General features: G+C 46.0%; 1 protein-coding gene and 3 long non-coding RNA genes across 24 annotated transcripts; 2 read left to right on the top strand and 2 right to left on the bottom strand.

Annotated features, from left to right (window-relative positions):
• Positions 1-25,591: 25,591 nt before the first annotated feature.
• On the bottom strand, positions 25,592-116,471 carry CD44 (CD44 molecule (Indian blood group)). Of its 18 annotated transcripts, none has more exons than XM_058688615.1 (18): positions 116,213-116,471; positions 80,343-80,508; positions 75,758-75,891; positions 68,693-68,761; positions 66,260-66,493; positions 61,383-61,502; positions 59,169-59,297; positions 57,722-57,847; positions 55,247-55,360; positions 54,672-54,788; positions 50,200-50,328; positions 47,113-47,211; positions 45,263-45,361; positions 44,179-44,385; positions 41,287-41,352; positions 37,520-37,591; positions 35,131-35,209; positions 25,592-28,750 (listed from the first exon to the last, which is right to left on the bottom strand). In XM_058688615.1, the coding sequence occupies exons 1-18, from the start codon at positions 116,277-116,279 to the stop codon at positions 28,546-28,548; spliced, it is 2,232 nt and encodes a 743-aa protein (XP_058544598.1). In that variant the 5' UTR covers positions 116,280-116,471; the 3' UTR covers positions 25,592-28,545. The 18 variants fall into 18 exon arrangements, with proteins under 18 accessions (XP_058544598.1, XP_058544599.1, XP_058544601.1 ...); XM_058688616.1 differs by having other exon boundaries at positions 45,272-45,361; positions 116,213-116,470; XM_058688618.1 differs by lacking the exon at positions 54,672-54,788 and having other exon boundaries at positions 116,213-116,470.
• LOC131487702 (uncharacterized) lies at positions 79,545-80,757 on the top strand. Its single transcript, XR_009249898.1, has 2 exons — positions 79,545-79,763; positions 79,855-80,757. It is a non-coding gene; the product is annotated as an uncharacterized LOC131487702 (long non-coding RNA).
• Positions 113,935-142,341, top strand: LOC131487703 (uncharacterized). 4 transcript variants are annotated; one of them, XR_009249901.1, is made up of 5 exons: positions 113,935-114,561; positions 115,072-115,118; positions 129,941-130,163; positions 133,502-133,696; positions 141,998-142,341. It is a non-coding gene; the product is annotated as an uncharacterized LOC131487703 (long non-coding RNA). The 4 variants fall into 4 exon arrangements; XR_009249902.1 differs by lacking the exon at positions 141,998-142,341 and adding an exon at positions 135,493-137,052; XR_009249899.1 differs by lacking the exon at positions 141,998-142,341 and having other exon boundaries at positions 133,502-134,530.
• On the bottom strand, positions 119,200-121,723 carry LOC131487705 (uncharacterized). Its single transcript, XR_009249903.1, has 2 exons — positions 121,674-121,723; positions 119,200-119,319 (listed from the first exon to the last, which is right to left on the bottom strand). It is a non-coding gene; the product is annotated as an uncharacterized LOC131487705 (long non-coding RNA).
• Positions 142,342-143,423: the final 1,082 nt, after the last annotated feature.

Genomic DNA, 143,423 nt, shown 5'->3' with positions numbered 1-143,423 from the left:
ATTCAGGAGAAACAAGGTGTATGCTTAACAAAGCAGGTTTTTCTGGTTTTAGACTACATGTAACAAATTTCATGAGAATATGCTTAGGAAATCACATTCATCTGGAAATTCGACAAATCACATTAAAAATGAATAATCTGTCAAGTTCAGGACTAAGCTGAAAATCCAGGATGTATGTAGAGCTGACGTATGACTGTGTTCTCTATTTTTTTAGGTCTCATTCATTCTTCTTATGCCATGCCCATTTGGGCTTTCCTTGCCCATCATGTGTGCCATGAACAGAACAAACAGATCCAGAGTATACCTCCAAGACACTTTTTCTAAATAAGATCTGTATAATCTGTCAGTTATATGCATAGATTTATATTAATAGGTTCAACACAGATATAAATGCTTGTAACAGTCCATTAATATTTGATGATGCATAAAAGCTATATGCAGACACAGCAGGCCAGAACCACACGCTCATCCTATGAGGTCAGTAAGTCAGGGCTTCGGCAACGCCATTTTGTTACAGACCCATTCACTCTTCTTAGGAATCCGCATCATTTTGAGAGCAAACCAACTAACCAGACTTTTATCTTCCCCTTTACGATTTTTGCCCACTGGGAAACCCAAGTAGAATCATCATGTACTTACTAACTACAATGCAAAGAGCCAAATCCAGTCAGCAAGAAGAATGGCTTATCTCTCAAGGTGGGATCTTTGAGGATGTGCCTCCCATATAAAGTATCAAAGAACCAAGGCAATCGTGTAGATTATGTAGATCTTCAATATGGACTTCAAGTAATAAGATCTGAACCAAGTAGATGTCAGATTGAATTATTCACTTCCTGTTGTGTGTGGAAACACAGTCTAGGGTCTCATTGCCTGCAGAAGTTACCTTGTCCGTAAAAGACAAGTATGTGCTTCTCCCCTGCAACTGCTGGTCAGCTGATTTGCTTCTCCCCTGCAACTACTCGTCAGCAGAAAGAAAGGGTACCCCAATGCCTAGCTCCTGGATTTAGACTGGTGGAAACTGACAAAGGCTTCAGGGAAATTCAATTTGTGGGGAGATGTATTCCTGGTAGGAGATGTCAGGAATCCCAATGACTGGTTGATTAGAGGGCCTCGGGTTATTTCCAAGCTTGCATGGGGAAGTGGGTCATTTGGCAGTGTGTCTCATCAAGAAACCCTTTTGGAGTTGGGTAACTCATCTGCCAGGTTTCTGAAAAGAAACCCAATCCTGCCATGTTTTTGCAACTGTCCCGCTTCCTTTAGTTTTTAGTACAATATTTTACTTTTGTCAGGATTACGGGTTCTGTCTGTGCTGTATTTCCCAGGAAATACAGCAGTAAGTCCAAACAGGTACGCACATGCTCAGAGAGAATTCTTCCATAGTTCAGACTCTTGAGGAGCAGGTCTTTGTAGCCCTTGCTTGGCTTTATGGCTAAAAGTGCTCAGCAGTTACACCCAGTGGAGGTGGCTCTTCTGTGCTGCTTTTTAATTCTTAGGGCCGTACAGTTGGTTTTACTTTCCTTATTCTCCAAATAAACTCATTCCAAGCCAAGCAAATGGACCAATGATAGATTTTTTTCAGTTGTCGTAATACTTGCTCTTGGAATATTTGGGTCACAATAAGTGTACTCTTAACCCCCATCACCTGTTTCACCCACACCCCATCTCCCCTCTAGTGACCACAGGTCTGTTCTCTATATTCAAAATTCTGGGTTTTTTTTTTTTTTTGTCTGTCTCTCTTTTCTTTCTTCATTTGTTTCTTAAATTTGACATATGAGTGAAATCCTATGGTATTTGTCTGTCTCTGACTTATTTCACTTAGCATTATACTCTCTCTGAGAACATAAAAAGATTAAGCAAAGAGCCTGAAGAAATTCTGAAGTGAGAGTTTTGTAAATCTAGTTGTCAGAGATCAATGGTCTCCGTATCTCTGGTGCCCTCTGGTTAAAACTTAGGATATGGGCCGTTGAGCGCCACCCCAGGCAGGTGCCCTATCGGCAGACTGTTCTCCTTAGGTGGAGCAAGTCCAAAGCTTCTCATGCAACAGTAGCTTATGGTTTTCCCAAAAGGAAAACCCAAGGCCCCACCCTTCCTCCTCCTTTCTTATTCCACCTGCCATCGTTGCTGCTTAAGAGACAATTAAGTAGAAGCCCACATGTGTCAGTGCAAGAGTTGGCTTTAGAAAAGATGGCAAGGAATCTTATTTGGACACTATCCCATTGCATAGCATAGCACAACAAATTCAGGTAATGACATAGGGATGATGAGAAATGACCCAATTGGGTACAGGAAACATTTGACTTGGATGGTGCCAGTTTGTAGCTGTATAACTTACACAAGTCACTTTATGCCCAAACCTCATTCCTTCCCATATGTAAAGTGAAGGGGTTGGCTTAAGTGATTAAAACCCTCTTCCAGTCCTGAGAATCCGTGATATTATGATCTCTGCTTTAATTTCTTATTTTATTAGAGGCTTACTATTATAAAATATGACTTATGTATCATTTAAGTCGGAGTGGCCCTCGATGGTGAATAATTACTTTGGATCTTTTTTCATCCCCTTGGGGAGATATTAAACTCAAGCCTGTCTCTTCATTTGATGTTTTACAACAAGCTTGGAAGCTGGCCATATTAATCCACAGTTTGTGTTTTGGGATGCCAACAGACATCCTTTTACAAAACTGCCCTTTGCCTAACTCACTGTCTTCGTAGAAGTAGCGATTGAGCTCAGAGGAAACTGCTGCTTGGCCAAGGGGCAGGGTGCGTCCATAGCTTCACTCAAGGCCTTAGATCATTCCTGCTGTAGCAACAGAGCCCCTTCCAAACACCCCAAACACACGGTTTTCTCCAAACCGTCCTAATTGCCAACCCAGTATGGGAATTGGGGAGGCTTTGGCAAGTAAACTTGAACACTTTTATGAAATTTGGTGCAAGATTTACAGAATAACAGCAACCATCTGTCACTATCTTCCCTCTCTGCCTGTATGCAGTCACGCGCATCCAAGCACAGGCTGAGCCTGGGCCCAGTCCTTTCTCTGGAGAGATGAGCAGGGATATTTGAATTCACTCTCAAATTGTCCCCCTGGTTCGATTTTATCGTGGGCACCACGTAGAAGCTCTGTCTCACAAGAGTGGAGCTGGGCTGGTTACCATTGCCCTCGTCAATACCTCAGGAATTTCTAAGGTAGGTAAAATGCATGGTCTGTCTGCAAGGTGCGTGCCACCAGCTGTGGCCTTTCAACACCCTCTTGCACTTTCTGGTACTGCTTGCAATGGGCCGCTGCCTTCATCCTTGCTCTGTGTCCAGACTTCTGCTAAATATGGAATAGGTTTGGTACTGAATGTGCTGTGAGCACCTTTATTGCCAGAGAAGACTTCAGCTCTTTAGATTTGAGGAGCCATGATGTAAGACCGGGGCTGAAGGGACGGGGTTAAGTTTTCTGTGTTGGTTTGCTTTTTACGTGCAGAAGACCGGATTGCGAGAGCAGCCAGGAAAAGGCTATTTCTTAACTGACCCAAATAAGAACCTAGAAAAGTGAGAGAAGCCCTCACGTTCTTCTTTCATTCACTCAAATTATATCCTGAATAATTACCGATGAGGGTTTTGTTTTTTTTTTTTCCTGTGTCCAGCCTTGCTTCACCTTCCTACCTCCAAACCAAGTATCCATTTTTATAGTTTTATTCTTCTGATTGTTATACGGGGGCCCTTTTGTGCCGAGACTAAAGCTGATACCGAAACAGACCCCACTGCTTTGCAGAGTCGACACATGGCCTGGAGCATGGGTAATGACAGGTCCCCAGTTTCTCCAGAGACACCCCCAACCCCTGGGTGAGTGTTGGAGCGTACCAGCTGACTGTTACCCTTGTCATCGTTCCCCATGGAGAGACCGGGGATGATGAAGTCAGAGCCTTGCTCCTTCTGGGGCTCCGTTTCTCCCCATGGCAACCATTCAGCCTGCCTAGAAATGGCTGTTGCCTTTGGTAGGAGAGAAATGCACACACTAGCCAAGGAAGTTGGTCTAGCACAACTCAGGTTTCTCCTCCATGGAGCGAATCCTCTGAGATGTGTGATCAGAAAGCTGGCACTCTGGTTGCTTAATACTCCGGGAGAGCAATTTTCCTTACTAGGAACTCAACGTTGGGCATCCAGATCCTTCCACAAATCACCTTAACTTCCTCTCTTCTTCCTCCCCTTTGGGAAACCTCAGCATTGCATATTCCCATGTTGCACAACACAGATCAGATTATCTGGTCGCTATAGAGATTTGTATATAAAAGACTACTTTTGTGAGGATTTTTGTATATTGTTTTTCTATTTGTTTTCTACGGCTTAAGGAGAGAGCTGGCAAACTGTGAATCTAATTTGATCTTGCTGCCAGCAGATATATTTTGGCTTCCTGGTAAGAATCTATGTTACCAGGGACAATACACTGCCCCCTGATCAGTATTCCACCCCCCACCCCCGCCCACTCACAAATTCCTCCAGCCCGATCTCACATTCTTTTTTAAACAAATCCCTGGGCTTCTTTGTTATTATTTATAAAGAGCATGAGCAAATGTATTTATAGACCTGGATATTATATGTTTACTATTGATTTAGCCTTTCATAATGTTACAGGTTTGTATCTACTCTTCATAAAGCGTAAAGAACTCAGTGTAGACTGAATTAATCTATTTAGTATCTGTAATTTTGCAGACAGATATTTTCTTATGGTATTTTCTATATGACCACATATGTAGAATTATAACTAATTAGAGCGCAAGAAGTTTCTACAGCAATTTAGAGCTATCGCTTGTTTCCTGAGCATAGAGCCGCATTTGAAAAATTTAAGAATCCAATCCTTCGTGATGCGATGAGCAAAATGACCGTAAAGGACAGGGAATCACTTAAGTCTGTGAGCTGGTGAAGATATGCATTCACACAATTAGTCTTTTTAACTTGAGGAATGGTGCTAACTCATTTTTGACACCAGACCTCATTTTTCCGGCTAAGCGTTCAAATTTTGCAACAGCAAGAAGATGAAAAACAAGGCGATAACAGTGGGACCATTTCTATATCAGAACCTCCCCTGCCTTCCCAATTATTCATGTGCATTGGCTTCGGAAACCCTTGAATAGCAGAGCTTGAGGGCAAGTGCTCGGAAGCAAATCGAGAGAGATTTGTTGCAGTTCCTTCTTGCCAAGCAAATCGGAAGTAAATGTCACATGGTCATGTGAATTGAGCACAACGTTTTCAGAAAAAAAGTTGTCAGTATCAACTACGAAGCAATAATAACTCTTACCCCTGGGGCTGGAGGTGGGGGCTTAGTTAGAGTCATACTGAAATTGTTGAGAAGCAGCCCAGGTAGATTCTGTCCTCAGGTGAATATGTAATTTCCCCAAAAGGCAAATCAGTAGCCACTGCAAAGACAAGGGGGTCTTCCTTCGGCCAAACACACCTTCTGATACGTTTGTAGGGCTAGTATTTTTGCCACGTTTAAAAAACAAAATAGTTACATAGAAAGTGTACTGGCATGTATTTAAAACGGTTCCTCATTAAGCAAACAGATTAGATGTGCCCTCAACTGGCAACGATTGTACCTGTGATTTTCAAGTACGGATAGCCGTTCAAAGCATGAAGTTCTTGTGTGTATACAGTAACGCTTGGTTCGCGCATGAAAATCAGTGCCTCTGCACTTTGTGTAGCTATAATGTAGGTCTCCATGTGTAATTTCAGTGAAATGGTGTATAGATGTATTTTAATTTAATGTAAATGTTATTTTTGGCTCTTCATCTGAATGCAGTAGACATGTGGACTGGTGTTTTGAAAACCCTTCTTTTCCTTCTTAGATGCCTAGTGAATCACTTCTCCTCTTTTTAAATGTGATTTAGGGATATGTATCAGTGAAGAGCTTAGCTGTGAATCTTTTGTACCAATGATTGTTTGAAAGTCTGGGGGTCCAGCATCTTTGTAAATACGCCATTCGGAGCAAGGGAGGGCTGGAGGTGTGCCATGATTCTTAGTGAAAGGTCATCTGACTTCTGTATAATGCATGGTGAATGCAGCTGTGGAACTTCGGATTATCTAGGCTTAGGTAGGTTGAGAAGGACACTTAGCTATAGCCCTCCTTTGCTTGGCGGATTGGGCTCAGAGAGACAAAAGGTTAGTCTGCGTATGTGCATTCTAACGTGATGTCCTTAGGTAAAGGTCTGCCTCCCTGGTTGCCAAATACTGATCATGATGCTCATGACTTAAAGGTTCTGGAGAGCCTTGTCCCCCTTGGTTTCTTGAGTCAGGGTTATAGAAAGGGCATTCACTGGCTAACTTCCATGCAGGTGAAACCCCACAAAAGCACAGTCCCGGTAGCAAACTGCACAGTTGTCCGTTGAAAGAGCGCCAGAGGCACAGAAGCGGTCAGGGCACAGCTTTGAGGTTGCAGACAGGCAACTGATGAAGCACAGATCCCACATATGTGACGGGAGTGTGACCTCTACCTAATAGGCTCTGTGTGCATGTTTTCAGTGATGGAGATTAACTAATACAAATATACACTTGCCTCCTAAAACACACATTCTGTCTAATTACCACCAAATGGAATGCTCTGGAGTCGATAGTTCCTATAACCCCTTTCTTCTCTGCAAGGACAGAGAAAAATGGCCATGTGCAGTTGGGGACACTGGGTGTCCCTCTCTTTTCACAAAAGGAGTGAAGCCTAAGCAATCCCAGGAGGGCACCAAGCACATGAATTTTCAGTGGCTTCTCCAATGATTGGAGGAAGGGGAGATATATATATATATATATATATATATACACACACACATATGGTGGAACAGGCACGTTTTTCCTTGAACATGTGGCTTCTTCAACTCCTTGTCAGATTTAGGTTGGAAGCCTTGCTGAAGGAAAGCTGGCCTTTAGGCAGGATTTCCTCCGGAGATGCTTGTGTGTCCAGAATGAAAGATAATTGTTTCCCTCACATTCACAATCCCCATTGGTCTAAAGTCATGTAGCATAGAGCGTCAATAGCACGTAGAGTTTAAGGACTAATGAATGAAAAAAGATAAAAATGTCAACTAATTTTGGGGTTGTTTCTTAAATGTGGTACTAGGAGATGCCTTGTTGGCAAAGCACATTTTGGGTAGCTGAGATATTTTGTTTTCACCTCTAGCTCTCTAAGCTTTCTTACAACGTGGACTGATTACTGTAACATTTCTTGTGTAAAATAACTGGATATTCTTTATATACTGGAAATGATCTGTGAATCCAATATTTCACTAAGTGTTTTAACTTTTGTGTATATATCTCTCATCAATAAATGTGGATTCCAATTTCTCTTGCTTGTTGCCTCTCCTTCACTTCCCATTTTAAACTCGTATTGGTTACATAGGAAGGGTTCCTTTTGGAGAAATTGTTCCAGTGTTCCTTTTGGAGAAGTTGTGGATTCAAAACTAAAGTGTCCAAATGAATACTTTCCAGGAAGCTGAGCTATACAGCGGAGTCACGTCTTACCTGAGGTAGTGAGTTGGACAGCAATGGTATATAATCCAAGTTTTCCCAATGAATTAGTCAATATGGGCTATTTCCCAAGTCTCAGGGCTTAAAACAAGGTTTATTTCTTAGTCATGTACAATGCCCATCACAAGTTGTCTAGAGGACTCTGCCGTGCACCATCTTCGCTGAGGGAGTCTGAGAAAGACTTGATCTCCAGGCTTCTGCAGTTGCCAACGCAGGAGAAAGGGAACATGGCCGACGTTACGCTGAGTCTTAAAGCTTCTTCCCAAATGTTATGTACCTCACTTCTGTTCATATTTCAAAGGCCCGAGCAAGTCATATGACTCTGCCTAACTTCAAGGGGGCAGGGAAGTGCAGCCTTACCAGGCGCCCAGGAAGAAAACTGGAAATGCTTGGTGAATAGCCATAAAGAATCCTTACATCATGCAGAAAGGATAGTATACAAGCATACAGTCTTTCAATAAGTCAACACTGCAAGTTTTTCTCTAGCATTGGAAAAACCATTGCTATGGAGGTAAGTAGCAAGCTTTTTACAGTCAGACTGTAGAAATTAAATGTATGGTCTTCAAAAGTAGGATCACACTCAGCGTGATGAGATTCTCACCCAGGAAAAGGTATGTGTACAGGAATGGAGACCCACCAACAGAATGGCAGGTTCTCTTTTGACACCCCAGGGCACCCACATACTGAATAAAATGGCTTAGATGAATTACCCTCTCTCATTCTTTTTGGGGATGAAAGGAAGCAAATATTTTATTTTGAATAAGTAAAATAGATATTGATACACCACAATTCTTTTTATGAATGTCAGCAGTTTGTTGAAACACCTGGTAAAAATGGACATTTCAACATACACTTTTCCTTCTTCCCTGGGAGTCAAGTATATATCACATCACATCCATATTCAAAATTGTATTAAAATCTTATTTCCAGAATGTATGCTGGTCAGTAAATTTCTGGGCTGCCATTTTGTTGTAAGATAGCAAACAGCCACAAAACACAGCTGAAGTACACGTAACACTTTAGTATGGATACAATTCGGTTGGTCCTTCAAAAAAAGGACACAGCCAGAGAGAAACTTGACTTTGCTTATTCAGGTAGTATGATCCCCATGTTCTGATTTCTTACCCTTTCTTCTGGAGCAGAGGTGTTTAATCCATCCATTGACATTGTGAAAGCCGGTTGCTTTTACTTACCACGGCAAAAAAAGCCAAAAACCAAAAAACAAAAAAACCCCATATATAATTATCATATATTATGTACAAATCACATATTATATGTAATTATAATTAATAATTATTATAATTACAATAACAATAGCTATTATTCTTTTAGGGGTAAGAATGAAAGGAGGAATTATGGACTGAGGGTTACAAGACATGAGTTCTGATCTCCATATAGTCACTAAAGTATTGATTAGATGTGGCCAAGTCCCTTTGCAGTTTGGAAGTAATTTTGGCATATGTAAAATTAGGGCGTTGGATTAGGCAATTTCTAAACTTCTGAACTCTGAAATTTACCTATCATCCAGGTAAGTCATCATGTATGTAACTTATATCGGAGTTATAATGCCACCTGCATCGAAGCACACAAAGCCATTATCCCTGCAAGAACATCACCAATAATTGCCCTTAGCCTTGGTGCTCCTTCTCACCCCAGTCATCCGCTTTGCTTCCCAGAGGAAATGCTCTTAGGAATTTTGTTTATCATTCCTCTGCTTCTAGAAAATGGTTTTATCTCACAGGTATGCGTGCCTAAGCAAGCTTTGCTTATTTTGAGCTTTATAAAAAGGACTACACGTAGGCTTTTTGAACATGTCTCTTTGTTACCTAATGTATTTCTAATGGTTCATTCATCGTCACTGCTGTAGAACAATACAGTATGTAAAATACGCCACATTTTGGTTTATTCACTTTCCTGCCAGTGGACATTTGCCTCATTTCCAGTTTTGTTTCTGTGTCAAACAGGGCTGCTATGAACATTCTTGTATATGTCTCCTGGGTGCATAACCTAGGAGGCTTTGACGTTTAAAAAAATTTTTTAACGTTTATTCATTTTTGAAAGAGAGAGGCAGAGTATGAGCAGGGGAGGAGCAGAGAGAGAGGGAGACACAGAATCTGAAGCAGGCTCCAGGCTCTGAGATGCCAGCACAGAGCCCGATGCGGGGCTCGAACCCACGCACTGTGAGATCAAGACCTGAGCTGAAGTTGGCTGTTTAACCAACTGAGCCACCCAGGCACCCCTGACATTTTGACATATATGCTCCTAGATACAATAAAAAAAAAAGTGTGTGTGTGTGTGTGTGTGTGTGTGTGTGATTGGAAAGTACCTATTCGTATCTTTGTCCATGGCTCCTTCAGTGGGCCCTCATGTGGACCACTACTGAAACCCCTGATAATCCACACACCACTTGCTGTTTAATGAAGCCCATCTCTCTAGCGGGAAGACTGAGGCAAATGAAACCGGAGCATTTTTCGGAAGGGACTTTCAGTTGAAAGCTGAGGCGTTCTTTCCTCAGACTCACACCACACAGCCTCTGAACACGGCTCCGATGGCAGCCAGACAGGACCCACTGAGTCTTGTCTCTTCCTGATGCATAAGGCTCTAGGCCCCTCTCCCTCCACCCAGCAGGCCGTGTGCTGTGATGCGGACAGTTGTCTGACAAAAGACGTTCCAGGAAGTCACAAGAAAACTCTCCACCTACTCCCAGAACCACTAGCAGCCCCTTTAGCTACTAAAGGAGGATTACAGTACCGTAAAGGGCAGTGGCTCTGAAAAGGATGAGCTGTGTGGCCGTCACCTGAGGCACCGAACCCCCGGGGCACCTCTTCTTCCAGGCACAGAGACATAAACAGGAAGCCAGGACCCTGTGTTTCAAAGATTCACAGGTGACAGAGGGTTCAAGCACCTCCAGGGAAGCTTTCATGAGGACAGGAAGCCATGGGTGGAGATGCCCACACATTTGACATGGGCTGTGCAAGAATAGAAGAATGTGGAGTCCCTGGAAAAAATGCAAATTTTGTAGCTTCATACTTTTCTTCCTGGTAGTTTTTAAAGTTCAGTTCATTCGCCCACCCACTGAAGCAGTGAGAGGCCATATTTAAGTCCCGTGTCCTTGTAAGAAAGACTGAATCTGGGAGTCAGCCTTAAATTCAGGAGCATTGGTTGGGTCCACACCACTTGTCCAAAAACCGTATAAAGAGAGGAAAATCATCCAATGTGAATACTGTTCTTGCTCTCAAACATTGAAAAGCAACGACTTTAAATGCTTACGAATTGCAGAAATCAGACATATAAATCATTATTGTGACCTCCCCGCCCCGCCCTCCGCTCCCTCTTTATCAGGTCAGAATGAATACACAAAACCCTGAAATCTATTTTTGTTGGTGACTTGGGGTAATCAGATGTTAGCCTTCCAAATATTGTCTGGAAAAATCTAGGGGCCCCCAGTTAAGGAAAAAAAGGGCAAATACGGAACTGCAGTCGTCTGTGGTAGACTCTTTTTGTTGCACGACCTGGTTCTCCCGGAATTCTCCAACGGCCTCTGTCACTTCTCAGACGTGTTCCAGGCCTGGGTAACATACTGCTCACAGAGGAAGGGGCCCCAGAATTTCCACACTGCCTTCATCTGAGTGAAAAGTTCAGCTGGAACACAGTGTCCCTTCTCCGGTTGCTCCTCTGCTCATCCCAAACCTTCCTCTCATCTTGGCGAAGAGGATAGAGATCATGCCAGACTATAAGGCCAGAAAGGTCCTCGGAGGGGGACTATTGGAAGTATAGTCCTGCCTTTTTGCAGATGAGGGAAATGCCACCCTAACGGAAAATGAACTAGGGGTAACACAATGGCAAACTGAAGTTAAACCCTGGTTCTGTATCTCTTCTAGCTATGGACCAATGGATTGTAAGGGTTCAGTCAATGAAAGCTATCACCCTCACTCACCATCATCATCATCATCAGGATGGCCACCCTTAACATTATCAATAACAACTTCTTAGTGACGAAGCTATACAAAGTTCATGCTTCCTCTTTCCCAGTCTGGCCTCTTTCCCAACCATATCATATGGACATAAGCGTATAACCCAGAACTCAGAGCTGGTCTTCCACAAATCTGAGCTTTTTTCATAGACCACGTCCTCTCTGATCCCAGCCGTTACTCCTTTCTTCAGCCTTTTCTGCCAGAGGGAAAGAGAGCTCTAGGGAGGTCCTCCACACCAGCAGTCCAATGTCACCTCAGCTTGCAACTCATTGATCCGAAGTAGCCACGTGGTCCCCCTGTGGCTTCAAGGGAGAATGAAATGCAATCCCACTTCCTTTCTCAGGATGGACGAGATCCAGAAGCATGTGCGCTAATAAATTCCCATAGTCCACGTCTCTGCTCATCCAATATTTGGTGCACCCTGTTTGACAAATGCAAGAGATTATTCTCTACTCCTAGAGAAGCTTTGTGGACATCACTAGCCTGTCCTATCTTATGTTCCAGATGGCCCTCTAATACTTTCTTCTATTACTTACCAAAGCTGTGATTCTTGGCCATGGGGAAACACACTAGATTTCTTCAGGGAAAGGAAGTGAGTCTCAGCCTGGCTAAAGTGGCCTCTCACCAGGATGGGAGGCCGAGTTGGCTCTTCCAAATGGGAAACAGGACATCCAGGAACAAATCATTTCTTTCTTCACTGGAGAAGCCCCTTGGGGAGTCCCTAGCTCACGGAGTTGCATATACTAGTAGAGCTTAGTGTCATGAGAAAGGCCATTTCTGTGGAATGTGCCCAACCCTACAGAACTCCCTTGGCTGGTCTATTCTCAGCAGCTTTCCTTCCCATCATCCCTTTCTCCTTTGCCCTGTCTTCTTTCACAAATGACATTTGTTCTCTCCCTCAACAGTTTCAAGAATAGAACTTGGGAGAAACTTTTTGGAGCTTCATGGTTTCGGGAGCTCGAATCATCTCAAAATGGCGCCCTCCTACACTTTTCCTACACTTTTCAGCAACTTTGGGACATAGCCATAATCTTAGGAGCCTTCTATTTATGACTAATAGTAGCTACAGTCTTAGGTGGGATCCCTAGAAGCAGAACCTGAGACAGGATCCGAGTTCACATGATTTTTTTTGAGTGAAGTGCTTATTACAAAACCTTATAAAGAACTGAGGGAAACAGGATAGGGAAGAGAAAGCTGAGCAAGAAGGTAGTCTCAGGGAAAGTCTGAGCGTGAGTTGTCCTTGAAGAAAGGAAACCTGTCTTTGAGCACCCACACCTGTCAGTCTTTGGTTGTAGGCTACTGACGGGAGAGAGTTATAATCTCCAGGATAAGGCAGCTCCCATCTACCGAGAACGATTCTCTAGAGAAGGAGGGCAGCTGTGAGTTCTTAGTTGTCAAGAGCACAGTTAGGGGATAGATGTGCCAACCCAAGAAGGGGATCTGGGCAAAGAACCAACAGCAACAACTGAAGCTTTTGTTCCACACATGCCTACCATGTGGCAGGCTCTTATGTACATGAGGTCGTTATGTACTCACGAGAATTCTGTGAGGTAGGTATTATCACCACTACGCCCCCTTCCTTAATTTTGCAGATAATGCAATTCATATTCAGAAACACATACACCAAAGGAAAAGCTGGTCTGGAGGTCTTTGTAATATACTGGCTATGTTTTCCCGAATAACCCAGCAGAGTATATTGCTATGTTATCAATGTTTAACGGCATTTGAACCCCTATGCTTGGTATAATACTCCTTGATGTCTAATCCTGAAGCCTAATCATGCATGAGACTTCAGGGCATTCAATCAAAATTGGTCATGCTTGTCATCCCATATGGTCCTGTATCACCTACTTAGGTGCCCTTCGGAGTCATGAAAACCATGTTTGGTAAAGAGAAGATCTCCATGGATACCTGGAGCCCCCAAAATGCACCTATAATAGTTGGCCCAGCTAGTCAGAACAGATTATTCTCTCCCTTAAAATATTTGCTAAGTCAGCAGGACAATGGGTGTCATCTCGAGCGTCAAGGCTGATCAGTCAAGAGTGAGGCACTCTCAGTGGCTCATAGCATAGTCGGCTTATAGCATAGTTCTACCTCTGGTCTGCAGTGGTCATTCTGCTCATTGTACCTCCCCAGGAACCCGAGATGCTAAAGCAGCTACTACCTTAAACAGGTTGGTTGCCATGCCATAGGGAAAGAGAGCTCTAGGGAGGTCCTCCACACAAGCAGTCAAATGTCACCTCAGCTTACAACTCATTGATCGGACGTAGTCACGTGGTCCCCTGTGGCTTCAAGGGAGAACGAAATGGAATCCCACCTCCGTACTCAGGATGGACGAGATCCAGAAACATGTGTGCTAACAAACTGCTGTTTGACAAATGCAAAATGGACTCCGACCTCCTCCCCAAGGGGAACTCCACAAAGTCTCCTTCATTCACGGCATCAGACTCAAAGTCTCAGAGTACCACTCAGGATCTCAGAGTACCACGTGGGAGTTTCTATATATGGTTCAGACGTGGCTCCTGTTGGCCCAGAAAGTGGTGAAAACGAAATGCAATTCACTGCATCCGCTCCCCTTCCCCTCCCTCCTCACATACACATGCTCCAATGGCAGAATAAGGACCGATTCATCGTCATAATATCCGATCTGGAAAGGGGACAGATGGAAGGCTTCAGTCGTTGAGCCGTAGCATGTCAGAAATCCTGGTGGGCAGACATTAGAGGGCCCCCTACACTCTGAATAAGGAAAATTTCTTGATTATGTCTTAATCAGGCTCCCTGAAAGGGCTTCCCCAGTCCATTTTCCCCCCATGGTGTTTCATCCCACCTCCTAGGAAGCCCCTCCTTTTCCATTATGCTCTGTTGCTGCATGTGAAAAGAGCATATAGGAATAATCTCTCCTCTAGCAACATCATCTGCTTTTTGCTCATAGAAAGTTAGGCTTCAGGGCTCCTTCAAGTCTTCCTCAGTCACAGAGTTGTTCTAGTTGAGGTCTGTAGTGTCTTTGGCATCATGACTCTTAACATCTTCCCCGGCTTTCATAAGTTTGACTCTAATCAGCCTCTGATGCCAACAGCCACACCCTCAGCCCTTCTAGAAACACATCCCTTTCTCATAATTGTGGGTACCTTGAGCCAATCAGGCTTGAGGCAGAGAGCCATAGCCTTAGATTTCTTTTTCTCTGAGTCACTTTCTTTCTTTTTTTTTTTAATGAAAGAATATGCTGGATGCCACATTAGTTCCTGCAGAGGTTTTAGCAAGAGGTACGATGACCATATACTCAAATTGATTTTGCTTCTGAGACAGTTAGTGCACACAGTACATCTGTACTTTATCTTTCCCTGTTTGGGGTTGAGAAGTAGTTGCCTCTTCCAGCTCTACAAGTGTTCACATTTCTAGAATCTCTCTTTCCTTCTGGCAAGTAATGAAAATACCTGATATGGTGACCGCACCGTCAGTCGTGGTCTCTGAGTGGCTGTGATGACAGAGCCTGTTGGGACTCATGATGGGCATATAGCACGAGTAAGCAATAGACTTTGCCATTTGGGGCCATAGAGAATTTGCGGTTGTTTTTAATGCAAACAACCACCTGCTACATTAGGGAAATTTATCTCCTACTCTGGGGTCTCAGCTTAGATGTTTCCTCTTTGTCGTAGCCTCATTTGGAAGCAAAATGAAACACATCTTACGAGCCAGTATCTATCCAATGATGCCTATGGGAACGATATATGTTTTACCTGTCCTGAAGAAAGGGAACTCAATCACCAGAGAGGCTTCTGAAGGCAGGGTGGAGGAAAAGACAGCATAGATCAAGGGAGTCTCAGCCGATACACTGTAAGAGTTGTTTTTCTAAGATTGACACTGGACAGTTTAGAGTGACAAAAAAAAAAATATTTTTTTCTGCACCAGTTTCAAATTAGAAGTGAGATTTTTTTTCCCCTAAACAGTTGTGTCATTGAAAGCTAAAATGTTGAATTGATTGATTAAAAGAATAACCCCAAACTGATGTTCTAATTTTGTTTTTGCCCCCAAGGAATGGGACTCTAGTTGTCCTCTGAAGAGATGAGTCAGGTAATTGGACTTTCCTTTGTCTGGCCGGGGTCTTGCTGTGGGGAAATGCTTATGCAGCTTAGTGGGGGTGCAATAAGCCCATTTCACAGATGAGGAAACTGAGGCCCAAATATGTTAAGTAAGATGCCCACAGGCATAATGTCTATTCAGCTATTAAAAATCAGGGAGGAAAAGACATCCCTCCTCTATTTGTCTCTTGGGCATTTGGAGGCTGGGAGGCAGATTAATTTGGCAAGGACGCTGCCCCATAGCATCTCTTCACCAGCTCTGTCCCCGGACATAGCTGCCACGTTCCCACCGCTGAGAATCTCTCTCCGCCTCTCACCCATCTGAGTGCCATTGTCTCAAGATTCAAACTCCCGGGCAAGAGGGTCCTTTGGACCCAGCTTGTCTAGCTCCAGCTTCAGTCATGCGTTTTTGCTTCTTACCTCCACTCTGTCCACTCGCTGACCCAGGACACAGGCATCTCCTATGGAAGATGGGTTCTGCGGGAGCGCCTCTCCGAGATCCTCACTCTGCACGCACACTGGGTTATAGCTTTCCACACTGGCTAAACCAGGAATCCCTCTACCATTTATTTCTCTCTCTCTCTTTTTAAAGTATATTTGTTTTGAGAGGGCGGGGGAGGGGCAGGGAGAGAGGGAAAGAATCCCAGGCAGGATCCGCACTGCCAGCTCAGAGCCCTAAGTGATGCTCAATCTCAGGAACCTTGAGATCGTGGCCTGAGCTGAGAACCAGAGTCAGACATTTAACCGACAGAGCCACCCAGTCACCCCTCTATCGTTTACTTTCTGTCTTCCAAAACCTATTGAAATCTCTTTTTCTGCTCATGTGCCTTCTTCCTCCATTCTTTCTGTATTTACAGGTCTCTAGTCTTTTTTTCATGTTTATTTATTTTTGAGAGAGAGAAAATGCAGGCAGGGAAGGGGCAGAGAGCGAGGGGGAAAGAGGATCTGAAGCCAGCTCTGCACTGACAGCACAGAGCCTGAAGTGGGGCTTGAACTCAGGAACCGTGAGATCGTGACCTGAGCTGAAGTCGGACGCTCAACCGACTGAGCCACCCGGGCGCCCCCATAGGTCTATACTCTTTCACTACACCTGCTACCATTTGAGCAAGTCTTAGGAAGGAAAACAAAGGAGTATATTCAATCCGTTGACTTTAACTGAAAGTCTGAGATGGAATATCCGTTCTCGAATGGAGCAACCACACTTACACCCCTTCCCAAGGGGCAGAGTCAAGCCAGCATGAAGCTGCCTTGTATACATCCCTCACTTAAATAGGCCGTTGCATAAGAAACTCTCATATGTAATACCGTTGCTCTGCTAACTGGCTCGGTCCACTCTGACATCTTGGTGACATTTTTCTAACTCTTTAGCAGCTGGCCTGGGGAATATATTCCCAGCTCAATTCTAGGTTGTGACTTGGATTGGAAGTAATGAGCCATCATGTCCTCATTCAGATACTCTGGAAAAGCCTCCAAAATGTAAGCAGTGAATCAGGTTCCTCTTCTTCTGTCGTATAAGACATGCCTCTTCCTATGGTTCATCTGTGCCTTTATTCAGCATATATCCTTGAGCAGCTATTAGGCACCAGGCATTCTTCTAGGTGCAGAGGACACTGCAGAAGACATGACGTTTATTATGAAGGCGTCATATCCCGCTACTGATTATTTGGAAGCCCTACATAATTGTGGGTTTTGTTTGTTCGTTTAGAAAGCGAGAGCGGGGCGAAGGGGCGCAGAGGGAGAGAGGGAAACTTAAGCAGGCTCCACGCTCAGTGCAGAGTCAGACATGGGGCTGCCTCCCACAACCCTGGGATCATGAGCTGAGCCAAAGTCAAGAGTCAGATGCTCAACCGACTGAGCCATCCAGGTGCCCCCCAAAATCTTACAAAATTATAAGAATGAAGTGGGGAGAGGGAGACCAGGCATTGTGGACCTGATCTACCTACGTTATCCCCAAACCATACAACCATACAAGCATATAAGCCCGTGTTCGTGTGTGCGTGTGTGTGTGTGTGTGTGTGAGAGAGAGAGAGAGAGAGAGAGAGAGAGACAGGTTTCCTTCTGGGGTGGGCAATGAAAGATACGCCTTTCCAAGATTTTTCTCTTTACCTCCTTTTCATTCCTGTTCCTTATCTCTCCTCCACGAATCCCATCTGAACCCCATCTATTTCTGATATCCCTACAGCACTTTCTCTCAGTACCCACCAGCCCTGCCCACAGAAATAGTCAAATCTCTGCCCTTTTTGGCTCCTTCTACCTCCCTCAGCTTTCCCAACCTTCCGTGTTGGATGTCAATTACTTTTCTCCTCTTTCAAGTTACAGTTCCACAGAGAATGATGGGGTCTGTCGCCATGCCCTCTGGATTCCTCAGAAGTGAGCCCTTGTCTCTGAGAATGGGAGGGATGGGAGGAAAATCTTGGTGAGAAATTGCCACCCCGGGTGGTGGCTGGGTTTCCCCTCGATTACTTAAAATCAAACATATCTCATCATTTCCGGAATGAATTTCTTTCAGAAACCCCTGCCCTGACCTAAATAACAAATACCATTTTCTTCCACTCATCTTGACAGTTCTAGCAGAAGGAATACCCTGGACTTAATATGCCTGAAGAGCATTCACACCCGCCTTGCCGCTGAGGCAATTTACCAGACACCTTACTTTTATTGGACAATAAAGCGGATCTTGTTCAAATCACGTTTCCCTAATTTCTGGAGGCAGAAGGAAATCAGTTTATCCATCAGGCTGATACGATTTGAAATTTAACTCATTTGTGTAACTGGTCAACAAGCTTAGAGGCTACTTTTTGGAAGAGAAAACATTTCCAGCATAAAACTTCTGGGAATAAAGAATTTTGCAAAAAATAGATGTTTGGTTGTCTGTTTACCTTTCTATAGAAATGGAGTAGACTATTACTTGTGTATTTTTAATGTTAAATTCCTTTTAAGGAACAATAAAAGACACCAAATAAGCCAGCGTCTTCTTTGAGTAACCCTAGATTCTTTCAGCAAATTTCTTTAGCCAAAGGAATAATTCCAAATCAAATCGAGAGCCAAAATCTGGCATAGGATTGAGCTTTTCCCCAAACACCAGACAACTTAATATGTGCTGCGTTTAGAACCAACAAATAGGCATAAACCGTTTTAAAGCCCCGGATGATTTTGAAAGTCAGTGAATGGCTCATCGGTGCTAATGCCAGCCAGCCTTCTCTAGGAGCTGTAACGAAACTTGTTTCCGGTACAAGGATGGGTATGTTGGAGTGGAAGCGGCGTGATGGAGGGGTTAAGAGACCAGTGTGACAGATCTACGCTGTTCACGTTGGCATCCTGTCTCTGCCACTTACTGAGGGACTATGCTCCCTGTGCCTTAGTTTTCCCATCTGTAAAATAAAGGTAATAAAGTGCTTTGTCCCATAGGGTTCTCCTGAATCTTATTTCAGTTTTCCTATTGCAGCACATGCTTCTGGAGTGCTCGGTGCCAGGCACTGCTCTAAAACCTAAGCTGTTAATTCTGTTGGTTTTGGTAAGTCTACGGGCTGTGGACTATGGTCTGTTTAAGCACAGGGAGGTTAAATAACTTAATTGGGTTACGATGCACAGCATGTTTTAAATGGTGTCTGGGAGACAGCAAACAGTGTCAGCCATCACAGATAGAGACCCTCCTCCGCATGCCCGCCATGGCATTTTCCGAGACACTGTGTGTGTCTCTCGGACAAGGGTGTATGTTTCGGTACACAGCACGCTGTCCAGCGTGCGGGAGGTATTCGGGATCATGATTAAATGGCAACCAAGTACTGGTTCCTTCTCTTTATGATCTTTGAATCCTTTTCAAAACACAAGACATGGACAAAAGGAGTATGGGGACCATCAGTTGTACCCTGATCCTTTGTCACACCATACAGGCAACCCACTTTCCCTCCCACTCTGCCCTAAGTCAGCCTTTAGTGCGAGGACACCCACCTTCACCCTCTTCTTTCTGGTTTTATTCTGAGGAGTCAAGGACGGAAGTCAGGGGCAGGACCCAATTTCCACATGGAATGTTCTGGCAAGTCCACAAGGGGGCGCATTATCAACAGGTCAGAGAAGGCCAACAAGATGGTTAACAGGGAAAATAATTTCCGAAAGGACGTGAACCTAGATGGGAAGATTCCCATTGATCGCATCTTTGGCTCACCAAACGAACACATAGGACTTTTCTTGATTAGCTTTTACACAAAGCTCTACATTCTGCCGAAGGAGAAAGTGATCTACAACAGAGGGTCAGGGAGTCTGTGCCCGTTGAAAGATGTCCCAGCCTGGTGCCGCCCTAAGACAGAGCCCAGCGTTTCCGGTGGCTCTGTAGCCCAGGCCAGACCTTGTGGTTCTGAAGGTGCCGTGTCCCAGCACCCAGTGAAACTGGCTTCAGAGGGTGAAAGAGAAGGGAGGCCAATTGTGGCCAATCCTATCTGGCCCGCAAACCTCACCGGGAATGAGAGGAGAGGTGCTCTCCTTATTGAGATTCGTTTGGGATGACTTCATACCTATCAGGATCCCTCTATTTGCTGTATGCAGAGAGGCCTAAGAACTTTCTTCCACTACATTTGCCTGCTCTTCCTTGTAATTTTTTATCTTTAATTCTATTTGTATCCTTCCGATAGCTTTTTCCTGATACTTCTCTCTTCATTTCTTAATGAGATTTAAAGAATCTTTGGAGGAGGAGAAAATAAAGAGCACAAGCTCTTTTCGAACTCTACTAACCTCGCCTGAAGTGTGTGATTGCCCGTAAGTCTTTAGTGATGAAAACCTGCCTCTCCACTTCTCCATGGAAGGGTTCCCAAGGCGTGGGCCTGGGCTCTCTGGAGCCAGGCCCCTAGAATTCCAACCCCATCTCCTCTCTCTCCTCATCTAGAAGCCACTCAGAAGCCCCGCCCCGTCAGGGTCTTTGTGTGGTGAGATGTCGGCAATAATAAACCTGCGTGTTCCCCAGGCAACAGGAGGGGGAACTTCTTTTCTTTCCAGTAGCTGTTTGGGAATCTCAGAGTGGGAGGGTTTTTAGGACCCCAATCCTTGGAAGGGTGAGAAGGGCTCAGAAATTCTCAGAATACCCTGACTGCCCCCACGCCATGGTTTGCATTCTTTCTAGGTCCCTCCTCTGTATTCACACAAGGAAAAGGTTGAAGGTGGCAAGAAGGAGGGAGAAAACCTGTGTATACCTGTATCCACGCATTTTTACGCACATCGTCTCATTTAATCGCTCGTCAGTCTTTCTGGTAGTAATTATAATTCCCATTTTACAGGTAAGGAAACTGAGGCACAGAGCCATTCAAAAACTTATGCAAGGTCCTATAGGGAGTAAGTGGCAGGGTTAAATTTTTACTCAGGATTTTATTTTAGAGACCACCATTTGCTAGCTAAACTTTAGCTGCCTTTCCTGAGGTTCTTGCCATTCTTCTGTAAGGAGTGAGGAAAGAGGAAGTGGTTTGGACTGGATTTCTGGAAAACAGTAGTCATCACATGATGAGGCAAGCAGTCTGGAAGCCTGAGGGGGTGGATTGAGGAGGCGAGTTATGGGGAGCCCTGATGGGCATACTACCGGTGTTGAAGACCAGATGTCAACACAGGCAAGGAACGGGGCTGGAGGCCAGGGTGCTGGTTATGGAGAAAAAAGCAGCCAGACTTCCTACTCCCCTGACCCCTTGCCCGGGCAGCACAGCAAAAATCATATCTACAGGTGGCCTGCTTCTTCTTCCAGTAAACATGGCAGCATCTCTGAGGTTGTTTACAGTTTCCTGAATTAATTATATCACCAATATGGCCTGAGTAGTGAATGTATCTGCACTTACTCATTCCCCAGCCCTTCCTGTGGTTTCTGGAAGCCTCGGTCAGTCCCACCAGGCACAGAGAACGAGGGCATGCTGACCTGGTTTACAGTATGTGGAGACAACCTCTTAACACTGACGCTCGATTTACCAAACTTCTGATTACAGGCACCGAAGCATGTTAGGTCAGAGGTTCTGGACAGAGCTGAGCTCCATTCCAGGCTTTACAACTTTCTACTTGTATATCTTAGGGACAGTAATGAACTTCTCTGTATCCCCAGGTGCCTCATCTATTAAAAATAGGATAATTCTCCTTTATGGGTTATAGGAAAGACCCAAAGGTGTCTGTAGGTATCTGTAAGTGTTCAGTAGAGGGTAACTTTTGAGGCCATTATTGATCTGGGCCTTCTGCAGTGCACTGGAGATACAGAACCCAAATCCTGCCCTCAGGCTCACTGTCTTGTGGAAAAGACAGGCCCATGGGCCAATTAATTAAGTGGCAGAGGAAGACCTGCTTCGATGACATGTGGACAAGGTAAACAGATGGCAGTGGGAGGGGGAGTGGACTCAGCCTGGGTAGGGGTGTGGTGAGGCAACTTTCTGGAAATCTTGATCAAAGTCGTGGGTGGAGCCACAACTTTGGTCAATCCACAGCCACAGCTCGAATGGTCAAGATTTCATCCAGGGGTGCCAGCTAATCTGCTTCCTGGATCCCTTGCTCTTTAGTCTTGCCCTGAAAGCAAAAAAATACCTTTCTGTTAAAATCAAAGAGCCTTGGATTCCGATATATTCTGGTTCCAGGCAGCCTAAGTTAATAGCTTAAAAGCTGATTAGCATTCTGGAACCTGGAGGGGATGGTGAAGAGAGAAGTTAAGTAACTACTGCATGCATGAGGGATATGAATTTATATCCACCTAAGAATTAATATTTTCGAGGACCTGATATCTAACAGACGTTGCCATGTAATATTATTACCTCATTTAATCCTTATTGTGGCCCTATGAAGGTTTTGTTGTCCTTCTTTTACAGATAAGCAAATCAAAACTCGAATTACTTAATGTGTATTTATTTTTGAGAGAGAGAAAGAGAGAGCGAGCACAAGCAGAGGAGGGGCAGAGAGAGAGGGAGAGAGAGAATCCCAAGCAGGTTCCACACTGTCATCGCAGAGCCTGACTCGGGGCTTGAACTCACGAACCACTAGATTGCGGTGTGAGCCAACATCAAGAGGCAGATGCTTAACTGACTGAGCCACTCAGGTGCCCCTAGGACTCAAATTATTTAAGAGGCATGAACAGGGTTGTACAGTTAAGTGGTAGATTCAGTCTTAAAATCCAGGTTCTTCTGATTCCAAAGCTCACGCTCTTTCTACTGTAGCAGGCAATCTCTGGAACATGTATCTCCCCAGGATCCTGCTCCTTCTTCTTCCAATAACCATGGCATTTATGAAGTTGTTTATGGCTTTCTAAATTAATGCTGTTGCCAACATCGCCAAAATGGTGTGTGTACTTAAGCATAAACAACATAAGAGGTGCCCTCAAGCACAAGAATCTTTCAACCTATCAGAGATTGATTACACGAATGACCCCGATCATTGGCCTGCTGGTAACCACCCTTTTTGCAGTGTGACTTTGCAACGCCTCCCCGTAAGGGGGAAGATCTATTTCCCATCCTTTACGTGTGGGCGGCTCTTGTGATCTGTTTGGGCAATAGTATATGGCGGAATGATGGCCAGTTCTGGGTCTAGGCCTCAAGAAGACTTGCGGGCAGCTACCATCACTTGGATCCCTGCTGAGCCTGGATGAGGCAACTGGGGCCATGTGAGGAAGAGACTCGCCCCATCTTCCCAGCCATCCCAGATGAAGCCATCAAAGATGCCAGCTGACCTGTTTGTTAACGCCAGCCACGTGTGTGAGTACAATCGTGCTCACCTGAGCTCTTCCTGGGTCAGCAAGAAGCACCCAGTCAAGAAACAGACTCATGAGAAACGACGAATGTTTGCTATTTTAAGTTACTGCGTTTTGGAGTGGTTTTTAATGCCCCAGTCGCTAACCGCTATAACCAAAAATGTGATTTTCTTCTTAATTACATACAGGTCCATGAAGCCTCTGTTGTTTCATTCATTGTCAGTACTTCGCTTTCAACGGACTGTTCCCTTCCATTGGGATCTCCCTTTTTCATCATTTTGGGAAAAAATTCCCTTTGCTTTGCTTTCTGAATCTCATGCCTTCCTCTTTCTTGGTAAGTCCCTTGTTTTGATGGAGTACATCCTGTGGGAGTTGCCTGAAAATGGGTGAACTGGTTTGGAGACAATGCATATTTGAAACGCCTTCATTCTACCCTTTCACTTAATTTGTGGTTTATCTAAATTACAGTTCTAGCTGGGGAATATTTCTCTCAGAATTTTGAGGGCACTGTTTCCAGTCTTCTATGGGGCTGTTGAGAAGCCTGATTCTATTCTTCTTAATCCTCTATATTCTCAATTTCCCCTCTCTAGAAGCTTGTAGAATAATCTCTTTGTCCCAACTGTGATGAATTTTTAAGATGATGTGCTTTAGTGTGGGTCTGTTTTCATCCATTGTACCAAGCACTTACTTGGTCCTTTGAATCTGGATATTCATGTTTTTCAACTCTGGGAAACCTTGATTTATTCTTGAATGAATTTCTCCTCTTTGGGGTGCCTGGGTGGCTCAGTCGGTGCATCTGACTCTTGGTTTTGGCTCAGAGTTTGTGGGTTCAAGCCCTGCATCAGGCTCTGTGCTGCCGGTGCAGAGCCTGCTTGGGATTCTCTTGCTCCCTCTCTCTCTGCCCCTCCCTCGCTTGTGCTCGCTCTCTCTCTCTCAAAATAAATAAATAAAACTTTTAAAAAACCCAATTCTTCCTCTTCATTTTCTGTTTTCTCTTTCTGCAACTCCTATTATTTACATATTAGATTTCCTAGAATGGTTCTCTATTTTTATCTTTTCTCCTGTTTCCTTTGCTTTGCCTTTCTCTGTTTTCTGGGATATTTTTTTCAACGTTACTTTCCAAACCTTCTCTTGAGGTTAGTTCTTAATTTGTACTTTTGAGTTTAAAGAGCTCCTTTTTTGTAGGCATTCCCTCAGTGTTTCTTTTTACCCTAGCATTGTGTTCTCGAGACACTCTCTACTCTTACCTTAAGGAGGTTATTAATGACGTTTCTTAAAGTTTTCTTCTCTGTGAATTATCTCTACTTCTGATGTGTAAGAAGCCATAGGAAGCTAAAAGCCCTATGTGCCTGGCGTGGCTTCAGATGTGCTCTTCAGTGTAGCTTGCTTTGCTGAGCCATTTCCTTGTGGGAACGCTCATGTTGGCGTCTGTAGAGTTTTCTCTCAGGCTTATCGGATTCCCCAGGAAGACTGAACTTCTGTCTGATGGATACATGATTGCTGGTCTGGAAGCCAAGCTGGGAGAGAAGGCTGGGGGGTCTCAACATTCTTTCTATGTGTTTTCGCATCTCAATGTGGTATTCTAATGTCAACTGGATATGCCTTGTTGCCCCTCAGAGACTTTGCTCTCTTCAGAGAATAGCCTTCCGGTCATCGGTTGGGATTGGGAAAAAATCGTCACTCAGGCCCTTCGAGTGAAGAGGGAGATCTGGGGTCCTAACTGCATTCTTGAATAGACTTTAAACCCATCCTCCTAATTTTAGCCCCATCTTCTCTAGCACATTCCAGAGGTAGCTAATGCTGCCAATTTCTGAGACTTTGTCCGGGGAGAGGAGTTCTGCTTCACAAATCTCGTCTCTTAACTTCCCCACTGCTGGCTTAGGATTCGCCTTCTCCAAATTTGCGCAGTTACTAATGAGCTATCACTTTCCAGCTTCAAATTGTTTTTCCCTATGGTCTCTTCTTCCATTCTCTTTGATCCCACTGGCTTACTTTGGGATATCTCTTCATTGTCTTTTCAGAGGCCTGCATGAGAGAATGGAGGTATGTTCACTAGTCTATCTGTAAATCCAGGAGTAGATCTCAGCTTTTTAAAGAACACTTCACGATATCTTTAGTGTGAGCTATGCGAACCACACACTTACTATAGAAAATTAAACTTTCTCCAAAAGAAGACCCTCACGTGCTAGAAGTCCACGTGACCGATTTTTATTTTTAGAAACCATCAAATGAGTGTACAGCTTCAGGCACTTCACAACTTTCAACCTCGTGGTTCTCAATTACCCAGACAGCCAGATAATCATACCTTTGCCCCTCCCAGATGTCCATTCCCTTTAAATCAGAGACTCCTGAGTCCATTTCCTTTAGCCTTTTAATAGTAGCCTTTTAGTATTTTCCAATAAGTGCTTTCAACTGGACAATATACATATCATGCTTTCCTCATTACCACTTGTCCATCAATAAATACACAAAAATCAGAGGAAGGTTGTGCTGTGAAAAATCAAAGTAACAATGCTCACCGTACATGCATGAACAATGAGCTAGCCTTTAAAAATGCAACACAAATGGCTTATAAAAGGGCATACCCATTACATGAAGTCGCATGGACCACATCATTCTTATTCTTAAGTATACTCGACATTTCTAGAAAAGTCAGAGACTCCTTTCTCCCACTCCTCTGCGGTACCAGCATTGACTAAACAAACATTGGCTATGGAATCAATTCGTGGCATCATGGTCTCAATGTAAAACTTTGAGAGAGTCTGCTGGAGGAATCCATTCTGCCAGGCTAGGATGTGCAAAATGTGGATATGAAGGTGTCTTTTGCCCCATTTTATTTTTCACCCAGTGTTAAGAGCAGCTCCCAGGAGACACAACAGATTTACAATTGTAGGCAAAATTGCATCTTAAGCTCTCAGCTTAATGGGAGAGATTATCTCTTATTCCACGAACTTCAGGCAATATTGCAGGGGTACTGCAGCCAAGGGACGCAAGCTCTAGACCTATCTATCCAGTTCCTATCTTGAAAACACAGAAGTATATCCAATAAGAAATACAACAATAATAAAAGGAAAAGTCATATTTGATTCTAAAATGAAATAGAAAACAATTACTTATCTTAGCCTATTTGTTGGCAATGTCTGGAAAAGGAAAATCATCCCTAGCTGTGAGCCTTTTCACACTATCCATGGCCCCAAAGAGAATCTGGGGACAGGCGAGAGCCTGCTATAGCTCTCCTGAACTGGATCCCGGAGTGGCTAAAGAGCTGGCATGAACCTGTCAGAAGCCTCTGCTCTTGGAAAGCAGGGAGCACTTGGACACTAGTGGCTGTGACAACAGAGTGGCTGTATGTCTGTTTCCTTCCTTCCAACTTGAAAATAAAAAGAAAACCAGACAGCTGGATATGGAACTGACCAATTATGTTCACATAGAAGAAGGGACTTTTCAAAGATCATGATTGGGAAGAGGTTATGGGGGTGGATAAGGGAGAACAGAAATTGGAAATGTGCACAAAGTGGGCATCTCTTTTAAAATTAGATACTTCATAATCACGCCATGTAGAAGTCCAGCCCTGACTTATTTTCTGAGCTATTTTCTTCTCCTTCCTCTCCCTCTCCCTCTTCCTCCTCCTTCCTCCTCCTCTTCTTCCTCTTCTTTTCTTCTTCTTCCTCTTCTTCTTTTCTCTCTCTCTCTCTCCCTTTCTGTCTTAGAAACATTGCCAGTTAAACATCAGTTTAGGCAACAGATGACTTTCTACGGAAGCATAAGGTAAGAGGTCCCATTTTATAGGAGTTCTTTATAGATTCAATTGCTTCTATTACAAGTCACCTTTGGAAGTTCCAGGACCAATGGGACCTTCTCAACTTATGAATAAAGACCACCAAGCGAGGGATAAAGCTATTATTCTCTTATTTGGTCAGACACCTGCCTATCTAGTGCTAAGATTCCAATGGTAGGAAGACCTGTAACCTTCTGAGCAACTTCCCAGGCACTTGACTTACCCTGAGTAGCAACTGCATCAGGGGAAGACAACTGGCTTGTTAGAGTATAAACAAATACAGCCATAAAAATACTCAAACAGGATCTACACAGCTCTCTCCCCTCTTCCCCAACCTGTGCCAATCAGTTGGCTACCCTCTGTTGGACTCTCTTTCATATCCATTGACTTCTCTTTTAACTACAAGAGATCAAAAGGTACTTCCATATTGGTTTTGGACAGCACTTGGGTGTCTATGAAATGGGGTGCCACGAATGGTAGGTCATGCACCATAAGGTCACTTTTCACAGCCTTTTCAGGGCAGAAAAACAATGGCCATTGGCACATAAAGGCAGCTGAAGCTTCTCCTTTCCTAATTCTAATGCTAGGACAGGAGAAAGTCTTTGAAGCCTCAGAAGTAAAATAGCGCTCTCTTCCTTGATGTTCGTTGAGATTGGGTTGAGTGAACCTGAATGGGGGCTTAGTGGCTCTGAGATGAAGACTTTCAAGGAGGACCTTCTCGCATCTTCCTGATGAGTTTTTGGGAACCAGATCTTGCTGGTTAAAAAAACCGAAGGATCACAGCACAAAGGGTTATGGTGGAAGAAGTACAGATGTTTATTATGAACAGCTTAAACCCTTTATGCCTCTGAAAAAGTAACCAAAAAAAAAAAAAAAAAAAAAAAAAGAATCATACTGATCAAAGGACCTCCAGGGTTTAATATTTCAAAAACAGATAAATAGGTTCCTACAGATAAATAGCTTCACCTTTTGGGTATTTCCCCAGAAGCATCTGAAAAATTTCCAGGTCTGTAGAAGGGGATGTGTAACCAGTACATTCTGACCCCCTACCCCGCTGGAAAGAAATTCCCAGGGAATGGGCTGCAGGAGAGGGGATAAGGGCCCATCCAAATTTCCTCCCAGGGACAAATCCCTCTTAGTCCTGTGGGATGTCCTTGGCAGGTGGCTGTTGCCTAGGTGGGGGAGTGGAGGGAAGGCTGGGGATCAGAAAGATGTATTGGTGGCTTTTGTTAGAAGCCATGCATAGCATATCCTAGGGGATGGAGGCTTCTAGGTGGGAACTGGAACAGTTAAATTTTTGTGGCTTATTAATTTGGCCCTCATTTCAGAAAGCAATGCTGTTTTTATAAATTGGACCTGACTTAAAAAAAAAAACACAAAAACAAAAAGGAGTAGAAAATTTTATACTAAAAAAAAATATCCCCCAATGAAACAATCAGTAGCACATTGCATCTGTGAAGTGTCCCAGCTCCTCGAATTGGTTGTGTCTCCAATTGCCATTTCTTTCCCAGGTTACCACGGTGTAGGTGCTACACCCCAATCTTCATGTCCACATTCTGCAGGTTCCGCGTCTCATCGGCTGTCATATACTGATCGGAGGTCACTGAGGACTCCTTGTTCACCAAGTGCACCATCTCCTGAGACTTGCTGGCGTCTCCGTTGAGTCCACTTGCCTTTCTCTCCTCCACCGCTCCATTACCGTTGTTGATTACCAGCTTTTTCTTCTGCCCACACCTAGTAATTTAAAAAAATCATGTGAGAAGGTGCTATGACACACACCACCATTGTTATTGTCACCACTATCACCATCACGACAATTTTCGACGGTCACAGTAGGTTTTGTCTTACTGACTCTTCACCTTCCCGTCCCGTGCTTCTCAAAGCGAGTCCCCAAACCAGCAGCAAAAGCGTCCCCTGGGAGCTTGTTAGAAATGCAAATGCTCATCCCTACCCCCGATGCACTGAATCAGAGAACTCCAGGAGTGGGTTTAACGTCTGTGGTTTAATAAGCCCGCCAGGGGTCTGATGCACCCCTGAGTTTGAGAATCCACGGTCACAGCATTGTTCCCCTTTTGCATTGTTTCCCTATTGCAAGTGAAGAGCTCCTTAGGCTCAGAAAACGCACTAACTTGCCCCAGTTATTCTGCCATAGAAGTATCGCGATTCCGGCCCTTCTGTGTCTGACTCCTGAGTTCTAATTCTCCTTCCCCCTCCTACACGATGGCAACATTTGCCTTTTTTTAGGCACTTTAGCAACTTCTGCAGACTTCGATGCACCACAAACATGATGACTACACATCATTCTGATTTGGGTATTCAACCAAGTCCATTACTTCCTCTCCCCGGGCGACACGGCTTACCAGGGTTCTTACTGCACGGACTGAGAAAAATGCAACATTTTCCTACAAGGGTAAGGCCGTATTGATTTTCACTGGTTAACACTGGGTAACTTCCCATAACTCTGGACACAGGTTTAACTATGTAAGGCAAGCTGTTCACCGTTGCTGTCAGGGTTCTCAGTAACATTACTTAAGATTCGAATGCAAGGAGGTCTTCTATGGAAGAGCATGACCTTGATCGTGTCCCCGGGTCGTGGTGTTGTAGCATTGCCTCCCCCGCCCAGCCTGATGCAATACTTCCTCTTTCCAGTAACAGGATCCCTGCCGCACATCTAGAAGTCAGATTGCTTGACGGAAGCCAAGTTGCAGAGCCTCACAACTACAAGTGGGGCCGGCAAGAGGCGAAATGGGCTAGCATTTATTGGACACCTCCTGAATGCCAGGCGGTTTACATGTAATTTCATGAGATCCTCACCACAATCCCGCAATGCAGCTGTTATTCTAGTCACACAGCAGTGGAAACTGAGGTCCAGGGACGTTTAACAACTAGCCTGAGGTCACATAGCTAGTCAGACAGACAGAGTCAATATTCAAATCTACGCCTTTATGACCAGAAGCCTGGGCTCTGCCCAGCTCTATTCAGGCTGCCAACCATCTGGAGATTTGGAAACAGTATGAAGTCGGAATTGTTCACTTTGCCGCTGGATGTTTGGAGTTGTAGAGACAAAGCGTCTATTATTCATGAGCATGGGCCATTCCCTCTAGAACTGCCAAGGCCATAAACTTTAATCTCTTATTTGGGGAAATAGAAATTATACCTCCTCAACAGGAGGTAGATCCTGTCTCCTCTGGCATGATGCGTGCTTGATGAGGGGCGGAGGGAGGGTTGCTTGGACTTTGGAGCAAATCTGTGGGGCTGCGCCTTGTGCGGTCCACATAGACAAGGGTAGGGACTTGATTGTGAGACCTTATTGCTGTGTGACCGGGGACAGCTCATTTAACCTCTCTGAGCCTCAGTTTTCTTAACAGTAACATCAGGCTATTAAGAGTACCAATCGCATAGGATTGTGGAAAGCCCTTGAAACAAAGCCCAGCACTGATACATGAGTCCATTATTGCTATTATCTGTTGCCCTTACTAAATGGGGTGACAAAGCCAAGGCCTTGGATAAGCACTTAGGACAGAATCTGGAACACAGGAAATTTTCGAGAAGCACTGGCTGTCGCTGGTCATACAACCAGAGCCATATGCATTTGGGTCTTGCTTGTTTCTTCTGGCTGCCTCCACCTGGTCACTATATTTACTGTGAAGATGGCCCAGAAGGCTGAAGGTGGAACTCTGCTTGCATTATTTTAAATTCTCAAATGGTGTTCTTTGGAGGGAAGGTGTCTCATTAAACCAAATCCCATTTGCTGACCTAATGGGTGATTTCGAAGTTGAATGAAATATTGTAGGAAAGTGATTAATAATTGTAAAAAACGGTGCACAGGCAGGAGTTTGGGATTCATATTATTTAGTCTAAACAAAGCTGATTTTATTTATTTATTTTTTATGTTTATTTGTGTGTGTGTGTGTGTGTGTGTGTGTGTATGAGAGAGAGAGAGAGAGAGAGAGAGAGAGAACGAACTGGGGAGGGGCAGAGCAGGGGACATGGACTCCAAAGCAGGCTTTATACTGGCAGCACAGAGCCTGATGTGGGACTCAAACTCATAAACTGTGAGATCATGACTTGAGCTGAAGTCGGATGCTCAACCGACTGAGCCACCCAGGCGCCACTAAACAAAGCTGATTTTAAAAGTGGGTAACACTGGACCTGTAGGGCGCAGAAATATTGTGCTTGGGTCTGTCCTGCCCCCCCTTTCCCTTTGGATTTATGTGTCTCTGTTATCTGGGCTCTTCCAGGAGGACAGGATGCTTCTCATAAATAACTAGTCCAATATCCGGGGCTCTAGGCATCAATAAGTCCTTTTTTTAAAACTTACTACATCACCAGTTTATCACAAGAGGATAGAACTCAGAAGCGGCCAATGAAAGAGGTGCACAGGGCGAGGTATGGGGAAAGGGCGGGAGAGTCTATGCCTCTCCGAGAGCACCACACTCTCAAAATCTTCACGGTTCACCAACTCAGAAGCATTAATAAGTACTTTAAAAAGACAAGCTCTAAGTTTTTCATTCTTCTTCGTTATTTCAGAAAGAACACTAGAGCTGAGGAGACTTCAGAGGTCACCCAGCCCAACCTCTTCATTATGTAAAACCAGAGACGGAGTCCAAGAAGTCAAGGGTACCGTCCGAGGCTACACGACTAGTTACAGCAGGAAACAGAGTATCTGCAACTTAGATTTTTCTGACTCCAAAGGTCAGAGATCTCTACAGAATCGCATCCCTCTTCATCTTCTTTCTCCTTAAATCTCAGGCATCGGTCCGCTGAGCAAACAGTGACCACGAGATACGGAAGGAGCCATACTGGGGCCTTACCAGGAGAGGGTGGACGGGCTGGGTGGGGTGGGAAACCAGGTAGCACACATTTAGGGCATGGAGGAATGTATCCTGAAAGATTACAGGGGAGTAACTTCACACCTGCTCTCAGGTCTCTTCCACCTGAGAAACCTTAAAGATATTTAGAGATTTGTTTTGCATTGTGTTAGGGCTGTGCCATTCGGTATGGTGGCCACTAGCCACACACGGCTATTGAAATGCAAAACCAATTAAAAGTAAACAAAGTTAAAAACTCATCTCTTCAGTCAAACTAGCCACACGTCAAGGGCTTAGGAGCCACAAGTGGTTGGTGGTCGTGAGTTAGGGCAGATGGAGAACATTTCCATCACTACTGAAGTTCTAGTGGACAGCTTTGTTACAGAGGACAGGATGAGATTGGATGGACACACACTGCAATGAGCTTGCCCGTAGCTTGAGAGAAGGAAGGCGTTTCTAAACCATGGAGCTTTCTAGAGGGGACCTACTAAGCAGAGGGCAGATGACTGTTTACAGAAAAGATGATTATTCCCCTGACGCAGACAGCTGGTGAAGGCCTTTTCTGCATAGTCAGTAGACAAACATCCTTGAATCATTTCTGTTTTGTGAGACCTTGTCTCATAAGGTCCTCTCATTTTTTTTTTTCTCCTCTTCATACACGTCAAATCAATTCTTTAGGGGAAAGACACCTAATTTCTGTTGGGCCCCATCCGCTATCTACCAACCCAACTGACTCCTAACACAACCGTTTGCTCTTAAGGAAATGGAATGAAGTAGGATTTCCATTGGAAAGCTGAAATTCAAGGAGTCTGCTTACATGAGCAACAGCAAGGAAAGAGGACGTGGAGGTGGGAAAAGCTACAGCAATAATAAGACCCCTAAATCGGCATCTTTAGCAGGCGTGACTCACAGATCGCTTCGTCGTGGAGGCCCGCGGTCAACCCTGGCAGGCCAACGTCACGAACTGCTTTTCCACTTCCGTCTTTTAACCAAAATTCATACACCAGTGCCTGGCACACAGTATGTTCTCAATCAGCTGACTCAGATCCAATAAGTCAACACTGCCGCTAAACCTTAAGGTTCTCTGGGACGAGACGGCACCCTTTCCACTTTTAGTCTTCTCTTCTTCCTCGCCAGCAGGGAGTCAGAGGAGCTACTCGAAAGATGTCTGCTAAATACATGGAAGCCTGTCACAGGTCTTTACTTTCCACCAAACTTTCTTTGATGAAAATAGGATTCTGGATCTCTCTCAAATATAACTTTCAAAGCAGAAAGGCCCCAGCCTTTTAAGAGGATTAGGAATGGGCTTGCGGCTTTAGAAACGCAGTGCACATTAAGGGGCCCGTGCAGCCGTTAACCACCCTCTTAGCTGCGTGGCAAATCTGGTTTAGATTATCTAATCAGGACACAGTAATTTACGGCGTCCAAGCAGCTACTTTCCCGGTGAGATACTCGCTGTGCCGGATCCCGCGTGTCCCTGTTTGCCTGTTGCTAGGGTGACTACTGGTCTTGGGACAAGGGGGAGGGCAGCCGTGAGGCCCCTTTTTGCAGCTGACATGATGGGGAGTGACGTATGAGCTAACCAGCCCCTCTGTACGGACTCCAGCTGCTCTCAGAGACAGCTGAGATGTTTCTCTGAAGAATTTCCCACATGGACGGCATCCGGGGCCAGTGTTTCTATGGCGACATGCGCAAAGCTGTATATGTGTATATGTGAGCAGAAGGGGTACAGTCTAGGCCCTGGAACAAAAGGACTCATTTTCGACAATGGGAAATTCATCTTTAATTGAGCAAAAGTAATCTAAGAGAAAACAAGAAGGCTGAGGGAGAGTATAAAGACTCTTTGTAAGGGCTCCCTCAAGTCACATTATTCAAATTCAGCAAACAAAATCTCTTTCCATTTAGTCAGGAGAGGCTTCTAGGAGGTCTTTTGGATTTCTTTGCCTAGTGTTTGTTCCTTATACAATTGGCTATCATGAGTAATTTTTTTATTATTCTCTCAAAGGTACAGAGAGCAACAGTTCTTGACTTTAATACAGCACTTTTATGAACTCGTACCAGGGTAAAGTGACATTATTTGATTTCCTCAGAGAGAGATACTGCATGGGCTGCACATGGCAATAGAATTAGCTGTTTGTTGCTTTACAAAAGCCAACAAGAAACATTCTAGCATTTTCTCCAGATCTTCTCCCCAAGCTAGGGGCATTTTCTGGCCTGTTAGATGATCTAGTGACACAATAAAGGTAGCCCTACTTGGAAATAAGATTCTTATACCGTATAAGAAGCAATCTCAAGGGACATTTACAGAAGGTTTAACGTTCCTCTACATATGCTCAGGGGAAAATAATGCATCTTTAGAGCATTTTGAGCAGGAAATTTAGACTTGTAGAATATTATGTACCCTGTCAAAATTCATGTCCTCTGTTGCCAGAATGACTATTTTCATTCATTTCACTTTAGGTGGTGTTACTTCTTGAGCCTGGTCACAGCTAAATCAGGTATATGTATTATTTAAATAACTTCCAGTGTGATAGGCCTTGGTTGAGGCAGGGAGAGAGAGGGACCTTTGAGGCTATACAAACGGCCCAGATGCTGTTTGACAGTCTTTATTCAGACTTTTTTAAGGAAAATTCTTCATCATTTCATAGACTGTTGGGGAGCTCTTCCTAAGCAATAACCCAAATCCTTTCAACTATAGTTCCCAGAAAAGAGAAAACGGTATTGTTACAAACAACAACAACAACAAGCGAAAACAATAAGAAACCCATAGAAATCCAATGCCTATTTTAGGTAAGGGTTCTAGAAGGTTCTGTGGGCTTTAGACAGACTAAAGAAGATGACCAATTCCTAGATCTTTATACAGTAAGTTTTGCAATGTGGATGCATTTACTAAATATTGTTTAATCAATCAATGAATGAGTACATACCCCTATGCCTTCCCAGTGAGATATTTTGTAACTTTCATCAGATGGAATCTCCAAGGGTTCAACCCTGAAAAATTAAGAACCTCAAAAGATTCCACACTGTTTAAAAGTGATGTTCCAAATAATCACAGTGTCTGTTTTATCTAAAGAATGTGCAAAAGCAGGGCTTCTTGAACTGCACCCAAATCCCTGGAATCTTGTCAAGACACAGATTCTGACACAAGACATCTGGGTGGGGCCCCAGATTCTGCATTTCTAGCAAGATCCCAGAGTGTCGAGGCCACTGGTTCCAGGGGCTACACTCTGAATAGCAAGCACGTAAAGCCCACATTTAAGTGACGTCCTTTCAAAGCAAAGGCCCCAAGGTGCATCCCCTTACCTTCTTCGACTATTGACAGCAATGCAGACGGCAAGAATCAAAGCCAAGGCCAGGAGGGAGGCCAAGATGATGAGCCATTCTGGTGAGAGTGAACCAAAAGACACCTGTGAGCTTGGGAAATACACTTTATAAAAACAAAAATGCACTTTATAAATTGACCTGGTCCAAACAAGAACTACACTCAGCACCACAGGTTGAGTCTGGCCAAACGGCCTTGCCAACTGGCAGATAATACTAGAACAGTTCTGCTATAGGCGTCTGCCCAACAGGCCTCTTGTTTTAAACTCTTATCACCGGTCAGAATTTTCAAGTTCCTCCAGAAGAGGCGTGTCTCCAGAAAATCAGAGAATCACCTGCAGAAACTTGTAAAAGCTTTTGGTGCAATATTATTAAGCAGACTAAAGGACATTTATGTTTCCCTTAAAAGGAACATTCTTCTATATAAGAACATCCACCTTATGTTTTATGAAGAAACACCAAAAGGGACCGTGTACTTAGTGGATAGATAAAGGGCACTCCTGCAGAGGTCTGAACTTATGCACACTCAACAGGGCGGGGTGGTGGTCATTAGGCAAAACTCATCCTTCCAAATGTGCATACTTTCGAGCCAACAGTTACACTTCCGGGAATTTACAGCGCCTCAGAATTAGTTATGAAGATGTTCACTGCTGTGTTATTTATATTAGTGAAAGTTGAAAATGACCTAAAATAATAGTAAGGGATCAGTTACATAAATTAGGGTATACTCACTATAGTATGGGCTCTGATAACAGGAGAAGGATATTTAATGACGTTGGAAACTTAACGAGCAACCAGTTGGGAGTGGTGACTTACTACACAGCATGCATGATGTAATTACATTTTTGTATAGAAATTACATTTTTAAATGATGGGAGGGACATATATGAAGATGGTAACCATATTTCTGGGTGGTGAGGTAGATAAGAAATGATTTATATTTTTGTCCTTTGGTGTGAATTTTCTAAAATGTCTCCAGTAATCATGTATTACTTGTGGACCACTAAAGTGTTATATACAGGTCTTAAGATCAAGCTTTAATGGGATAAAAACATGACTTGACAACTTGAATCAATTCCCTTGCCAAGTGGGTTGTGTGTCTGTGCAATGGGCTAGAGCTCAAGAACCAAGAAGAGTGCGAAGTCATAGGTCATCCATTCGTCTTTGAGAGTCTTGGTTTTCCTCCCATGTCCAGGGCAGGACTGCCTCTGCCGGACCTCCACCTGGTTAGGTGACTTTGGGGAGGGAGGTGGCGTCAGGAGGTGGGGAGGCCAACAGGAGATACCATTTCTGTTCTTTTCTCTGGTCTTTCCTCTGAGATGCCTCACATTCACCCTCGCTAGAGCAGGGAAGAATATTGCAAATTGCACGTCCGCCACCTCCACACCCCAGCAGCCCGCCGTGTCTCTCCATTTGCTCCTCTCCCAGCTCAGAGAGAGGGCTCTGGCAAGCCGAGGTAGGGGGATGAAGTGATTCCTACATTCTCCCCTTTCCCCGAGGGAGGCTCAGCTTGGAGGCCTCTGAAGAGGGGAAGGTTAAAAAGAGAATTTACAACCCTAGGAAAACCGTTCCTTCTTTGTAATCCCCCCATCCCCACCCCACCAAATGCTCGGTTTTGAGCCCAAGTCAATCAGATCAAGAATTTGCCTCAAGTGCCTTAAATCTTGATGGTCAGGAGCGCCAGGGGTCCCAGCCTCCTCACCCCGCAATGTGACTCATTTAGACACTTTCTTCTGTCTGGATCAGTAAAGACTGTCCCTCGAGAAAAAGCAGTTTGGGGATCAGAAGAATGTTTTCACTCCACTCCACACACATGGCCCTTATATCTCCTCACCGTCTGCAGTGTGAGAGGAAAGTCGCACGCTTCACCCCAAACCCAGAAATTAAGGGGAAACTGGGCGGGGATAGGAAGGACCTGGATACGGCATAAAGTCCACAGAGTCAGTCATTTGGGAAGGAAGCATTAGTAACTAACGTGTCACTTCTTTGGGATAGGCCAGGAACAGGTCTGAATATTAGCTCATTCAATTTACGGGTCCCAGAGAAAAGAGAGTTTCATTCTTTCCTACCAAGTGCTCTCGTTCACCCTTGAGCTTGCAAAGAATATGCTTTTCTATTTATTTATTTTTTTTTTTAAAGAGAGAGAGTGCACATGTGAGTGAAGGAAGGTCAGAGGGAGAGAGAGAAAAGAGAACCTTAGGCTTATGCTGAGCGTGGAGCCCTCGGGGCTCGATCCTACGACCCTGGGATCAAGACCTAGCAGAAATCTAGATTTGGACGCTCAGCTGACTGCACCACCCAGGTGCCCCAAGAATGTGTTTTAGTCCCCTCCCCCCCCTTTTTTTTTTTGGCTTCACAGATTGAAACTTACCTGGAATTTGAGGTTTCCGCGTAGGACCAGAGGTCGTGTTCGCCCCACCTTCTTGACTTCCACTTGTGTGCCCTGAGAGGAAGAAACAACACCTCTCAACCCAAGTTTGGAATGCGTGACCACGAGCTCCTTACAGAGCAGTACACAGGGCCAACCTCTCTACGTTCTGCTCACCGCGCAGCTATTTATAGATTCAAGCCACAGACATTTATAAAGTGTTACGCGAAAGACATCTCCCCAGAAAAGTTGGTTTGGTTAAGGCTGAGGTCTGGAAGTGTTATTTTCATCAAGAACAGGAGAATTCTCACCAGTGGTGCGGCACAGTGTTTCAGAGCTTGGGCTCCAGGGCAGGGCAGTCCTGGGTTCGAGTCCTGCCTCCACCTCTTGCCAGCAACGTCTGCTGAGTCAAGCTACCCTCTCCAAGTCTCAGTTTTCTCATTCAGAGAATGGGGATGAGAATAAAATCCACTTCACCGTCATTTACAGAGGTTTAAAGAAGGACACAAAGATGGGAATTGTGTGCAGAGGCTCCGTTCTGATTCAGGACCTTGCTACTCAAAGTGGGGTCCCTGCACCAGCTGCCGAGGTGTCCCATGTGGGAGCTTGCTAGGAATACAGAATCGCAGGCCTCACCCCTACTGAACTAGAATCTTCATCTTAACAAGATCCCTAGAGGATTCATATGCTCCAGAAACTCCGAAGCATATCTAACAATTGCAGTGAGTGTCTTCCTGGACACAAGCATAAATATTAAAAAAATAAGGGTTTAGGGGATAATGACCCTTTCTGTCTAGAAAAAAATCACCCTAGTAGAGTCCCCGCTATTATGTTATTGGAACATGCCTTTTCAGAAGAATGAATATCTTCTACCACTACAAAACACGACAAGGAAACAAACAAAACAGCTCAAACTGGAAGGGAGTGTTGCAAGACAAAGCATCCACAAGTCCGAACGGGAGGCTCATCAAAATGAGGGAGTCATCATGTTTTAAAGGAAACTTCTAAGACATCTGTGAAGAGACTCACCTGAGTTAATGCTTTGGTTTTTTGTTTTTTGTTTTTTGGGGTTTTTTTGCTTGTGTTTTTTATGCCTCCTCCACTGCTTCAGAACAAAATGTGAAAACATCCCACGAAAATGAACTATTTCCCCCTACCAACGGGGAACCCACTGCAAAATTCTAAAAGTCCACCGAGGGAAGACAAAAAAGTAATCAGGGCAGTCTGTTTGGCTAAGCAACGCATGAAGATGGCCAGGCTTGAAGTACATGAAGATTTCCAAGGACAGACTTTAGACTGTGCAGAGTGGACAGTGAAATCTCGATGTTGGTGGTTATTTTAGAGCAGCCGACTCCTGTTTATACAATCTCCTGTTTTTGTTAACCTTGAAATGGAACAAAACAAATTCTGACTAGACTTCTGGCCATTCAACATACCTCATGTCACTTTGAGAGTGGCCTCTTACTTTACAAACTTGAGAAGGAGTCCAAGGTGCTTTTTCCGGCCGCCTCCCAGAGTCCTTGGTCACTGGCAGGTCTTCACCTGTGCAGGTGACTGGATGTGGGCCATGCACCCTGGAGATCTTTGGGCTTGAAAACCATGTAAGTGGTGCAGACACTCTCACTGGTCTTTCTCGGACTCACAGCAGCCTTCGATATTTGAAAAGGAGGCCACTAATGGATCTTAATCTCTTGATTTCGGTTTTCAAAAAAAGCGCTCCCAGCAAGGAAAGATCGGGGTGTGTGTGCAACAAGATGAAGCCTCCTACTTGAACAATAGACACCGGGAGCAGGAGTCAGACAAAAGAGACCGCTCCCGCCCACCTGCTTCTCACTTCAAGCAAAGGCCAAAGAAGATGGACGAGATGCAGCAGGCCTCACCTTGCACCCTAGAGGTCTGCAAACCCAGCCGGGGTAGGGCTGGCTAGGAAAGCCAGTTCTGCAAAGAGGGACACTTGACACTGTAATTTGGAGATGAGAGCTAACCTGAGACGTGTGCACAGAGATCATTCAACTGGCCTCAACTGTGGGAAGAACAGTCCAGGACAGAGCTTCTCAAACTTCAGTGCATACCCAGTATGGGGGGAGGTCTGGTTAAAACGCAGACCTTGACGCAGCAGGCCTGGGATGGGTGGGGATTCTGCATTTCCAGCCAGCTCCTAGGTTGATGTCCCAGTGGCTGGTCCAAGGACCACACTTGGAGTAACTGGGGCCTCTTAATTTTAGAGAGCATGTGTTTTAATAATAACTCCCTATCATTTCCAAGATTTTGTCATCTTCCTGATACCTCACGTTCTTCACGAGAACTCTGGGAGGTAACTGAGGCAGGTATCCTGGTCCCCTTTTTACTAAGAAGGAAACTTAAAGGGAACTTAAAAAGGCTAATTTGCTAAATGCCCCAACCATGGAACCTAGAGACCTTGGGACTTCTGTCTTTATTTTAGAAACATTTCTAATGAACCCCTATATCCTGTGCTCTTACATAAAAGCTTATTACCAAGGCACCATGTAAATACCCACCTTCATATCTGCTTTAAGTGTGTGAACCTTTAGGCCTGGAGGCAACCGTGGCCCCGACTTAGGCGTGAAGGACAGACCATGGTTCATATGGATTTACCTGGTTTTCATGGATCACCTGGACTGACGATACCAGGGACACACAACCTCTCAGTGGCCCCACCATTTTCGGTCACAGGTAAACCTGCCTCATGTCAGACTTCTGTTGCCTGGAGTAATATTTCCATGGGTGGGATCTGAGTCACGGCAAATGTGTATCCACTTAATCATACACGCCTGGCCGTAATTATGGTCATTACAGAGTGCTTTCTCCAGAACGGGCTTATAGAGGCATTATGAGACCCCCAGGGCTTGAAAGCTGACTCCACCGCTCAACTCACCAGTCATGTCAACCCAGCCATGGTACTTGCCCTCTCTGGGTCTTAGTGTCCTTGTCTGTAACACGGGATGGTAACAGTACTTACATAAGTCACAGGGTTTGTAGGATGATGAAATATGGTAATATTAGATGAACCACACGAAACTGTGGCTCTTTGGCTGTTGACCTAAAAAAAGGGCAGTTTCCTATGGTCCAGCTTAGCACATGTGAAGTGTTTAGAACAATGTCCCTAGCACACAGTACGTTCTCAGTAAATGCTAGGTACCCTGTTCTGGGGGTTACGCTAACTGCTTTACGCATCCTTAAGGTTTCCGATGCAGCAGGTCTGAGGTAGAGCCTGAGCATTTGTCTTTCTAGTAAGTTCCCTGGTGATGCTGATGCCGCAGGGATGGGGACTGCACTTTGAGAACTACGGCGCCGGAGGAGAGTCTTCTGTGTGGAAGGATCAGGAAGAATACAAGTAGGGTCTCAATTTAACATTGCACTACACCAGATTAATAAGAGCGTGGGTTTTGGAGTAAGAACGGTCTGGGCTTGATCCCAGCTTCTCCATATACTGAGGATGCTGCTTAAGGGATTTGAGACTCAATTTCATAACGATTAAAATTGGGATAATCACAATTGTCGCAGGGCATTGTTTTCAAGACTAAATGATGAAACCTGTGGAAAGCATTCAGCGTAACCCTCCGCACAGGGTACTGTAGCTAACACCATAATATTTTCATCAGCAGTGTGATTTAATAAGCACTCTCTGTGATAGTGATGCATAAGGAAGTCTGAGAACCGCTCTTCTTGAGACACTGACTCATACTTTATTAATCGTCAGCAGGCTCAAATGATGATAACAGTAAATTACTCAAGCAGCTCAAACTCACCAGCTGATTCTGATCCACGAGTCGTATGGGACCTCCCACTGGGGTGAACTGGTGAGTCTTGGTCTTCTGTAAGGAGCAATTAGAAAAGGGTCGTTACTGGGTGTTCCCGTTACAGGGAATCTGTTCCAGTAACAGGGGATACGTTCCAGTAACCAGGGAATCTGCCCTTCCTCACTTTTGCGTTGTCGAACAGCCCCTCACCACGTTCAGGCTTTTAAGAGTCCATTGGTACTAATTACTGTTCATCGCTTGACCCCCTGGTGAGGAGGCTAGAGCTTTGATCAAAAGTAAAGAAACTGGGACAGCACAGACCATCCAGGATGACCACGGGAAGTGTGGTTTTGATAGAAATCTAATAACCATAATACTCTAACAAAAATATTATGATGTCTTCTCAGGTCTGAGGTTGGAACTTGATACTGTGTTTTTGAAATGAAGATGATACGCTTTGAATTACACAAACGTGATCACTGGGTATGGATGTACTCTCTGGCTCAGAACATGAGCCATTTAAAGAGCTTTCTCTGAGGCGGGAAATAGACAATGGTTTTGGTGTGCAGTAAAGGATCTTGGTGTTGAATTATGTAAAGATTCAGAGGGAAAGCTCAACTGCTTATTTAGAGAAAAAAGTCAGAAGACAAATGAAAAAGGAATAAGAAGATAGTTAACCTGTGAAAAATATGGACCTGGTTATTAGAGTATGTTTCAAAAAACCCAATATTTTTCAAAAATGAAATCTGTATTTTTCAACACCAAGAGTTAATATAATTCTATCCCCTCAATCATCCATCAGCAAAAGGCCTTTAGATTGAAGCAAGCTTTTGAGTTGCCACAATCTGGATCCACAGGTCAAATCTTGGATTCAGCATATGGGAACCCTTGCTCGTCTCCCTCTTCCCCACACATTTCCAACACTACACTGGAATCTTTAAAAAAAAAAAAAAAAAAGCAAAGCAACAACAAAGCAAAAAGAAGACAAACAGCAATAACAAAAGGGACAATGGTTTCATAAAGTGGCTGTAGTCACCCATTATGAAGATTAAGGTAATCTGATCATCACCATGTCTTTGATTTGAGAAGGCAGAAATAGGCGACCTGTAATCTCTTGTATAATTGTACGGAGAAATCAGATTGCTTTGTTTCTTCGTTAGAATACCTGAAAATAGCATTCGCTGAAACGCCAAGACGAGCAGCCCCAATGCCACTGCCATCATCATCTCCGCCATCACCACCGCCACCACGACCACAAGTGCAAATGTTTTAGTTCTTAATATTAAGCATAAAGACTGAGAAAAATGTATGGGAAGAAATAAGCTGTATCTGAGTGGTTTGGAAGAAAACCAAGGATGACAGATCACTTACTAATCATTTAATCCATGGAGAACCATGAAAACTCTGTTTGACCACGGAATACAGAAGGACTCAGCGTATGTGAATATCCATTTTGCAGAAAGAGTTTTATTTACTCGCAAATAGGCTATTTAGCCCTTCTATGATACTATTGCCGTTAAAACTGCCATGTTAAATTTAAATGCATTCAATTGCCCAACAGGCCTTATTTTGCCGGGAGAAACCAGGCAGCGCTCTGAGATTCACTTCTCTGGAAGAAAACTGACGGTGCTACTTGGATTGTTTTCGTAACTGAGCGCAGAACTGTGGTGAAAAAAAGAACCAAAGGGTGTAAGGAGCTTTGTCATACCAATATCCCCAAAGTCAGTATTTTTAAAAACTGTTGTGTTTTTTGTTTTTCCAGAACCTCTATGGTGAGCAGCCCAGAGGAAAGAATCCAAGCAGGTGGTATTCTGAGTCTTCTGTCCCCATATCAGTCAGAGCCTCACAGATACCATCTGTTTCATATATTGGGTTCTCATAAGATTTATTCTTTTTGAGAGGAAGGAGAGAAAGATCTTGCTATAAATAAATAAATTTATATATTTATTTGTGTGTGTATATGTATATATATGTATATATATACGTATATACGTATATATATACGTATATACGTATATACATGTATATGTATATATATACGTATATACGTATATGTATATATATACGTATATATATATATGTTTTTTTAATCACAAATATTTAGTATAATTCAATGGTTGAGTGGGAAGGGCACAAGGAGGAACAATTCCAATTCTCGTCTGTTAGCCAGAGATGGTATTTCCAGTTCTCTTTTCTTCAGTGTAAGTTTCTTAATGCAAATAGGGGAACAAAGCAAGGGAGAAGCAGGGGAGACTGTTATTTGAGAAAAGAAGTCTCACGCTCCTTTCGGGTCTGGGTCCAACTTAATTGAATAAGTCATCTTTAGTCCTCTCTTTGCCATTACAACAAGAGAAATCGTGCCTATTCATAATTAGTAGATTAACTCATAAAGTTTGAGGTGTGAATCATAAGTAGGTTTGGCTACAAGCCCTTCACCGAAAGCAAAATTTGCCAATGCATCACCAGTAGAGATAATAATTTCAGAGCAAAGACATTAGCATATGGACATTATTCACATGTTGGGTAAACCCTTACTAAACAGGTAGCATATCTTAGTTGAATCAAATGAAATTGCTAATATTTAACGACTTGGACCTACAACAACATTGATTTTGTATGGTTCAAATTAGTATATCACGAGATTAGCAGCAAAGAAAGAAATTCTACCATAACAACCAAGTCACAAAAATAAATGGAGATTACTTTGACAAATAAAAGCATTATTTATCTAACCTAAATCTAACTTTATTTGCATTAGAATCATGACCTGTAATAAAAGCCATTCCCATGTCACAAATCAGCCTAATCACAGCCTACACAGAAAATGTCCCCCGCAGTATTCAAGCACGCGTTGTTTCTCTCTGTAGAAAAATCAAACCAGATAACAAATGGCCAAGTTACCTGAAAAGAAACGATCAACATTAGAGTCAGAATCTCCAACAATATTAACTTCAGTAACTTCAGGGACCCCCGTCTTAGCAGGGGTCACTGGGATGAGGGTCCTGAGTTCCTTTGTGGCTGGGGACTGAGAAGTATAACTTTCCACTGAAGTAGCTGAGTCTTCAGGAAGACGTCCACTTCTTCTTCCACCTTTGCCATCAGTCCTATCTGTGTGGAGGCGGAATCAATGGTAAACCCACATTTGTGAGGCCGCCACCCAGCAGATGCCTGTCTTCAGAATGGTCTAATGCTACAAAAGCTTTCCGTTCGTTATTCACGAGTACAGAGCAAAAGACCATGTACTTCCTTATACCATCGAAGGGAAGCAATATTTTGCAATTGGCATCACCTGGACATCTACGGAAGAGATTTCGGTGATCCCCATACCTAGAAGGGGCATTTGTTGCAACACCTGCCCGGATGATCGAAGTTAGGTTTATGCCACTACAACTAACTGTGGCCTTCAAGTCAATTCAGGGACTAGATAATCTTGAGCTCTTACTCAGTTAGACCCACCACGGGTGAAGTGGAAAAAACACGTCACTGAACTGAAAAGTAAAATCATGCTGCCCGCAAATGGAGTAGCAAATGCAAGGTTTCAAAGACCCGACGCTTTGATTATTCTTTCCTTTGCCATAAGGGCACTGCTCCTCAGTCGCCAGCACCATGGATTTATGTCCAGATGATGAACGGCAAAATAATGTTATCAATGAAAGGGAAATAGAAAGTGATAGCATTCAGACCTTTACGCCGATTGCAAACCATATATAAGCAATATGTTATTTTAAGACCACGCCACTAATTCCCCAGCTTAAGAAGCCTGACCTTTAAGACTAAGAAAGAAATACGGTTTGCACTCAATGTACAGACAGTAGCTTCTAAGAGGTCTACAAAGCAGAAAAATCAAAGAGCCATCACCAGCCACACCTTCTGATCAGAAGTGACAGCATAGCAGCAGTCAACTGATGTGCCTCCACCAAAGACACTGCAAAGACATCCATAATTTATCGATTTTTAGCAAGAGCTGGAGCCAACTGGGCTTTACCATCCTTACTGCTAGATGTTGGAGTAGAAGTCACTGGATGGTCTTTATCTTCTTCCCAGTCTCCATGTGATGTAGAGAAGCTCTGAGTCTTACTCTGCTCTGTTTCAAGGAGGGATGAATCCAGCATTAATTTGGAGCCGTGAAACACATCCTCTGTTATCTGCTGACAGGAGGGGTCTAACTATCGCAGTGCCCGATGGGTAGGTGCAGAGGAATACTGTAGTTTGTGCACGCCACTCTCTTCTGATTGAGAGGAATGTGTAACGGAATTCTGTTTTGTCCCTTAACTGGCTCCTAAGAACTTCTCTTTCAGTGTCATCAACAAAGGCAAAGTGACAAGGTGAAGCCTGAACCAAGACTTTGTCCACCCTGGAACATTCTGGCCCAAGTCGCTTGGGAAAACCAGGGAACATAGAGACAGGGGAAAAGGAATGGTTGAATCCCAGTGCTCCTATAAATGGTCAAGAGTACCTAGCTGCGGGTCAAGAAGCACAACCGTAGGGCGATAAATACCACAGTGGCAGGTAGTCTGCCCCTAATGACAAAAAAAGGAAGAAGTTCTAGAATCTAGAATAACCTGCTCGAGTAACTCGGATCAAATTTACACAAAGAAATACTTCAGTACCTTCTAAAGAATATTAAATTAAAGTTACCATTTTTCATCTAGTATTAGGTTTTTGATCTCGCCCGTGAATGAGGATTCTCATCACTGCACTAAAATGCCAGGAAACGCTTGCCTGGGCAAACACAGGACCTTCACTGACATATATCAATTTGAGGTTGAACCGTTGCCCAGATCTGAGATCGCTTGGGACTGTTTTGAGTTGATTTCTTTTGGGTCCTTCTAGGAAAGGTACTGACCTCTGAGTTACAGGTGCAGGCATTCCATAAACCACATCCATAAGCCACGTCCACCACCAAGCACACATCACAACCAGGAGGAAGACATTCACCCAAATCCCAATCCCAGTATCGGAATACAAGACATCGGGGCCATAAAGTGGAAATACAAGACCCTCCGTTGGAGGGGCCCATTCTTAGGCTTATCTCCATCTCCTCTGATACGTAACACTGTGCTACATACGTTCTTGGTGATCAGCACATGCTTGCTGATGTTTTCCTTTGCCTAAAAGGACTCTGTCCATTATGTGTAGCAAGCAGTGAAATGAGTTTCTTAATTCTGGATTTCTTTCATATTCTGTGAAGAAATTGCGAATGATTTCAGGCTGATCTCTAAGATAGCCTTGTCCATATAGTGGAAATTAAGTCTCCTGAGGAGTTTAGCATTGCTTCTACCGGATGTTTACCAGTAGGAAGAGGTCCTGGCAAACATTCCTCTTCTGTTCCCAGGCCCTGTCACCTTTGTTAATTGTCAACAACATGCCTTGCCCCTCTTCTGTGGGCTGTGGTGATTTCCCTACTCTCTCTGATCAGCCAGGCCCAAATGATCTTTTTGCAGCTATGAAAGCAACCCTACCCCTCTCCTGCCTTGACTGGAGGAAAGATGGGAACCAAAGGACATGGTTGAAACATAGAGAAACCACCGTCCTAGCCGTGGTCTTGGGTGTCACTGGCATAACTATTTAGAGACAGAAAATCAACTTGAGCGGAATCCCCCAACCTTTTTATTTTCCTTAAGATAAGACCGTTGAGTAGGGAAATCACCAAGAATGAAGGAAAAATCAGATTTAAAGAACCCGCCAGGAAAATATCGGCAATGGAGACCCTTTTATCCTCTGGGCTGAGCCAAGCCACATAGCACTAACTGGATACAAGCTCTGTATCCAGGCCAGTGTGGGCCAGAGCTGAAGCAGGATCACAGGCCAATAAAGGGGCTGTTATGTCCTTACGAGTCGTCACGGAAAGAGGTCCTGTCCTGTCCGACTCTTCCACCGAATGTGTGAAGCCTGCAGAAGGCTGAAGTGTTGTACTGTGGCTGGAGTCCATATCTGAGGGAATTAAATCGGTGTTATTGCCTGATTTACTAACCCACCTCCTGAGGGTGGTTTAGGGTCTACAGACAAACTATTTTTATATTCAAACCTGGACAAGAAGGAAAAAACGTTCATACTGATTGATGCCTGCAGAACCGGGACAAACGATTGCTTCTTCAAAAGAGAATCGTAAGAAGCAGGTGGCTTTCACTTAAAGACTGAGTGTATGAAAGGTACAATTTTTGTTTGCTTTTGCTGGGTCTGGCAGGGCTCTAAATGAGAACACGATGTGCCTCCCAAGCCTCGCAAAAAGGCAGAAACATAGCCCACGTGTGACTGGTCCCGTTCCCTACACATTGTCTTCCTTATAGATGCACGTGATCTGGATCGTAGAGAAAAGACAAAACGCACTGGTTCGGACACCATTTTATCACATCTCCCTCACTTGGGTCAAAAGCTTGTTGTTGTTGTTTTGTTTTTTTCTTACAGCCTCTTCCCTCTTTTGGCTCTCTTTTGCGCCACAAAGTGAATGGGCATATAACACATAAAATTATCATCCAATACTACCTCCATGAAGGCCACAGGAGGTATTCAGGGGCAAGAAAAAAGAAGCACATGTCAGTGAATCATTCTCTCCGTAAACACAAGTATGAGGTGTCCTTGGCACTTAACATGTACAATGTTGAGTGGTACAGAAATGTCACCGACATATTGATATATCCTGTTTCTAGTAATCGTTGCAAAGTGCTGCTGAAATGGTAAGTCCTAAGTGAAAGAGTCACCAATCGACCCACAAGCACCATCACTGTTGCTGGCTCTCCGGCTCAAAGTACCCCCACACCGCTGCATCTGGAGAGATTTGACCAGGTCCAGATGACTCCAGTGGGAAACACTGGAATACTGGGCCTTCACATTCACCCTGCGGCTTTTACTACAAGAAAAGAGAATCAAGATCTTTGTAGGACAAGACGTGGCTAACTGTACTATCCCAGGTCTCCAAAAAGAGGAAAGGCGAGCTAACCCAAATTGAAATCCCCAATGGATATTTTCCCAGAAAGAGTCCTGTCTGTTGAAAGTCTCTAGACACACTTGTTCATCGTCTTCCCCTTCTGTAAGTAGCATCGTTCAAGATGTATCGCACCGTTCTGTGGTTGAAGCCAATTGTATTGCCCTTTGCATGTCTAACTCAATGGACTTTCTTTCTATTCATCAGTGGATAATTGATTCTGAAGCTGCTTTACTGGCTTGGTTCCCACCGTGGATAGACCAGAGCCTCCAGCTGCCACGTGCATAAATATGTGTGCTGGGTTTGCATGTAGCCTTGACCCACTCAACCCAACGGCCACAACCTAGCCATTCAAACTCATCTTCCTTTACGACAAATGGACCCAGTAACTCTGAGAAACTCATTCCTTGGTTTCCCTTTCTTTATGTTTCTCCTTACATGAGTATCCTTCCTAAAAAACAAAACAAAACAATACAAAACAAAACAAAACAAAACAAAACACCTTTCCCTGACTTCCTTTCTCTGCCTCTCCATGTTTTTCCATCTTTGAAAAACTAAGTCTGATCTACATTTCTCTGACACTCTCTAGAGGGTCCTCTGGATTTTTGTGTTTATTGTTGGCAACATTCATTTGGCATCTATTTGCTTATTGTCTAGTATTGTTAGATGTATTTTGGTGACAAATGTTTTCCTTCCCCAGCTAAATTTTAACTTCTTTAAGAGCACGGACCCAGGCATCACTGGGTGTCCATATTGCATTGCACATCAGCAGAAATGTAATACAATTATAGCTTAAGGGATATCTGATCATTAATATTTGGGTACAGTATAGGATGTTTTAAAGAAATGAAGCCACGGAGACTGTGGAATTCATTTTAGAGATAATTTTGTTCAACTCAATATCAAGAGACATCATCGTCATGTTCTTAGTCCCCATTTCAATAGTTTGTGTTATGTATGCTTTTGGCAGTTTGGATCCAGATAATATATTCCATGCTTTGACCAAAAATTCACATTCCTTTATTGAGTCTTCCTGTCTATCTCTCTTTTTGGAATGTTATATCCCTGGGATCAAGATATCTTACTGAATAATTTTTAAAAAATTGAGTAGCTCAACTCATGGGTACGGTAAGGAACATGGAATCTTCAGCTTAGTAATGACTGAGAAAAAAGGGATACCACCTGCAGCCAAGTCCTGCAGATTCTCTCAGGAAAGCTGTCATCTGTTCTGATAAAGAAAGAATTCTTTTTGAATATAAAAATTGGTCAAATAAAATCACAGTCTTCCATTCTTGCAGAACTGCAATTCATATCTTTCTCTCTCTCTCTCTCTCTCTCTCTCTCTCTCTCTCTCTCTCTCTCTCTCATTTCTGTTTTTAACCACTTATAGGTAAGTACAAAATGGTATTTAAGAAAACAGGGATTCCATCCTGTCTAAAAGTTGCCTACTTGTTAAATTTGTAAACATTTATTGAGAGCCAAGAGTGGTCTAAAGCCTAAGTCACTGGGTACCGTATTTCTCTCTAAATGTGGCAAGACTGAATAAGAAAGTTTTCTGAACTTTTTAGTTACTTTTTTGAAATGAGTACTCACCAATTTTTGACCTCTAAGATTTCTCTACCAAAGACAAGTTACATCTTTGGGTCTACAAGGAAAATAGTCACTGAATTCAATCACTTCACTCTTTTTAGAACACTGCACTTAAAAGGAAATGGAAAACAAATGTTGAGACTGCTCCTTCTTCAGAGAAAATAACCTCCACTCTCACCCTCTTAGGATCTTTGACCCCCTCTGTCTGAATTCTTCAGTCTCAGCCCAGGAATTCCCATTCAGATGAATGTACATATCACTCCCACATAGAAACCTAACTTTTGAAGCAACTTCAAGTTCCTTAGGAAGTAGACTGCTTTAAAATCAAGGGCACATTTCTAGTTAAATAGCCATTTGGTGGCTTTCAAAAACATAATATATATATAAAAAAGCTCAGAGGCTATTACCCATCCATCTTTCTGTTTGATGACCTCGTCCCATTGGATGAGAGATTGGGTCGAAGAAGTAAGTCCAGGAGCTGTCCTCTCGACTCTGCGTTGTCATTCTTTGGTCTGGATGGCTGTCATGGGCCGGGGCTGTTGTGACCATGTAGTTCAAGCAATTGTCAAAGTGTTAGTTGACATTGGGCCAGGGATACACTGATAATTTTAAAAAGACTTTAGTCTCTAGACAAGACAACGAACTCATCTTCCTGGTATAGAGGGAGGAGAAGTGTAAGCACAGAATGTTTTGGCAGGTATGGGTTTGTTCATGTTCATGTACTCAGCAGTCAGCAGGTGAACTAGACGGCGCAAAATCATTAATGACTCCTGCAGGGAATACAGGATGACTTACAGACGTCAAGCAAAGACGAAGAAGTAGTTCTTGAACCACATGCCCTGTTGCCCCCATCCCCTAAAGGAGGAAGTCTAAGCACATGATGTCATTCCAAGACAACCACATCCCGGTGAAATGCACATTAGGCTGGTAGTGATTTAGAGAAGGAATCAGGTAACAGCCACCCACAAGATAAACATGAAAGTAAATGCCATTCATCTCAAAAGCATGAATGGAACCCGTTAGAAGCGTTACCTTCTAACAATGGGATCCACAGCACAAGCGACACATAAGAATTCAGCACATGCCACTGTTTCATTCTGAGCCAGCGGAGATATATGGGTAGAGAAGAGTACACCAGTGGCCCCTCAGCAACAACCACATGCCATAGCCAGTCACTGAATCCACTGCTCAGCCAGGTATGCATTCAGAGGCTTTCACACACTGGCATTCCATGTTTCTGCCACACCAAGAATCGTGCATAGGAGCCTGCGGAGTCAAGTTATCTGGCATCACTTAGAGATGACGACACGACTCGAGCCCGATTTCCACGATCCCACGATTCTGGACTAGAGAAGGTGCGTTTTTGGTAAAGCTCATAAAAAAGCACTGCGAGTTCAAAGAGAAAGCTCCAGATAGACAGGACAAAAGTGCTAAATGACATCAGACAGGTATTTCCCTCAAACCATCTGGCTCCATTTCTTCCAACACTGGGGTTCGGACCAAGGGCTTTCTGACATGCCCAGTGTTTCGAAAAGCCACGTTGTAGATTCCTTTACAAAACAAAAGGGAGCATTTGATAAGATCAGAGTCTCTGCTCCGACCTCACTAGGGGATGCCCAACACTGGATCTGAAAGTGATATACAAAAAGGGCGTATTCTCTATGTCTCCTTTGTACGCTGTATCTACTCCTTCTTCGGTGATTTGTTATGAGCATCTAAGGATTGGCTCTGTGTTGACCACATCATAACTTATTAAAGAATCTTAACATCTTGTGACAATTCCTTCAATGTCTTTCTGTTCCATGTCCTCAGCGCTCAGCATTTAACCCACAAGGAAACTTCCACCCAAGCTTCCTTATTAAACAATCCATTACCAGCTGTCCCTGTTGTTGAATGAGAGTCTTCTTTTGGATGATTGGGGATATGCCCCATGCCATCCGCTCTCAACCCACTGCTCTTTCTGGGTAGCTGTCTCTTCCATTGTACGACTAGGGATTTCCTGGGCTGTGAGAAGATGTCAGTTGTGAGCCTTTATTGTTCAGTTTCCTTACCGACACACAGCTTTCTACTTTCAGGCCACATACACATGGGAGAAAAGATAGAAAAGGGAAGCAGCAAGGAGTGAGAGTGCTCATATTCTGAAAGGGGTGTTGAATCAATGAGCACTGGGTGTTGTATGGAAGCCAATTTGACGATAAATTATATTTAAAAAAAAGAAATCAACGGTGCAATCCTTCAATTTTTCAGATAGGAAAACTAAGACCCAAAGTAGTCTTGCTCAAAATCCTGTAGCCAGATTTGCACCAAGTCAGGACTAGGCCACAGTCCATGAATTCCCAGTATGATTCTTAATTTACTGTTGTCCACAGCCTCACATATCCTTGGAGAGAACCGTGTGTTCAAAGAATTAACCTCTTTGCTGCAGTGATTTTGGAGGGAGGAATATATTATATACCAGCTGATGACAAGATCAGCCCAGGGGGAGGACTTCTCAAATGGTGGTCACATAACTCACGATCACATGCCCTGGAAATGCACCAGGAGCGGATTTGCCAGCACAAAAGATGTTGACAATGACCGGGTGCTGCTGCACCGGCACGTTACGACGTTATGTCTACGTGGCATCTAAGATTGCCAAAATTGCTTTTTACCAAAAGTAAGTCAATGAAAGAAAACTATTCTAGCCAGTGTTTGGCATTATATAAACAATGTGTGACAGGGTAAAAATGCCAACCTCTCAGTGTTGTAATTGTTCAGTTTTAAAAAGAATAAAATGAATGGAATAAAACGTATCAGGGTGCCAAAGCCACTGTCATTTTCATGTATAGCAACAAATAGCAAATGTTTCATTCCTCAAGAAAATGAGAGTCTATAAACTCGCCAAGCCAAAGTATATTTGGCAACCGGCAAGACTGGTTGTATTTCATAATTTTAGAAAATGATATGTATGATTTGATAATAAGAAAAACCTTTAAAAAACTAAAACTTGTGTCCTCATTTTACCTTTGCGTTGGCCAAAACATTCCTGGGGTTAACTCGTTATCCAGAGGGAGGAAAAAAGACGCCCCCAAGTCTTCGGTTTTACCTCCCACTGACTAAATCACTACCTCCTGACAAATAATGAAGTTAGGAAAACCATGGAGCGTTAGGAAAAACAAAAAATGGGAACATCAACCCAAACACAAACCGCCCATTCAAAATGTTTTAGAAAGGAAAGAAAAAGCAAAACGTACGCCTGTGTGCACACATACGGACACGCACGCACGTATGCACACACACACACACACACACACACATGCTACTCTAGCACTGTCTTTATACACATAATGATCCTTTAAATACCCAGTAACCCCTGCTGTTTTTAACATATGGATTAGCAGAGTATAGGATTTCCATCATAAAATACGAAGGTTGACTCTCTTCTAGAAGTTGTAATGTTCTTTGATAAAGCCCCGAGGTCACCAACCAGAATCTCTTTATGTTTTGCAAGTACTGATAAGAGAACTGCTAGCATGGTTACTCCTTTCTCTTTCCCTCTGTTAGGTTCTGTTCCATCTGGTTTTTCAACTACGCGCCAGGCATGATGTCCCCTCTTCTCCCCCGCCCCCCATCACCACCTTTCGACAATGGTCTCATTAATTCCAAACCTCTTAAGTAGCTTTCTGCGAAAATTTTTAAGTACAAACTGCCTTCAATTCTAAGATATACTCTTCGCTTCCAAAAGGGGATTGGAATGGAATCCCATTCTGAAGAGACGTCTGCTTCTCATTTCCTTCTTCTATCAGAAGACTCTTGTTAACTCGGCTCGTAATCCTCACACGAAAATAAAATCCACTGGGAAAAGTAATGAGAGGCAGGCCTGTTGGGCATATTCAGTACAATGGCCAGGACTTAAAACCTATGTCCTAGTGGGTGTCTGAAATGTTTCTTGTGTTGTCTGAAGACATCCCTCAAACTATAGCTTTGCCCTTTGGGTTCTAAGCGGCTGTTTCTGACATTTTTGTGTTCGGAGTATCCGAGGCTAAGAGAATGACAGTTGAACTGCAGTCTTCAAGATGCTACAAGCTGTTATCCTGAATTAAAGCTTCTTTTGTTCGAAACATGATAGGCATGGCTCCAAGACAGAGAGACAAAAGAGGATATACTTCTTACTTTTTTTTGTCTTATCCTCACAGACCAGTAGTGGTACTTGAGATTGTTTTGGAAAACCTGAGATGTTTGCACATAAATAGAAGTAACAGCGTCAAAGCTTCCCCCCAAGATACTCTGGGCTTAAAAACAGAAAAAGAGCAGTCACAGACACTCAAATACAGTCTGTATGAGCTACCGACCTTCCCTCCAAGGGTACAAGGGATGCCTTTCTACAGTGGAGTGAGGAACAAAATGTAAAAAAAAAAAAAGAAAGAAACCAGATTCATCAAAGATCTTCACAGATGATACGGATTCCAAAGACCGCTGCACTTGTCAAGCTTTCTTTACAGACCCCTCTGCTCAGCACGGAAAGATACACTCTTCATCACACATTTCCATAAACACACACACATCACCAAACGGAACCTTTAGGAATCTCTAACACACACACACACACACACACACACACACACACACAACCTATCTCAGGTACGTTATGCACATTTCAAAACCATTTTTAACTTTTTCAACATTTTGGCCTTTCAGGCAACCTGACAAGTCAGCATTTTTCTTCCAGTTTCTAAAACTTGTGTATAGATTTGACGGCTTTTCATGCTCTGTGGCTAAAAGAAATTACTGCATGGAAATAGAAGATGTGGCTAATGTCTAACAAAAGAGTCTTCCCTATTCTGCGAAATGACTTTGCAAACTCATCTAAATCAGGACTGCTGACCACCATCCTCCTTACTTGGGCTCGTAGAATGCTGGGTCTCCTCTTCATCATGACGCTCATGGTGAATGAGAGGAGAGTGTGGTTCGCGGGTCCAGCTTTCTCCATTAGCAATGGTGCTGCTTCTGTCCACATCTGCCGTGACGATGGTTACATACACTGTGACTTTTTATCAAGCAACCTTTGATGTTCTGTTCTTCCACTAAAATGCATGCTATCTAATAGCGCCCTGCCTCAACAGTATCGCTGAGCATCTATGCTCAATACCGTCGAGCGGCTCCACCAATCTCTCCCAAGAGAAAATCGATGGGCATGAAATTTCTTAATGATTACCTCTTATTCTACTCTAACCACTTTGTCAAGGGCAGCGTCATAAACCATTTTAATGGGTTCATTTGTATAATAAAGCATCTCGAGCCCAGATGGTATGATTGGTAAGTGGCTCCTAGGTCAAACTGAGTATCCTCGCCAAAGTTAAGAATTTGTGATGAGATATTAACTACATTTCCCACTGTGTCCTGATGATTGACCTTTGCAGCATCACGGACTTTGAGGGAAAAAAAGTCCTTAATTAAGTATGCATAACCCATTACCAGTCATCCTCGCAGTTGTCTGAAGTAACACTCCTGGATTCGATTCGCCTGGGCTCCATTGGGTCCGATCCTGGTTCTGTTTTGGGTGGTTAAAAAGCCGTGGTGTGGTTGAAACTGTGATAACGATGATTGAAGCAATTAGGAAAATGTTATTTCTCGAGCCTCCACCACTTGTTCTGTACATGTCTCCCTTCTTTAGTCTATGCAGTGAATCATCTATAGCAGGTTGCATAGATGGTTGAGTGGAAACGGAGGGAAAGCAGACAGTCACTTCAGCTTGATTCAGCCACCCTGTTAAGCAGCTCAGTGTCCTCTGCATTCTGTCATAGAATACGCTCGGGTCAGAACATGAGATTTTCCGGAGAAAGCAGCCCAAGAAGCTGCAGCAGAAGAAAGAACAGTTTTGCAAACACCAGCCCTCCACCGAGGAGACCCAAAAACGTCAGGGCTTTGCCCATCCATGCAGTCTGTAACAGCCCTGTGCACTTGAAAGCCCAAGGAACTGGTATCATTGGCAAGTGCATCACATGTAGAGCCTCAGGCTGACGAGGGAGATACCTGAAAATTATACCACGATGATCACTTTCTTTCATTAGTAGTTCTGGCGGGGAAAGGAACACCGTAAGCAGCCACGGATTTCCTACAGACGATTCTAGGAAAGAACGTCTCCCTGTAGCAAGCCTAGGATTTAGCTATCCATTTCTGAATAGTTACAAACACCTACGGTATTCTCATCACAGGCAAAGCATTTCATGAGCAAGCCATTCCCAGCCAATGAAGGAAAAACGAGATTCGCACATCCAGTACAAAAGCACCGTAGGTAACCAACCGCCATCACAGCAGCTCCCCGGAAAAAGAAAAAAAAAGGCAAACTTCCACCAGCAGCCTCATACTGTCACCCAAGACGATAGAGCTGGGATAGGGGACGGCACCTGACAGAAGGATCATGACAAAATCGGGATCGATTGCTTTTGTGAAAATACGACTGGCAAATCCACCCTAACTCTTTCAAACTTAATTTCCATACTCCACTGATACAAAATTCTTTTCAGAACTGTAATGCTATCAGCCCTTACTTCACAAGTTAAGCACGTCAGGTTTCGAATCATTATCCACATTTCCCCAGAAGCATGAAACAAGCGGCAGCTGACACACCCCTACAGTAGAAAGAGGGCAGCCTGCAGAATTGTATGCACAGGTGCCAAGTAAAAAGGGGAACTGAAATTGGAAAATACGCCACAGAGATGAAAAATACCCAGGCAAGTTTCCCCCAGGAGCTTGATCACACAGTTTATTTTTCTGGTTGATCGGTTTGGGTTACCACCCAAGAAAGCTGAGTTTTCTGAAGTATCAAGTCCATATCTTTACTGATGGCCCCACCTGGAAGATGGGCCCACTTCCTGAACCCAGAATACAGTGTAATAGTAAATAAAGTTCTCACGGTCTTGGTTATTTGCTTTTCTTTCTGAAGTCATTAAAAAGAGTTGCCTTGTTTTATAGACCAAGCTCTGCAGAGGTGTCCGGGCTAAAGAATACACCACTTACAAGCATCTCGTTCTCTTGAGTATTCTCTATTTCTCTTGAGTATTTGTGGCTTTCAATGCCATACATATACTCAGATGCCTCAGGGCCCAAGCCATTGTTTGGGCCCCTCACTTCCTGGGTGCTATCCACTTGGGGATCGTACTCTCAGGTTTCAATAGGACAGACAGAACTTCAGTGACCTGGGAGAGTTCATGGCAAAGGTACACCTTCTCTAAGGACAGGTTCAGAATTCTCATCTCTGTTCAGCAATATCTTAGATCATTACAGATATGTCGAGGAAACCCCGTCATCTGATGGAATATTAGACTGATCGTTGCCTGTTTTTCTCTAAGGATGCTTTTCAGCTCAATTGCCATCTCTGGTCCCAAAAAGTTTTACAACTGTCACAAATGTGGATACTATTATGCAGTGGTTTCACTACTGAAACACAATTGTTTTTAACAGTTGGGCACTGCTTTGTTAAAGCTCAGCTGACACTTGTCCTTCCCTTCAATGTCTTTCTCTCCTGTTGGTGCCCTATTCATTTGTTAAAACCAGATGTGCTCCCTTGATTTCAACCAAGTTTTGTTTACCATTCTCGAATGCTGGTTCCCAACGGTTAAGCCTTTCTAGGGCCGTCTAAGTCTTCCATTTAGAATTGAATCAATTCTAATTCTAAATAGATAAACCAAAACAGAAAGAACCCAAGGCATTAGGAATTTTATAAAAGCTATTTGCCCCATTGCTCTTCCAAATATGTTTGGGCTTCCATTAGGAGAAATCATTTTTCTTCCTTCATAATCTTATCAAGGTATACCTAAAGTGTGATCAGTCACGGGTTTATGCTCATTTTCCACATTAACTATTTTCCAAGATGGACCCTCTTGGGCACCGCTCAGGTTAATCAGTAAGCCTCGCATAAATGGTTCTACCGTAATTGATTATCCTTACTGGTACTGGAGATAAAATCTTCATCATCATCAATGCCTGATCCAGAATAACTGGGGTGTTTGTCTCTTTCATCTTCGTTTTCTTCAGTTGGTTCCCAGCCTGCTGAGATGATATTTGAATCCGTACCTGTTGTGGTGACTTACGTTAGTGGCTGGACTGGATGCCAAACAACCCATTTGACAGAGGAAGAAAATCAGGCACAGACTGTATAATGGAATTCCCAACATTGTAAGAGCAGAGTGAGACATCTAACGTGTGTATCCCCAAATTCTTGCATCCTGGTCTCTGAAGCTAATGCATAGGTTTAAAAACAACCAGCTATGACCTTTACAACTGAATGATCTCTTTAAGGAAGTTAAAAGAATACATATGGACATAATCCCACCAAAGACACAAAAGAAAAAAAGGCCAGTAAACACTCCCCCCTCCCTGCTTTCAGATTGTTAACTTATTAATTAAGCATGTGCCATCAAAACTAGGGCGTCAAGAATAGAATGGAAAGGTTTCACACATGCCTCTTTCTTTTGTCCAGCCACCTGCAGAAGAATTTTGGAATCTAAACACTTGTCAATCATTTTTACAATCCCATAGTTGTATTCACGATTTGTTCATTCATTTTTGACCTTGTAGAGCATCACATCACCCTAGCTTTGAATGCAAAGGGAAGCTGAATTACCATTCCCAACAACACTGCAGCAGCATACATTAAAAAAAAAAAAAAAAAGTGAATCAATTAAAAGAGAAATCATGCCTGGCAACTATTAGTCAACCAAAAGGGTTGACTAAAATGGACTGGAGCCAAGATTTTGAGAAATTCTCATGTTTTCCCTTTGGGATGTATCACAGGAAAGAAGATGGAAACCAAACCCTCTGCCTCCTCTTACTGGTTGCTGTAGAAGATGCCTCTTTACTGAAAAAGGGCTTCTTATATTTTGAGTGAGATTCATGCTATCTTTTGGAGCGAACATTTGTGTTTTCTTACAATCAGTGTCTACCCCAAGAATAGTTCCACTGATGGATATTTTCTAGATTTTTCTAGTTCTAGCGACACTATTTTATTTTCCCATGGAAAGTCAAGAAGTTTTAATGACTTTTGTCATTGTAGAATATCTTTCAGGGCCAACCTTCAGTTCTGTCATCAAGAGAGACCTGATCCCCTTTCACCATGCTCTTATTAGCCTCCTCCAGGGCTGTATTAATTCCACAGAGTAGAAAGAAGAAATCTGCTTATGAATGCTATAAAATCAAACATGGATCTCAGAGCTCATGATCCTTCAAAAGTCATCCAAAACATTTGTGAAGCCAGAATGGACTTTAGACTTAGTATCCCTGAGGTCAATGAACTATCAAGAGATAGTTATGAAATGAGATCTGTCTCAGAGAAAGAGATCTGTCTTTCAAGAACTGTCAAGAGATCTTATGAAATGAGATAATAACAACTCATTACCAGCCATTATCGTTGTTGTGTGAAGAGGATTCTCGGACTCTGATGGCTGAAACCACCATGAAAGCCAATCCTGGGCTTCTCGCCTCTTGGTTGCTGTTTTGGAAGTCGTGCCACTAGAACTCATCAAAGCTGTTGTAACCATAATTGAATTGATGGTTGAAAGGTTAATTATCAGTTCCTAAGAAGTAGCCCTGAATACGCTTTTACTCTTTCACTACTCAAGAGAGTCATCTATACGTAATATACATGGAGGCAAGAAACAGGAAAAGCACACAGGAGTTCCACTTATTTTAGAGGCCCATACTGCAGGTCACAGAATGTCAGAAATGGAAAGACCTTAAATATCATCCGGGTGATGATCCTCATCTTAAAGAGGAAAAAACTGTGCTGGACAGACCTTGCCTTGTGTGGTGTCAGAAAGGCCAAATGAGAGGTCTCAAAAAGAGCGTGACAGCGGTCTTTGCATTTTGAAAAACTATAACACCACAGAGGGGTTAAATTTTTGTCTGTGGTCCCAAAAGGCCAAACGAGGACCCGCGGCAAGAATTGCAGGGGACGACTTTTCTTCCAAATGTTGGATGTAAAAAGGTTACAATCTGAACTATCCAACGATGAACTTCTTCATAAAGTATTGTGTTCCCCACAGTCAGAAAGATCGCTTAGCAGGAAAATTGTGCAGATCAAATGATTAGAAGGGTTGCTTGAGTGAAACTATTGAAGATCCTCTCCAAATCTGAGAGTCTATGATTCCGAAACCAAGCTCTCCAGAGTCTGAGCCCATCATCTTCCACACACTCTATCTTGGCCAACCAATATCATTCTCCATGAATTTAGGGTATGATATTTTTACCAGCAATCCTAGACACGTAACCCCAGCAATCCCCAACGCACAGAAGGATCCCACATGAAGGGGAAAATGCAAAAAGATGCCTTTCCATTTTTTGCCCATGGCCACTTTTTATGCCACCATCGTATTTTGCGAGGCAGAACGTGACATTTCGAGTCCATTTGTGAAAGGAAGGTAATCAATCAGGAAAGACAGGCACAAACAAAGTGAACCAATGATCTCACTAACGAAATCAGAAATAAGAGTCCTGGTTTGAAACTTCCCAAGACGGCTATTTCTGCAACCAAATGTCCACTGGAAGAATATTTCATATTCTTCAGATAAAAAGCTGAAAAACGGCTCAGGCAGAGAGGCTGAAACCATCATTAAATCCCCAAATACAAAAGCAAGGTGATTAGATACCTTTTTTTTTCAGCTATTAAGAAAGCCCAGAAATGGCCCAAGATGAAGAACTGACAAGGAAGACCTTTTCCTTCACAATGTTTGTTCTATGAAGATAAACATTGCCAACATTTAAGAACAGCATATGCTTTATTCTGCACACCCCCTCCAGCATTACCTTAACCACTGTGACATGTAATCACAACATAACATCAACACTATTTTCAGAAGTATTTGTCGAGATAAAAAATACGGTTTACTCTATGTGTTATAAGCCAAGCAAGGGCAGAGGACAATTTTTACTACCCTCCCTCTGCAGAAAGAACGCCCAGTGATTTTGAAATACGGTCATATCATCCATCAGCAAAAGTTAATAAAGGAAGATATGCTTGTAATCTCCCATTGTTATAGACTTGGAATCTCTTCCCACACAAGCTCTCAATTCAGAATACTTTGCAAGGATTTAGACTTAGTCAAACGTCCAGGGGACTGGTCAGAGGCCTAGATTCCGACAGAAAGCAACAGGTTACTTCCTCCACTTTACAGCTGAGGATTTAGATGTGCACCCCAGTGCACAGGGGTGACAGTTTGCACCCATAAATCAGCATTTCCCTCTTGTTATCACTGGCCATGATGATGAGATCGGCAGAAGGTAGGAGTGTGCACTCTGTAATAGACTTCTTTTCAAGAGGATACGTTCTGAATGAATCTCCTAACTGAAGCTTCAGAAGGAAAAATAATTCTGATTCGATGGGCATGTGGCCAAAAGGAAAACAAATAGAAAGAACACATAAGAGTGTCCACTTGTATCCCCAGATTCACAGGCCCTCTGGTCCGTACCAGATCCTCTAAAGAGGATCCTCCCTCCCTGAGGAGGAGATGGAACATCGGTGGGAAATTTCTCCAGGATCATGGGTGTCCTTCTCCTCGACCTGGAAAAACTTGGCATTGAGGGCAATGGAGAAACAGAAGACATAACAGTTTACCTGTTGTTGCAGCTGCTGTGTGATCCTGAGTCTTAGGCTGTGAGTTACCCAACCAGGACCACATCCAATTAGTTTGCTCCTGAACTGCTGCGTGGCTGTTTGAGTGCACAGTTGAAGTAACTGGATCAATTATGAAAATACCATTTAGTGAGATCTTTCCACAAAACCTTTACTCCCAGTTCTACATACGTAGAAAGTCGGTATCTATTACAGAGCGGAGATTACCAAAGAAAGATTAAGGCCTGCTTTTATCTCTCCCGTCTTCTAACGTCTCTTAGAATCTTAGAGCAACATCAGAAATACAAGTTCTTTTTTAAAAAAATTTTTTTTAACGTTTATTTAGTTTTGAGAGAGAGAGAGAGAGAGAGAGAGAGAGAGAGAGAGAGAGAGAGAGACAAGTGCAAGCAGGGGAGGGGCAGAGAGAGGGGGAGACACAGAATCCGAAGCAGGTTCCAGGCTCCGAGCTGTCAGCACAGAGCCCGACGTGGGGCTCGGACCCACGAACGGTGAGATCGTGAGCTGAGCCGAAGTCAGACGCTTAACTGACTGAGCCACACAGGAGCCCCCAGAAATGCAAATTCTGCACGGGTATCAATTCAGTGGTACTCATTTCTCAAATGGAACCCTCTGAACACAGGCTCAGAGCAAAACCAAGTAGGAACTTAATAACCGGTGAAGGAAAAGAGATGTTATTTTACTTGATGGGGCGACCCAGCCATGAACTGAAGATCTTCGATGCAGCATTTCATAAAGTTGCTTTCGTTCCTTTTATTTTTGGAGTGTCTTTAGAGATGCTTGTTTGTAATCTCTTGGGTCTATCACTTTATGCAGGTAGCTTCTGATGACAACTGCCATTTCAAAGTTCCGCCCACACTCATTAACTTCAAGTCAAGCTTTATGCTTGAGCAGGAGGAGCTTTGCAAAGGGTGTGTGTCCAAAATGTTGAAATCAGATGAAGCTTTGTTGAGTGTCCATTTATCACTTCCTGTCACTTTTAGTTCTAATTCAGAATGTGTTTCCAGAAAAGAAACAAGACTGCCCAAGTTAGAGAAATTCTGGACTCTATTCAAATTAGAGAAAGGACGATCAGTAACATTGTGCAATTTGAAATCTCCCATTTGACTCTCAAGTGGGGCTTGAGTCTAGAATGTTTCCCTGCAGGGGCACCTGGGTGGCTCAGTTGGTTGAACATCTCTTAATTTCGGCTCAGGTCATGATCTCATGGTTTGAGTTGGAGCCCTGCGTCGGGCTCTGTGCTGACAGCTCAGAGCCTGGAGCCTGCTTCAGATGCTGTCTCCCTCTCTCTGCCCCTCCCCAGCTCACACTCTGTCTCTCTTTCAAAAATAAATACACATAAAAAAAGAGAATGTTTCCCTGTAGACGAAGAACAGCAAAGATCATCAGGATAAACAGCTAAACCACTCAAGATCTTTAAAAGCCATTTCAAGTTATATACCCTTTTGAAAATCTGATGTAAGTTATGACTCCTGTCCTCAAAAAAGTGATCCAACAGATACACATTCTCAAAATTTTGCATATTATTTCAGGTAGCTCTTGAACACCTTATAACCCATCACTGAACCTATGGGAAGCCCATTAATTCCAGGTAAAAAACTTTGACTCTGTATTCAGAAAACGTCAACAACCTGTGCAATATGCTCTGTGCTACAAAAGACACATTGGCACAGAGTAGAGAGAATAGGAGCCAATTTCACCAGATAAACCTGAGCATCCCCCTGAAAAATTCTCAGGCACCTCATTCTGCCCTCAGAAACCTTTTTAAATATGGAGACCTTCTGCCACTTTCACCATGTAAAAGACCAAGAAGAGACCGACAGGAAGCAAATAAACAAGAGCAAGATAGAAATAGGAATACTTCTAATTTCCTGAAAGGAGTCAGAGCCATCAGAGTTTCCAATTTTCCCAACCCAAGTAGGCCATGCCAGACCAAAAAAAAAAAAAATTTTTTTTTACATATATATATATGTATATATTTCTTTGCCACCCAGAAGACGAGGAAATCGAGTGTTCCAAGGTAAGAGGCTGCTTCCTGAGTTGGTTTAGGTTTCTGGATTCCAGAGAATGCCAGACCACCAATAGAAAAGAGGCTGACAACATGCCTCCAGGAAGGCTCTTCCAAAAATCACATTTGTAATAAAAAGCCTGATGGAAATCAAAGCCTCTCCAGATGGTTGTTCTGGTTGGCTTTCCCTACAGCCACCCACTAAGGACCCTTAAGGAAGGAATGAGCCAGCCAAGCTAAAGACGTGCCTCTCTGTCCTCAGCCCAACCTCCTCTGGACATCTGTCCTCCTGTACCCATTACAGAGGATTTGCTGTCACTCCCTCCCGCCAAGCTCTACCTTTTTGGTCCAACAGTCATGAAGCTTTGGGAATCTCCTCACTGGCCTCAGATAATGGGGTCTATCCAGGAACTTACCACTGGTAACTTTTTCTAACATGGACTGCTTTCAAGTTTTTACCTGATTGTTTTCTTGGATACCCTTCTTTGCACAGATGGATTTATCCGGAGCTTCCACTGGCCCTTTTGGATGCTGTAGCACTTCAGTAACTCTAACCTGAGAGCCATTCTGTTGGATAAATGAATCTTTCTCTTACTGAACTACTAAGAAAAACTTAGCTAAGTGCTCTGAAAAGGGGGAAGAACACTTCTTTTCTCAACCCAAATCCTATGTTTTCGTTAAGTCCCAAAGCATTCCTTCTCCTTGATTTCTGAACAGTAGCTGGGCTCCAAGAAAGTCAGTCCAGCTCTGGGTTCCGAGTAACTGGAGCAGCATTTGGCACAGAGAAGACCTCAAATATTGCTTAATACTTAGTAAATATTGGTTGCTAGCTTACTAATCCTTATCTCCCTTCAGTATCACTTTCTAATGGTATTCACCACTGGATCCCAAGCATTAGCACAGACTTGGTACACAGTAGGTCCTCAAAATATGTTTTCTGACTAACTAACCTGAGCAGGAAATGTGCAATCCTTTAAACAGTGTGAGGGCCGCCTGGGTGGCTCGGTCGATTGAGCATCCGACCTCCGCTCAGGTCGTGATCTCCCGGTTTGTGGGTTTGAGCTCCGCATCAGGCTCCACACTGTCAGTGTAGAGCCTGCTTGGGGTCCTCTCTCTCCTTCTCTCTGCCCCTCCCCTGGTTGTGCGCTCCCTCCCTCTCTCTCTCTCTCTCTCTCTCTCTCAAAAATAAATAAACGGTAAAAAAAAAAAAAATTAAAGATGTGCTACGACTGTCCATAAAATGACCCCGTTGCCTTTCCAAAGCACAGGTGAAATACTCACTATTTTGCATAAGCTAATAATGGCTTGAGTGTGAATTTCACCTAGTTCCTAAAAGATACATTTTGTCATGATTTTCTTCTTCGGTGGGAAATAGTACCTTAGAGTAGACTTGATTTGCCTCTTGCTGAGACCACTAATTGTTATGTTCGCCGACGTCTGACAAAATCGCGTGCCCGGATGATAGGCAACTTCAGCGGGGTTACTTTACCAAGGCAGGGCGCTCAAGAAGTAGCAAGCAGCCAATAGCACTGCCTGCTTGGTTTGCCGAAGCCCCTCCCAAGAAGGGTCACCCATGGGATGACAGACAATGAGGAGACACAATCCTCAGAGAGCCAGTAATCTGGGAAAGCACGGGCAGGTTGAAAACGTCTGCTTCCTGAAAGGCTGCAAAGGGTCTGCAAAGAACAAGCAGACCTCACGCCTATTTGTTCCGCACCCTCAGCCAGCTGCTCACAGGAATTTAAAACGCTGTTGAGCAAGTAACCTTACATGAAGTCACCGTGCTCTGAAGGTGGCCCTGGCTTCTGGGGGGACGAGGCACCGAAAAGGGCCCTATCTTGAGCATTGGCAAAGCAGTGAACTTCTGGCACACTCTTTGGAGACCAGAGCTCCAGCCCTCCAGAGCCATAGACAGGAAGAAAGAAAAATCCACACCATACTGGGAAAGCTGCCTGAGAGGCAGAGACCCTGTTTCAGTTTGAGTAATCCTCCACAGAAGGAACGTGGCCAATCTGAAAACCTGTTTTAAAACAAACCATAGGAAAAAAGCAAAGAAGGAGATGAGAGGGCGATGCAAACACTTTCCAGTGAAAGTGGGCACAAAGGGCAAAAAAAACAAACAAACCCCAAAAAACAAAAAACCCTCAATGAGATCGAACACAATGTTTACATATTTCCACTCTCGCAGTCCTAACGTGATGAATTACCCACATATCCAAGCAAGTATTAACAGCCTTCCCCTACAGGCTGGGATATACAACTTTTCAGCAGATTTAATTTGATCAGATAACTCCTTCAGATATGCTTCCTTAAAGCCAAAACAAAGGGACTGTTTAGTAAATCAGGGGTGATGAAGGTGACTGAATCTCACGCCATCAATAAAACAGCATAAATCAAGTTAAAACACAAAAATGTAAGGTTCGGTTGAGAAAAGCGCATGGACTGGTATGCATGCATTACGATCCCAGCTGTATGAAAACAATCTTATCCAAAGGTGGATAAGAACAAGAAAGAAACATGTAAAAGTAAAAACAGCTTCCGTGTCATGCTTGAGTTGTCACCACGTCCCTGAGACAAGAGAACAAGAAAAACTCTTCTAAAAAGACTTCCAAAATGGCACTACTTCTCCCAAGGTAAGCAAAACAGAGAAGCAGATGGACAAAAACTACAGGCGGTAGCAGCCGATGCATACAGGGCACTGACAACCGTAACAGCCCACCTCCCCACATGAGGTCACCAACTTCTAGAGACAGGAGACAGTCAACACACAAGTGAGTGCCCGTCACTCAGGAAGACCAGAGACATTTCTGCAAACAAATCGCCATCGGAAAGCACAGTGATTCATTCTCCTTACTGGTAATGGGGGGATTCTCTGGGTTGTCGGACACCCCGGGACTGTCTTGGTCCTGGGTCGGGTAGGCAGTTGGAAGGTGGGTGTGGAAAATGCTGTAGCCTCCCGAAGTGCTTCTTTCACTGGACGATCCACTGCTCACGTCATCGTCAGTGGGGTTGCTGGGGTAGATGTCTTCAGGGTTAGTTCTGTATTCACCCGTCTGGGTGTAGCGGGTGCCATCACGGTTAACAATGGCTGGGAGAAAGAGAAGGCACTCTCAGAGCTTGACAGCCGACATTTTCTGAGTTTAAGCAAGACTGTGGATTATCATGTAAGACAGTGACTTCAAAGCTATTTTTCTTTGTGATGAAGCAAAACAATACTTAACTACCTAGCTAGATGGGTGGGGGGAGTAGGTGATGCACTAAGAAAGTGTACCCTCCCGTGCCCACCCCCACCTCTTAGAAATGGGGCGGGAGAAAGAGGGTGTGTTTGGACGTGTCCATGTTTGAATCCCAGCTTTGTGTGCCTCTCGACAAAGCTGGTACCGGGCTTCATTTCACTTCTGTCATTTGTAAAATGGGAAAAGTACTACCTTCTGTTACGAGCACTATATGATGCACTGTATGTAAAGTGCTTAGCATAGTATCCAAAATTTAGCTGGTCTCAAAAAAATGATAATTTCCCCACTGGTTCCTATTCTCCCTTCTCAAGGACATGTAAAATTTGTTGCTATTGATTCCAACTATTTCTAGAAAGGATTGGAAGCAGGAGCAAAGAGGTTAGTAGTCTCAACAGGGAATATATATTTGCAAATCCATGAAGAATCAATGCCCCCTTCTTTCTAAGGGGCGAATGTTGTCAGTCTTCATGAACCCCTACTCTGGTTAAGACATCAGCATGCCTTAACAGTGACAGAGCCCTTGCCCGTCCTCTGTAAAATTCAAACTTGAATTTGAGAAGCACAGAGGCATATAAAGCTCAAAATCTTTGATTTCAACAAGGCAATGTCTAGAATAGACAGGAGGAGAAAAAGCAAGAATGATTTCCTTCATTGTTCCCCTGAAAAAGACTGGCTGCCTTTGTCAAGTCTGGCCCACTCACCGCACAAGTGTGCATTTAGCTGAAATGATTTTCTGCTATATTGCACTGGACTAAATATTCCTTTTGTCCACCTATCTGGCTTGCCCAAGTGGAACTATTAGTAAAACATACATTAAAAAATATTCCAAAGTCTCGAACAGCCTGATAATCTCTGCAAATGAAGATTTGATCAGAAAATATGACGCAACTCGGATAGGTCTGGACTTTGAAAGGCATTGGTGAGCACCAAGGAAGTGGGATGTTTATTGAACGTGACTATGGGCCAAGCACACATTAGACATATTACCTTTCTTCACTTTCTTTTCAAATCTCACCTGTTGTTCCATTATCCAGATGAGAAGACTGAGGCTCAGAGACAGTAAGTCCTTCCTTTAAGATCACCCAGGTGGTAAGGAACTAGACCAAGCCTGACTGAGACAGCACATCTCACCGTGAGGGCCTCCCTTTCCTTCCCTGAGGCACAGGTCAGGGACAATTTTTTATATAACAGTGCGGGGCTGGATAGGCGTGGCCAGGAAGAATTCTCAGCCCTCTGCCACTGCCACCACTGTTCCCTTGTACGCTGAGGGGTCCGGTCCTTAGGAGGCAGAAACCAGGCCTCCTCAACATTATGACACTTCCCCCAAAAAATGAGGTTCAGAGGCCAGAAGGTCAGGGTTAATAAGTTGACCGCTCTGAAAATTTTGGTTGAGATTTTCTGTTCTCATACAGTGCCAGATGCCTACTTCTTGGGGTAATCAAGATGAGTTTAGGTGGGTGTGGTATAAATAATGTTGAAACCCCTATCAGGAAATCTATGCCCTTTATAATTATCTTTCAATACTACCATTAAACAAAGTTGAGGGGGCTGGAATGCCTCTCCCCCTAAGACTTACTAATCCCCTTCTATGAGAAAGAACACAGCTCAGACTCAGAACCTTCAGCAGCTAGAATTTAAGAACGTGACCTAATTTGTCCCACGTTTTAAGTATATGTTTAAGGATACCTTCTACTTACGACCAAGAATTGGGTTTTCCATTTTCAGGCATTTTTTTTTTAAAGGAACATAGTTTAAGTAGAAAAGAATGGACCAATTAAACGCAAAATATCAAGGGAATGATTGTTCTGTGTACACAGAGGCGTCAAAAAGAAAGTGGTTTTCGAATGACTGCAGTTTGAGGAACAATGTGTTGGGGTCAACCAAGTTGTAGTTTCAAGCCACTGCGGGAGAAGGGGAAGGGCCAGCGAATCACAGCCAGTGTCCCTGGCTGAGGGAAACAACTATTCTGCTCAAATGTGAAACACGGAAAATGCATCTGATCCCTTTCCCAAGAATGGAGAAACTCAATGAAGGTTCGAAGAGATACATACTTATGGTAATTGGTCCTTCAAAGGCATTGGGCAGGTGTGTGACCGATGTACAATCTTCTCCAGGTGGAGCTGTGGGGTAGCAAAGAAAAAAGGCATGAGAACAGTAAAAACTATGAGCAGAACTGATTTCTGTTGGTTAGTATGGGGTTTTATTAAACATTTTCTGAAATAGTTTTCTTTTTTTTATTATTGAAATGTACCATACCCTATACCATACTTTTCATCACCATGACTTACTTATTTTAGAACTGGAAGTTTGTACCTCTTAATTCCCCTTCACCTGTTTCACCCATCCCCCACCCTTCTCCCCTCTGGCAACCATCAATTTGTTTTCTGTATTTACGAGTCCGTTTCTGTTTGTGTGTTCGTTTGGTTTTTAGATTTCTCATATAAGTGAACTAAATAATTTTCTTTTTCTGAAACTTGATTAAGTTTCCTAGGAACTTCTCTGACCTTTGTGATGCATTTTCCATTTTTATTTACCTTCATACATTTTGGGAAGCTTACTCATTCCTCTTTCCACCCTAACAGATTCATTCATTAAACAAACACATATGTATGTTCTCCATCAAGTGTTGCGGAAGGCTGGGGATATTATGGTAGATAAGATAGACATGTCCTTCTGGAATGAGGCATCGATTAGAAATTACTTCTTAAGTGTGTTATTATAGAAGTAATGTCGGGGGGAGGGTTGCTGGGGTGGCTCAGTTGGTTAAGCATTGATCTCAACTCAGGTCATGATCTCACAGTTTGTGGGATGGAGTCCCGTGTCGGGCTCTGCACTGATGCACGAAGCCTGCTTAGGATCCTCTCTCTCCCTCCCTCTCTGCCCCTCCCGCACATGCACTTTCTCTCAAAATAAATAAACATATAAATAAATAAAAGTAATATGGGAACAGTGTAAAACCATTTTTTAATAAAGAAGTGTGAACTATAATGAAAAAATCATATGCGATCCCAATACTCTATAGAAATGATGGAAACACAGGACAGACCAATATAATCAAATGTTTATCAACGTGACCAGCATGAGGATACATACATTAAAATAAGCACCAAGAATTTACTTGATAGAATCTACTCCTGAAATCATTGTTGCACTATATGCTAACTAATTTGGATGTAAATTTAAAAAAATAAAAAATAAGTTAAAAAAAAGTTTTAAAACAAAAAAAAAATATTCCAAAACAAACAAATCTTTAGTGGCTTCTTGATGCACAGATGTGTTGATTAACTTAGCTGGATCCTTAAGTGCCTACTCTGTCTAGACTTCTTCTCAACATATAGCTAATGAGCTAGGTTGTCCACCATTGGTCTAGGTGCCCAGACTATTTCCTGAGACCACTGTGCTGCCATATCCCACCCGGGCACCCTGGCTTCTTTTCCTTTGTCCTCCATCTTATCTTCTACTTTCCCCTCTTCTTCAGGAATAAAGATTTCTGACTGTACCTTGGATACTCCTAACCACCTAGAGACATTACTAAGTAGCTCTTTGAGAACACTGTGTAAAGCCCACTGAAGATTCCACCCTGCATACCCAAGCCCTAAAAAAACAAGATCGAAGAATGCCTTAACCAGCTGTTCCATTTATGCCCAAATGCTCTATTTGGTAACTAGACTTTGTATTGAGCTCTAAAAACTCAGAGAACTTTGAACTGGCTGTGCTATTGTAGGAAGTTTGGATCCATTTGTGAATTATAGCTTTTATACTGTGTATATGTGTGTGTGTGTGTGTGTGTGTGTGTGTGTGTGTGCACGCATGCACCTGTGCCCAAAATGGCAGCTTATTTGTTAGGTTGGTTTCTCCCTAGAGTTGCTTCTTAGAAAAGACAAAGAAAGGGACGGGTGGATGGATGGATGAATGGATGGATGGATGGATGGATGGATGGATGGATGGATGGAGGTAGGAAGACTGCTATCACTAGGAAGGCTGTTATAAATATTTTAAGTGTTCTGCCATAAATTAATGGGTACTCATAACATTGGACAGAAACATAAGTTGACCAGAACAAGGTTTGGTTGCTTCCCAACCCCCAGAAGCATCTTTTCCTACAGGTAAAGGGGATGCCTTTGTATGTTCAACTGGAAAAAAAAAAAAACAGGTTTTAGGAAAAGCCATTCTTGTAAAGGCTAAGTAAAAGATTTCTCAGGAGAGAGTCTCAGAGAAAGTCACCTCCTCAGTAAGGCTGTTCCTCACTGTCCAATGTCAGCCAGCCCTTTACCAAACCCCTACATACACCACCATCACACATTTGCTTGCAGCTCTTCTGGATTCTTCTCTCGCAGATTATCTTGTTCATTTTACCTGATGGTTGTTCAGGGCACATCTCCCAACTCCTAACCCCTGCTCCATAGAAATATGTAAGTTCTACACGATGAGTAGTGACCTTAGCTATCTTGGGCAGAACATTTATGTGTGATCGGTCAGAAAGGCACTTAATAAATATTTGTTGAATGAACGAAAGAGGAAATACCAAGGTAATTTCTCACAGGCCCATTCTTCCAGGAAACACACCTAAGATGTTAACCCTCCAAATGGACTGCCATTATAAACAGGTCAAGAAATGTTTAGATAAACCCTGAATGGCAACGCCGTAAGAAATATTTTTAAAAAAGTTTTAGAAATATCAGTTCGTTTATTCATTTTAAACATTACTCATATGATGGGTTTTTTAAAAAGAGCAAAAAGATGAACACGTTCCTGTCTCTGCTTTTGAGGAATTCACAAGGTCATGGGGGACAATAACAATACTTCTTTAGATTTTTACAGCTTTCAAATAATCTTCCCAAGGATTTCCTCATCTGAAAATCAGGACAGATAGCCAACCTGGGAGATCTTGAAGAGTATCTACCCTGTCTGTTGTGGTAATGCCACCAGAAACTGGCCTGACCTGTGAGATGTTCTTTTTTTTAATTTTCAAAAATTTATTTATTTATTTTATTAGAGAGAGAGAGAGAGAGAGGGAGGGAGGGACGGAAGCCAGGAGGGAGGGAGGGAGGGAGGGAGGTAGCACTCAAGTGGGGGAGGGGGCAGAAAGAGAGACAGAGAGAGAGAGAGAGAGAGAGAGAGAGAGAGAGAGAGAGAGAGAGAAGCTTAAACAGGCTCCATGCTCAGCATGGAGCCTGATACGAGGCTCGATCCCATGACTCTGGGATCATGACCAGAGCCGAAAGCAAGAGTCAGGCAGTCCACTGATGGAGCCACCCAGGTGCCCCACGGATGCTTCTGGTACTGTCACTTGCACAAATCCGGACAACAGCCTTGGATTATGACCTCTTAATGACAGGGATGGAACGACGTTCCTCAAATTCAAACACAACAGCACTGCCCTGGGAAGGAACTTCTAGGAGTTGGGTTGTAATAGACCGGGGCACAATGTAAAAAAACACCAAGACAGTTTGGTAAATCATTAGAGCATTTGTTCAAACGGAGCCTCTTCATGCTCCAGTTCACCTTAACTTTTATAAAGAATATCAAATCTGCCGAGCACACTAGGATGAATGGTGACCCAAATGTGCAATTAATACCTTCACGCTCCCCTGTCAGACACCAGAGCGTCACTGACAGTTTTTTATTCTGTTTAATGAGCACTGCACTGCTGGGAGAATCAGGCCTGGTGAGCCTTTCCTGAACCCAAGGGGTCGTTAGAAAGACTCTGGGGTGGGCTTGCTGGTGGGCTGCCTCTCTAAACTTTGCCTCCACTGCAGCAAAACAGCCAAGAGAAATGTTAATCATTCCATCCGGCCAATGACTCAGTGCCAGGTAGAAAGACATCTTCCTCAATGCCTGATATACTCTAGATATCCAATAAGTACTTGTCGAATGGATGAAAGAGCGAAGAGACAGAGGAATGTAGACTCTTCTCCTAAATCCCTCCTTCAAAAAAGAATGGGGTGTTTTACTGGAGGCAAACTTAAAGCATGGACCAACTCAAGTCAGTTCTCTGGGCTGTTAACACAAAAGTCACCATGCTTGTGCTGGGCCTTCCTGAGAGAGAAGGCAATAAAAATAAAAATCATGGAGCCTTCCCAGGGTCTGCCTTATTTTCATTTGTAACCCACAGGCCATCTTTTACAAAACTACTGCCGAAACTGTAAGCACACGGAAGCGATCTGCTAAGATTGAGCTGGATTTGGTCCCTGTAGACCAAAAGGGTCTTGTCGGGGATCACATCACTGGGTCTTGACTAGCTGCTGGCAACTCTCCAGCTAAGCTGGATTCAAGGACCTTTCCAATGAGATCCCTGCATAGAACAGAAGGTTATCAAGACCCATAGTCCCCTTAGCACCTCTTTCATCTGACTCTAAACCAAGACATTTAGACTTTCTCCTGAGATATACAATCTTCTCCAGATTTTTTTTTTGTTGTTGTTGTTTCATCGCTTCAACGAAATAACCTCCCAAGACAAGAAATATGGCCACTGTTTCTTTTTCACTCGACTTGCCCAGCAGAGTACTGGGTACATATAGTTGATCGATAAATACTGTTTTTAAAATTTAAAGGAAAACTGGGCCACCTGGGTAGCTCATTCGGTGAAGTGTCCCACTCTTGATTTCAGCTCAGGTCATGATCTCGAGGTTTGTGGGATCGAGCCCCACACTGGGCTCTGTGCTGACAGCTTGGAGCTTGCTTGAGATTGTCTGTCTCCCTCTCTCTCTGCCCCTCCCCAACTCGTGCCCTCTCTCTCTCTCTCTCTCTCAAAATAAATAAACATTTAAAAACAAAACAACAACCAAAAACTTAAAGAAAAATGTATAAAAGCAGCCTATCTACATTAAGTAAATTTGGATAAGAGAAGAGGAAATCTTCCCCTTAACCTTGACTACTTTGCCACAACCATTTTCGTATGCACACACTCCCTGAACTTCTCCAACTTTTCAGCTGGACTACCGCCTCCCCCGCAAAGAAGAGGAAAGTTGATTGGTACTGTTCGCTCCCTTCTCTGAGGATAGGCCCATTCTTACAGGCAAAAATAAGGGCAGGGAGAGAAGTCTCCGTAGTAACTTGTCTAGATGGCTGCAATTCCAGGCAATAAAACAGTGCAAGCTTCTAGCTTTTTGAGTTCAGGTTCTTTCCAGCAAGCGATACTAACTCGTCAAACAGGTGAGACAATGTGGATACACAACAACATAATCTATGGCATACACTCACTTGACAAGATTCGGTGGGAGAAGAAACAGGCAGGACCCAGAGACTCTGGACTGCATAGTCCCATGCCAGCCCTGTCCCATGTGACCAACCCCTTCGTCTAAAACACAACGTCTTCCCAAAGCCCTCCTCTGACCTCTGGCAATAAAATAAGCTAGCTAGGCCACATGTGGCTTTGTGTCTATTTCTCCTTTATTTGCACGTGGGTTTTCTCACCAACGTGTCATCAGACGGACGGTGTGGGCTTGAGTGTGGGAATGGGGTATGGACCATGTACTGTTTAGCCTCATTTGGACTCTCCTCTTTTTGGTTGAACTTCATTTGCACCCTTCGCTCATATACCAGGGCAGAGCAAACACTCTGCGGTCTTCTCCTCTGTGTTTTGAGTGTCCCTCCCACAGGCTTAGGGACCTGCATGCATTTGACATAATTTTACTGGCTTCACACACTCCATTTCAACTATTCAACCCTGAAACTTTCTCTTTCTCCTAAAGTCTAGACTTCTCCGTCGACTTCCCACTCGGATCCCGACTGGTCATGCCACAGTGGGTGGCCGGAGAGTGAAAGCTACTGACGTAATCTCACAATTATTTTGATGTTTCCACTTGCACTTAAAAATCCATGCAGATTTGATATTCTACTACCATATATGACATCTGTGTTTGTCTCATGCAAACAACATCTTCAGTCATCGTATAATAATCTGTATTTGTCTCCGACAGATTCTGTCTTTAATCACTGTCCAGCTAAGTTAACTAAGCCCTCCTTCCCATCTTTAAGGAGAACCGATATGCCAGGAAGACGTGTTTATCGGGTTTGTCTTGTGGTTCCATCTTCCTTTCACACAATCTAAAACCTTCCTAAGGGACAGAAGGCCCAGTCTGAGAAGTAAGTAATCGATCAATGTTTGATTGTCGGCATTCAAAATTTGACATTTACGTTTTTGACCCTTCTCAAAAGATGCTGAAGATTCATGATGCATGGAATTCTTGAATTTTGCTGGAGCCTGAATTAGACTTATGAGCATGTTTCTAGGCCAGTGGTTGGAAGGAGGTCCCTTAGACAGGGAGAGGGGCCTGGCCAGCAGCCCAGCGTGCACGTCGTAGCTTGGCACTCTTATTCTCCAGTTGTCAGGCTCTCAATTGTTGGGAAAGGAAACTCAAGAAGGTCAAAGGCTTACAGTATATCCTCCCAGCTTTCTCTACAGCCCCAACATATAATAAATACCTCTGAGCTAAGCCATTTGGCTCATACACCAACGCTCTCATTAGATTCATGTCACTTCTTTATTCAAAACCGCGCAATGACTTTCCATCACGTGAACCTACTAAAATCCACATTCTCTATCATGGCCTACAGGGCCCTCTGTGATCTGGCCCCTGTCTACCCCTCTGACTTCATTCCTTGGCATTCTTGCTTCTGCTAGTGGGGCTTTATCCACCCTGGCCACCTTGGCATCCTCAGAATAAGCCACCATGCTCCCCGACACCTGCCTTTGCACTGGCTGTCCCTCCTGCCCCTGGCTTTCCTTCCTGACTCCAGCTGGGGCTCCCCCAAATGCACCTCCTCACAGACACCTTCCCTGGCCACCTTCTCAGACCAAAGCTCCCCTAGCACTCTGAAGCTTCCTGCTCTGCTTTCCTTTTTAGAGCACTCGCCACTCTCTCCCATCACTTAAGGTATTTACTATCTCTCTGTTTCCTGTTGGCCTCCCTGCCTAGAAAGTCAGCACCCTGGAGATAGGCATCTTGTCTCTGCTGTGGAGATACTCAGTGAGCATCTGTTATGTGAGGGGAAGCCACATGAACCCCCCCCCCCCCCACTTCAGCCAAGACTGAATTACTGTCAGCTACACTGCCGAAGGCCCACATGCCCAAAGCAACCCCAAGCGCAGACATGATCCACCCGGAACCAACCTGAAGCATTAAAGCAGTACGTGTCATACTGGGAGGTGTTGGATGTGAGGATGTACACCCCGGTGTTGTTCGCGGCACAGATGGAGTTGGGGTGAATACGGGGGATCACCACGTGACCTTCTATGAACCCGTACCTGCAAGAGACAAGCAAGAGGTCATCCACCTGCAAGGCGGCGATGGGGGTTTCAGAACACACCATCACGTGACATCTCACACGCTGCACCGCCTCGTTCAATTCACCCCTGGGGACGGCAGACGTTTCAACAACTGCGTTGTACGAAATCCAAAAACAACAGCAGAGGGAGAATGGAGGGGATCGACACCGCTGATTTTATTTAGAGCTCTATACAGAGCTTTAAAAAAGAAAGAGACAGGAAGGAAAAACCTGTTTTCAGATAAAATCTGTGGGCAGCAGCAGCAAGTCCGTTCGAACAGGCGGAGGGAAGCCTGAGTCGCGGAAGAGGGAAGAACGACCACTTTCTGATGTGAGTTCCACTCTGGCTCTCCATCACCTTCCCATTTTCCAGGAAACACATCAAATCACCAGCCCCCAAAGGATGGGACGAGGTGGCTCTTCGCATCAGCCCGAGAATGTCAAAACTGCCTATTTCCCCCACCCCCACCCCTTCCTTCCCCGCCTCACCTTATCCTGTGATTCCCTTGCTCCAGACTCCATTACTGCAAACACAAAGCCCTGTTTATATGCTAGGAACACAGTACATTTTGCCTCACGAGCATCCCAGGCATAATTTCATTGCCAGTGGAAGTAAATTGACTGTCATTAAAATGGGAGTAATAGTGATTAAGTAAGTAGATAGCGGTGCCTCATTTAGCTCGGGAATTTTCCAGAGGCAGCACAGTCAGAGAAGTGCATAAGGCCCCTCTGCTCCTACCAGGATGTTTCCAGGAGCAGGGGAGCAGGTCAGAGCTAGAGGCCCCTTTGGATACAACAGACAGCACCCGGACCTCTTGGATCCGCATCGCAGAAGCTGAATACTCACTACACAATCTGTCCGGAAGGGAAAATGCCTCAAAATGAGATGTGGGCTGAGAAGAGGGTGGTGGTGGGGGTGGGGGGGGGGGGGTAGGACAAAGAGGGCGAAGTTAAATCCAGCAAGTTTCTGAAACTGCAATGCTGGCTAAAATGCGCAGCGTAGATCCTTTTAATCTTTCCTGCCAGAGGCAACAGCACATAGCGCATAGCCCTGCAAGACCCACGGAAATGGCCATGAATTTGAAAATGTCTAAGCACATAGAGCTCATTACGTCTATGTTGCAACTGTAGCGCATGACTAATTCCCCATCTGAAAGGACAGACTGGTTTCTCCAAAGACTCCTGAGCTTGGTGGGCAGAGGGAGAGCAATTAAATGTTAACAAGTTTCCATATATCTGGGAAAGGCTACTAATCAGGGCGGGGCACACAGAAGAGAGCGGCTGCTAAGGTTTTATGGGAGCCTATGAGACTTGCCACCTGTCCTGTGGCAGATATCTGATTCATAGCTACCGGAGCGAAATTATGGAAATGTGTTTTGCAACATTTAATACCTGCTCTGGGTGGAAGGATAGGTTTCTTAGGCCCCTTTGGTTTTTCTTTTTCTTTCTTTTTTATTTTTAATTAAAAATTTTTGGGGGGTGTTTATTTATTTTTGAGAGAGAGAGAGAGAGAGAGAGAGCGCTCACAAGGGAGGGGCAGAGAGAGAGACAGAGGATCCCAAGCAGGTTCTGTTCTGACAGTGCAGAGCCCCATTCGGGGCTCGAACTCACCAACTGTGAGATCATGACCTGAGCCGAGGTCGGATGCTTCACTGATTGAGCCACCCAGGCATCCCTGTTTGTTTGTTTGTTTCTTTCTTTCTTTCTTTCTTTCTTTTTCTTTCTTTCTTTCTTTCTTTCTTTCTTTCTTTCTTTCTTTCTTTCTTTCTTTCTTTCCTCTTTCCTTCCTCCCTTTCTTTCTTTCTTTCTTTCCTCTCTTTCCTTCCTCTTTCTTTCTTTCTTTCTTTCTTTCTCTTTCTTTCTTTCTTTCCTCTTTCCTTCCTCCCTTTCTTTCTTTCTTTCTTTCTTTCTTTCTTTCCTCTCTTTCCTTCCTCTTTCTTTCTTTCTTTCTTTCTTTCTTTCTTTCCTCTCTCTTTCCTTCCTCCTTTCTTTCTTTCTTTCTTTCTTTCTTTCTTTCTTTCTTTCTTTCTTTCTTTCTTTCTTTCTTTCTTTCTTTCTTTCTTTCTTTCTTTCTTTCTTTCTTTCTTTCTTTCTTTCTGTTTTAAATTAACAATATCCTTGGTGAGCCTACTCCCCACCCCACCCCATCACATTCAGGAGATCTGTGTAATACTGATATTCTAGAATCTGCATTCCCTTTGTAAGTTATTCCTGAGTTGTTGCCACATCATGCCAACTGCCACTTTTATGCATCCCACCATACATGAGCTGGGATGTTAAAATTTAAATGTGTGTATACTGCCCCAGCAGGTTGCTGTTCACAGGGAGGAAAGAAATGCTCAGCAAATCCATGCACCTTGCTTCCGTCCCCCTTGCAGTCCGCCCTTGGGGAGGGTCATTGAATTGTGGCCCTTCGCTCAGGCGAAGAAGCAGGACAGGGATCTGGACTCCTCCCCACACCCACAATGTGGCCCTGGGGCCACTTCTTGAGCCTCGGCACTTCTCCCAGCCTCAGTGGCTTCATCCAGACACTGGAGTAATAGGATCGACCCAGGGTGCAGTCTGAGCATTGAGGGGACGTGGGCGAGTGGGGAGCAGGGCGCCCAACCCCTAAGTGCGCAACAGTTCGCCAGTGGGAGTGGGAAGAACCTCCCTCTTTTCAGCAGATGGGAATAGTTCTGTGTTTCCTAAGTATGTCTTGCCTGTATTTCACAATCAAAATTCAGCTTCGTAAGTCTACTTTTTTAGGCTACTGGCCTAGCCAGGGCTGTATTTAAACAATTAGCCTGGGGGAACAGAATAAATGGATCTGCTAATTGGCCTTCCTTCATTGCAGCCTACAGCTGGGGTATGGGAGTCAGCAAAGCTTCTTCCTTCCTCCGCTTTCCCATTCTCCCAGACCTCGCTCAGAGCACACGCAGATGTCTGTGCACATCTGCCCTTTCTGTCAGAGCAGTACTGCTCCGTAGCACTGTCTGCGATAATGGAAATGTTCTATCATCTGTGTTGCCCAATAGAGCAGGTGCCAGTCATCCGTCCTAGCTGAGCACTTGAATGTCGACAGAGCCGCCGAAGCACCAGGGTTCAATTTTACTGAATTGCAGTGAGCCCGCCACACGTGGTGAGTGGCTACCTTATCGGTGCAGTTTTGGAGTCAAGACTTTCCTTTTCCTTTTCAACAGGAGAGTCTGGGCTCCCACTCCTAATGTGGGCGTTACTCTGTAGCCAAGGATGCGGACAGGCGTACTTAACTCACATCTCATGGCTTGGATAAAGATGTCTGCAGCTTGACTTTTATTTATTTATTTAGTTTTAATTTTTTTTAAACATTTATTTATTTTTGAGACAGAGAGAGAGCATGAACAGGGGAGGGACAGAGAGAGAGGGAGGCACAGAATCTGAAACAGGCTCCAGGCTCTGAGCTGTCAGCACAGAGCCCGACACGGGGCTCAAACTCACGGACCGTGAGATCATGACCTGAGCCGAAGTCGGACGCTTAACCGACCGAGCCACCCAGGCGCTCCTGCAGCTTGACTTTTAAAAAGCAGCCTGTGTTTGTACGTGTGTGTATAATGAGAAAGAGGAAGCGTGTTACCTAATGACATACATTGCAAAAACAGGGGGAAGCTGCCGGCTGGGTGGAGACTTCAGAGCGGTTGTTCGGATTACCCAGAACTCTTCTAGTGAAAACAAACCAGACCAAACCACTTCACCGTGGTTGTCACCGCTGCTAGCTTTCAATGTGTACCACTCGCCACAGGGCCATTGGAAACTCAGAAGCAGAAGGCCACTGCCTGCTGTGACCGTCCTGCAGCAGAAGGGTCCATGGAGTGTGGTGATGTCCCGCACAAGGTCTCTCCGGAGGCCTTCTGGGTCCCTCTGAACACTTCCCAATCACGTGTAATAATCTATCTTAATAATCGTCATGCTCTTTCGTTTACAGTCTCAAACCAGAGCAACACAGAAGAGGAACAAACAAAGGGGAGACGGAGAGACACAGAGAGAGAAAAAGAGAGAGAGAGAAAAAGAGAGAGAGAGAGACAGAGAGACGGAGTTGTTTGGAAACTCTGCTTTGAGCCACGTCTGCAGAGCCAAGACTCCACCAGGCACGTATTTATTTTAAACACTGTTATTTGGTTTGCGTTTTCTTGTGGTTCCGACAATGATATTGCACGCTTCTTCAAAGCCGGGAGAGCGCTGTGGAAGCACTTTAGGCAAGAGGATTCCAACCCTTGACCTTTAATGGCCTCCTCCGGGCAACCCCACTATGATTCACAAAGGTGTCTTTAGCCGGCTTTCAATTCCAGTTGTCCTACAGGTTCCAGGTTGAGTTGCCCAAATTAATGGGTGGGGCTGACCTTCAGACAACCATCCATCAGCCGTCAGGGAGGAGCCTCTGGGTTCTAAGCCCCGCCCCCTCTCGCCTCTCACCTGCAGGTCTCAAACCCGATGCTCAGGGCTGCCTCCATCTCGGCAATGGTGGGCAGGGTGCTGTTGAAAGCCTTGCAGAGGTCAGCAGCCTCCGTCTTCGAGATGCTGTAGCGACCGTTTTTCTCCACGTGGAACACACCCGCGTATCGGCAGGTTATATTCAAATCTGTGGATGAAACAGAAATGTTAGATACTTCTGCATACATTACTGCGAAGGGTAAGAAGTTTGTTTTAGGGTAGATTCATTAAAAAGACTCATTTAAGGGGCGCCTGGGTGGCTCAGTCGGTTAAGCATCCGACTCTTGGTTTTGGCTCAGGTCACGATCTCATGGCTTGTGGCTTTGAACCCCACGTCGGGCTCTGCGCTGAAGGTGTGGAGCCTGCTTGGGGTTCTCTCTCTCTCTCTCTCTCTCTCTCTCTCAAAATAAATAAACTTTAAAAAAAGACTCACTTAAAAAACCTCTACTGGCCAGAGTCTCCCACATTCACATGGCCTTCCAAAGCCCCACACGTTCAGCTCAACGCTGAGATCAGACACAGTAAAGCAGGGTCACTCTACTTTCTCTCCATCAATTGCTTTACAACCAAGTTTTTAAAAAGCACAGGATTTATTTCTGATTATGAAGGTCATACAACTTGTAGAAAACCGACAAAATTCAGGGAAGTAATGAAGGAAAAGCAAGGCCACCAACTATCGCCAACACTTTAAATATTTTGCTGTATCTTCTTTCAGTTTTCTGAGTGTGTGTGTGTGTGTGTGTGTGTGTGCACTCATGCGGGTGTGTCTACTTATGTACTTACATAGTAAAAATGGTACTAAATATACAGTTTTTGATTTGATGGTCTTTTTTTCCACTTAATCTCATACTATGAGCATTTCCCCCCAATCATGTGGTATTTATTGTTCCCATAACTTAACAACCTCGATGGCTTCTGGTCGGACCCAGAATAAATGTCCTTATCATGGCTGATAAGACCTACACGAGCTGGCTCCTGTCTCCCTCTCTAACCTTTTGTAGCTCACTCTGCTCCAGCCATAAGGCTTTGCCTTCAGTTCCTTTGGAACTGAGCCCTTTGCCACCTTAGAATACTTTTGTCTGCCACCCCCTCTGTCTGGAATGTTCTGTCCTTAGATCATGGCATTTTTGGTTTGGCTTCACGTCACCCCCTCACTTCCCTCAACACTGTCATCCAACCCACGGTGTCTCCCTCACTCACCCTGCTTTTGTGCCTCCACAGCAACTTGTTTACTTATTTTTGCATTTAATTATTATCCATCCACCCTTCCTGTGATGGAGGCTCCAAAAAAAGCAAGGCCTTTTCCCTGTTTACAGTGTTTCTCTAATTCTCACAACGGTGTGCCAGAGAGTAGATGTTCAACCAATATTTACTGAATGAATAAATGACTCATTAAAATTTCCTAAGAAACACACTTTCAACATGTTGACAGAACCAAGATCGGTTGCTGGCTCCCAAGAGTCAGTGGCATTCAGAATAGAGGCCCAATGGCTACCAGCTGCTTAAAGAATTATTTAACCCAAGAGCTTCTGTGTATTTTGCAGACGTGAACCTAAAATCTCAAGAAGGAGTTGAAAAATTATCTGATTCTACCCGATCCTGTGTAACTATCTCAGAAGGCTTCTAGCCCCTTAGGAGAAAACTCATTATTTTTCTAGGACTGTTATTATCCCCGGTCTGCACTTCAGTAACCTCCAATGCGGAAAGGTTAAGTCATTGTAGCTGTCCTGGTGAAGCGTACTTCCTTGAGCCTCAAGGGCTGTCCTTTCCTGAGGAAGCTTACCTTCCTCTGGGCCTACTGCATGGTGGCCCGCGTGCCAGGCCAGGCACCACATCGTTAGTCAGGGGCCAGGTGTGGCTTCAGACAACACTGACTTTAACTCAGACGCCATCGCTCACTTGGTCTGCTCCAGAGGTGGTCAGAAGATTCTGCATGTTCATTCATGAGAAAGTTGAGGCTCAGAGACATAAGTGGCCCCAGGAAGCAGGCATTTCTGTCTGGAGTCTGTAGTTGACTTCCTGAATCTCAGTTGTTTTGGTCTACAGTTCTGAGCCAGGAGCCCGGGGTCAGGGTGTGTGTGTGGGGGGGGGGGGGTGGGGGAGGCCTGTTCCTACAGAGTCCCCCCGCGCCCCCAGCACCTTTGGGGTTCGATGTTACATTATATTCCACAGACCCAGGACTAAGATAGGATCAGTGTTACTGAGCTGGATGGACAGGAAGCGCTTTCTCCTTTCTGAGCAGGAAGCAGGTGCTAACCACCGGCGAACAGTGTCTGGAACCATAACATTTCTGTATGAGCTTTCCTGAGCCCGAAAATACTAAAAGAAGAAACAAGAAATGGAGCTTTGAAAAGACATCCGCTGGTATCAATTGCTTCTCTCTCTCTCTCTCTCTCTCTCTCTCTCTCTCTCTCTCTGTATCATTAGCACGTAGGTGCTGCTTAATAGCATCAGAACTAAGTGGACTGGAGAAATGTGTTTTTGCGTGATTAATTCCTTCCTGGGTCGACTGGTGTCCTTCTGGAGCCACTCACACAACACTTGGCTGATGAGGCAAGACAGAGGAGGGAAATGCACAAGGCCCTTTTGAAATATTGTTTGTTCTCACTGACATTTTCAGCTTTGGCCTTTGTCAGCCAACGTTCGCACCGGGGAAGCTGGGGTGACAGCCCTTCCGGCAGCCTACAAAAGTAAAACACAGCCTCCCAACCAACTCCTTGGAGGTGAGGCTGCTGGGGGAGGCTTCAGCAGACGGCAGGAGGGGCGACTGCCTGGCAGCACTTGGCCAGGTGGCCCGTGTCACTCCCGGGTTAAAAATAAACCACCAAGGACGGTGGTTTGGAGCTGAATGGCAGTTTCTGTTGTATTAAAATTAATTCTAGTTTGCCACCTGGCATCCAGAACATGCAAATGCAAAAGGAACTGAGACTTTTGAATAAAATGCCTTGAGTTCCGCATGCGGCTGCCGACCCGACCTTCCAGACAACACACGCATGCGCTGTGTGTGTCCGCACGGCGGAGAGCAGGGGGTTCAGGTGGTTTTGTGCGTCTGTCCTTCCAGCCAAGACAGGAAGAAACAGGTAAACTCAGCCTTCAGTGGTCCTCGACTGGGAGGCGTCCACCGGCCTGCCACACAGCAGGGATCAGCAAAGGGCTGCCGAGAGAAGAAATTCTGTGCAGACTGGAAGTTCCATGGCTTCCATTTACCTTAATCTAACAGACAAGGTCCAGCTGCTAATCCTGATGGATTTTAGCCACCTAGGGATTGCAGAGACGGTGCCCGAAACTTCACTTCAAGCCAACTATCCCCGTGAGGGCTTATAGTTCTTCCCCTCTGGGTCCCTCTTGCCTTAAAGGGACTAAGCTGTCAGGGCTGTGTATCCTTTAATGATTGATGAAGACTTTCCAACAGGCTTCCTTAACACTTGTGCAAACCCAAATCATGACTCCAAAGGATACTGATAATACCGACAGCAAGGACAGTAGCAAACATGCATTGTGCACTTAGACATATGCCAGACGCTCCTCTAAACACTTGACAAGCACGAACTCATTTTGTCCTTAAAACAGCCCTACAAGGGGCGCCTGGGTGGCTCCGTCGGTCGAGCGTCCGACTTCGGCTCAGGTCACGATCTCGCGGTTTGTGGGTTTGAGCCCCGCATCGGGCTCTGTGCTGACCGCTTGCTCGGAGCCTGGAGCCTGCTTCGGATTCTGTTGTCTCCCTCTCCCTCTGCCCCTCCCCTGCTCACGCTCTGTCTCTCAATAATAAATGAATGTTAAAAAAGATTGAAAAAACAAACAAAAAAACCCCCAACCCTACGAGGTAGGTGATATTATTATCCCCACTTTCCAGATACAGAAGCTGAGGTACAGAGAAGGGAGGAAACATGGCCAGGTTCACAGAGCTAGTGAAGATGGAGCTGGGATTCAAATCCAGCTAGTCTGGTACCACGCACCTATGGACTTAATCAACAGGGTACTACTCCCTACCCTGATTTAGGTAACTTGTTATGACCTCCCAACTATGACTCCCAGTGCATAGCTGAGAATATTTCCAAGGTTTAAGTGAAGTTAAGAGCAAGGCTGAGCTGTGAGTAGCCACGGACCCCAGGTCACCCGATGGGGCTCTGGCATCGGCGGCAGTGGCATTTAACCCACACCAGAAACATTTACCCCTGCAGGAGAAGCAGGCCTTCCCAGATGTGTGCGCATCTCTCCCGAAAAACAGAGACTTCTGTGATTAGGGATCTGTTGTGACTCAAAAGGCTAACACTGGAGTGGCCAATTTTATCTCTCAAACGTTTCCAACTGAAAACCAGTCAAGAATGTTTTCCGTTGAGGCCTCTGGTCTCCAATAAATTTCCTGTGTCATGTAATAAGTAAACTGTCCCAAGTCCCTCCCTCTGGGAGACCCAACGGGCAACGGTTACTGTTCAAGGCCACTTCCAGATTCAGGGAGGAGTCTCTCTGGAGGGAGAAATGCCACCCGGGCCGTCAGAACCCTCGTTACTATAGGAGGGTCAGAGAGGTCATGGAGTCCAGCACCCAGGGATCTCGTTGCCACAGGGGAAGAGGTAGGAGTGCCCTTCCTGTCTAACATACTCCCTGGCACCAGACTCACATGCGGGTTGGTAGTTCAGCTTATTGAGGACCCTCCCACAGCTGGGTTCAAATCCTGACATGGTCACTCATTCCAGGTTATAAGGCTCGGTAGTTCCTTCTCCTCTCTGACACTCAGTCTTCTCCTCGATGGGTTGAAGATCCCAACCCTTCAGGGTTTGATACGGTGTCTGGACTTAATTAGGCTCAATGGTATGGCATACCTATTAAGGGCTTATCTACTTCAGCCAATTCAATTCTCGCAAAAATGCTATGAAGGAGGCACTATTGCTAACCCCGTTTCAGAGACAAGGAAACTGAGGCACAAATAGGTTCAATAACTTGCCCCCGGTCATCCAGGTGAGAAAGGCAGGGATCCGACCTCTGTGCTATACTGCCAATGAGGCAGGGTTCTGGGATACATCCATTCTTGGCATAAATCCTAGCTGACCCCTAACACCATTAATCTTACCTATATTTTCCACCAAGCCACAGATCAAGGAAAATAGGTCTGTCTAGTAAAATCGGCCCAACACATGTTAAACAAAACCTTGCCAAATGAAACGGCAAGGCTGGAGACGAATAGCTTCTTGGTTTGCCCCAGTCTCTCCCCAGGTGGTAGAAACATCACCCCATCTGCTGAGTCGAGCATTGTGTAATGTTTCCCTAGCTTGCTGTCCTCCACACATCCACTTCCTGAGGGGCGAGTGGGAACTGGGGTGGTCACACAGCTGACCAGCGATAGAGCTGAGTGACAAGAGGTTTTCCATCCAGATCCACCAGCTGGTCTTTGGGGGCGGCGGGGGGAGTGTCTATAAACCTGCGAAATCGTGTGCAAGCCTATGTGTGTATATGTATCTGTGTGTGCAAGTATGTGCATGTGTGTGTGTGTGTGTGTGTGTGTGTATGGAGGGTTTTGGGTGGGACAGCATCCCTAGGTTCCATTAGTTTCTCAGAGAAGTCTATATGACATCAACAGGTAAAGAATAACAAGAAACTATTATCTTCAGGGTCTCTTCAGTAATGAGAGATTCCAAGATTCTAGAATTTTGGAACTTCTTTATGACAGTAGGGACTGTATCTCTCCCTCATCACTGTGTCCCCAGTACCCAGCACAACACTGCACAGAGTAGGCACATGTTGAACAAATGAATGAATGAATGAATGAATGAGTGGATACTCTGTCCTACCCTCAACACCACTCAGGACAAGGAGACTCGTGAGGTGCAAAAACAAAGAGCTCTCAAGTCCATCCCCCACATGACATCTCAAGACTCACCAGCTGGGCCCTGTTGAGAATTCCCTGTTGGACACTTAAAATGTCTTTAACCCGAAGCATCTGCTTCTGAGAACCTTTGCTGTTTTCCCCAGAAGCAAATGTTTCAAGAGACAAACTTTCAGTTTTGGAGCTGGCTTTGTCTAAGTTTTGTCTACAATGGGCATCCTTGTCATAGGGCCAGTTCTGGGGTCAGGTCTCCTGAGAGAGGGTGACGGCCCTTCTGTGTCCCAGGTGAAGGCGACACACAGTCATCCTGTGCCCAGAGACTCTTGGTTCTACAAACCAAAGGCAGAATAGGATTTTTTTTCTACTGATTTGGTCCCAGAGCTGGCTATGTGTCTGGGGAAGTTGCTTTTTCTTGAAGTCGGGAATAGGGCCAGTTGCTGGGACCCGATGCCTTGTGCAGTTCCCACGGCCATGCAGAGAACTGCCAGCAGCAGGCCGGCGTGCGAGGTTTTCAGCATTTACACCTCAGAATTCATGTAATTCTCGCCACAATCCTATGTGGTTGGCACCATCATTATCCCCATTTTAGGCAGGAGGTAACTGATTCATTGAGAAGACGTGAGTAACAGGAGCTCATAAGCAGGGGCTTGGTTTCAGACTGGGCGGTCCAGTTGATTACACTGAGGTGTGACTGGCACCCTGTGCAGGGGCCAGATGCTCTGACTACGGGAAGCCACCTGTCTTCTGTGTGGTTTTTAAAGTGTGGAGAGGTGAGCCCTAAAAGAGAGCTCTGGGAAGAGGAATTTGAGCTTATGGAATATTATTATAAGATCAGAGGTCCCTTGATTCAGGGCCCTTGGCTCAAGAACCTGGTAAAGCTTCTGGGGAAGCCCTCCCTAATGAAATGTCCACGCTCTCCCTGGGGAGAAGATTCGGAGGTCTCCATGTTCACTGGATTTCCCCAACCGTGGGCCGCTCACCTCTTTCTGATTCTACCCGTGCTTGCCCCATGAAACCCCTGGGAGCTGAGAATCCAACCCGAGCCATAGCCTCAGGCTTCCCTTGCCTTTTACAGCCTCTGGTCCACCAGGTGGGGCAAATGAAGAGAGGATCTTGGGACTCAGGGTTGGCCCAGGGCTGGGACACCAGACCACAGGCTGTCCTGGTAACATTTTGAGGATGTCTTCTGCCCAGCCCAGAAATCTCAACCGACCAAACGAAAATGCCAGGCCAATCAAGCAGGAGCATGGCCCTGCAGGCCGACGGCGGCCACTTCCATGGAGCTCCTGGGAGTAAGTGGCATGCAAGCCTCCGGGCAGTGGCGGCTGCATTTTCAGAGTGTTTATCATGAAAGAGCCAGGATTCTGTTTCTGTCCTCTGATTGGCTGAGCTCGTGTCTAAAAAAAGATGACACAACTCACAAACCCAACTGAACTGACTCTGATAGAAGCAGGGCTAGAAAAGGCCAATTTTTTTGAAAGCATTATGGCTCATTGGATCATCTATGTTTAAAGCCAGGTGGGGCAAAAGGCAGCTTCTAACCAAGAGCAAACAAAATCCAGAATGGCTGAGCAGGGTCTCCCAGCCAGCTGTGAGAAAAGCGGGCCCCCGGGGTCCATAACTGCTAGATTCCTGACTCCTAGTCCAGTGCTCTTACTCCTGAATTGGTTTTATAAGAGGCCTGAGCAAGCTGTTCCCAATGAAGCCACAACCCACTGTCTTAATGGGACACGAAGAAACCATTCTGTTCTTCATTTCTTTGACGGTTTGATGTCTTCAAAGCCCACGAGTTTCCATCCAGGACTCTCCTAGCTGTGAGAGCCCCTGCTGCCACTCAGGCCCGCCAGGCCAGAAAGCTGGCAGGCTTCCTGTTGCCCCCACGTCACTCTCCCCCATCCCCTGACGCCCATGTGATGGGCGCCTGGTGAAAGGATCTATTGTTCAGGATCCATTTCTGAATGAGGCCAAAATCACACTCAGTGGCCGAATCGCCTTTGGCCGCCCAGGGCAGACCATGAGTCTTGGGTGACTCAGTCTCTCCCGGAATTGCCCCGGAGGTGGGTGAGGGTTTAATGAGCAGAGAAAATAGTCATACACCATCATACCCAGAGAATTTCCTCCAGAATGTGTCCTGGGTTGCTTTCAACTGAGCTGTGCACCTCTTGGCACTCAGGAAACGCACCCCAACTTCTTGGTGCCTGGCTGTACCCCCTGACCTTTCAGCCTCTTGTCCATGGAACATCGAGCCCATCATGGCAGCCAACACTGAACCAACGGGGGCCCATTACATCCACTCTGTCAGAGGAGAGTCCAAAAGGATCTCTCAGCCACCACCCTGACTGACCCAATGGAGCTCTTGGGTTGTTGCCCCAGTCTGAAGAAAGACCCCACCCCTGCCTCCTCGTGGGGTGATGGGAACAGGGGAAGTGGGGGGGGGTGGGGGTGGGGGGTGGAGGAAGCCTGTTTAGGTTCCCACCCAACCCTGGATCCAACAGAGTCTTTCCAGCAAAGGACAGTGTGTGCCCCAGAACCGTCATCTCACTATACATCTCTGGAAGGTCAAGTGGTTTTTGGTGAGCGAGTCTCTGGGAAGAGAGAAAGAAAGAAACCACAGTGTGTACACCTGCGCGTTGCCATGGCGATCAGGAAACACTCAGGTCTGGCCTTGAAACCTGTGTTTTCTTCTTTTTTGATCGTATCAGTTTAGCAGATTTGACTAGCACAAACCCAGGATGTGGTAAATGAAATGAAAAAGCATCTCAGGGGCCCACATGGGGCTTTTCCTGTTGCCAGTAGGAAAAAAAAAGGGGGGTCCCGCTTTGGTAACTAGATCGGTTTTTCCTGGTGCAGTGACAATTCCGGCGACATCACCTCATTCTTGTACAGCTTTTGCTCAGGTCTGTCGCCTGTGCTTTGAAGAACGGGCTGACCTTATTTAGTCCGAGGGAAGTACTCCAACGAACGCCGAGACAGACTGAGGCTGTCGCTCACAGGTGGCAGCTGCATTTCAGGGTGGTTAGTCGGTCACTGACATGCTGGAGGGGCCCCCATCTGGGAGAAGGAACTGGTTCTAGCCTCAGTCCTGTTAATTATAAGCCGCGTGACCTTGAGCAATTCACTCTAGCCCCCAGCTTCACACCTCGCCTTCTTACCTCCCAGGACGAAATAAACAGTTAGGGAATACTTGGCGCTTGTGGGAGGAGAGGGGGAGGAGTGATATGCACACCTGGGAGAGTATTCAACTCTCAGATAGCTTCTCAAAAATCCGATATTAATTAAGACCACATTTGGGCTGCAAGCCCGGCAGAGCAGACAGATCAAAGCGTAAGCAAGCCTCCGTAATCTGGCCACGTGGGTGGTTTCCTTCTCCCGTTACGAAGCATTTCCACATCCCAAAGCAGCCCTGCAAGGCCCAGCGGGTAGATACCGTGGACCCATTTTACAGATGAAGAAACCAAGGAGCAAGAGATCCAGAGACTCAAAGTTCTACAGAGTTTGAATAAAACCCAGACTTCAGCTCAGGTTTCCAAGGTCTCCTCGTTCCCCCCTCCCCCGTTATCTGTGGAGCTGTCCTTTGCATCTTGGGTTGTCATCGAGCAAAGGGGAAAGGTGAGTGCTCGGGGAGTAGGGTTACGGTTCTCAGACCGCCCCCTACCACGCTATTTGAGGCAGAATCACAATATTTAGGACGGGTGACAGCAGAGGTGTCCCAGTGGGAGCTGGAGTGAAGAGAGGAGGAGCAGACCCTAGGCCCTCGTTCTTGCCCAGCCCCCACCCCACCCCACCAATGGCCCTGACACCCCACACCGTGCTTTCTAGGAGGCTCAGTGGAACACTCTGGAAACCAGCGCAGTACAGGCCAGTCATGGCAACGATAACCGCTTAGCAGGGCCTGCAACGTGCCAGGGGCTCCAAAGCATTTGGAGCCTTAAGACGGTTAGTCGCTCCTCGTGATAGCTATGGAAACAGAGTCGGGGCGTTAAGTACTTAGCACAGGGCTCACAGCTCACAGGCTGCAGCCCAAGCGAAATGCAAATGTGTAAAAATGCTTTACAAGGGATACAGGCTTTGCGTGATTATTTTTGTATTTCCTCCCTCCGTCTCAAGAATAAAATTACCTTGCAATTTAAAATTCTCCATGAAGACTGTCCCTAGTGCTCCCCTATGGTGAGGAGGCAACAAAGTCTGAATTTCTAATCCTATTCTAGAGGGGCAGGGCTGGGTAACAGTGCACTTGGCAAGATTTATAGAGTCAGACGCTGAGGTGAGACGGTTGTCCTTCACGATGGAAGCATCCAGATGGAGGGGAACAAGGCCGCCGCTAGGCCCACGGAGTCCAACATTACCGCACAAGGCCAGTGTACCTCCAACTTTGATTTTACTTCCTCTGGCCTATCTCTTTTAGCATCTTCTCCAGTGATAAAGGAAAGGCTCTGGAGTTTATAGAGCTGCTACTCTGAGTCAGACACTAGTCCAGGGGCCGTAAGAGATTTTACACGCGTGATCCCCCGGAGCACCTTTGAGAGGTCAAGTTATCACCCCCAGTTTGCAGATGAAATAGTGAGGTTCAGAGCACAACTGACCCAACATCCCACCGTGGAAGTGGCAGGGCAGGAGTCAAGCCCGGGGAATGACACCTGGTCTCCGACGTGAGTCAGTCAAGGCCGTTCACCAAAGCCACACCTCTCTTCTTGGGGCACAAAGATTGCCACACCGGGGGCTTGAAATGCAAGTGCACTTTGGGGCGTGACTGGGACACTCAAGATCCTACAGCTCCCACTGCGGAGCCTCTGGCTGGCCGACCTGGTAATATTAACATTAATTTAGCACCTACTGTGTGCTGGGATCTGTGCTAGAAGCTTCACACTGATTGTCCCATTTAACCCCCGCAATAAATATACGCGACGCATGCTATTATTAGCCTCAAACCATACTGCAGATGAGACAGCTGAGGTTCAGAGGGGTTAAGAAACCTGTCCGCGGCCGTATGGGCAGAGGACCAGGTAGCCGGGTCCCTTCTCTCTTAGCGGCCTCACAAATGCCTCTCTCGCTGCTTAACTTCAGGAAGTTCCAGGAGAGTTTCAGGATAATACCTCTTGCCAGAGGGTTTGAGCACCACTGGGTTAATATTTGCTAGCGCCATGCAAATAGAGCTGGTGGGTGAGGGCTACTGGCTCCTCCAAGAGGGTTACCAACGGACCAAATGGGACGGGGAAAATTCCACAGAAAAATCGGTCCTGCCCTGGGACTTGGGAAGCCTGTGCCCTAGACAGAGTTGACCATCTCCGGGCCACAGGCAGAGGACAAGCTTGATGGACAGATTGGATTCCTTCCCATGATGGAGGGCGTCTGGTCCAGATACCCCTTAGACTGATATGCTTTAACCTCCTTGCCCCACATCACCCCCACGGCACCACTGCAATCCACAGGAGGGACGATGCCAATCATATTCCGATGGGCACCAGGCGCCTTGCAGTCTCCAGTGGCCTCTTTCCCTGTCACTCGAAAAATCTTACCCGAATGCGACTGAGTGAGCATGCAAGTTTTTCCAGGAATAGCCGGGCGTTTGCTGCAATTTATGAGAAAGGAAAGGCATCTGTGGGCCGTGGCACTGGGTTGCCAATAGCCCTGTTCTTATAATTCACTTACAACCAATCCTGACCGACGGTGGACTGAGACAGAACAAGAATCATGTGTCTCGATCACCCTCATTCTTCAAGCGCATCAGCAGGGAAGAGATGTAGCCAGAAAAGTATTTCTCTGCAAACACAAGTCTTGTGAGTGGCTAAGGACGATTATGATTTCCACCGGTTTCGAATTCGGAGGCCTCAGAAATCATCGGTTCACATTTTCATAACTCAAACTCTCTCTTTTCTCATTCTCTCTGTCTCTGTCTCTCAGGTGCTGAAGAGAAGAGGGACGTGTAGGTGGCTGTGTGCGTGTGCGTGCACACAAGAGGGAGACTCTCCTTCCCAGTCCAAGAAGCCTACTACTATTTATTCTTCAGATGGTTTTAAGAGTAACTCAAATGTTCCAAAGCAGAAGCCCTATGACAGGAGAGGCTGGACTGTGGGCATATTTTTTTTTTTTAAATCTGGGCCAAAAGATTTCCAGGATCGGTACCGTCGCGATTGCCCTGTGAGTTAATGGCTTGTAATTCACATCCCTTCCTGGGCTTTCAATCTGTGAAATCTCAACCGGGATAACAGATGCCAGCCTTGAATGCCAGGCTCCAGAGAACTTATTTCTGACAAGCTTTTAAATCTGACTCAAGCCAGGGGTTTGGACCAAAATCTTTACCATTTCATGTTCAGCTGTGATGGGCCAAACACAACTTCCTGCTTTTAAGGAACATGACCCATGCACAGATCCAGGAGGCTTGAAAGTGGAGGAAGTAACAAATGACCCTTCTGGGAAGTTGCCAAAGGTAATAAGACTTGATTTTCCTGAAAATAAATGGCCATCAGACACGGCAGGAGACCGGACCTGGTGAAGGCCTGAGTTCCTTTTACGGTGGACATTTGAGAAGTGCTCTGAAAACATCAGGGTGAGGACAACTGAGCCTCTTCCTATGAAATCCCGGCCTCCCACATCACCATTAGTATCCCCAGGCCACGGTGCAAGGTGTCCTTTCAAAACGCCTTCTAGAAGAGACAAGCGTTATGTACCAGATAGGACGCCTGGGAGCTAGGGAGACATAAAAGGTTCTTCCTATCAAAGAGCTTACCTTCTAGAGTGGGGAGGCAGACACTATACAGGTAAATGATTAATATAGCCACAAGGCAATTTCAGGTACGAAGAGAGGTTCATAGGCAACGAAAAGGGGTTCTATGATAGAGAATGACGGGGGCTGCTTTGTCAGGAAGTCTGTGCCATCTGATGCTTTTCTGTAAACTTATGGACATATTTTACTCATTTGTTATGGGGCTTTTGGTGTGACCAGATACCCAGCAAAAGGAAATTGTCCCCCCTCCTCACCCAGATGAAATTTGTCTTTGGAATTCGTCTTCGCCTCCAGGATCCCCAGGATTTGGGCTTAGTCAGGTAGACAAGGGAACCTTGGAAGGCAAAGACGTTGGCAACCGAATGGTCTGGTTTCTGGGATAAGAGCTCTGTTGGGGTACAGAGCTGCTGGGAGTGGACTGCACCTGTCCCTCCCGGGGCCTGGCCTCAACTTCATGGAGGCAAATCAAACGAAATGATGGTGCGGCCCGTCCCGGCGCAGCTGTGAGATGCCTACCCACAAGCTGTCTGACACTGCTGAGACCTCCTGGCCGGCCAGCATCTTGGGCATCCCTCCCTGTACAGTTCCTGGGAACCCGTGCTGGGGCACCTTACCCCGCGGTCCTGTACGATGGCGTGGTGGCCATGCTCAAAGCCTTTCACCTCGGAAAGGCCTGGCTCCAAGAGCCAGCATGGGCTCTTGAGGAATGTTAGGCCCGCCATGTTTTCTTAACCTGTAAACCTCCGTTTCTTCGCTAGTAGAATGAAGGCAATGCCTACCTCATGGGGGGGCTTTTAAAGATTAAATGAAGAAAAGTCTCTGAGACACTTAGCAAAGAAGCTGGCGCCGAGCCAAGTACCCGGTACTTGGTCAACGTGAGCCAGTCATCGCAAAGATTTAAGACAGCGCAAATATGAAGGGCCGTGTACTCTGACTGAATTCTTGATTAACTGGCCAGCCGCCCACTGTGTCCTTGGTAACAGCCACTCAAGCCCTCCACTTAATCAGGAGCCAGAAGCCTAATTATCCAGAGATGTAGCTCTTACTCTACATAATTGCGTGCTGTCTGATAGATCGTCTATTTGTTAAACATCATCCGAGGAAGGAGCCTGCCTCGAGTGATATCAAAGTGGGTTCCATTGGGATGACACCTGTTCATCTTCATATCCCCAGTGTCTGACATATAGTATGGTGTCCAATAAACGTTTCTTTGGTTTAAGGGGAGAAGCATTAGTCTAAGAGTCCCGTGACCTGGGGCCTAGAGCCAGGCTTCTTCCCGACAAGCTGTCAGTCTCCTTGGAGAAGTCACTTTATTTTCCTGGGCTTCAGTTTCTTCATCAGACCAGGAAGAAGCTGGGCTTGGTGGCCTCTAGATCCCCAGCTGACCCAAACCCCTGTCTCGAGGAGGAGAAGTCTACGCTTCTTTCTAACTTGCTCCCCCAAGCACCTTCCAGGAACGTAAGTGGCTCCCTCTTGCCTGCACGACTGTGGCATCGTGCTCTGGAATCCGGGCAGCGGTGGTGTGACAAATACGGCAGGCAGGGTGCACGGCCAGCAGAAAGAGACAATAGACACAACAAGAGAGTGTCGCCGGCATCCCGCTCTCAGATTACGCCAAATAAACGCCTTCCAGCACACAGAGATTAGAACCTGACCCATCGAAGCTGGAGGGAAAGAATGGTTTCAATTAAGGGAAACACGGCAGAATTACTGATTTCCTTAGAGATGCTCCTCCTAAATTACTACAAACAGCCCCAGTGCTCCCTACAGTGAATTTCAGCATCACGGGCCAAGTCAAACCATTCTTCAGTTGTGAGACAATCCTCAAGTAAGACACTGCTCTCGGCTGCCTCCACCTACACTAGTAGGAAGCCAGACCCCAGCCCGCAACTGACTCCCCCATCTTCTGTGGTCTTGGAGGTCCCCCTGCCTCTACCAAGAGGGAAGGGAGAGCAGTTCCCACTACCTCCTTTCCCGAAGATAACTCCCGGCAATTCTAAACTGTTTCCAGGCCCTTCATTTGCAAGCAGCCAGAAAAATCCAGACTCTCAGGAAAAGGAGATGCTTTGAGTTTTCAAGACCTCTGCTTCTGGGGATGGAAGAACAGGATTAACGCCCTATAAAGCTGAATGGAAGCTCGAGGTGTGATGTTAAAAGGGAGAGGGGAGCCCCGAATTGAATTCCAGCCCCACCACATGAGAGCTGAGCCATCTTTTGGCAAGTTCCTTCACTTTTATGAGCCTCAGTTCCTCAGCCTGTAAAATGGCTCTGATGAAATTCAATCATTTATTCGGTGGATACCGGCTGTGTATGTACCTCAAAGAGGAGTTTATGGGAGTTAGATCATAAATATACATGAGGCGGCAGCATTGGGTTTGTTTCATAATAGGTGCTTAGTAAATGTCAAGCTTTTTCCTTCTCCCACAGGGAGATAAATCTTGAACGACTTGCCTTAGCTCTCCCTGATACCACGGGCATCCCCAGGTTCTCATTTCTGATATCTTTACACCATGAAAAACCATTTGTGCTTCAACAGTCTTCCGTTTCAGCCTGGACAACAGTCCACAGCCACACTCTCGTGAAATTAAAAGCAAAAATTAGAATCCAAGGAAAGTGCCAACACTCCCGTTAAAAGGTGCAAAATCCTTAGCCACTTCTGACGTGTGGCTGGGAGTGGCCAGATTTTCCCTTCTTTGGAACCTAGCAGAATTAAGCAGGTAAAGGCAATTAATGGTCTTTTTGGAGATGAGAGAATTGAACCCCCCCAGTGACTGATGGCTGGGCCCTTTATGCACTCAGAAGCTGGCCCCTCATCCACGACCAGGAAATTCCAAGCTTGGGCTTCTGGGGAGGAAGTGGGCTCTGGGAAACTCCAAAATTTCCAGAATGAGAAGGAAGCTACCGCATTAAACTGTCCCTCAGGGCCCTTCCATACCGTGAGGCTGGAGAACAGCGCTGTAAAGAAACACTTCTACCTGAGAGGGAGGAAAATACCATCTCCTCCGCCGGCCCCACCACCAACTCCCAGGACCAAAGGCAGGAAGAGGCTGGTCCTGCTGAGACAAGCAGCCCAGGAGACCGACCGTCATTTGGCAAGACAAGACAGGACCTGCGGTGCATTTCCCCATTCGCTTTCACCAGCCACCACGCTGGCCGAGGTTCCCGGAACATCCCAGGCTTCTCTGTCTGGTTGGCAGCAATCGTTCCAGTAAGCACATGCTGGTGTCAGCACTCTGGGACGCCCTCCTCGCCAAATTCAATCTTAGTCCATTGGCTAATGTTTTGCCCAGAAATGGAATGAAAACCTTCCAAAGACAGCGGGAAGCATTTCTCAGGTGCAGCAGAAATGAAGTCAGAGCTGAATGGGGGAGAGGTCCCGGGTCTAATAATCACAATGATCACAATGATTACTGATGAATGCTTCCTCCACGCCACTCATTCTGTCAAGGGCTTCATGCAAATGATCCCACTCGTCCTTAACACCACCGGACAAGTAGGTATTATTACTCTAATTTAGGGATGAGAAACCTGAGGCTTAGGGACGTTATGTAAATTGTTTAAGGCCACATAATTGATGAACGGTAGGATTCCAACCGAGGCCTGACTCTAGCACCCACACTGCCTTCTGAGTTTCCGGACACCAGACTCAAATTCCCCTTGTACGTCCCTGACAGCCTGCGCTTGCCCTGGGCACTGAACTGTATCAAAGCCAGCCCTTTAGAAGCAGGTAGGAAACCTGGCTTTAAGAGACACCGTTCCCTACTGGCTTATTGGAAGAGAAGCTGGTTTCTGAAAGCCTTCCAGAGGGTATGGGAAGCTCCTTTGGAGAAGAAACCCAATTAATTCTCCAGTTTTTAACAAAGCAAACAATGCAGAAGTGATTGTTGACTTTTGCCTTCCAAACAACATAAAGAACAGGAAGCTCAAAGAGATAATAGGGTACATTTCCTGTTTCCTGAGAAACAGTCCTAAAGGAACACTGGGGCTTATATGGGGACACTTGTTTGAAAGAAGAGAGAGCTGCCCCAAATATGTCCCAGAGGGAGCCATGGGAGGTCCCTCCTTGTGCCCCCAGCAAGAAGAGTGTAGAGGACCCAGGGCACGCTTCCCCCAAACCTTGCCTCATTTTTCCTCTACCGAAACAGAAAGTGTTTCCTCCTTGTCTTTCACATCCGTCTTGAGTGGTCAGACATTGCACCTCTTCAGCTTCCCTTCGGTGCCCTTGCAGAAAGTCATGGGAGACGCTATTTCTTAGATGATGCCAACTAATAAGGAGGGGAGGTGGGAATTGGGTGGTGTGCACCATGAAGAAGGAGAGAATGAGAAATGTGGCTTGCTTGCTGACCCTCTTTTGCTTTTAAGCGCTTGTCTCTTATTCTGATAGAAAGATGATTCAATAGATGATAGATAGATAGATAGATAGATAGATAGATAGATAGATAGATAGATAAAGTGACAGATACATAAATGGATAGATAGATACACAGATAGGTAGGCAGGTAAATAGGTAGATAGATACATAGATAGATACAAAGATAATAGGTAGGTATATAGATGGTAGATAGATAGACAGACAGACAGACACAGACAGACAGACAGATAAAGTGCTGTTGGTTGAATTTAGAGATCACAGCCTGAATCCACGATGGTAAACTACAATCCCACAGAACCACCCCAACACTGAAGTGGACACAGGCCTTCAGGAAAGAGAATTCCAGTCTCAGCTTCATTCATTCAACAGGGTTTCATTCAGCCCCTGTGTGCTGAGCCCTTCGACCCGGGCATTGAGTAAGGTAGGTCAGGTCACTGTCCCAGGGGAGGTGATGGCTCATAGAAGAAGACAGATATTAAACACGTCAACAGCACAGCACGAAAAATGTTATAACAGAAGTACAAGGTGCTGAGTAATTAGTCCAATGGGAAGCCTTTCTTCCCCAAGGCCTTTGCTGTCCCCAAGGGATGTCTCTCTAAGGAAATGCCGTTTCAGCTGAGAACTGAAGGTAGGTTGGGAACTAGCCAGCCAGTCAAATGCTCGGCAAGCCTCATGGTCAGAAACTTCACCCTCGGAATAAACCACAAATCATTCTGGTTTAATAGAATCCGTTTCCTCCAGCTCTTTCGTCATTAGATACCCAAAACAAGCAGACCCCTCCTCGAGGTCTGCATTAAACATCTCTTGGGCTTCTCTTTCCTGGATGCAGTCATCATAAATCCTTTAATGATATTTAGGTGAAAACAGACAAACAAACAAACAAAACAAAATCCCAAAGTTTCTCCCCACATACCACTTACTAGATTCATGAGCTAGCTGCATGGAGGCAGGGTACTGTCCCAGAAAACCCTCCCGTTCATCTTTGGGCTTATTAAAATGTTAAGATGTTAGACCCTTGAACTTCAGACTCGAAGAAATTATCAGGAAGGTGCTTTCCTACTTATGAAAGAGCAATTATTAATATAAAATTAAAAAGTCAATTTCAGATTCCTCGAAAGGAAGTCGGCCAGGTCCACTGGAAGCCAACACAGTGCGGTGACACGGACATCATCTTCGGGACTGGAAAACTAGGGTTCAAATCCCAAAGCTGCATTAATTAACCGTATGACCTTAAGAAAGTCATTACACTTGTCGTCTATCCAGGAGGGTAATAATGCTAACCATGAAGCTAATGTAAGGGCTGGATTATATAATGGAGCTGAAGGCCCTTCACACACATTAAAACACTCTAGTTATAGAAACGAGAAGCTAGCTATCTCCCTTGGGGATGATCATCTCATAATTTACAGGAAGAGATATTCATTCAAGGTCATAGTAATTCTTTCTAAATGGATCACTGCAGATTCGTGGTCCTCATGCATGATGCAGCTCCAGCAGTGATGAGATAGGTTGCAGTAATGAGTTTCTAATAATAAAGGGCTCAAGCGCACAAACGATTGCCTGTTTCTCGTAAATTACGACAGATTTAAGGTTATTCCCTGATACGCTTTTTGCGGGGAGAGAAAACAGGATAAAGTCGCAGCTCTTTATGATTGAGTATAAGCCACAAAGTCTCAAAATGCAGTGTGTCCCCCATGTGAACTCTATCCATTAGGCGTGTCTTCTCACGAAAAGATGGAGGGTGTGTCTTAGGAACACAAGAACTTAGCTTTGCTTTTTTTTCCTTTACTGTAGATACAGTCTCTGACCACAACTCTACTAGATGGGTGGACGCCCTCTGGGGCCTTACTCATTGTTAACAGACATTGTTATTAATGCAACAAAGTTCTCCTAATCGAATCTTGGTTTTGTTCAAAATCCCAAACTCGTGCTTCAGGGGGTGTGAGGCCCCAACTCCCAGCTCCAGTGGGCGAATCATGACTGGTCTAAGCAAAGCAGGGTGGTCAGAGTTCTCCTGGCCAGTGCCTGGTTCTGTCTCAGCATGTGACCCCATTCTTCCAATGAAAAGGAAAGGGAAGTGAGGACTTCTGGAAAAGCCATCCCTCCAACTTTGGGGGAGAGACATTCGTGAATAGGCATTCCTCCTTCTGCTGCTAGGTACTGTTATTTTTCTCACAGGATGCTTGGAACTTTGGCAGTCCATTTCAGACTATGAAGAGGGCTAACTTGCAGGCAGACAATGGGCATGGCAGAGTGGGAAGTTGGAAGAAAACTGTGTCTTTGATAACATCACCGAGCTCCTAAAATCATCCGGCCTCCATATTTCTGTTGTGCAAGATAACATTTTACGAGGGTTTCTGTTCCATTGTTCTGTTACAGAGATATTCGGCTGGCTCGCACCGATACGGGTATACCAAGACACGTGTGACAGACAGCAGTTACACGGGGGACACATCATCTCCAAGTAGTTCCCAGCAACAAAGGAGATAAAGGAGTCTGGGGCCTTTCAGCCAGGTGTTGGACATCTGCGCCCAGGGTTCTTGCCTGTTCCCGCTGCCTGGACCCAACAGAGGCACCCGTGTGGCTGCTGGGAGCCATCCTGCAAACGACCTCCTGTGCTCACACGAACCAGACCCCGGGCCCCAGCTCCGATCAACAAGGTGCTCAAAAACAGGGCAAAACAAAACAAAAACAAACAAAAAACCCCCTGAGAAACTTGCTATAAAATCAATGAGGTCTGACCCTAAACCAAGGCTTAACATTCAAGATTCCTAAGTAAATTATGAATTTTTTTCCCGTGGCTTAAAGTAACTCCAGCATCATAAGACACTTTTTGGTTCCCAGAGTTTGGGTTACTTTGCCTCCCCCAACACATACTTCTAAAGGTCTCGTTCATTAAGATAATCATCATCATCATCATCATCATCGAAGTCTCACTCAGCTTGGAGAGTGCCATGGTTCTCTTTTTACCACTGTCCATTTCAGGACAGGCACGATAAAATCAGTCGCTTTCAGAATTTTGAGGAGTAGAACTTCCTTTCCTTGCTCTCTTACTCAGTGAGCCAAGTGTGAGACAGCCAGAGGAGGGGCTTCCTTGGCTGGGGTGGCTGAAGGGGTTTTGGACCCAGCCACCAGGCTGCTTCTTGGTCCTGAGCACTGTTGGGGTTGAGAAGCTCAACAAACAGGGCCTCCAAGGAACTGGGGACATCCTGTGAGCATAGTTACTGCTATTCATACCACTGGGCTTCAGAGATCTCCCTTGATGTTCCAGATCAGAGGAGGCCTCCCTGTTACATGCTCTCAGCGACCCCGTGCTTCTCTAGCACAGCATTCGCCACAACTGCCATTCAATGTGGGAAAACCCACCTGTTTGCTCTCCGTCTTCCCAGACAGACTGTAAGTTCCGTGAGAGTAGAAACCGTGTCCCCCTTGTTTAAAACTGTATCCCCAGTGCCTGGTAGAGCGCTTGGCACATAGTATGGTTCAATAAACATGTGTCGAGGGAACAAATGAATCGTTTGAAAACCACTGATTATTGACTCAGCTCACAGAATTGCTCAGAGAGGCTGGGCAAAAGCCAGGCCAGGTTGCACTGGGCTTTCTGGTTTCCAAGTGCTCATTAAGTCAAAAAGGATTAAGTTGAACACCAAATATGGGTATACAAGGTATGGCACAGGAAACCAGGTCCAAGAACAATAAAGGCTCCGGTGGAGTGTAAACACCTACACTATGTTCCATTGTGTTAAAAAACCCAATACCCTTTCCGCTTCCTCTCTTTGTCCTGCTAGTCTGCTGGCCCTGGTTAGCCAGCGTCCTCTTGTCTAGTGCCTTTCCTCTATCATCTCAAAGTACGAAATGGAAAGGGTACTAGACTGAGAATCAGAAGGCCAGGGATTTGACTCTAACTAGTTACATGACCTTGGGCAAGTCACTTGCAGAATCTTTGAGACGTCTTTCCCTCATCTGTCCAATAAATGAGTGGGCCACATAATGTCCAGCATCCTTTCCCATTTTGACACGCCATCATCCTTGGCTTTTTGTCACTAGCGCAGGATAACGTAGGGTCCTTTCTCCCTTTCTCCTCGTCTCCCTCTTTGGATCCATATTTTGTTGCTGCTATGGGGGCCCAGGCCAGCTGGCACTTTCTAAGCCCTAGCAAAGCATCTGAAAACCCTCCTACCCCTGCCTCTGGTACTTTTACCGAGTTACCCTAGCAGGAGCATTGTGATTCAACTTAACAGGGCACCGCCCCGTCTCCTGCCAGTTTGCCTCTGCAGGCCTCAGAAAATGGCACAACCGAGAAGCCTGAGCACATACCACGTCCTCCTAGATAAGCCCTGCCCAGGAGGGGACAGCAGCTCTGAAGAGATTGGTGAACATTCCAAAGAATACAATTTCAATGATTGGGGTCAACCAGCAACGGGAGACAGAGATAGAGGCGAAAGTTACCTCCGGTAATAATAGGACCTTGTAGTTCTATATCACGTGCTCCTGCCTACCAGCACAAAACACTTTCACACCAGCAGGCAAAGGTGGAGAGGGCCAGGGGAGGCAGAGGGATTATTATCCCCCGGTGGTTCACACAGTGTAGTGAAGCATTAGACAGATAAAGCCAGCAGCCCAAGGTCACACAATTAGGCTTTGACATGGTGGGAATTAGAGCAGAGTGTCCTAATCTCACCCGGGGGCTATTTCTAGGTGACTCTTGGTGGAGCCTTTTGTTTATACCTTGGTTCTATCTCATGGTACCTGCCCAGGCAGTAAGCTTGCTTTCTCCCTTGGGCATGAGTAGTGGGAAACTTGAGTGGCCCAGGGTGGGCTTGCCCGCCCGGAGTTCAGAATCCAGCCTTCTTGACTTGGATCTTACAAGCAGGACCCAGAGGGGCCAGTCTGTGGAATGCTGTTGCTGTTTGCATTTGGGAGGCATAGAAGAGGCACAGAAGAGCCCCAAGTGGCAGCTGAGAATGCAGAGGCTCCAGGGCTGATAAAAGTTGTAATTAACGTGTGCCTACAACCCTTTGATCTTCAAAGCCTTTACTCACATTAGCTAGTTATTCCTCCTATCACCCCCATGGGTGAGGCATCATTTTTGTCTTCTCAGTTTGCAGATGGAGAAGCTGATGTGGAGAAGGGGCCTTTTGCCAAGGAGTCTGGCTCTGGTTCAAACAGAGGAGATTCCTGGCTCTCAGCATCTAACTTCACTTGGGGTGACGGGAAAGCAGTGCAAATGAATCTTGAGAGGAGGCTCAAGTCACTCAACTCTTCTGGGTAAGAGACTGCATTTATACTCTTCTGGAAGGAGGCGGAGTCTACAGAAAGACTTGCTGACTAGACTTGAGTGGGTAAAGTCCCAGTGACATGCAGCCATCAGAATGGAAAACTAGAAAAGCCTGCTGCTCTACTGTAATGTTATCCCTGTGAGACAGGGGTTGAGCCTTCCATAACGTGCCTGTGGCAGACATCACTAATGGATCACAGTACCCTGTGGCAGACAGCACTAATGGATCACAGCACCATCTGAGGCTGAGTCAAGCTTTAGCTCTTGAGCACAGCCCTCCAGGTAGCCTCTAATAACCAATGGGAAATGGTATGTGAGCTGAAATCTATTTGCTGTTGGTACTGTAGGGCTTGCTTAGGATTCTCTTCAATTGCCACTCTCCAACACAGTCAAAGCTGCTGAAGTTTTATCCCAAGTAGTGCCGGGACTGCCCCACTTCTGAACTCTGTCTAGCGGCCTCTGAAGAGGGCGTCGTGAGAACTTCCCGGGGGCAGAATTGGATCTTGCAGATGGTGCCACTGACACTTGATCACCTGGAAGCTGTCCAGCGCCATCCCTCGGTGTTCCTCAGCTTGGCCTCTCTTATTCTGGCAGGCTGAGCCCTCTCCTGACCCCATCAAGCCAGATGTATTTGCCCCCACTTGAAACTTTCAGCTCAAGCTTTGCACTTCAGTGGGTTGCCTATTCTCTCCTCTCTCTGTCCATTTTCTTCCACACACTCATCGACTTCATCATCAAATCCCACTTCTTCCATGAAGCCTGCACACTCGCCACTCACAGAGAGTCATCTTCTAGTGCTTGAAGATACATCGTCTTGTAGAGTTCTTTCATCCGTTTGGCTTTTCTCCCTCAAAACTGTAATAAGCTCTGTGAGGACAGAAACTAGATCTTCCACCCCCCTCACTTCTTTTCATGGCGCCAATGACACCACATGTTTTAGTGGATTGATTTAGCGAGTTTATCACCATTTTACAACTGGGGAAACAGGCAAACCGTAAGGCAAGTGGTGCCCACAGTCCTGTGACTAAGAGGGAGAAACGCCAAACCTCCACTGGCTGCGTGCGGTTGTCACTTCTCCTAGAATTGTGTCTATGGGATTGGCTATGGCATCTTGGCCACAGATGACCAAGCAATAATTGAGGGCACTGCGTATGACAAGAGATCGGAACCCATCTGGCATTTTATTTCAGCTTCTGGTGGGTGGATTCCAGATGGATGTGAAATGGGCACACCCAGGATGGATGTGATCTTAGTAAGGACTTTAAGTGACTGACAGAAGGTCAGAACCCTGACAGGGCATTTAGTCTCTGACCCACTTTGGCAAGCTCCTAAGTAGTGCTATCTTTATGACCTCCTTTTTTCCTTTTCTTCACTACTTCTTCCTTCCTTCCTCCCTTCCCCCCTCCCTCTTTTCGCCTTCCTTCCTTCCTTCCTTCCTTCCTTCCTTCCTTCCTTCCTTCCTTCCTTCCTTCCTTTTTTTTCTTTTCCTAAGCAAAAGGGCTTCTCTGGCTTTATGAAAAAGAAATAAATATCTTAGCAGGAATCTGGAAAGTTATCAGTAGAAGCAGCAACTTGCCATCTCAAAAGTCTGCCTTGCCCTGTGCCTTGTGTGTGTGTGTGTGTGTGTGTGTGTGTGTGTGTGGATATCCACACACACACACACACACACACACACACACACACATATATATATTATGTTTTGTTTGCTCTTTTTTTTAAGACCCCCATTGCCACCCTAGTTATTTTCCATAGGCTACTATAGCTCACCCTCTACGCATTGCTTTGGCTGAATATTATGGTTTGTTTTGCACCAACACGTTATAGCATTCCCTTGAGGAAGGCTGAGAAATCCAAGTTACTCATGGAACTTAGAGAGTGAAGGACATAATCTTTCCTCTTCTTCATGAGTTAGATTTTCTGGTCACTTGACACAATGGTTTGTTTTGTTTTGTTTTGTTTTGTTTTGTTTTTTAACTACAGTTTAAGGTAAAGGGTATTGCATTCAGATCTTGCAGGTAATCCCAGGACTGGCTTCCTATATCTTTAGCTGTGTGACTAAGACATGTTCCTAACTTCTCTGGCCCAAGCTTCTTCATGTGCCCATTCCCAAGTGACTGAGAGGAACCAGTGGAATCCTCTGAACAAGGCACCTTGTTCCCAAGAGCCACGCTTCCCCCTGAGGTTCAGAGTGTCACTGGATGAATAGACTTGTTGCTGGCATGGATTAATAATTCACTTCTGACATTTAATACAAACCAGGCATCACTTTTTTTAATTTTTTTTTTTGGCACTGCATTATAGTCGTGTTATTCTTTCCATTAAGTTTTATGAGGCTTAGGTGTTCGTGGCCCACGGAGAGGTGGATTTATAGATCATGAGGCCTGCAAAGGACTTTATAGATCAACTCGAATCCAGCCCTCTCATTTTAGGCATGGAAAATTAAAGGTAAACAGGGGTGAAATGATTTGTTCAGCAAACTGGAACATAATAATATAATAGCCATTTTTATTTTCAAGGCACCTCTACGCACCAGACACTTAGCTCTAGAAACCACATGCTAAACATTGTTCTAGACACTTAACACGTGCACTGCCTGAGCTCACGCCACCCTAAAGTGGCAAAGGGGGGAATCAACCTGAGGTCTGTCTCTTTTCACAGCTCTTACTCCTTCTACACGGGACTCCTCCAAAGCCAAACTCCATTTCCATTGCACCACAGTAAACCTCTGGTCTGGCCCAAGTGGTCTTTGGAATGGAAGGCTTTTCAACCACTGAAAGAAACAACTCCCTTTTTTCTTTTAACAGAGTGGCCAAAAGCCAACATCTTTTCCCTAAGTGTCACCGAGAACATGATTTTGAGGCTTGGGGTTTTTCATACTTGAGACCAGATTTGGAAGGGAGGGCTGGAGCATAGCAGCAGACAGATGTATAGGAGATCAAGATCCCTGTCCTACTGTACAAAACCTAATGAGCTGGGAACCTCCCCTGCCTTGCCTGATATATTGGGCTTCAAGAAAGATACACTCAAATGAGGGAGAATGCAGAGAAAAACAATTTCAAGGAGGTTTGAGGATCACTACAAGGGACACTAGAAAAAGTCAAACGGGGGCGCCTGGGTGGCGCAGTCGGTTAAGCGTCCGACTTCAGCCAGGTCACGATCTCGCGGTCCGTGAGTTCGAGCCCCGCGTCGGGCTCTGGGCTGATGGCTCAGAGCCTGGAGCCTGTTTCTGATTCTGTGTCTCCCTCTCTCTCTGCCCTCCCCCGTTCATGCTCTGTCTCTCTCTGTCCCAAAAATAAATTAAAAAAAAAAAAAAAAAAAAAAAAAAAATGTTGAAAAAAAAAAAAAAATTTAAAAAGAAAAAGTCAAACGAAAAGTTTTCTACAGACCAGAAAGAAAAAAAAAAAGGATGAAAAAGAATTAGTCGCAACCTATACAAATCACTGAAGGTAAATGAGAAAGATTACTTTGCCAAATCTAGAAATTTCATTCATTCAGTCAGTCATCCAATATATATATATATATTTTTTTTTTGAGGGAGAGAGAGAAAGCGTGAGCAGGGGAGGTACAGAGTTGGCGACAGGCAGAGGATCCAAAGTGGGCTCCAAGCTGACAGCAGAGAGCTCGATGTGGGGCTCAAACTAATGAACCACGAGATCACAACCTGAGCCAAAGTCGGACGCTCAACCGACTGAGCCACCCAGGTGCCCCAGCCATTGAACATTTATTGAGCATCTACATTAATTGCAGAACCGACAGCTGGGGACAACAGCAATACAAAAATGTATATAATGTACATAAAGCATGAGATTTTCCGTAACGAGCTTATATGCTCAGCAGTGAAAGACAACAGATGGCCATACACAGCTCAGAGGCATCCCTCACACTTCTTTCTTTTAGATGGAGATACGCTTGTAGGGTTTTCGTGAGTTATCAGGGAGGAACAAGACAACAGAGAAGAGTAAAAGTCACTCTGGGAAGTCTGGAGGGATGTACCTGACCTCCAAGGCTGACACTAGGAAGACAACTTGTCCTCGACAGAAGATCCACTTAAAGATGAACTTCTGGACAAAAGACTTCTATGACAGTGCCGATTCCCTCTTCAAGTCTGGTCTACCTCTGTGCGAACAGCACTCTTGTAGGTACCCGAACCCATGCCTTCCCTTTGCAGGAAAACATGACTGTGCGACAAGCCGGTGGCTGTGGGCCTGACTCAGTGACATCCACCGGTCCCCTGCAGGCTGTAAGATAGTGTGCAGCTCTTCTGGACTCTGCTTCTCGAACCTCACGCTCAGCAATGCCAGCATTTATGACTGGCAGATAGCAGTTCCTCGTTTATTACTTTTGGAGTGTGTGAAGACTGGGGGCAGGGGCCTGGGCAGAAACCACCTTCTAGATCGGAGGCAGGAGACCAGGTACTGGTCACATGGAAGTGTTGGTTTCTCCCGGGCATCTCAAGTTGCACAATGATGAGCACTGGGGAAGACGCTTTACTGTCATCACCCCGATGGCTCGCCAGGTGCTCTCTGAGAGAGAAGGTGGAAAAAGATGCTGCCCAGATCCACGACTGGTGTCATGGAAGGCATTGCAGACCTGCTCAAGTGACATTCAAACAAGTAAGGAATCTGATGAACCTCTGAGCTCAGGCCGAACGCACAGGTCCCTTCTTACAGAACGTGTCGGACGTCCCCAGGGGGCTTTGCCTCCAGCTTTCTTTGGGTGGCTTGTTTCTCAGGCGAAGCACCCAGAGGAAACCCTGCCCCTCTCCCCCACCTCCCCATGCAGGGTGAGTGCAGCCTGATTCCCGATTCCTCTCTGAGCTGCCTCCCTCCCTCATCAATTCTAGCTGGTAGAGAGAAGGCCCCGGGCCAAGGACCCTTGCACTGAGGGCAAACACGTTCCTGTTATTTGACTGACTCCTTTTCCAGCTTTGTCCCTTCGGGAGCCAAAGTCCTAGATGGTGGAGAAGCACCAAGAAGCAACCTTTGCCTTTCATCCGGGGGACACGTAATGAAGTGATAATGAACAAATAACTCAACCCACCATCCCTGTCGATCCTATCCCCTCCCTAACTCCCCACCATATAGAGGAGAGAAGAACTTCTATGCAAGAATTGGAATGAACGAGTCACTCAGAGTACGAATGGGGAGAACTTTCCATGGCCACTTCTTCTTCTTCGTATTTGCAATCGCAGCCCCTTCTTCTGATATCATGTATACGAAGGGGAGGGCAAAGCTAGCTGTGTGGACGCTGTGGCCCAACCCACGCCTGACTCCCGAATGGAGTGTATGAAAACAACCAGAGCACTACCAGTTATCGCCATCCGGGTTTCTGGGGGCCCTGACATTTTCATGTACTAAGAGAAGCGCAGTAATGCCGTGACTGAGAGCTTGGGCCCAGTAGCCAGACCCCCTACGTTCGAATCTCAGCTCCATCACTTACCAGCTCTGTAGCCATGGACAAGTTACTCAAATTCCCTATGGCTTAAAAGAGGGATAATACCAGCACCACTTCATAAGGTTGGCGTACGGATTAAACAAGGTGAGTATATAGGAAACAGAAGGTCCTGGTGCGGGCACATGGCTAGCGCTCAGTTCGTATTTACTATTGTTACTAATTGTGGTGATCGTTATCTCAGAACTATACAACGCACTGCAAAGAAACCAGTGCAGAAGGTACAAGAGCTCTCTCTAACTGTCAAGAAAGGTTGTGGGGAAGAAAGACGAACTTAGAGGCACCTCCAGAGGACCCTGGCAATGACACCAGAGCAAATGGGAATAGTCTCTCCCGGCTGGAGTTTTGCAGTTAACCTATACTCTCAAATGCTGCAGATTCGAGGAAGAGTTTTGGGGCCTGAGTTTTGCAAATCACCTCCTCGGTGACTCAGCCCTCCCCACCCACCTAGGACCTGTCTGCCCACACTTGCACTTAGGAGGGCCACTTGCCTTGGGTGGACACACCCAGGCAGCCAGTGCACAGCACTGGGGAAGGTCTGGCTTCGGGATGTTCTTTTCCCCCACGACACTCTCCCCTCGTTCTTCGCTTGCCTCCCCCGTGTCTGAGTCTCACTGGGCAGACGATCCCTGGGTAGGCAGGACCTGTCCTAGGTGTGGGCAACTCCAGACTTGGCGAGCTCTATGGCGAGGAGGCACGGTTTGCTATTTCCAGTGTGGCTTTCCCATCAGACATCGGGCTTCCCCATCAGAAGGCTTGCCCCTTCAGGGGCTGCAGGAGACCCACAGAGAAGGCAAGAATCTTCTGTGAAGCTCTTCAGCTTCCCAGCTGCCACCACCTTCACCTTCCAGAAGCAGGGGGGTCAGGAGGGTGCTCAAGGAATCCAACCTCGGAGCAGCATCTCCAAAATAACCAGACCTCCAAGTGGGCTGCTGCTGGGGAGTGTTTTATTTTGAGGCTTAAATTTAGGGGTTGGAGTCATCATCTGCCTGGCTCCCACTCCCTTCTTGGCCCAAGAAGCTAGTAACCCTGTCCTCAGACAGACGTACCCAGCCACAGCAAGCAGCCACCAAAACCACAAACAGACGGGTGATCTCCCTGTTTGGGGCAGACCAAATAAGAACCCCGTGGTGGGCAGCTGACTGGCCAAGCGCCCTTCTCTGCCCTGCCCTGAGCAAAACAGCCATCTCCACTGTTACCATAAACACACAGATGTATTTGCATCCTATGCATGGTGTCCAGCATGCTTCTGTACACAAGACAAAGTTATTTCTATATCTGGATATTCATTTCAGTTCAACAGTTACCAGTAGCTAGGACCAACCCTCGGATCTGGGACCACCAAAAAAAAAAAAGAAAGAAAAGAAAAAGAAAGAAAGAAAGAAAGAAAGAAAGAAAGAAAGAAAGAAAGAAAGAAAGAGAAAGAAAGAAAGAGAAAGGAAGGAAGGAAGGAAGGAAGGAAGGAAGGAAGGAAGGAAGGAAGGAAGGAAGGAGAAAAGAGAGAGAGAGAGAGAGAGAGAGAGAGAGAAAGAAAGAAAGAAAGAAAGAAAGAAAGAAAGAAAGAAAGAAAGAAAGAAAGAAAGAATGTTATACAATCCCTGATGTCAGAGGGCTCCCACAGTGCTGAAGAGGACGGGTAATAGAAGATAGGATGGTTTTGGGTTTTCCCCTTTTTTAGAAGTGTGGCCCCAAAAGATAAAAAGGCCTCCCTGCATGGTTTTACGGTGGGGTTTTAAGGCTAATTAACTGGGGCCCTATGAGAACCAGATACCACATAATCAGAGGTGAGGTTACTGGAATGGCTGCCATCTTATGACACCAGATTCTCAACGTGGGATGGCTCTACCCACCACCACCACCAATTTGGCAAAGCCTGGAGGCATTTTTGGTTGTCACAACTCCGGGAGGGCAGGTGCACTACCAGAATCCAGTACGTGGAAGCCAGAGATACATGGTCGCCCATTAGCTAGGAAACCATATAATACTACATACACCGTGAGCTAGCTAGTCAGGGGTGAGGAACTGTGGCCTTCTGACAATGGGCCCCCCCAGTGCCTAAACTACCTGGTGCACCAAGGAGGCATGGGGTAGACGTTTGCTGAATACACTGTCTAGTTGACTAACATATTAGAGAGTGGGTAAATTAGTAGCAGGGTAACAGAAATACACACACCTTTTTCATTCTGTTTTTTTCACGTATTCAAATCCTATCTTGTCCCTATTGCCACTTCCTCTCCTCCATGGATTCTTCCAGTCTCCTTTGCTCAGCTCAGCATTTCGGTCTCAGCTCAGAAATGCTGTTAGCCTCACAGTCTAAAATGGCCCGGCTATCGATCAGTGCTACATGCTTTATCTGTAGCACCCCGAGGTTCTTGGCTGTAAGTGCCAGCCTCAGACACGTAATTCCTCTGTAGTACCCAGCATAGTGTGGGACCCACAGAAGACACCTGATCAATTCTTAAGGACTGACCAGCAATGTTCACGTTACGTGTAGACACATGGGCTCCGACACATACATACTTAGAAGCACACCCACAATGGATGCATGCCCACATCTAGCAAGCAAGGGTCAAATATATAGCTTGTCTTGGTACTTCACATATTGGAGAGATCAAGAAGTGTAGAGCAGAGGAATATTTAAAAAAAAATTTTTTTTAACGTTTATTTATTTTTGAGACAGAGAGAGACAGAGCATGAATGGGGGAGGGTCAGAGAGAGGGAGACACAGAATCGGAAACAGGCTCCAGGCTCCTGAGCTGTCAGCACAGAGCCCGACGCGGGGCTCGAACTCACAGACCGCGAGATCGTGACCTGAGCCGGAGTCGGCCGCTCAACCGACTGAGCCACCCAGGCACCCCGAGCAGAGGAATATTAAATATTTCTCTCCAAAGCACACATTTTGGGAAACAGACATCAATGTAATCAGGCACTCGATTAAGGAGTTGTAAGGATGTGAATTCATTTATGTAAGATGCTTGCGAAGTTTTTGACTTCTAATCACATGAAGCTATACATTTATTGGTAGAAAAGTATATAGACACTTCGTCAAAATATATACCATGCGCCAACTGGTAGAACATTTGCACATTTGAAATCCTGACTGTCCTAGAAAATTTGGCATGTACCATCACTTTATCCACGCCAAGCCAGATTCCACAACCACAGACTAGGAAACACCCCTTCCTAACTCTGCCGGATTGGTCTGGCTTCCCAAACCCTTGATGGCCAGCTTTGGGGGAGTACACTTTAAAAACATTTTTTTTACGTTTATTTATTATTGAAAGACAGAGTCAGAGCATGAGCAGGGGAGGGGCAGAGAGAGCGGGAGACACAGAATCCGAAGCAGGCTCCAGGCTCCGAGGTGTCAGCACAGAGCCCGACGCAGGGCTTGAACCCACAAACCGCGAGATCGTGACCTGAGCCGAAGTCAGACGCTTAACCGACTGAGCCACCCAGGTGCCCCTGGGGGAGCACATTTTTTAAAGAAAATAGCTCAACTTGCTCAGCGGGTGAAAAGTGGGGTTTGAATTTAAGGTAGGAGGCACTAGTCTACCCTGATGATTCTGAAGAACACTAGTGTGCTTCCCATTCAAGCAGGGACACAAAGGAAATTGACTCATCTGCTTCTCACTGTGCAATCCCCCAGAATTTCTTTCTGAAGCAAAAAAGATCCCCTTTGAGAAACATGCTTTGTCTGTCAGCATCTGCCACCTGCTTCATCTCTTCTTTCACAAGAGTCACTTCCTTTTTAGACTCTGGGTGGAGTTGGCTGAAACAGAGGTGCTGGGGAAACACAGCTCAGCCCTAGCTGAGCCCCAGCCCCAACCCAGCCTCAGCCCCAGCCCAGCCCTCAACCTCAGCACAGTCCCAACCCCAGCCCAGACCCAGCCCAGCCCCAGACACAGCCCCAGCCCAGCCCAGCCCCAGACCTAGCCCCAGCCCCAGCCCCAGCCCAGCATCAGCCCCAGCCCAGCCCTCAGCCTCAGCACAGCCCCAGCCCCAGCCCAGCCCCAGCCCCAGCCCAGCCTCAGCCCCAGCCGAGCCCTCAGCCTCAGCACAGCCCCAACCCCAGCCCAGACCCAGCCCAGCCCCAGCCCAGCCCCAGCCCCAGCCCAGCCCCAGCCAGGACCTAGTGATGGGGATATACAGCACCAGCCCACCTCTACTCAGTCAGGGAACCCCAGCTTGGAACCATCAGCCTGGACACTGCAAACTGATCTCAAATCCCACCTGGGAGACTGCTCCACTCTGCCTTTCAGTTTAAGATCCTTGACTTTTGTAGAAACCCATGTCAGCCTGCCACCCGGGTCCTCAAGACTTTCCCTCTCTGGGGCACGTACAGTCTGCTAAACAAACACTGAAGGTTTCCAGTGAGCATGTGAGGAGGGGCTTTCTGGGTCAACGCCTCCAAAATGCTGGCAGAGTTGGGGTGAGGGCTTCCGCAGGCAGGCCCTCTTTCTTCATTTTTCAGGCAGAGGACATTGCCCTAACTTGTCTCTTAGACAAGGAACAGCCTCTCCCTTTTTTCCAAGCCTGCAAATGAGAGCATGTCTAGAAGGGCAGCTGGACGCTGATAAGGGAATCGACTTATTTTAGTCACAAATAACTAGGTTGGCATCTCTTGACAGCTGTGGCCAAGCCCAGGGAGAGACAGTCCAGGGTAGGGCAGGGTAGAGCAGCCAGGAGTCCACAGCCTGCCAGGCGGAGCGAGAAAGCCATTCACACCAGGCTTCACGTTAGCTGGTCACAAGGGATGGGGAGGATATGGGAGCGACATACGCATGCAATTTCCAAAGCAGTGAATCAAAGGGGCGTTAGCATTGGAGTCCAACACGGGGTGGTGGGGGGTGGTGTTAGACAATGGGAAATCCCAGCTCCACCATTTACTAGCTGTGTGTCCTTGGGCAAGTCATAACACCTCCCTGAGTCTCAGTTTCCTGAGCTAGAAAATGGGGTTAACTAAACATATTTAGCACGTCATGAGGCTTCCATAGAATAATCTATTCAAACCCTCTGGCGGAATGCCTAGCACAAAGCCAGTGCTCAGTAAATGCATTTCCTGGGACTTAGAACCCTACTTTGCAATAGGAGCGTCGGGCTTTTACAACAGGGGTGCTCTTAACTCTGAGGGATTTAGCCATCCTCCAAGGAGGCCCTAGAGGCCCGAGGACAGTACAGAGCCTCTTCCTCGAGAAGCACTTTTGTTTTGTGGTAAGAAATATATACCATTATTCTTTATCTTAAGCTCAAACCGTGTATATCATAGAGGAAAATAAAAAATTGTAGTGAATGTGGAAGGTAGCATTTAGGGTGTGAAACCAGTGTTAGGCTCACCCCGGGGACAGAGGTGGAGTCCTTGGTGATGGGGGTATTTCAGAGCCCCGTGGATGGAAGATGTCCAGCCCTAAGTCTGCTGCGAGAGAGAAAGTCACTCCTCCCTCCTATTCAGGGTCTTCTTCCTCCATGGGAAAAAGAAGGGTTTTTCTAAATGGTCCTTGGAGTCCCCATTGGTGAGTCTATGACAATGAGTCAAGAAATACTTTTTGAATGAATGGAAGGGGATCTGTCATAACTTAAGAATTTCATGCTGCCCATGCTGCTTCTGCGTGGGGCAATTTGGAAGAAAATGGAACCATTTCTTACTGGCCGCCAGCCTCACACACACCTACTTGGCACGGCGCCTCGGCAGGAAATGAGATGTCCAATGGGTATCTGGGGAATAACTGAATTAATTGATGCTAACCTCAGTAGTGATGGATTTCTTGCTTCTCCACCTGGGAAAACACAGCCAAAGCCCTAACTCCCAGGAAGAGGGGTCTCTAATACTCCCAGGGAGCAGAAGGGCACTTGTCACCCCCAAGAGCTCTCTGATGTACCCCTCTTTCTCAACACCAGGGGCGCAATTCCCCAGCAGTGACCTCTGGCCCACAGGGGAAAAGAGACACCAGACGTGGGAGGGCTCATCCCACTTGTCCTCTACCCAGGGCCACTTTCTACTTCCTGCATATGACACCTAATTCACGGTGTCCTCCAACTTAATTTCTTGTCCAGTGTTGCTTAACTTCATCTGGCCATTTCTCTACTTTTTGCTTCCGGATATGAAGGATGGACCCTTTCTTCCTCCCCAAAGCCTTGCTCCTTTCCAAAGTTTCCTCATTGTCTTCTGGAGGTCCCCCACCCCCAACTGGGATCCTGGGGCAAAAGTACTGCCTCTCCTCCCCCTCCTCTGCCTCCTTCCCCTCTCTGCCTGCCCAGCCAAGCTGCTGTGAAGTCGCATCTCCCTTCCAAGTCTCAGTTCCTTCCAAGCAATGTTACAAGCACATGAAAGCCAAGGCCCAGGCAGTTACTGCCCCTGGCACTTTTTTGTGCTTCCTCTAAATGACGCTTCCCAAAAGGAGAATGAAAACGTGGAGCAGGAGTGAACCCATGGTCTCTGGGTCAGGATGGTGTCAAATATTTGGGGATGAGACCCTTAAGAAGAATCAGGGAGGCAGGTTGGAAGGAGTCAGGAGTCAGAATCCTCAGAAACAAAGCAGAAGACATCACCAGAAGGTAATGTACAAATAAAGTTCCCTGGAGGTCTCAGAGAAGGCCAGGGCTCTTTCTGCACTCCAGGTTTTCTCTTCTCTGGCGTCCCAAGTGTTTTTGCCTTTCAAGGACTTGTTGGAGCTCAGGTCGCCTTGGAAGCCTCTGATGGCCTCGGGTCCACCTCAACCCTCCATCCCCAGACTCTTTCCAAGCATGCCCGTGCCATACATACAGTCTAACGTACTCCCACTAAACACAGACTAATGGACCTGGGTTCACATGCGCACCAATCCTTCTGGCTGTGCGAGAACTGGCAAGTTACTTAACCTCTCTGAGTCTCGGTTTGTTTCCCTCCTGAAGCCGGGCTAGTAACAGGACGCTTCTCGCTGGGCCACCGTGAGGGCAAAATAAGGCAACACTTGTAAACATTCAGCACAGTGCCCGGCACAGTGAAAGCGTGCAGTAAAATGCTGGCTGGTGCTGTCATTTCTTCTATTATTATGATTATTATCATTATTATTCTTTGTGTTTCAGGAATCTGAATCTTTGATCCCCACTTATTCCCAGTCTGCAGGATCCAGGTAAGACTGTATCTTTACTTTCTTGGTACCCCCCCCAGAGCTGGGTTTAATAAATACTTGCCGAGCAGAATTAACCATAGGCTGAGCTGTCTTACTGACCCAGCTGGCACTTCTTAAAAGAAAAATTAATTTTGCTAGCAATAAGCAAATCAGCCATGTAATTATCTGTACATATATAGACAAAGGGAAGGAACGCTTGGAGTTCGGTCTCACCAGACTACCTCACATGCCGACACCCACTCCACAGCCACTGAAAGATACAGCCCCTGTTTGGACGGGGGTATCGACAGCCCCAGGTCCAGGGTCCCTAACACGACCCTGATGCCCAGGCTTCCCCCCCTCCCACCCCCCTCCCTGTTCTGAGGCTGCCAGGCTGGGAATATGAGCCACCTTACTGTCTGGATTTCCCCTAACTGATTGGCAGGAGCAGGAGGTTTGAGTAGCTGGTTCAGTCATTGCTTTTCCACCTCACACTCCCTGCCCCAGGCTGGCACCTCGTGGAAACCCAGAACCTCACAGAGCTGGTTCAAGTTCCCACAAGCGCTAGTCAGTGACTGGAGCCAACTGTAAGAGCTTTGGAACCCAGGCGGGGTGGGGAGCCGCAGGGCGCCGGCACCCCTTTCTGGAAGGCTCATTGCCACCAGCTCTCACACCAACACCTCTGTGGCCACCTGGTCAGTAGCCCCGGCCCCTGCCCCGCCTAGCCCTGCCCTGCCCGGGGACAGCCCAGCCAGGCTTCCAGCGCCCTTGGGCACAGGAGCCCGTTGGTCCAGACACCGGCGGCGCGCACCCTGGAGTACAGTTACTTTCTGCCTTGTGCTCCGGCACCCGCGACCTCACCCAAAACTGCGCGCCGGCAGCCGGCCCGGCCAACTTTCTTCGCTCTTTTCTCTTTTCCTTTCAACAAAACGGTGCTTCGCACCAACCCACACTCCGAGAGCTTAGCGCAAATCCTCGCCCCGCTCTCCTTCACCAAGTCCACGCCGCTGGCCGCCCGCTGGCCGCCCGTCCCCGGGGGCCCACTCAGCCAGGTGGCTGCAGGGTCCGTCCCGGCCGCCCGGGCCACTCCCTCCCGCTGCCCCCGAGGCACTCACCGATCTGCGCCAGGCTCAACTGCGAGAGGCACAGTCCCCAGGCTAGGCGCCACCAAAACTTGTCCATGGTGAGAGCGAACCGAGGGGGCGAGCGCGGGGCGCCGGGGGTGGGGTCCGGTGCGCTGGGCGGGGGCCGGCGGAGCACGGGGCGAGCTGGGCGGCCCGAGCCTATCGGGGGCTGGGGTCCGGCTGGGCAATGAGGGCGCCTGGGAAGTTGGGTGCAGTTTTTATTCAAGGGCTGAAAGAGTGACCTAAGAGGGAGGGAGGGAGCGAGGGCAGGACACACCCAAGCGAGGGGGCTGTGACTAAGCAGCCCGCAGAGGTTTAAAGACGCAGCAGCCCTCCCCTGCGCTGGCCCTTCCGCCCCCGCCCCGCGCCCCGAGCCACGCAGAGACTGTAAACGCGGGCGGCCTTAACGGGCGCCGCGGGGGCCCCGGGGGTGCCCGTGAGCCCCGGGACGCACCGGTTTCCTCTCCCGGCCCGCTGGAAGGGCGGCCTCTGGACGGGCCAGGGGATGGCCCGTCCTGAAACCTTAGCCCGGTTGGGTTGAGCCTCCGGCCCCTCCTCTCCGCTAGGTTTCTCTGTGAATGGGGCTGGAGAGTGATCTCTCGGATTTCACCGGCGGGCTGGATATTCTGGGACAGGAGATGGGATGGGGGCGAGGTCCGGCACTGGGTAGTGGCGCTCCCCAGCTCACGGTGGCAAGGAGGGGTGGGGAGCTTGTGATTCTTCCCAGGGGAAGAGGACAGAGGACGAGCGCACTCTTGTTCCCCTGAAAGAGAAGCGAAGTGGAGTTTTCCTTCTTACCAGGGCGGCTCAGAGAAAGCTAAGGATGGTCAGCCAGGGGGCTGCTATTTCCCTCCTCCAACCCATGTGTCATCTTCCAGTCCCAGGCTGGCACCTGGACCCATCCACTCATTCATCCATCCAGTCACCTGTATTCATTCATCCTCCCAAACATCGTTCCACCTGCCCATTCATCTTCTACCCATCTTTGCTCACATCCTACAGGGCTGTTGCATCTTTCCCACCCCCTTCCATCCACTTGTCCAACGGCACATCCTTTCTTCTAGCCATCCATCTCCCACTTATTCTTCCAATGACGCTCCCATACAACTTCTCCTCCACCTTCCCATATGCTTTTCCACACCTCTTCATAACCCTACATCCATCCATCTGTATGCTGTCCTCCTCTCCAGCCAGCCAGCCAGCCAGCCAGCCACATTTGTGCTTCAGTGTATCTATCCAGTGCCCATCATCCACTTCTCCATTCGCCATTTTATCCACCCTCTCATCCACCAAATATCCACCCTCTCTCTCTTGCTCCTATTTATACTCCTAGCTAAGCAAACATTAATCCACTTGCCCCTATCTGTCCTCCCCAATACATCTCAGAAAAGGGAGGAAGATGGTCCCCGGAGGGATTTCGAGTTAGAAAAATCATACTTTGAGGGGCTCCTGGGTGGCTCCGTTGGTTGAGCGTCCGACTTCAGCTCAGGTCATGATCTCACAGTTCGTGGGTTCAAGCCCCGCGTCGGGCTCTGTGCTGACAGCTCAGAGCCTGGAGCCTGCTTCGGATTCTGTGTCTCCCTCTCTTTCTCTGCCCCTCCCCCACTCATGCTCTATCTCTCTCTGTGTCAAAAATAAATAAAACATTTAAAAAATAAAAAAAAAATGAAAAATCATACTTTGCATTATAATCTCATATCTACCTGTAAAATCCAGTGATTTGACATTTGAAAAGCAAAAGCAGTGTTTATTGTTAATGTGGACCACTGAAAGTGTATCTGAATGGGCTTCTCGCCTGGTGGGGTACATAGAAAATGGTAATGGCTGTCAGGGACTGTGGGACTGAATTCTCGCCAGGCTAGAATTCCCGAGCCAAAGGAATTCCCTTTTGATTTTGTTATTTGTTGAAAGAAATTGAAAAATTGAGAGAAAGTGCATGCAGCTTTCCTTATTCATCAAGCGTGTAGCGAGCGCTCAAGAGTATCAAGATGGAAAGGATCTGCCCTATCTATCTTCAGGGGCCTCACACTCTCGCGGGGAATCAGACTCACAAGCCGGCTGTCACCACACAATAAGAAATGTGCTGTGAAATATGTGTGACAATATCCACGGCAGAAGATCGCTATGGATAGCCATCTTGCTATCCATCTGAGAGAAGAGAGCCTGCAGAGCACTGCACCCTTTCCTGGGGAACACCAGACCAGGGGGCCTTCACAAGGGAGGTGATATTTGAGGTCTTGAAGGAGGAGGAGGGATTCTTCAGAAGAAAGGGCAAGGGCACAAGACATCCAGCAACAGCATTACTCTGTAGTAATTAATTGCAAGGATTTAGGAACCAGGACGCCTGGCCTCGTACATTGCGTTGTGCAACCTTAAGCAAGTAAATTAGCCTCTAGTCCTCGGTTCTTCTCACATCTAACATGGGGTTAATATCAGTGTCCTTTCCATAGGATTGGTGAGCAGTAAATGACTCAAAAGTCCTGCATATATTAAGCACTAGATATATGTATATGTGTATATATATACGCATATAGTAAGCTCCGTAAATGTGTTTGCTATCATGACTAAAAGCAAAATTGTGACTAAGCAGGGAAAAGTGAAAGCACATGACTTGTTCAGGCAATGTCATAGAGCGGCTTGCATGTTCGATTAGATGAAGATATCGAGGGAGGACAGCAAGAAGGGAGGCCAGAGAGGTAAACAGGACCCCCCTCCCCCCCACCCGCCAGCTCAGGTCATAGACTATGCCAGGAAGTTTGAACTTGACCCCTAGGAAATAGTGAGCCATAGAACTTTCCTTATTATTGTTGTTCTTGCTGCTGTTATTGTTGTTGTTATTATTATCGTGCTAAAATACACATGTCCTAACATTTACCATTGCAGCCATACAGTGGCCCTCAGCACATGCACAGAATTGTGTGGCTATCACCACCGTCTTGGTCAGCTTGGGCTGCCAGAACTGAGCATCACAGGCTGGATGGCTTACGCAGCAGAGATTTATTTGTCACAGTTCAGGAGGCTGGGAAGTCCCACATCAGGGCGCCAGCATGGCTGGGTTCTGCTGAGAACAGTCTTCTGGGTTTGCAGAGGGCTGTCGTCTATCCTTACATGAAGGGGGGGGAGAGAGACAGAGACAGAGAAGGAGGCAGACAGATAGGGAGGGAGAGAGACAGACAGAGAGAGAGGAAGGGAGAGAGAGGGAGGAAAGGAGAGGGAGAGGGAGGGAGGAGAAGAGAGGGAGAGAGGCAGGGAGAGGGAGAGAGAAACAGAGACGGAGACTGAGATGGGGTGGGGGAGGGACCAAGCTTGCTGGTGGGTCCTTCTTATCAAGGCACTAATCCCTTTCATAAGGGCTCCACCCTCCTGACCTAATTACCTCCCAAAGTCCCCACCCCCAAATACCATCACACTGGGGGTTAAGAGTCCAAAATATGAATTTGGGGGAGACAAACACGCAGCCAATAACAAAGGCTTTCCAGTTCAGTGTAAGGATTCGAGTTGGGGAGAGCCTGCTTGAGTGTAGGCTGCTCCTCCTGCATTCTCAGGGACCTGCTCCCCAGCCACCAGTGGCCAGTTTCAAGATTCAGGGGGGAGGGGGGTGGGGGAGGGCGGGGGGTGCCAGCTGGAAAGAGAACGGTGCCTCTGACCCCTATCGGAAAAGCAGGTGCTTTGAAAAATGCTGCCCGTAGTGGCAGAGTTGTCTGTCCCCAAGAGGCACCGCCTTCCTGAAACACATGGGGGCAGGCTGCCCCCCCCCCCAAGAAGATCTTCAGACTTTAATCACCTGAGAAGCCAGGCCTAGTGAGTTCCCTGGAAAGGGCACTGGCCCAGGAGTGACCTCGCAGATCTCCCATTACTTCCAGGGCCTTGTTGCAAGAGGGGAGTGAAATGGGATGGTATTCACTGCGAAGATGTGTTTACATTGTCTTACCGCGTTTCATAGAACCTGCAGGTTCCTGGAGACCCTCAGAGACAGACACAGAGATCAAAGCAAAGGCTTAAGCGGGGGCTGTGCCTCCCCCCACCCTGACCCCATTCCAAGCGCAAAAGTTCCAAGCTTATCAGTTTGATAACCTTAGAGGACTGTGGGAGGCTTCATTTCCACAAAGGATTTTACTTTGAAAAAGTTATATAAAAACCACTCAACGAGGCCATCTCCAACGAAGCCTGGTTCCCTGCTGCATATGTGCAAGTTGTAACAATCGGCAGATGAAGCGTGGAGAGGGAAGGTGCCTCACAAAGGTTAGGGGGCTATGCAAATTCTTCCAGGAGGAAATATTTTGCCTGCCTGCTTCCCGACAGTTTAGTGAGGGACTGACTGAGGTTGTTTGCCCCATGCCACAAGTGAGTCATTTCAAACTGACCTGACAATTCACTGAGTCAGGACCAACCTTTGGGAATTCCTGGATCACCTCTTTGCGCTCACCCTCTCACCGTCTTTCCACCCCACACTCCCCGCCCCCCACCCCCTCCCCCCTACACTGGCCATACCACGGTCTCACAAAGACATTCCCATGCTCTTTTTTTGAGACTGTATAATGCTTAGGTCCTTAAAGTTACTGATTTTAGATGTTCAGTATCTGTTGTGTGTTGCACCAATTACCTTTCTAAGTGAAACCAGCTGTGGGAAACTGGAAGAGAGAGCTTGAATTGATCTGACTTAACATGAGGTTACACTACTAGGTCAGGGTCCAGGACACGACTGGCAGCCTTGGACCGAGGAAGCCCAGGTCTGAGCAGTGGCTCACCCCCTTATCAGCCCGGTGAGTTTACTTGGGTCACTTAACCTCTGGGAGTTTGGGTTATTTCATCTACCACATGAGGTTCATAAGACCTTTCTCACAGTCTGTTGTGAATAGTAAGTGAAAGAAGGCATCAGGACTCTACCGGGGGGCCGGCCTCCTGGTAGGGCTCAGGGATCCACCAACCGCTAAGCTACCTGAGGACAGGGACATGTCTGTCTTAGACGCTGTCATTACGAGACTCTCAGTTCCTGACTATTCCCTGTCTCTGACATATATACCTTTCCCAATAAAGAATGGCTTGTTCTTTTTCCTCCCGAGACACTTTACAGGGTGACATTGGGAATTACAGGAGCCAATAGATAGCAGCATTTGGACAAGCTGACGCTTTCTAGACAAATGCAAGCCGCGGCGTCCGATCTGGGTGACCGTTTTCAGACCTGGTGGAATTTGAGCGTGGTTCACTCTAGCAGACTAGGATTCGTATGTTTATTTTTCCTGAATTTGGGGGCCTGCTGGCTTCTGACTAGTAAAAAAATCTTGTTCTTCCTAAGCAAAGAAAAAGTCAAATCTAAACCAAATGTGAGCAGGAGTGTGTGGAGCAAGGCGGGGAGGTGGGACTGAATCATGGGATTTGAGGATTATAAACACAGCAGGCCACCAGACGCTTTTAAAGGGACAACATTGAATTCCTACACGGGGCTGCTTACCACAGAAGGAGCGATCTGGCAGAGTAAATCAAACACCATTCCAGTTCAACTTTAACTAAAAAAAAAAAAAAAAAAAAAAAATCCATCTTTAGTTCATTCTCAATGAGTAAATTCTACACATGCAAATGAACAGTGGTGAAAAAGCCCTTGTGAAATAATTATTAGTGAAGGCTAAATAAACTGGTAATTTGGAAAGCAATCTTCATGACAAATAAATGGCATCGAATGACTAATTAGTCTCGAGCTAACCAAGTATGATTACAGTGCTGAGCTTTTAGCATTACTAAGGCTTTCAAAGGAGGGTAAATAAAATAGCCAGTGTGGCCACTGCCCCTAGAAATGCCAAGGGGACCGGATGCCTCTTGATTCCGGATACATCCATGTCAGTTGCAGCTGTGATGCAGACCTTTGAAAGTTAAAACAGTATGCCGATAGGTCAAAGCCCACAGTTCAATGGTAGTTAATTTAGAAATGTGAATTTTTGAAGGTGAAATTTGAATTAATGGTGTGTGGCTTTATGCAGAAGGCTAGCTGGGGGGAAGTGAGAGACTGAAGTGAGAGAAGTAAGACAGTCTCTACCGTTAACGCTATTATTGTTTAAGAGAAATGCGGTTGTATTCCTTTTAAGTTCATAGAGCAACTAAAATCTTCATTCATTTTCTTTCCGTTTCATACGAATCGGTAGCTAAACGTCTACTGGAAGGCTGGAAGGGGATGGCACTGATGAACATCTAAGTAAGCATGATTCGTGCTGGCCGTATTCATAGTTGGCGTATAAACGGTGACTAACGTCCCTGGGTTGCCTGAAAATTGTTCCCTTTGTTCCTTCACTATGTGACTACTGTGTGCTGAGCACAATTTAAACATTCTTAGTTCTGTCATAACTCATTCTCATCACTCCTCTGCTGCTGCTATCGCCACCAATGCCACCAATGCCATTGTCACCGCCACCAATGCCATTGTCACTGCCACCATCACCACCACCGCCAGAACCCCCGCCGTCATCACCACAATTACCACCATGGTCACTACCACCAGTACTTAGTATGTATGCCAATGTTATTTAATTACCGCAACAACCCTATGAAAAGTTTACTCCTCCTTTACAGATGAGGTAACTGAGGCTTGGAAAGGTTGGGTGACGTGTCCCAAGCCTCTTTATTTTACTTGAGGGAGATCTTTCTTGCCATTACAAGATGCAGGGACAGAACATCTCGACCCCTTTCTGATTCTGGATCTAGCAAAAATGCTAAGCCAATTGGAGTTTGAACTCGCTTTCACTGAGTTTTATTCCAATAAATGTCTTTTTAGAGGGAAGATGCCTTTAGAAACTGTTGTTAGAGTAGGGGTGGTGGAGGGAAGGTTGCTAAGGTGGAGGGTAGAGACTGCTCATTCTTACTCAGGACTTCTGGCTCTAATCTCAGGTCCTGTGATTCTGCATTCCATGTTCTTTTTCACTACCCAACCTCACCTACCAACCCTCCCCCTTAGCATCCAATTATACCCAAAGAATGCAATGATTTCTCCTGCACTGTTACTGAAACCAGACATCCCTGATGGTTTGCCCACAGTTGTGTGGCCCTCCAAATGAGTGGCAGGCCTTCCCAGGCCTTCTGCAGAACGCTCCTTTCTGCCTGAACACGCCTCATAGACTATTTCAAAAGCAAAACCCTTCAGCTGGCAAATGGTAACAGCTGCTTCTCTTCAAAACACCCAGCGGGTAAAACTTCTGGGCTCCAATGCACAGGCCTAACACTCTAGCCAAGTCTGGATGGGTCTCAGTGTTAACTCCTGCAGAAAAGGTTATAGGTAGTGAACTTGGATGTGAGGCCGGGCCAAAACCCGTTGTATTGCTGGATACTGTTTCTCAGCCACAGTAGACTGTGACTGTAGAAGACGTTGTGTGGGTGAGAAAGAAACTTGTACTTAATTGGGGGAGGTTGTGGTGAGGGAAGGGGAAGGAGAGGAGAGTGTGTGAGTGGTAGAGGGAGGACAAAAGGGCACAGACATGAGCCCACCATGATAGGAAGGGAAATGAAAGTCTTCTAACCATCAGCCAGGTACGTATTACATGGATTCAGCACCAAGGAAAAACCAAAGGGGAACTAGACCCACCCTCTCTCCCCAAAATGATTATGGTCTAGATCAGGGTTGGCCAATCACTTATTTGCATCAAGTACTACTCTAAATACTGGGAATACAGCAGGAAAAAGAGAGAGAGAGAGAGAGAGAGGGAGAGAGAGAGAGAGAGAGAGAGAGAGAGACCAGTGTTTTGTTATTACTGAGGACATTGGGGGAGGGTGCAGGGTAAATTTAATAAGGTAGAAAGGAAAGTCTGTCTGAAGAGGTAACATTTGAGCCGTATAAAACATTAGAGAAGCACTTCCAAAAAGAAGGCAGAGCAAATGTAAAGGTTTGAGATGAGAATATTCTTGGTATGTTTGAAGAACAGAAAAGGCCAGCGGGGCTGGAACTGAGTGAGCGAGCGAGAAAGTGAAGGAGGGTCAGCTTTAGCTCTTAGGTGGCCTTGCAGGCTACAGGAGGAAGTCAGGATTTTGTGCTGATTTCAGAAGGATTTGGGTGGGTTTTCCTTGACTCTCCAGCTCTGGTGAACTGGTAGTGACTGCTTAGGTCACTGTGATGAGAAAGATTCAGAAGCCTTACAGCTCAGTGGGGAAGAGTTCAGTGATGGCTTAAGAATATATAGAATAGATGAGGCAATGGTAACACTTGTGATCAATATTTACCATCTCTGAGAAGGATTGAATATTAAGTTGCACTAGTCAGGTTACATCCCAGGTTATGCTGCAGTGGCCACATCACTAAAATCTCAGTGGATTAAGGCGATCGTCCAAGTGACTTCTTGTCATGCTAAGTCTACTGTAGGTCCAGGCAATTCTTCAAAGCGGCTGTCTTCCATGCAGTAGCTCAGTGATTCTGCGTGGTTTGATTTTATGGCACCTGCATTTTAACAGAATGGCTGTATCAGGGAAACAGAACAGTAAAGGATCTCTTACCAGTGACTAAATGCTTTGGCTCAGAAATAATTCATGCCGTTTCTGCTTACACCCCATCGGCTAAAACTAGTCACATGACCCCATCTAATTGTAAGCGAGCTGAGAGAGGGTAATTCTCCCATGTGCCTATATGTGGAGGAGAATCTAAGTAAGCAGTAAAAATCTAACATGTAAGTCCACGTTAAAGAAAGTCTAGTCACCCTCCGATGCATTTTTGTAATGAACTGGCTGAGGAGTAGTAAATAAAAAAGGACTTCAGAAAGGAGTGACATTGACCAGGTATATTCCCAAAAAGCTCTATAGACAAGGGTACCTGAGTGATCTTAATAGATGGTCTTGTTAGAAAGTCACCCTCCAGCTCCATTGTACCCTCTCCAAACCCACTAAATGCTTTTCTTTTCCTGGTCCAACCCCATCCACCAGTTTGCAATAGGGTCTTTGCACTTGTCTGGCTCTTTTAACTTATTACTTTGGATGCAATATCATATTTGCTATGTAACCTTGGACAATTTACTCAACCTCTTAGAGCTTAAGTTACTCATTTAATGCTGTATATTATTATTGTGAAAATTAAAGTACACAGTGTAACAATGCATCTATTTAGCTTAACATAGGTTTTGGAATAGAGCACGTCCAAAAAATTGAAGTTACCGTTATTTTTTTTAAAAAGAAAGCCTTTATTATTTTTTTATTAACAAAAAGTACAGAAAAAAAGTAGTTCCAGAGTTCGTTCAGTGGTTCAATGATAGTGTTACAGACATAAAATCTGTTCATCTTTCTGTACCACTGTTAACATGCCAGCTTCCATTCTCAATGCGGTTTGCCTCATGTCACAAAATAGTTACCGAAGATCCCGGCATTAAATCCTCATTTGACGGTGTCCAAAGCTGAAGAAAGGAGGTAGGCAAGAAGAAAAGGATCTTTCATCATATGGTTCTCTCCTTTCATCAAAGAGAAAAATTATCCTCAAAAGCTCATCATCCCCCAGCCAACCTCCGCATGTCTCAAGTTTAAATTCTGTCCTTTCTTGGCTTTATAGGTACTGCCCTAGCCCATTTTTCATTCTACCTTTCAGATGGCTTTCTCTTTCCGTATTTTGTGGCCTAATTTTAGCTAGTGACAAATTAACTCAGCAACACATATATAATGGCTCAAATACATAGAGATTTATTTTTGAGTCATCTAACACTTACGAGGGTTTTTGGATAGGTAAGATGTTGGGGACGATGGAAGATTCATGTTAATGGAGGCTCCGCAATTCTCAACGCTGCTGGGGCCATTCCCATTCCATCAGCGGAAGGAAAAGGAGGATGTAGGAGCACTGTCTGGTGGTGGTAGTGGTGGGGTGGTTATGAGCCAGGCCTGGTATGGGACCATCACTTCCATCCATGTCTCATTGAATGGGTTCTAGCCATCCCTGGGCAATGGAGTCCATCTGTGAGTCCAGTGGAAAGGGGGTGAAAGTGGAGGTGAATCCATCCCTGGCTCTTCTGCTGAATCCTTTCCTGCATTCCTTCTCCTGATTTAGACCTCCTCAAGGAGATGTCCAGGTTTTTATCTGTTTCTTCACTTTTCCCCTAGGCTTACTTCGCCTACGATGCCACAACCACGAGAAAGGAGACTGGCTTCACTCATTGAGCATTCCTACACCTTCCAAGTGTCCTGTTCACTTTTCTTCTTGTTTTCCACTTGAATACTGGGTTAGTCCAATTGAAGACATCGGGAGAAGGTTTGGGGCAAAAAGAAAGAGAATGGACTGCCAGCATGGGTTTGATTCCAAGACCAGCCATCTGGGAACTTGAACACAGTTTATAGGCGGGAAATGGCCCATGTAGTCCTGGACTATAAACCGGTGGCTTTCTTTACCAACTCACTGGAACCTTGGGAGCCCAGTTTTAGTACTATTTATAACCTGCTCTGAGATCATGTCCCCAAATACTAATTTCAAAGGATTTTAATATAAAGGTGCTCTTCAATCACAGACTTTTCATAAACAAATACATTTGGGAAACACTAGGTTAAAAGAGGTGAACAGGTGTCCCTACTCTAAGCACCCTTCCTTGGTTTTTTTTTCACGCATCAACCATTTCTTAAGTGTTTGGTAGCATTAGGCACCATGCGAGTCTCTGTGGATGGGTTCTCAACACACTCATATGGTCCCTATTCTCCAGCGATATAAAATATAGCACCAAGATGCACTGTAAGTTTCCAAGAGGGGGCCATAGTACGCAGTTTTCCCCAATACTATTTGACCACAGACACCTCCCTTTTTTTTAAAAAAAAAAGGAGTATGATAAATTCCCACATACCCATCACCCGGTTTCAACAATTACCAACTCATGGCCCATTCTGCCTATCTGCACCTCCTACTTCCTTCCTCACCACCTGATTATTTTGAACAAATACCAGACATCGTATCTTTTTATTGGTAGATTGCTCATTATGTGTCTCTAAAAGATAAGGGCTCTTTGAAATAACATAAACCACAATACTGTCATTACATTATTGGTGATTTTGAATTTTCTCCACTAGTGGTTTATATATATTAAAATATATGTCTATATTTTATAATATATTATATATTATAAAATTTTAATATATATAAACCACTAATGAAGAAAATTCAAAATCAGCAATAATGATATATATATAAAACACATACATATATAATATATACATACGTATTCACACTTTTGAATCAAATAATCTTATTTTATTTTATTTTTTAAATTTTTTTTAAAAGTTTTATTTATTTTTGAGACAGGGAGAGACAGAGCATGAACAGGGGAGGGTCAGAGAGAGGGAGACACAGAATCTGAAACAGGCTCCAGGCTCTGAGCTGTCAGCACAGAGCCCGACGCGGGGCTCGAACTCACGGACCACGAGATCATGACCTGAGCCGAAGTCGGCCGCTTAACCGACTGAGCCACCCAGGCGCCCCCAAATAATCTTATTTTAAAAATATATTAAGAGGGGCGCCTGGGTGGCGCAGTCGGTTAAGCGTCCGACTTCAGCCAGGTCACGATCTCGCGGTCCGTGAGTTCGAGCCCCGCGTCAGGCTCTGGGCTGACGGCTCGGAGCCTGGAGCCTGTTTCCGATTCTGTGTCTCCCTCTCTCTCTGCCCCTCCCCCGTTCATGCTCTGTCTCTCTCTGTCCCAAAAATAAATAAAAAACGTTGAAAAAAAAAAAAAAAAAAGAACAAACATAAAAATATATTAAGATGCAATGAACATAAAGGGGTATTCAGGTGCATGTGCACACACGTGCACGCACACACACACACATGCTGAGTAGCTGTGACATCATCTCCAAGGAAACACCCTGGTCCTGAGGGCAGTCTCCACCACACACTGGGTGGACCCGTTCTGCCTGCAGTAGAATTGGAAAGGAAGTCCCACCCACCCTCACGTACCCCAGTCCTGTGGGAAATGGGACTGAGGGGGGATCTGGCCTGGTCTTACAAGTGCTGTAAGTGGCTCTGTCAGGTGGCCTCTGAAAAGTGATGTGGGGGACGACGACAAAATCTGGGCAGCAGGAGGCAGGGCCACCATACGACATCATCCAGAGAAGTTTCGATCAGTCCCCCCTTCTGCCACGCAGCTGAGGCTCCATGTGTAGCCTCGGAACTGTTGAAGTCTTCTTGGTCACTTTAGCCCCTGGGTCAGTATCTAGAAGACCATTCCTCACCAGCGAGTTTGGCCCAGTGACCAAAGATGTAAGCAAAGGCATGGAAACTCTGAGCCCTCCGGAAAAGCCAGAGGGAAACCCCAGAATGAGAGGATGTACCTAAGACATATTTGGCTTGCATCCCAATTGTACCTAAGCTGGCCTTCTCAGAAGCAGTCCCCTTTCCCAGCCCAGATGGGGCTACACCAGCAATGGCATGTTCAAGCCATGGCTTGCCTTGTTCAAGGATGGAGAACTGTATTTATTCTAGCCCAGGCTTGTGGGGCAGAGGGACCCCCCCCAAGACGGAGGCCATGTTTCTCCAGAGATAAGTCAACCAACAATGGCACTTCTGTTGCCTCATCTTGCGGAGAAATAGCCCCATGTCCAGTGGCTGATGGCTGCTCCCCTTAAGGTTGTGTTTAGAGTTACCAGTGCTGTGCGGGGGTGCGGGGGGTGATGTGGGCAGGAGGCAGAGGGCTGATGGGAATTCTATCAGTTTCTCAGATGCTTTTGGTCTCTCTCAGCTCCTATTCTCTCTACTTTCCTTTTTTTTTTTTTTTTGAGTTTATTTATTTTGAGAGTGAGAGAAGGCGCAAGTAAGGGAAGGGCAGAGAGAGAGAGCTCTGTTAGCGCAGAGCCGGTTGTGGGGCTAGATCCCACAAACTGCAAGATCATGACCTGAGCTGAAACCAAGAGTCAGTCGCTCGACCGACTGATCCATCCAGGCACCTCCTCTACCTTCTTTATGTTTTCCTCCTGATGTGTCTCCTTTCTCTTCCCCCCTGCCCTCCTCACAAGGCTCAGACTCCCCAGCTTCCCCTCATCCCTGTCTCTCGACTGGCTTCCCCTCCTGCCAGCCACAAATATTCTCTTCCTTACAACTTTGCGCTCTCTCCCCTCACGTTGGTCTGCCCATCTGCCACCCCCTCTAGCCGGGGTTTGTCCCTTTTTTGTCCCCACCCACGGAGTGTCAGTCCCCAGTGGCCTGACTTAGACCTCTCATGTTTCCATTCTCATCACACGCAATCTGGAAACTCACCCTCAGAGCATAAGGAGGGCTCTGGGGTCAAGCCCCCAGGACATCTTTGTTTCACACCCCTTTCTCTTCCTCTAACGAAGCAGTGACAGGCTTCTCTGGTCCCTTATCTGAGAGAAAGACAGAATGACAAGAAGCTATTGCATGGGATGGGCGTGGAGGGCACAGGGAATGTTTTGCTGTCTCAGTGGTTACAGAGCCCCATATCTACAGAGAACAAGGGAAGTACCAGTTATGTTATCAGGAGAAGGGCTTATTCAGGCTTATTAACCTCTCACAGAACTCTGTGTTTTTGGAATGGCTACAGTCACTTACAGATAGAAAATCTGAGGATCAGAGAGGTTAAGTGGTTTGCCCACAGTCACATAGCAGTGGAGCCAGTGATGGAGCCTGGCCTCGTGTCAAAGCCCTTGTTCATTCTATTGTACAGAGGGTTGCCATGGACTGCTTTTTCCTGTCTTAACCATCTGAGAAGGTCTCTCTCCATCATCTAGCACCTCAGCATTTGTTTCTCTCTCTACTAATTTGCATCTCATTTCCTCTAGAAAAGTTTATGGTGTATTCCTCTTCGCTTCCCCGCCTGTCCCGGCCCGCACACTTCTCTGCCCACGTCTTGGTGACGTCACCAGCACCGCGGGAAAATTCCAGAGAACCTCCCCACTCTGTGGAGCTTCGGGATTCAAGCTGTCTGGAGTCAGGGCCAAAGTTTCCTACCCTTGTGAGATGCTTATAGAAACCTGCACTCGTGACCTCAGGGTCTGCTTCAAGGTAAAGGGGACCTAGGGCAGGAGAGGAGGAGAATCCAGATACAGTCTTCTCAAGGTCAGAGAGATATCTGTAGGTTAATGGAGGCCGAGCCACACATTAAGCTCCCTCCAGTATGCCCAGTAACCCCTCTCCCCACCAGCGAGTTAGCTGGTATGCAAACACATGCTTCTAACTACAGTGTCCCATGCAGATATGTTCTGTTTCTTGACATGGTAGGGCCTCTACAGCGTTGAAAATACTAAAAAGAGGGGCGCCTGGGTGGCGCAGTCGGTTAAGCGTCCGACTTCAGCCAGGTCACGATCTCGCGGTCCATGAGTTCGAGCCCCGCGTCAGGCTCTGGGCTGACGGCTCGGAGCCTGGAGCCTGTTTCCGATTCTGTGTCTCCCTCTCTCTCTGCCCCTCCCCCGTTCATGCTCTGTCTCTCTCTGTCCCAAAAATAAATAAAAAATGTTGAAAAAAAATTAAAAAAAAAAAAAAGAAAATACTAAAAAGAAGAAGAAGGAAGTAGGAAGAAGGAAGAAAGAAGAAAGAAGAGGGAGAAATCAACCTAGACTCCACTCACTATTAAAAGTTATTTCGCTCTTGCCTATTTTCCTTTCAGTTTTGGATCATGGATGGCCAGGTTGAGTTTTTTTCTAACTATTGCCATGATGGTGGATGCAACGTTTTCCCTCCTGCTTTTCCCTCCTGCTTTGCTCCCTTACCGTTTATTCTGTCATGCTCATTTTTCAACGTAGATTCCAGAATTACTATTTTAAAATTATGTCCAGGGACACCTGGGTGGCTCCATCAGTTAAGCGTCTGGCTTTTGATTTCGGCTCAGGTCACAATCTCCCAGTTCATGAGTTTGAGCTCCATGTAGGAGCCTGCTTGGGATTCTCTCTCTCTCTCCCTCTCTCTCTGCCCCTCCCCTGGTCTCTCTTTCAAAAATAAATAAACTTTTTTAAAAAAGGCAAATAAAATGATGTCCAGCATTTCATTGACTGGATACAGCTTAATATATTAAAATATTTCCTTGCTGATACACATTTCAGTTGCTTCCTCTGGTCACACTTATATAGAACATTTTAGTGGAAATGTTTATGCATGTAATGTTTTGCTTTCCTTGAATTATTGCCTCAAAAAGTCATCAGAAATGAAAATGGTTGGAAGAGTTTGATCGCAATATGGAGTTAGTATGAAGCGTGGAGTCCCCGTAGGGTTAAAAACACAGGTTTGGCACTTGCTAGCTGTGTAACCTTGGACCAACTGTCTTTCTAAGTCTCAATTTCCTCCAAAGTGAAAGAAGGCAAATAGAGTCCCTAATCCGTGTGGTTGCGGTGAGGACTGAATTAAATAAAATACCGTAGATTCCATACGTTTGGGCTGTTACTAGGACGCATCCCATGGCTGCTGTTACTATCCTCGCACTCACGCTGTTTTTCTGTTCCTAAGCTGACTCAACCCCATGTGGCTGAAAGTGAAAATGTTTCTAGAGGCAGACTCAAACCGGTTTGCCCCATAACCCGACGGGTCAAATTACTTCAGCTCTTCTTGCTTTACTGATACCTCTCACAAATGTGTCCATCCTGAGTCTGAGACTGTGGTCAAATCTCAGCCCTCAGTTGATCTCTTTCAAGGCTCTTCCAAAGCCTTTTTCGGACCCTGGTCCCAGATGACCGCAGGTATGTTAAAACGACCCCTTCCCCATCCTGCAGGATGTATAATTATATGGGAGCAGGAGACTAGTAGAGGTGATGTGAGCTTTTGTATTGAGTTAACTACTTGTTAATTTTGTGTTTGGGGTCAAGGTGTAGGGGTCCAATGAATGGTGCCTTTCGCCTTCCTTCCTGAGTTCAGAATCAAAGGGGAAGTACACTCAGGAATCAGGTAGATGGAGGTGAGGATAACGGCTTTATTCGCAGGAGCAGCTGAAGAAAAGAATAAGGCCTAAATAGGCAGCCACATAAATGAACGTGAAGCATTTCCCCCCTCAAAATAGCCTTCAGGCTTCTGGCAGTTGCCAGGGAGCTGATGGGCCTAGAAGGGACCCCGCTGCAGGCAGGTGCATCTGAAAGTGACGGAGGGGGAGGAGTCCCATGGAGAACATTTGGTCTTTTTCCAAACTCACTGTCAGAAAAGAGAGTGCAAAGGATGGTCAGAGAGGCCAGGGGTGTTTTTAGCTGCAGTTTCTCGGCATGGAAATGTCAGGCCAGGGAACAGTAGGTTTCTTTTTGGACCCAATATGTGATCCCATACTGGCCCGCTGGACATGATGATGACAGGCGCAGTCTTACCATTTGGACCTCTCACAGCTACAGTTACACCCGCTCTTTCCCTTCTCCTCTCTTCGCCTTCCCCATGACCCCCCAGAATAGTCTTTGTCCCTAGGACAGTGTTGACCCACAGCTGGCACCCCCGAGATAGGGGTGGAGCTCTGACCTTGATGGCTCTTTAATTTTTTTTTTAATGTTTATTTATTTGTTTTGAGAGACAGAGAGTGCAAGCAGGGGAGGGGCAGACAGAGAGAGACTCCCAAGCAGGCTCCACGCCATTGACACAGAGCCCGACGTGGGGCTCAAACCCACGAACCGTGAGATTATGACCTGAGCCTATACCAAGAGTCAGACACTTAACCGACTGAGCCACCCACGTACCCCTGGCATTGATGGCTCTCGAATCGTGTTGTCACATTGCTTTTCTGTCAATTTATAATTCCACCCGTCACGTAATAGGGTTACGTCAGTAACAACAACAGCAGCAACAAAAACTCCCAAACAAAAAGCAAAAATCCCGGTTCAAACTGGCTCAGGCAATAGAGATTTATTATTTCCCATCACAAGAAGGTGGTGTTAGCAATATTACTCAGTGATATTGAACTCAGGTTCTTTCTCTTTTTCTGCTCTGCCTGCTGCCCCTTGACTTCCTCCTAAGACTGGTCCTGCTCGTGGTCCTCTGGTACACGCTGTACCTAGGCATCCCATCCAGGAATTACCTCATCCAGAAAAAGAAAAGGGACCATGCAGTCTTTGTTTTACGTTTTAAATGAGGAACTCTTCCCTAAAATACTCCTCACACTGCACCGGCCCTTACTAAACCAATCTCTACGCGAGAGGATGAAGCCCCCATTATTGTCTTAGCCCTGTTCATAGCTAGAGAGGGTGGACACACTGAGAAACCCGGGGCTCTGACACAAGGGAAAGGGGACAACAGATGTCAGGCGGGCAGCCAGCCATGTCTACTCCGCATCACTAGGCGTCTGTTTCAGTGGTTGAGATTTTAAAGAACCAGTCTCCTTCTATTTCTGTGTTCTCATGTCTGAACCTCAATTTCCTCCTCTGCCTTCTGCACCTTGCAAGGCTGCTGTGATGATTGAAACGGCGTGTGTGACTTTAGAGAGTGCTGTGTAAACCTGGCATGCGACGAGCATGGTGAGCGGAACGTGAGTCTCTCCTACCACCCCTGGGGTGCAACTCCTTCCCGACTTCAACTGTTGTTTGCAAAGCTGGGATCGTCCTTGCGAGCCTGGAGAGGGGAAACATCTCATCATGGTGGTAAGAGTTCCTCTTTGACCTCCAAAAATAACGAAAAAAAAATGTAAATAACAAACTGAAGCAGATTGAACCAACAAACATGAAGAGATGCTCAGTGCCACTCATCGTTAGGGAAACGCAAATTAAAAACTCCTGTGAAATGTCACCTCACAACCATTAGGATGGCTACTATCTCAAGCTCCGGCAAGGGTGTGGAGACACTGTCATCCTTGTGCCCTGGGGCTGGGAAGGTGAAACGGTGCAGCCGTTATGGAAAACAGTATGGTGGTCCCTTCAGAAATTCAAAATGGAATTGCCACGTGAGCTAGCAATCCCACTTGTGCGTGTCTAGACCAAAGAACTGAAAGCAGAATTTTGAAGAGAGATTTGCGCACCCGCGTTCATAGCGGCATCATTTACAAGAGCTAAAAGGCGGAAGCAACACACATTTTCATGGACAAATAAATGAAGGCGCACGATGTGGCATCATTCCGTCCTCAAAAGAAAGGAAAGCTGACACCTGCTACAACATGAATGAACCTGGAAGACATCATGCTAAGCGAAATAAGCTAGTCACAGGAAGCCAAGCACTGTAATATTCTACCTAGGTGAGGTTTCTAGACTCGTCAAATTCCTAGAAACAGAAAGTACAATGGTGGTTGGTAGGGTAGGAGAAATGGGGGGTTGTTCAGTGGGTAAGAATTTCAGTTTTGCAAGAAAGAAAACTTCTAGAGATCGGTTGCACGTCAACGTGTACGCATTTAATGCCCCTGTACCACATACACTTAGAAATGGTTAAGATGCCAAAATTTGTGTTATGCATTTTTTTTTTACCACAATAAAAGTTTTCTATTTAAAAACATTTTTTAAATGTTTATTTATTTTTGAGAGAGACAGAGAGCATGAGCAGGGGAGGGACAGAGAGAGGGAGACACAGCATGTGAAGCGGGTTCCAGGCTCTGGGCTGTCAGCACAGAGCTCCATGCGGGGCTCAAACCCATGAACCACAAGAATATGACCTGAACCACAGTCAGACGCTTAACCGACTGAGCCACCCAGGCGCCCCAATAAAAAATGAAAAAAGAAATTGTTTTCAATATAATTTATTGTCAAATTGGTTTCCATACAACACCCAGTGCTCATGCCAACAAGTACCCTCCTCTGGGTTGATAATATGCAGGGCTGGATAGTACATAGAAATATAAGCACTTACCCCCACCTTTTAAACAGTTGATGGGACTTCAAATGGCCTTATTTTTTTGTGGATGGCGGTTTGGTAACATCTACCGCAGTTAAAGGCAGAAGAGGGAGGAGAGTGGGAGGGATATTATGAAGGAAGAGGTTCATGGGGCCTGAATGAAGGATCATCATGTAACTGGACCCCAAGAGTAGGAGCTGAGTCTGCCTCCAGAGACTGCCCAGCCTCTGCCCAGCAAGGACCATCTGCAGCCAACCTTAGGAAGCTGGACAAACCACCCCTTGCCAGTTGAGTGAACACTGAACCTTTCTGGTAGTGAGGGCCTCTATTAGCTGTCTTCCTCCTGGCCACCGGTAAAGGCCTCCTTCCGGTTCCTTACTGGTCATCTTGGTGGAACTGTCATCTGCCTATGCCCAGAGATTTCGCTAACGCCTCTCTCCACCATCCATGTTAGGCAAGGTTGGCGAACCAGCAAAAAAAACCCCAATATTTTAGTGGCTTAACACAGTAGAGCTTTCTTTCTTTCTTTCTTTCTTTCTTTCTTTCTTTCTTTCTTTCTTTCTTTCTTTCTTTCTTTCTTTCTTTCTTTCTTTCTTTCTTTTTTTTTTTTTTATACAAGGTTCAATGAGGATGTTTTTGGCTGATCAGCAACCCCGTGCAGTTCTCCTCCAAGCTGTGACTCAGGGATCCGGGTTTCTTCCATCTGGTGGCTTTGCCGTGCCCTAAGCCCTCGTCAGAGTCTTCTCCTGGAGCGGGAGCTTTGCGTTCGGCCAGATGGCAAGCTAAGAGAGAGCAGGGAAATTGCATGGGCTGTTTCAGGATCCAGGCTTGGAAGTGGCATCCATCAGTGCCACCCGTGTCCTACTGGCAAGGCACGGTCACACTGCAACACTGGCAAGGCATGGTCACACTTGGATGCAACAAGTCCGCAGATGGTCTCTATGGTCTTGTGTGGCCGAAAAGAAAACAAGCTAGTTGGCGCATACATACCTATGTGTCTGTCATAGTACCTTATGAAGACAACCCCTCTTATAACAACCTAGAACACTTAAGCCCACTGAAACAGAGGGAGTGCCTGCACACCCGAAAGAAAGCCGGTGATAGATGAACCATCCCTTCGCTGTTCCCAGCACCCCCGTACTGGGTTGGGCTAATAAAGAGCCATTTCAAGATACTCGCAGCCCATTCCCAACTGACACTTTTAATCATAAAAAAGTGGAGATGTCATTTCTACTCGAACAAAACCTATTTTCCTCTTCTTCCACCTACAGGAATTTCATTACTGAGACCGCATTTCCCAACAGGTACAGAGAGCCTGTCAAATCATAAGAGACTCTTAAGGACTGAGAACAGCCTGAGGGTTGATGGGGGGCGTGGGGGAGAGGAGAGAGTGGGTGATGGGCATGGAGGAGGGCACTTGTTGGGATGAGCACTGGGTGTTGTATGGAAACCAATTTGACAGTAAATTATATTAAAAAACAACAACAACAACATACTGCAGTGATGGGAGGAACTGAAAAACAGATCATTTGCACCTGCTTGGCCCTTTCCAAGGAGGAATTCCTGCCAGCCCTGCCTGTTCAAATTCTACCCGTCCACTGGGGGCACACATATCTCAGGACCTAAGATTCCTTTCCTTACTGCTCAGCCCATAGAGATCCTATCCCTTTCTGCCTTACAAAACACTGATTATTTTTGTTACTATCATTTGAGATTTGGTTGTCGTTTGTATTGAATTCCACATCTTCGTGCAACAATTACCAACTAAGCATACCGGGTTCCGGACTAAAGGATTCAGAGATAATAAAAGGGAAACAGCCTTCCTGGAATCTGCAGCCCAGTGAAGAAGGCAAATGAACTTTCTGTAAATCTGAGTGTTCTGGAGCTTGCAGGCAAAAACAAAACGTCTTGGAGATTCAGATGGGAGAGCAGTCTTCCTGAATGTGAGTGAGGATGCATTGGTGCATTTGAATTCGGACTTTGAAGAGTGCAAAAGACCCTAACAAGTAGAGTCTGGGGAGTGCGTTCCAGGGGAAGACAAGAACGGGCAAAGTCACCAAAGGTGTTGGAACATTTCAGAACAGGCAGGTTATTCTGTATGGCTGGAGATAAAGCTGCAAAGGTGAGAATCAGTTAGGATTCTTTGAGCTGCAAGTAATAAAACCATGTCTCAAACAGGCGTAGGTAGTAAGAAATTCTATTTCATAGCTGGAGTTCCAGAGAGGCAGGGGAACTCCAAGAGTCGTTTGATCAGGGCTCCGTGTCTGTTTCTCTGTTCTTCTCTTGGGTCTGCTTTGCTCTGTGTTCATGCTGCCCTCATGGTGGTCATCCTCATGGTTGCAAGATGGCTGCCAGCAACATCCAGGGCATAGGTTGTTCATGTTGAAAGACAGAAAGAAAAAAAAAATTGTTTGACCTGAGCAAACCTCTTCTCAGATCTCATTGATGTAAAATGGCTTAGGACTGCCCATTCCTGAACCAGTCAGTGACAAGAGAACTACCATGAATGGAATAAAAATAATTGCTTGAGCCAAGTGCAAGGTAGAAGGAAGTCAGCCACGATGGTTCCCCTCTAGTAGGCTTGGGCCAGACTGAAAAGTCGTGAATCTTGGCCTCAAAAATCTGTGTGCATAATAAAAGGCATGGGAGCTATTGAATGTTTTTCTGCAGGGGAGTAAACAGAACTGCGTTCAAGGTGAAATTATTTAGATGTTTCTATCAGAAATAATAAAACAGAGGAGAGCAGATGTGGAAGAGAAGGTGTTCACTGCCATCATATCTTTTCCTTCTCCACACATCAAAAATGACTCCCAAGAACGAAGCTGCCACAATCATTCACATCAGGTATATATAACTGGTAAGGGTATGATGCCAGTGGGAACAGAAAAGAGAATTTTAATGGAAGACACATTCCAGACAAGACAGGATGATTGTAGATGGGGAAAGAAAAATTAAAAATGATTCTGACGTTGTGAATTAATGACTTAAACATGTAGTGCCATGAATAGAAATATGATCATCTAGGAGAGGCAGTGAGATAATTTTGAATCCATAAATCAGATGCATGACTAATAGCAATGATAATAGTAAGAAAATGATGCCTGTAGTGACAAAATGATGATAGTTAATAGTAAATTTAGTATATATCGGGCAATTAATATATATCAGGCACATAGTAGACACTTAGTATTTGTTGCTCTGATATATGTGTGTATTCACTTATTCCTTACAATGATCCCCAAATTATCCCCATTTTGCAGAGGAGGAAACTGAGGCTCGGAACGGTAAAACTAAACAACCCAAGGTCACATACATAACTGATAAAGAGATAAGGTGGGATCAGACCCAGACCGTCTAACTCAGGACCGTATGCTTTCAGTCATCAAATCAGTAGCTAACATTTATTAAGCATCATACTTTGTGACAGTACTTTACAAGCATTCCCTTTAATCCTTAAGAGTCAACATATAAAAGGGATAGTATTATCCCTGTTGTACAGATGAGCAACCCGAAGCACAGAAAGGGTAGGAGACTTGCCCAGAGTCACACAGCTGGTAAATGGCAGAGGCAGCATTCAAACTGCAGTGGGCACATAGCTCAAAAGCATGCACTCTTTCCAGGACTCCATGGGAAAGACACATGCACCCTAGGAGCACAGGATCTATATCCCTTGTCTCATCGAGGAAACGGTACACTTCCGGCCTGGGGAGCAAGCCTTACACGTTTGGGGCACACGCCTGGTGGGGACCTAGCACGTGATGCGGGGACCAATAGAATTTGAGGTCTCTGGGAATGTCTGCATATTGAACAAGCTGAAATTGCTATGGGAGGGTCCCGACCACTGGGGGCAGGAAATTGGAGGAGGTGGAAGGGTGGAGTATCATTAACCGAACAAGTTCAAGTGCAGAGAGTCCTGAGTCTGGTTGTAGTCCTGTAACTCATTAGGCCCGGGGCGGGGGGGGGGGGGGGGGTGTGCCTTGGGCAAAGTGCTTAACCTCTGAGCTTCACTGTCCTCATCTGTAAAATGGGGACAATAATAGCTGGACCTCACCCCGGGGAGCTGTCTCGTGGGGACTGAAGATGACACAAGCTCGTGAAACATGGGGCTCAGTGCCTAGCGTATAGCAATACTTATTACCCTGTAGTGGCGTTGCTATGATTGTTGTTAGGATGATGATTTCTGCAAGAGAATGTGGAAGGAAACAAGTCCACGCCCCCGGGAGGAGGGATTCTGCCGCTTATATTTCACAACGTTCTTGCCCCTTTGAAGCCTCCACATAGCAGCCGCCTTGACTTCCAACTTTCACGGCAGGCTCTCTCCAAACCAGATGGACCAAAGCCAGTGGCTGCTCCAGGAGCAGAGGAGGGCCAGGAGAAGGGCCAGTGGGGTGGGGGTGGGTGATAGGACGAGGGGGTGGAGAAGGGCTGCCCAGCCCAGGAGGCTTCTCCTAGGCTCTTCCCAGATCCCACCAGCTCCAAGGGTGGCTCCAGCACTGGCCGTGCTTTTTGCCCAGACACATCGTTTGTGTTTCCAAATGTAACAGACAGCTGGCGGCCACTGGTTCCGGCTTTTCCTACCATGACCTCGGAGCAGTGGGGCTGTGGGGTCAGTGCCGGCCCTGGAGCAGCCGCTGCCCTCTCCACACCGGGGAGGAGGAGGCAGGAAGGTGGACAGAGCCCAGCAGCCCCCGGAGACCCTGGCACCCATAGTCCCTGGCTACTCCACGGCGGGTTTTCAGATCTTCCGGGCCACGACCCTCCACTTGGCTAGCCGAGGGCTAGGGGAGAAGCAACTTCCTCTCAGCAGCTAACATTTTTCAGAGGCTTCTGGAATCCTGTAAGTCTACAAGTGCTTAGTCATGGAGCATTAGAGCTGGCCAAGCCCTTAATCCAACCGTCCCGTTTTATGGGTAAAGAAACTGAGGCCCAGAGGGGTGAAGTGACTAGTCGAAGACAGTTCTATGAGTCAGGGTGGGGCTGGGGCAGGAGCTCTTGCTGCGAATCGTGAGCCTGGGGCTTTTCCATTACTCAAAACCACAGAGCTCAGCCCCAGCATTCTTCCCTAAAAAGGGCTGGATCTTGTGATCCGGTTGGGACCTGCGACCCCAATCCATGGGCTTATCCACCTTCGGAAGGGGAGTCGCCAAAAACAGACGTCGGGCAAAAATGACGGCAACGAAAAATGTATTTGCTGTGGAAACGTGCTCACCCTCCCTACAGTATGAAACGAAGAAGAAGCAGAGTCTCCAAGCAGAATTTCTCCTACGATCCCATCTGGATAAGGAGCTCGCACACACACGTGTACGCAGAAAAGACCAGAAGGACAAGTAAAACAAACTTACTTCTGGGAGGGCATGGTTATGGGTGGTTTGCATTTGTCCCTTCTTTGGTCTTACTCGTATTTTCTAAACTTTCCACTTTGAGAGGGTTTATTTCCGTAACAACAAGTTTAAAAAGACACAAAATAAATAGACAGGCACCGGGGTCCCCGGTCGCCCTCCCTCGGCCGGGCTTAGCAGAGGCTCCCAAACAGCCTGCACCCATTGCACAAGGTGTGGCATTTTCCTTTCCGGTGAATCCTCGACAAGCTCAGACCTGAGGACAGGCGGTCCCAGCTGTGGTTTTGCTGCAGTCTGGGAGCAGCAGTGTGGGTTCGGGGCACTCCTGGGTCTCCGGTGTGCCCCGAGGGGAGGGGGCGACGCCTGACCCCAGCCTCACATCTGGCTCAGCCGAGCGTGTCTGGAGGTATGAGGCAGAGGCCAGCCTGGGGTCTGACATGTGGAGAATGGGGAAGAGCAAGACAAAGGCCAGGTGGCCCTCTGGGGACTCTCCCCGTCCCGGGCCACACCCGCCAGGAAACCTCCTGGTCCAGTTTCCACCTTTTAGACATGCACATCTCACTCATGTTCTCTGCCACTTGCCCACTCTGATGTCCCGAAGCCCTAACCACTTTTCTGGATTATTTCATAATGTCTACCCACCATGTGGACCTCCCGTCTTTCTTGTACAGTGAGAACAGTGAGCCCTAAAACGGTGAGCTTCATCACCAGGGCCACAGAGCTCAGAGAGGGCTTGTTTAAAAATTTTTTTTAATGTTTATTTATTTTTGAGAGAGGGAGAGAGAGCTCAAGTGGAGGAGGGGCAGAGAGAGAGAGAGAGGGAGACACAGAATCCAAAGCAGGCTCCAAGCTCTGAGCTGTCAGCACAGAGCCCGACACGGGGCTTGAACTCATGGACCGCGAGATCATGACCTGAGCTGAAGCTGGACACTTAACCGACTGAGCCACCCAAGCACCCAGAGAGAGTTTATTTAGACAGAAGCATTGTCCCATGCCGCATACAAAGTCAGGACTATGGCACCTGCCTGGTGCCCTGGCTAGAACCTGTCTAAACATTGGCTGGTAGATGCTGCTTCCCCAAAGGGCCATCACATAGGCACCTCCATTAGGACAGCTTCTCATGTCCCAGAAGGGTGGGTCTTACAACGTCTTCATATGGTGGTGACAAAATGCAGAGGGAACCCAAGCCACCAGCTCCGAGGGCATCATGGAGCAGAGGGACAGAGCAGAGGACCTGAATCTCAGCTCTGCTCTCCACTCCCCTGTCACCTGGGCCAGTGACCCCCTGCTCCCCATCCCCCTCCAGGCTTCAGTTTCCTCGTGTGTAACATGAATCTGGAAGCTGTGGTCAGGGTTGATTGACTCTAACCTCTAGATCTGGGGTCAGCAGGCTACTGCCCTCAGGCACCTGGCCTGCCGCTTTTCTTTATACAGCCCTTCAGCTATAAAGGGTTTTTAAAAAATATTTCTAAATGGCTGTAAAAAATAAAAAGAGTGCTATTTCACATTACATGGAAATTATACGAAATTCAAATTTCAGAGTCCAGAAATAAAGTTTATTGGAACACAGCCATGCCCTTTTATTTATATATTCCCTGTGGCTGCCCCTGTGGAGGTGAGTAGTAGCGACAGAGACCAGAGGGCCCCCAAGGACTCAACTGTTACTAGCTGGCTCTTTACAGAAATAAGTTTTCCGAGTCCCAGTCTGACGGTCTGGTGCATGGCAGAGTGTTAACAAGCCTTGATCTCTTTTCGCATCATCTTCTTTTTACTCCTCTCTTCCAGGTACCTGTTTGTCCTGTCCAAACGGCAAGGAGCATCACTGTTTGGGGAAGATGGGGAAGGAGGAGGGTCCCTCCTCGCTGGGGCTCATCAGGCTCCTCAAAGCTGGAAGATCATGTCACAGAGATCAGATCTTCAATTCTGCCACCAACTGGCTGTGTGGCCTGGGGAAGAGCCCTTCTTCTCTCCAAGCCTCAGTTTCCCTCACCTGTAACATGGGACCAGCATAACACTTACAGGCCAGGCATGGTTCTAGTCACGTTAGTTACTTCTTCAATCCTAACAATCCTACGAGATGAGTGCTGTCATCACCCCACTTATAAGCAAATAAAGCTGAGGCAACTGGACATTGAGTTGTCTAGGGTTTCACAGCTGGTCAGAGGTGGGATTCCAACAGCCTCATCACTCAGGCACTTGAACAACAACTTACAGGGTCCCTCATGCTTCCCAGGAGGACCGGGAGCTCTGACTTGCGATGAGGGACCTCACGCTTTTAGCCACCTGTCAAGCTCTATGTCTGTGTCAACTCTTTTAATCTTGAAGAAGAGGAAGGGATAACATTTCCAGATCTCTCCCTGATGGTGTCAGAGCACGTGGCAGTGCCAGAATGGAGGGGTGACATTTGTGGGTGACGGCAAGCCCTATGTAGACAGTTCCTGTTTCCTAGCTCTCTTGGAGTAGGAGACAAACGACCGCCCTGCTCCAAAAGGCAAAGCAGTGTCTTATTAAGATCTGATCTCCGTCGACCCTTGATTGATGAACAGGAATCACCTTCCTCCTCCAGGGGTTGGAAGTTGGAGGCCACTCTCCCACCTTGGCTTTGGGTCTCCGCCAGCCGCTGCTCCTTGCCACGTCTTGGAAAGATGGCTCAGGGACCGCCCATGTGCGTCAGCTGGGAGTGCTGGGCCTGCCCTTCTGGGCCCTCCCAGGCTGGATAAGGACACACCTTTTCTGCGGAAGGCTTTCCAGGCCCTTCCCCTGCTCCGCTTCTCGGTGCTTCTTCCCGCCTCTCACCCCCACGTTAGCACTTGGACACGGATTGAGTGTTAAGGGCTGGGGCAGGCTGTGTCTTGCTTTTTTGTCGGATTGATTCACATGAGGATATCTTGCCCATGCTACATCCAGGCTCTTGTGCAGCAGGGAGGGCGCGAGCGGGCGCCTGAAGATGCAGCGTGTGTGGTAAAGGGTCAGTGGCTCGAGCTCCACCGCCAGAATCCCTCCACCGCCTCCTGGCTGTGGGGCCGTGGGCATGTCGCTTTTCTGCGCCTCTGTTACCTAATGAGCAAACCGGGGCGAGCGCCTATCTCCTAGGGTTATTGTGAACACCCCCTGGGGTAATGCATGCAGAGAAGCCTGGAATAGTGCCTGGCGTATGTTAAGTGCTCAACACACGTGACCTACCCATGGGCCATTTCTCTCCCATCCGGCA

Source organism: Neofelis nebulosa, chromosome 10 (genome assembly GCF_028018385.1).
Source record: "Neofelis nebulosa isolate mNeoNeb1 chromosome 10, mNeoNeb1.pri, whole genome shotgun sequence".
NCBI classification, from domain to species: Eukaryota; Metazoa; Chordata; class Mammalia; order Carnivora; family Felidae; genus Neofelis; species Neofelis nebulosa.
The sequence above is the reverse complement of the archived record's forward strand: the minus strand, read 5'-3'. Positions and strand labels throughout refer to the sequence as shown.

What these genes read in the sequence shown, in the direction of transcription:
- CD44 (XM_058688615.1), bottom strand. Translation starts at nt 116,279, where the DNA reads ATGGACAAGTTTTGGTGGCGCCTAGCCTGGGGACTGTGCCTCTCGCAG. An exon ending in GTTGAGCCTGGCGCAGATCG is followed by an intron (nt 80,509 to 116,212) that starts GTGAGTGCCTCG and finishes TTTCATCCACAG; the next exon opens with ATTTGAATATAACCTGCCGA. An exon ending in ATCGGGTTTGAGACCTGCAG is followed by an intron (nt 75,892 to 80,342) that starts GTGAGAGGCGAG and finishes TGTCTCTTGCAG; the next exon opens with GTACGGGTTCATAGAAGGTC.